The sequence below is a fragment of the Choloepus didactylus genome, chromosome 10, assembly GCF_015220235.1.
Source record: "Choloepus didactylus isolate mChoDid1 chromosome 10, mChoDid1.pri, whole genome shotgun sequence".
Classification (NCBI taxonomy): domain Eukaryota; kingdom Metazoa; phylum Chordata; class Mammalia; order Pilosa; family Megalonychidae; genus Choloepus; species Choloepus didactylus.
Window position 1 is genome coordinate 13210328 of NC_051316.1, and position 144179 is coordinate 13354506.

The 144179-nt window shown below is 39.2% G+C and overlaps 1 protein-coding gene across 8 annotated transcripts; it reads right to left on the reverse strand.

The window, feature by feature from the left end:
• Positions 1–21079: 21079 nt before the first annotated feature.
• LOC119505186 (zinc finger protein 596-like) lies at positions 21080–102940 on the reverse strand. 8 transcript variants are annotated; one of them, XR_005210694.1, is made up of 7 exons: positions 102817–102940; positions 37614–37694; positions 35850–35976; positions 34989–35072; positions 34473–34555; positions 32280–34080; positions 21080–28668 (listed from the first exon to the last, which is right to left on the reverse strand). XR_005210694.1 is itself a non-coding variant. In XM_037797837.1 (6 exons), exons 2-6 carry the CDS (start codon positions 37623–37625, stop codon positions 32878–32880), a joined length of 1506 nt encoding a protein of 501 aa, XP_037653765.1. In that variant the 5' UTR covers positions 37626–37694; positions 102817–102940; the 3' UTR covers positions 21080–32877. The 8 variants fall into 8 exon arrangements, 4 of the variants coding, with proteins under 4 accessions (XP_037653765.1, XP_037653763.1, XP_037653766.1 ...); XR_005210693.1 differs by having other exon boundaries at positions 21080–30040; XR_005210692.1 differs by having other exon boundaries at positions 21080–23263; positions 28576–34080.
• Positions 102941–144179: the final 41239 nt, after the last annotated feature.

Here is a 144179-nt window from a genome sequence, read left to right on the forward strand (position 1 = left end):
GACTGGCACAACTGTATTTGTATAGCATCCAATTTTCAACACCTTGCAATGTTGACATTCATTTGTTCTCCCTCATTTAAAAACCTTCTTATATTTGTTCATTTGTTCCCCATAATTGACCACTCTTGGTTTCACTAAGTTATACAATCCCAGGGTTTATCTCCTATCTTTCTTTCCAATGTCATACAGGCCCCTACCCTTCCTCTTTCAACCACACTCACAGTCACCTTTGTTCAGCATACTTACAGTATTGTGCTGCCATGACACACTTTTATGCTATCCATTCCATTTCTGGATCTATATAGTCAATCCTGTTGAACTTTCTGTACTAATTCTGCACCAATGCCTCATCACTAATCTCTTTCTATCTCCTTATAACCTGTGATGTCAACTCTCAAATTTTGCTCATCAATATTAGCTCATATTAGTGAATCCATGCAGTATCTGTCCTTTTTTTCTGGCTAACTTCACACAACATAATGTTAGCTGTCTACCATTTTGTCTTTAGGATTTTATATGTCACATCTTATTTTTATTGTTTCCTATCTCTTTTTGCCTTTACTGATATTCTTCATTTCTACACTCTTCTCCAAACCTCTCTCACATGTCTTTTCCTATCTGTCTGTAGTGCTTCTTTTAGTGTTTCTCATAGAACAGGAATCTTGTTCACAAAGTCTCTCCATGTCTGTTCATCTGAAATATTTTAAATTCCCCCTCATTTTTTATTGAGATTGTTCACATACCATATAATTATCCAAAGATCCAAAGTGTGCAATCAATGTCCCCAGTACCATCAAACAGCTGTGCATCCATCACCACAATTTTTTTTTCAATTTTTAGAATATTTTCATTACTCTAGAAAAGAAATAAAGACAAAAAAGAAAACCCAAATCCTCCTATACCCCTAACCAACCCCCTCCAGTGTTGAATCATAGTATTGGCATAGTACATTTGATACTGTTGATGAAAGAATGTTAAAATACTACCATTTGTAGTATATAGTTTTCAATAGGTAGTTATAGTGTCATACATTTGTTCTGGTTCATGAAAGAGATTTCTAATATTCGTACAGTTAATCATGGACATTGACCACCACATGGTTCACTGTTTTATACATTCTCATCTTTTAACCAACAACTTTGCTTCTGATGACATATGTGACTCTGAGCTATCCCTTTACACCACATTCATGCACCATTCAGCAGTATTAGTTATTCTCACAATTTGCTACCATTATCTCTCTCCATTTCCAAACATTTAACTTCAACCAAGTTTAACATTCTGCTCATAAGCAACTACTCCCCATTCTTTAGCCTTGTCCTATATCCTGATAACTTATAATTTGTGTCTATAGGTTTGCATATTATGATTAGTTCATATCAGTGAGACCCTGAAATATTTACCCTTATGTGTCTGACATATTTCACTCAGTATAGTGCCCTCAAGTTTTCTTCATCAAGCCATTTTTAAAGACAGCTTTGTTCACATTCCATCCTGAGTAAACAATTGATGGTTCCTTCTACAGTCACATATTTATGTATTCACCACCATCATCACTATCTATATAAGGACATCTCTATTTCTTCCACAAAGCAAGACGAAGAGTCAAAGAAGGTAGAGAAACAAAAGAAAAAGAAAAAAGAAAGAGAAGACAACATAAAAAATGACATCTGGGAAGCAAGAAAAGGAAGAATAGCATTAAACTAAAGTAGAATAAAGAGTCAGACAACATCACCAATGCTAAGAGTCCCATACCCCTCCCTTATGTCCCACTCATATGCATTTAGCTTTGGTATATTGCCTTTGTTATATTAAAGGAAGCATAATACAATGTTTCTTTTTAATTATAGTCTCTAGTTTGCATTAATTGTATTTTTCCCCCAATACCATCCAATTTTTAACACCTTGCAAGGTTGACAATCATTTGTTCTCCCTCATCAAAAAACATATTTGTACATTTTATCACAATTATTGAGCACTCTAGGTTTCACTGAGTCATACAGTCCCAGTCTTTATCTTTCCTCTTTCCTTCTGGTGTCCCACATGCTCCTAATCCTCCTCTTTCAACCATACTCACAGTCATCTTTGTTCAGTGTACTCACATTGCTGTGCTACCATCACCCAAAACTGTGCTCCAAACTGCTCACTCCTATCTTTTCCTTTCTGTCTGTAGTGGTTCCTTAGGTGTTTCCTGTAGAGCACGTATTTTGTTCACAAACTCTCTCATTGTTTGTCAGAGAATATTTTAAACTCTTTCTCATATTTGAAGAACAGTTTTGCCAGATATAGGATTCTTGGTTGGTGTTTTTTCTTTCAGTATCTTAAATATATCACACCACTTCCTTCTTGCCTCCATGGTTTCTATTGAGAAATCTGCACATAGTCTTACAAAGCTTCCTTTGTATGTGATGGATCACTTTTCTCTTGCTGCCTTCAGGATTATTTCTTTGTCTTTGACATTTGGAAATCTGACTATTAAGTGTCTTGGCATAGGTTTTTTCAGATCTATTCTGCTTGGGGTATGCTATGCTTCTTGGATCTCTAATTTTATAAGAGATGAGAAATTTTCATTCATTATTTCCTCTATTATTGCTTCTGCCCCTTTTCCCTTCTCTTCTCCCTCTGGGACACCCATGACATGTAGATTCAAGCATTTCATATTGTCATTTAATTCCCAGAGACATTGCTCATATTTTTCCATTCTTTTCCCCATCTATTCTTCTGTGTATAGGATTTCAGGTGTCCCATTCTCCAGTTCCTGAGTATTTTCTTCTGTCTCTTGAGATCTGCTGTTGTATGTCTCCATTGTGTCTTTCATCTCTTGTGTTGTGCCTTTCATTTCCATAGATTCTGACAGTTGTTTCTTTGAACTTTTGATTTCTACCTTATATATGCCCAGTATTTTCAATATATGCTTCATCTCTTTTGCCATATCTTCCCTAAACTTTTTGAACTGATTTAGCATTAGTTGTTTAAATTCCTGTATCTCAGTTGAAGTGTAAGTTTGTTCCTTTGACTGGGCAATACCTTCATTTTGCTTAGTGTAGTTTGTAGTTTTCTGTTGTTTAGGCATCTGGTTTCCTTCGTTACCCCATTCAGGTTTTCCCAGACAAGAACTGGCTCAGGTCCCAGAAGGAGGAAATATTCAGCATGAGGTTTTCCTGTGAGTGTGTCTTAGAAGGCTGACACCCTGTGAGGGCTTAAGATGCTGTGCTTTTCCTAACCTGCAGGTGGCATCTGTCAGCCTGTCACTCCCAATTGGTGTAAGGAGGTGTGGCCCCTTTAATTCTCAGCTTAAGTTGTTTCTCATTTGTTTTCCCCCACATTCTGGGATCTGGTTCTGAATGGAAGGTGGGTTACAGAGCTGGGCACCACCTCTTCCTCTTAGGGAAGATAAACCCCCTAGGAAATTTTCATTTGCATTTAAATAGATTCTTTGTCTCTCTGACTCTAGTATCTCCACCCTTGTCTGGGTCAGAGTGCTGTGAACTGAAAATGGCTGAGGCTTTCTCCACAGATCTGCTCAAGTTGTGAGAGAGAAAAAGGGACAGAAAGTCCCCTTTCAAGTTCAGTCCATGGCCTCCAGTTTCACCTGTTGACCAGAGATAGGACCCGGTCCTCTGGGCTCTCCCTCCTGAGACAGAGAAGTCCCCTGGCTCTTCAAGGTCAGTCATCACTAAAAGCCTCTTGGGGTTTTGCAGCTTGCATTGAGCAGTCCAAGTTGGCCAATTAAAACCCCAATTGGAGCTGTCCTGAGGTATATTCACTTGTTCAGAGTGCTGATCTCTATTTCAGTGAGGCTTTGCAGTTTGTATTGCCAGGGGGAGGGGGCTCCTGGCTCATGTCTGCAGTTTCTACTCACAGATTCCATGCTGCAATCTCAGGCATTTATCCCAATCCATGTTGGTGTATGATATGTGGATAGTCACTGTTGTCCCCCAGAAGTTATTCCAGATCATTTACTAGTTGTTCCTGGTTGTTTATTAGTTGCTCCAGGGGGACAGCTCCACCATCTTCTTCTATTATCCCCTCATTTTTGAAAGACAGTTTTTCTGGATATAGAATTCTTGGTTGGCAGTTTTTCTTTTTCAGTATCTTAAATATATCATACCACTGCCTTCTAGCCTCCATGGTTTCTACTGAGAAATCCACACATAGTCTTATGAAACTTCCTGTGACTGATTACATCAATGAAGGGTATGTCTTCCACAATGACAGAATTCTATCAGCTGGATTTATTCCAATCATTTGAAGCTTTTAAGGAAGAAAGAGAGGACCTTCACTTCTTCTTTGGCTAGCCAGTGAAGCATTTCCTGAGTTCACTGAACACCTTCATTGGAGTTGCCAGTTTGCTGCCTGCCCTAAGGAAGTTGGACTTCTACATCCCCATGGTTGTGTGAGACATTTTATAAAATCTTAGATTTACATATATCTCTTGTTGATTCTTTCCCTAGAGAACCCTAACTAATACAGCTTGGTACTGGGAGTAGTTCTTGAGAAACAGAATCTTAAAGTGGGCTTTTACAGTTGGTTTTCTACTCTGATTGGATTCAAAGGCACTAATGACTCCATTTCCAATAATCAAGATGGCACTGACAGTCCATAGAATGAGTTGGCAATAGAAATACACAAAATATCACCATTTGATTCTCCTAATGATACTCTTGTATGAAGCAAGGCTCTGGATGACAGTGTTTTTGACACTATAACAGAGTTTTGCAGAGTTAAGAGGTATAATGATGCTTGCTAGTTTCTCTTAGATATGATGGATAGTTATAAAAGTAAGGGATGAGCTAAAGGATTCAAATTTGAAACTTCAGTGCCATAGGACAGATGTAAAGGTATCTATGTGTACCCTGAAAGAAAATCTTATTTTCTGTGGATGCAGAATGCAGATTTATGAAAACCATACTGAGAGTCTCATTGTGCAATAGATCTACAACATAAACTAAAATCTCAACTTCACAGGTTAAAGTCAAGGCATTGAATGGAAGAAAATGGGATCCTGAAATTTGAGATGGGGACATATGGATTGACAATAATGGCAGTGAGGACATTAGAACCCTGGATTCTGCTGAGTCTTTGTTAGATAAAACTGTGGTGATCTGCCCTGAGGAAACAGCTCCCCAAGCTCCAGTCTGCCCTGAGATAGCTACCCAACCTCCAACCTTCTTTGAGGAAACAGCTTCCCAAACTCCAGTCTGCCCTGAGGAGCCTGCCATACAACCTCCATCTAAATAGATTAAACCTTCAGTGCCTGCTAAACCTATAATCACCTTCTCTGAAGAAGCAGCCCTCAGTCCTCTGTCTGTAGAGATTAATACTATTTCATGAGATGAAGCTGCAACAGAATGTCCTGAGGTAAATGGCTTGAGGGATACTTCTAATTGTTCTCATGACTCACCACCACCACCATTCTTTGCTTCAAGACCTATAATAACTAAAGTTCCAACAGGCCCTGAAGGGTGTAGGTACAAAGTGTGTCCCATGAGGAAGTACACAATAGCCCAAAAGAATTGTATGAGTTTTCCAATTTATATACAAAATCAGGGGAATATGTGTGGTAATGGGTACTCAGGGTGTGGGATAATGGATCAGGCCAAATTTACTGATATGGACCCACTAAGCAGAGATTCTGCATTCAATGTTGTAGCTCAAGGGGTTAGAAAGGGCATTAACAGTTTGGGTGGTTGGCTGAAACATGGATCAAAAGGTGGCTGCCATTACCTGAGGTTTCAATGCCAGAACTGCCCTGATATAATGTAGAGGAGGGGATTCAAAGGCTTAGAGAGATTGGAATGTTAGAATGGATTTATCTGGAAGACCTACTGACTCACCCCTGGAATGTCCAGAGGACACACTTTTTTTTAATTAAATTTTTTTTTTTTATTTATTGAGATTGTTCACATACCATACAATTATCCAAAGATCCAAAGTGTACAATCAATTGCCCCTGGTACCATCATATAGCTGTGCATCTATCAACACAATTAACTTTTTAAAAATTTTTAGAACATTTTCATTACTCCAGAAAAGAAATACAGACAAAAAAAAGGAAGCTCAAATCCTCCCATACCCCTAACTACCCCCTCCATTGTTGACTCATAGTATTGTTATAGTACATTTGTTACTGTTGATGAAAGAATGTCAAAATACTACTAACTGTAATTAGTTTATAATAGGTATTTTCCCCTATATGCCCCTCTATTATTTTTTTAAAGTTTCAGAATAGTATTTAATTTTCAGATATTCATAGTCATCTTATTTGATATCACAAAATAGTGGCTGTGTTATAAATTTTACAGATGAGGACATTGTTGCACTATTCTCACCATACATAGGCTGCAGAATAAATTTGAATACAAATCAATACTTCCCCTTCTTCTTCCTTTGTGTATGTACAAACATGCCTACACATAACCCTTGCTATTCAAATTATTTTTATCTGAATCAAGGAACTAAATGCATTGAGATAATTTTGAATTCTCACTGTAAACTATACAAGCTTAAGGATCAGAGAGTAGACTTTTTTTTGGCCAAACCCTCTATCTGTACTCAGAAGCTAAACTGGTTCAGTATTTTCCACTAACTATGCAATAAACAGCAAATCTTGGGTCCATATTTAGTGTTCTTTTGTTTCAGTAGAAGTTAATAATTGCCACTTTAGTGGTTCAATCACTACAATAACAGATGTCTCTCCATATATAAATAGACATTTTCACCAACACTCCACCCTCTATGCCTTTGCTCTATATATCCCATGCCTATCTCCAGACAATGACATCTAATCTACACCAACCAATAAAACATAATTGAGAATATACATTTTTCAATACTCTCAAAAAATATAAGAGTATTCCTTTGGATTATCAAAAGAAGTCTATATTTTCAGACTTAAATTTAACAGTTTTTAATTATCTTTAGTCTAATTCCTGTTTTATCTATTAGGAAACTAAGAGTCATCTTAAAAGTTAAGTGAGATGACCACATTTATAATCAGCAAGTCAGAAAAGTGAGGCAAGTATCTTCATCTTCTGACTTCTAATGTTTCAGAAAGAATGCCATACCATAAACCTGAGTTATCCATTTGAAATAGAGTGAAAGAAATGGTAGCTTGGAATAGAATGTGATAACAAGTATGTTTTCTCCGTCATAATGTCACCATTCTGCAATGTCTATTTATTCCTCTCTGAAATACAGAATTAAAAATAATTTAATATAGGGTTGTGTCTTATGATGACTATGATAATAAACCCAAACTTATATTCAATGGTCACTATATGGCTTAAAAAGTGCATCTTCCTCTAATATTATGGAACATTTCTCCATATCTCTCTCTTCTTTCTTTGTTTCTCTGTCAGTAGGGCTCCCTTTAGTATCTCAAGTAGGGCAGGTCTTTTATTAGCAAAATATCTCAGCATTTGTTTCTCAGTGAAAAATTTAAGCTCTCCTTCAAGTGCATGCCAATCCTCAAGTGAAGTTCCGGGCTGCTGGGCCATGTAGAGGTGTTCCCAGCCTGCTGAAAGGGTGGCTGAATGGGGCATGTTAATTTCTCCCTTTTCGCACTGCTCTGCCTTCCTAGCTCCAGGACAATTAGCTGTGGGTGTGCAAAAGGCTATTGTACATGCCAGATATTGTGGCATGTGTGCACATTGATGGAAACACTTTCCATCACACTGGGTTTTTTTGGCACAGCTCTGGGCTGTGGCACCGGCACTGGGCCAGAGTGTTCCCAGCCAGATGGGAAGATGGCTCTAAGGGGTGTGTTTTTTTCCCCTTTTGGCTAACCTCTGCCTTCCTAGCTCCAAGACAATTAGCAGCAGGTATGTGAAAGGCTATCGTCCATGCCGGATATTGAGGCATACTTACAGGTTGTGGAGATGCCGTTCCTGCCATGCTTCCCTGTGTTGTTCTTGATGCTGTATCCACAGCAACTTTTGGGTTTTAAAAAAGAACTAGTCCATCTCCAAATGCCAATCTATGGTTTCCCCACACTGCAGTGTGGCTGCTGGATATTCAGCAGGCTTACTCATTTCAGAATGCAGACTCCTGGTTTCACCAAGTGCACGGCCTTTGTGGATTTAGCAGACCTTGTCCAACTTGTGCATCACTGGAACTGGTGCTCTGGGTGAATTTCTGGCTTTTATCTAGTATTTTTCATGGAGGTTTTTTTTTTTTTTTTTTTTGCCCTGTCTCTCCAAACTGCCATCTTCTAGAAGTCTGGATCCGTAGTCTTTACTTACAGATTTTATGCTGTGATCTTGGGCATTCCTCCCAATTCAGGTTGGTGTATGATGAGTGGATGGTCATGTTTGTCCCCCTACAGTTATCCCAGATTATTTATTAGTTGTTTCTGTTTTTTTAAGTTGTTCCAGGAGGATTACTTGGCTTCCACTCCGCTCTATGCCACCATCTTAGATCCTCCCTCCAGGACATGCTTTTAAAAGAACTGTGAGGGATAAATTTGTGAGATTAGGTCCCTGAACCCTGAGCTTTGTAGTCACCCTTCTCTATAGGTGAGGTATTACTGTTGGAACAACTGTCACTGAGCTGGAATCCTTAAACACAATGGGGATAATTGGATCCTGAGATGGCAGAAGACACATGGCAGCATTAATCACCAAAGATACTGTGGGTGGGTCTACCATAAGGAAAACAGGCTCAGAGCAGCAGTCAAAATAATCTGACTCACAGAGACTTACAGCATTGGCTAGTAGACAATGGGATACCTAGCAGTAAAATAGATGAGCAGCCTACTAAATTCTTGTTTGATCTCTATAAACAGAATCCTAGGCCAAGTGAACAAAAGTCTACTTTGAATTACAAAAACAGAGAGTCATGGCCCCATAATCATTTCCCAGACATGAGACAGTTTACAGATCCAGATCCTGTTGAATGAGGGTAAGGCCAGGGACCCTTGGGGAAGGACTCTGTTACACTGCCAAAAATTTATACTGTTAATATTCCTCCCAGCCTTCCCCAGGGGGACCTATAGCCTTTTACCAGGGTAACAGTGCATTGAGGAAAAGGAAGTGATCAGATATTTCATGGATTATTAGACACTGCTTCAGAAATGACATCACTTCCAGGAGACTCCAAAAGTCACTCTGGTCCACCAGTCAGAGTTGGGGCTATGGAGGTCAGGAGATCAATGGAGTTTTAGCTCAGGCATATCTCACAGTGGGTCCAGTGGGTCTTGGGATGAATTCTGTGGTTATTTCCCCAGTTCCAGAATGCATAATTGGAATAGTGATACTCAGCAACTGGCAGAATCCTCACATTGGTTCCCTGCCTCATGGAGTGGGGGTTATTTTCGTAGGAAAAGCCAAGTGGAAGCTGCTAGAACTGTCCCTGCCTAACAAAATAGTATACCAGAAACAATACCAATTCCTGGAAGGAATGTAGGAATTAATACCACTCTTAAAGTCTTGAAGGATGGAGGGGTGGTGATTCCCAACACATCCGAATTCAACTCTCTTATTTGGCCTGTGCAGAAAACAGATGGGTCTTGGAGGATGACAGTGCATTTTTGTAACCTTAATCTGGTGGTGACTCCAATTGCAGTTGTTGTTCCAGATGTGGTATCATTGCTTGAGAAAATAAACTCATCCCCTGGTACCTGGTTTGCAGCTATTGATCTGACAAATGCTTTTTTCTGAATAGCTGTTACTAAGGGCCACAAGAAACAGTTTGCATTCAGCTTGCAAGGCCAGTAGTATATATTCACTGTACTATCTCAGGGGTACATCAACTCTCCAGCCCTATGTCATGATATTGTCTGCAGGGAGCTTGATCATTTATCCCTTCCTCAAGACATCAAACTGGTCCATTACATTGATGATATGTTGATTGGACCTAGTGAGCAAGAAGTAGCAACTTCTCTAGATTTGTTGGTAAGGTATTTGCATGTCAGAGGATGGGAGATTAGTCCAATAAAAATACAGGGTCCCTCCACTTCAGTAAAATTTCCAGGTGTACAGTGTTGTGGGGCATGTCAAGATATCCCTTCTAAGGAGGATAAGCTGTTGGATCTGGCCACTTCTATGACAGAAAATGAGGCAGAATGCCTATTTTGGTCTCTTTGGATTTTGGAGACAACATATTCCTCATTTGGTGTGCTACTTGGGCCCATTTACTGAGTGACCAGAAAAACTTCTAGTTTTGAGTGGGGACCAGAAGATGAGGCTCTGTGACAAGTCCAGGATGCTGTGCAAGGTGCTCTGCCACTTGGACCATACATTCCCACTGATCCAATGGTGCTGGGGGTGTCAGTGGCAAATAGAGATGCTGTTTGGAGATATTGGCAGGCTCCTATAGGAGAATCACAATGCATGCCCTGAAGATTTTGGAGTAAAGCCTTACCCTACTCCACAGAAAAGTGCTCTCCATTTGAGAAACAGCTTTTGGTCTGCTATTGTGCCCTAGTAGACAGAAGGCTTAACAATGGGCCAAGTTAACATGAGACCTGAGTTACCTATCGTGAACTGGGTGTTGCTGACCCACTAAGCCATAAAGTTGGGCATGCACAGAAGCATGCTATAATAAAATGGAAATGGTATATATGAGACAGGGCTTGAGCGGGTCCTGAATATACAAGTAAGTTACATGAGGAAGTAGCCCAAATGCCTATGGCTCCCACTCCTTCCACGTTACCTTCTCTTTACAAGTACATAGCCATGGAATCTTGGGGAGTTCCTTACAATCAATTGACTGGGGAAAAGAAAACTCAGGCATGTTTACAGATGGTTCTGCACGATATGCAGGCACCACCTGAAAATGTTGCAGCCCCTTTGTGGGATGTCCCTGAAGGACATTGGCGAGGGGAAATCACCCCAGTGGGTGGAACTTTGAGTAGTGCACCTGGTTATTCATTTTGCTTGGAAGGAGAACTGATCAGAGGTGCATTTATACACTGATTCATGAGTTGTTGCTAATGGTTTAGCTGGATGGTCAGGGACTTGGAAGGATCATGACTGGAAAATTGGTGACAAAAAAGTCTGGGGAAGAGTTTTGTGGATAGATCTTTCTGAGTGGGCAAAGAACATGAAGATATTTGTGTCCCATGTGAGTGCTTACTAGAGGGTGACTTCAGCAGAGTAAGATTTCAATAATCAAGTGGATAAGATGATCCATTTGGTGGATACCAGTCAACCTCTTTCCCCAGCCACTCGTCATTACCCAATGGGATCCTGAACAAACTGGTCATGGTGATAGGGATGGATGCTATGCATGGACTCAGCAACATGGACTTCCACTCACTAAGGCCAACCTGGCCACAGCCACTGCTAAATCCCCAATCTGCCAGCAGCAGAGACCCAAACTCTGTCTCTGATATGGCACCATTCCCTGATGTGATAAGCCTGGTACCTGGTGGCAGGTTGATTACATTGGACCACTTCTATCATGGAAGGGGCAGCAATTTGTTCTCACTGGAATAGACAAATACTCTGGATATGGGTTTGCCTCCCTTTCACACAATAATCTGCCAAAACTGCCATCTGTCGACTTACACAATGCCTTATTCACCACCATGGAATTTCACAAACCAATGCATCTGACCAGGGACCCACTCCATAGCAAATGAACTGAGGGAATGGGCACATGCTCATGGAATTCTCTGGTCTTACCATGTTCCCCATCATCCAGAGGCAGCTGGGTTGATAGCACAGTGGAATGACATTTTGAAGACTGTATGGTGCCAACTAGGTGGCAATACCTTACAGGGCTGGGGCAGTGTTCTCCAGGAGGCTGTGTATGCTCTGAATCAGTGTCCACTCTATGGTGCTGTTTCTCCCATAGCCAGGTTTCATGGGTCCAGGAATCATTGGGTATAATCAGGAGTGACACCATTCAGTATCACTCCTAGTGATCCACTAGGAAAATTTTTTCCTTTCTGTCCCTGCAACCTTAAGCTCTGTTGGTCTACAAGTCTTAGTTCCAAAAAGAGGAGTGCTTCCAACAGGAGACACAACAGTAATTACATTGAACTGGAAGTTGAGACTGTCACCTGGCCACTTTGGGCTTCTCATGTCTCTGAATCAACAGGCAAGGAAGGGGATTCCTGTACTGGCTGGGGTGATTAAGCCTATCAAGAGGAAATAGCACTGCAACTACACAATGGGTGTAAAGAAGAGTTTTCCTGGAATATAGCAGATCCCCTAGGGCATCTTAGTACTACCATGCTCTGTGTTTAAAGTCAATGGAAAACTGCAACAACCCAATCCAGGCAGGACTACCATCGGCCCAGAAACATCAGGAATGATGGTTTGGTTCACCCCACTAGGCAAAGAATAATGGCCAGCTGAAGTGCTTGCTGAGTTTAAAGGGAACATGGAATGGTTAGTGGAAGAAGGTAGTGATAAATATGGACTGTGACCATGTGACCAGTTACAGAAATGGACTATGATGACATGAATATTTCCTCCTTGTTTTGTTATGAGTATGTTTATATTTGTTTGTAAAACAAATATCTTTACTTTCTTCCCTCTTATCCCCTTATCACATGAAATGAACTGTATTGTTCATTTTGTAGTACTTAAGTTAAAAGAAATCAAGTTTAAAAGTCAATGTTACCCAACGACTCGCACCTTATTCAGGAGACATTTAGTGCATTTCTTGTATACATGAGAGCTGAGTATTGTTAGATGAAATATATTTCTGTTATTGTGCTCTACTTATGGATAAAATATAGTTTAAAGTGATATGTATAACTGCCAAGTTGACAAGGGGTGGACTGTGATGGTTATGCTTATGTGTCAACTTGGCCAGGTGATGGTGTCCATGTGTCTGGTCAAGCAAGCACTGGCCTATTTCTGCAAGGGTATTTCTGGATGGTTAATAATCCACAGGGCTGGTTTATTAAATCTTCAGTAAATTGACTGCACCTGTGACTGATTACATCAATGAAGGGCATGTCTTCCACAATGAGAGTATTCAGTCAGCTGGATTTAATGCAATCAGTTGAAGACATTTTAGGAAGAGATTGGACCTTCTCTTCTTCAGCTATCCAGTGAAACATTTCCTGAGGAGTTCATTGAACACCTTCATCAGAGTTGCCAGTTTGCTGCCTGCCTTATGGAATCTGGACTCATACATGCCCACAGTTGCATGAGACAATTGTATAAAATATTATATTTACAGATAACTCTTGTTGATTCTGCTTCCCTAGAGAACCCTAACTAATACACCTGGTAATTTGGGATGTAGTTCTCTATATATTTCTATTAAGTCTAATTCATTTATCACATGTTTAGGTTCTCAGTTTCCTTATTGGTCCTTTGGTTTTTCTATGTATAGAAGAGAGTGGTGTATTAAAATCTCACACTATTATTGTAGAAATGTCTACTGCTTCGTTCAGTTTTGTGCATGTTTTTCTTATGTACTTCAGAGAATCTGGGTTGGATGCCTAAAGATTAATGATTCCTATTTCTTGGTGAGTTGTCCCATAATATAAATCATCCTATTTTGTCTCTTGTGGCATCTTTGCATTTAAATTCTGTTTTGCCTGATATTAGTATTGCTATCCCTGCTTTATTTTGGCTGTAGCTTGTGTAGAATATTTTTTCCATCCTTGCACTTTCAATCTCGTTGTGTTGCTGGGTCTAAGATGCATCTATTGTAAACAGCATATTGATGGTTCATACTTTTTCATCAATTCTGCCAATCTACATGTTTTAATTGTGGAGTTTAATCCATTCACATTCAATATTATTTCTGTGAAGGAAGTTCTTGAATCAGCTATCTTATCCTTCAGTTTTTATTTTTCAGTTCTGTCTCCCCCCTCTTTTTTTCACTTTAAGTTTCCCTTGATAATACTCTTCATTTCTGTTACCTTCTTCAGATGTCTCTCATTTCTTTATTTCTCAGCCAGTAGAATATATCTTGCATGGAAAGTATCTTGTTAACAATTTCTCTCAGCATTTGTTTGTGAAAATTTTAAACTCTTCCTTGATTTTGAAGGAGAGCTTTGCTGGATAAACAATTTTTGGCTGGCAATTTTTCTCATTCAGAAATCCTAAAAATGTCATACCATTGCCATCTCACTTCCACAGTGGCCACTGAGTAGTATTTAGTCTTCTGTGGTTTCCCTTGTATGTGGTGACTCACTTCTCTGTTACCGTCTTCAGGAATTTCTCCTCCTTTTCAGCATTTGCCAATCTGATTATTATATGTCTTAGAGTGGGTTAATTTGGATTTATTCTATTTGGAGTTCATTGGGCATCTTTAATTTGTGTATTTATTTCATTTAGAAGGGGAGAGAAATTTTCCCCAACTATGTCTTCAAGTACCCTTCCTGGCCCTTCACTCTTCTCTTCAGCTTCTGGGACACCAATTATTATCCTTATATTTGTGTGCTTCATGTTGCCCATGATTTCCCTGAGATATGTTTCAAATTTTTCAATTTTTTCACCATTTGTTTTCCTGTGCATTCACTTTCAATTTCTCTGTCCTTTAGTTCACTTGTTCTTTCTTCAGCATCTTCAAAACTGATGTTTTTGTCTCTAATATATTTTTATTTTGAACAACAGTATCTTTTATATCCATAAGATCTGCTATTTATAATTTTACCCTTTTAAAATTTTTATGCTCTTCTAGAATCTTCATGATGTCCTTTATGTCTTTAGCCAACTCATTGTTTTGTTTTGGAGATTTGTGTACTTCTTTGATTAATTGCTCCAAGTTTATTGTCTTCTCTGGCTTTTTAATTTGGTTGTTTGGGTTGTCCATATCTTCTAATTTCTTCGTGTTCTTTATGATTTTCTGTAGTTGTCCTCAGGGCATTTGCTTAACTTGATAAGTTTATTTTTGGATATACAGGATTACTTTAACATTTATCTATATTTTGGCAGAGCTACAGCTTGGTGGTGTGCACTTTCCCTGTTCTACAAAGCAGATGGCACTCTTGAGCCACTTCTTTCTCTCAGGTCATCTCTCTGTTAACCTTGCCTCTCCACTAGGCAGGGTCCAACTCTGTAGGAAATCCAATCAGTGCACCAGTTCTCTCTGTGCACTTGGGACTGCCAAGCTCGGTCTGGGCTCTGTGCAGTTCCACAGGGGGTCTGCTCCAGGTCACAGTGGTCCCAGAAGCTCTGCTTCTCACCCTCCAGATCAAATGCATCACAGTCCCTGTCTGCCACATGCCCATGTGTCCCTGGGATTGGGGAGGGCTCCTGGTGCTTTCATGCAGTGCCCCAGCCTCTCAGATGTGCCCACCATAGGCTTTTGTGGAGGAAGAGTGAATGCAGTCACAAGTCCACCCAATCCTAAGTTCATCGCAAAAGCTCTCTGCCATGGGGCTGTGAAGTGTTATCTTTCCAGCCAACTGCTGAGATGGGTGCACAGGGAATGGAAAGCTGCTCCCTCATGTACATGGCAGGTAACTCCTACTTCCAGTTCCCAGCACAAGGGCTCTTGGCTGTGGGTCTGTGAAGTGTTATCTCCCCAGACAATTGCTGAGTTGGGTGAATGGAGCCTGGAAAGTTGCTCCCTCCTGCACTTGTCAGCTGGCTCCAGCTGCCAGCCCCTAGCAAGGGAGCCATCAGTCACAGGCCTATGGAGGCTTATCTCCTCAGCCAATTGCTTGAAAGTGTGAATGGAGCATGGAAATATCCTCCATCCCACACTAATCAGCCAGCATCAGCAACTCACCTCATCCTTTCAAATGCAGTCTCCCTGCCTCTCCAGCTTAGTCCCCACTATGTAGTGTAGAAGTCCCTTCTTGGCCAGTGGTTCCCTGGAACTGCTGTTCTGGAACACTTTCTGCCCTTTAGTCTTTTTCATGGAGGAGAATTTTGCTCTTCTCTCTCATTTTTGGAGGAAAGACTTGCTGGACAGTGAATTCTTGGCAGGCATATTTTTTCCATTTCAGTATATTAAATATATCATATTTAGGCCTTCTTGCTTCCATAGTGTCTGATGAGAAATCAGTAGTTGGAATTATTTGGCTTCCTTTGCATGTGATGAATCACTTTTCTCTGGCTGCTTTCAGAATTTTCTCCTCTTTGGTATTTGAGCGTCTTAATAGTATGTGTCTTGAAATGGGTCTATTCAGATTTTTTGTTTGGAGTACATTGGGATTCTTGGATTTGCATATTTATGTCTTTTATAATGGTTGGGAAATTTTTGGCCATTATTTCTTCAAATATTTTTCCTTACCCTTTTCCTTTCTCTTCTCTTTCTGGGACTCCCATGATGCATATGTTTGTGTGCTTTGTATTGTCAATCATTTCCCTGAGACCCTGCTCAAATTTTTTTCATTTTTTTTCCATCTTTTTTGGTCTGTTCCAATTTGGTTGTTCTGTCTTCTAGCTCATGGACTCTTCTGCCACTTTGAATCTTCTGTTGTGTGTCTCCAGTATATTTTTAATTAATCCAAAGTATCTTTTATTTCTATATCTGTTATTTTTCTATGTATTCCTTCAAAATCTTCTTTACGCTCCTTTAGTGTCTTCTTAACATCCTTTACATCTTTGTGCACATTTTCCTTCATTTCTTTGAATTGATTCAGGAGACTTATTTGAACATCTTTGATTAGTTTTTTCATATTCTGTGCCTCTTCAGACTTTTGGATTTTTTCCTTTAGGCCATTTCTTCTTGAGTTTTATTGTACCTTGTTATTTTTTGCTGATAGCTGGTCATCTGATTATCTTGGGTCTATGCTGAAGGTATGTTTATCTCTCTTTTCTAGGACATAGTGGCTGCCTGGGTTTGTACTAGGGCACTACTTTGTTCTTAGTATTTCTCAGCCAGAACAGGGCCATGCATTGATAGACCACATGGATGTGCCTGGGATAGAGTATGGAAAGGCTCTGAAAAGCCCTGCCCTTCCCCTGCACTTTCTGGCCTGCTAAGCAGATGGTACTCTTTGATTACCTAATAATTCTCAGAAGGGTTTACCTCCTGGAGCCCTTCAGAGTCTGACTGGGTAGTGCTGAAATTGTGGGATTCCTTTGCCCTCACTTTGCCAGCCCAAATCTAGCTCAGTGTGGAGCTGTACCCCCTCTGTACTTGTGGCAGAGGACTCCCACAGCCACCCCAATCTTCAGGCATCCTACAGGCAAGGATTGAACTGCCCACAGCTTTTTCCCTCAACGGTGGGGGATGGGTGCTAGGATCCATAGCTGGAATTACAGTCTCTGTCCATGTTTTCTTTGCAGCTCACTGACCTGGGTTTTGAAATATCCTCCCCAATCCCTGGAGACCCAGTTTATTTGGGCATTTTCTCCAGGGACAGCTCTTTTGGGAAAGATTCTGCCACTTCCTCCCTAATCCTCCATTTGGAAACTCTTCCTTGCTGCCCTTTTAAATTCTGCCCTCCCCAGTGGCTCAAGTCCTGCCATTGGTCCCTGTGGGCTTGGGTCTCTGTGTCTGGAGATGGGTGGGAACTGTCTCACTGCTGTGAGAAATTTTATAGTCTATGTCACCAGTGGGAGTTGGGAGGGATACCAGCTTCTGGCTCTGGGCACTTCCTGAGCTTCATGGGACGAAATGATGGGGAAGGGAGGGGACCAGCCCGTTCAGGATAGAAATTTCCTACTGGGTATTTTTTATTTCTGCAATCCAGACCTTGTGGGACCCTTCCCCAGTGTTCAACTTCCTCCAGAGTTCTAACAAGTGAGAATTTTCCTGTTTTTCACTGAATCTCTGGGGAGAGATTTTCAGTAGCTGTCTTAGATCACCATGTTTATGAAATCACATCCTTATTTTTATCTAATGGTCAGGTTACCTATGTCTTCATTTATTCTCTTTCAAACTATGGTTCATACTAAAAGTTCTGGTCCTCCCAGGACTTTTGTTTTTATTCTAAGAGAGAAGCGCAAATCAAGGACTTTCAAGACCATGGTCTCCACTGAGTTTTTTTAAATTTCTTAAAGAACTTGAAAGTTGAGCCTCCCTTCTTTATCGTTTTGTGTTTTCCCATTAATTAATGTTCTCCCTACCCAAAGTAGAGAATGCCACAGGGTCAATGGATTGGAAGTTTACAAGGAAATATGGAGTGCAATGCTGATGAGAAATCTCTTCTGTTATTCAGAATTTTGTCTTGCTCCAATTGTAACTAAAGGAGACAAAACTACTATAGACATAAGGATGATTTCAGGAAAAATATGGCATTGACTTAAGGTAGTAAGAAAGGCAATGACACTGACCGCAGAAGTCCAGGATGTGTGGAAAGTGATTAATCAGTTATTAACTATGGTGTCCTGTAACCATGTGAATGAGCCATGGGGGTGAACTTCTGGGGAAGAGAGTAGCAGCAGTCAGAGAGAAGAGGAAGAACATGGGGATAGTAATGTAGTGTGTTTGTCCATGACATTACAGGTAATGAAAAATTGGAAATTCATAGTTTCTGCCATAGAAATGAAAAAGGAAGCACTGGATCATTATATTGGCTCTGCTGATTAAAAGTGTTATTTATTATATTTCTTCTGAATCCATTAAAAACAAAATTAAGTTATTGATCCAGTGAGCTGCTGAGATACAATGCCTGTAGAACTCAACCTATTCATGTTCTTATGCGAAAGGATTGGAATTCTAGTGATTGTCATGGGTGTATATGAAAGGAGATGAAATCAAGAATGCTCTGGACATGAAAGCTCTTTGAATTGCTTTCCCATGCACTTCCCTTGGAAGAGGAAATTAACAAACTTCCTTGCTATGTCTCATCCTTAAATACAACATTGACTAGAGGGTGACATGTGGAACCAGGGTCAGAAAGAAAAGATTGACACCAAGAATACTTGCAAGAGTTTACAAAGAAATATACGCTTAATTAATGAAAATGTAGACTTAAGTAAAATAAAAAGCAATTGTGATTGGAATGTTCATCAAAGATAGTGCTTTCAGTGGGTTCACTGGGGATACTGGTCACAATTTCAAGTTTGTTGGTTTAGCTGAAGCAAACCTGGACCTAGAACTAACTTACTCTAGAAAATTTTGAAGGATTCAGGTCCTCATCACAACATAGAAAAAAGACTTGTTTTAACTCTATAATGTGCATCTTACCCACATATCCCAGTGTTCCTGAACTCCTTGTGACTCATCAAATCTTTGTCATAAGAAATAATTCAGTAATGAAATGCCAGAATGTTTAAAAGTGTCTTTGTTTCCAATCCAGATATGTTGCTGAGGGAAATGGAAATGAAACAGTTTCATTGGCCTGAGTGGGTATTCCACAAACAAGTCAACGTGTCCACCTTGACCAGTAGCAGAGTGGGTGCATCAGCAGGGTTCAGCCTGGTATCACCAGAAATGAAACTGAATAGTAGCCCATTAATTCATTTTGCCAAACCAAAAAGCCTCTAAGTTTGGTAAATACAGGTTTAACTGTAACCTGTTAAGCAACATTTCAGCTAACTTCCAGACCTCAGTAAGGTTACAGAACCAGAGGCATTTTGCATGAGGTGAGGCCAGGTAACTTTCAGGATGAATAACAGGTGTATCAGTCTAGCAGTCCAGGTCTTCATAAGAAACAGACTGCACTCAAAACTGGATAATTTGAGAAAGGTTTAATAAAGCACTATTTTCAAAGGTGTGGCTAGTAGATAGGAAAACCAACTAGGGACAGTGCATTACCTCAGGGCTAGCCAACAGAACTACTACCACTTCTAGGCCTGAGGGGTAAAGGGAAGACATGGACCTCAAACCCAAATAGCAAATGTGTAGAGGGGCATAAAAAGAAGGATGCATCCAATCTGTACCTGCTCCTCAAAGAGGTAATGGGAGGAAATAAATACCTTAATCTCATTCTTCTCAATCCTCCAGTCTCCTGCTGATACTGCCCATGAGCTGATTCCCACCAGAAGTCAGATAGATACCCAGGGAACCCATTGAAATAGTATGCACATGCCAACCTCTGGGGCAAAGTACCAATGGATAATAGTGGAGAATATTTCTGGAGCATCACAAAGGATTTATGAAGGACTGTGGGGTTTCCAGAAACCTTTCCCCTAGCTTCCTTAGAGAAGCCTGTGGCCATTTGTCCAGGTTCATGGAGGAATGCAACCACATGTTCAGAGACCTTTTTTTCCAAATTCATTTTATTGAGATATATTCACATACCATGCACTCATACAAAACAAAACAAAGCATACATTCAATTATTCACAGTACCATTACATAGTTGTACATTCATTACCAAAATCAATCCCTGACACCTTCACTACCACACACAAAAATAACAATTAAAGTGAAAAAGAGCAATTAAAGTAAAAAAGAATACTGAGTTCTTTTGTTTTCCTTCCTCCATGTTTCTACTCATCCAACCAAAAACTAGACAAAGGGGAGTGTGGTCCATATGGCTTTCCCAATCACATTGTCACCCCTCATAAGGTACATTTTTATACACTTGTCTTCAAGATTCAGGGGTTCTGGGTTGTAGTCTGGTAGCTTCAGGTATTTACTGCTAGCTACTCCAATTCACTAGAACCTAAAAAGGGTTGTCTATGTTGTGTGCAAGAGTGCCCACCAGAGTGACCTGTCAGCTCCTTTTGGAATCTCTCTGCCACTGAAGGTTATTTCATTTCCTTTCCCATACCCCTTTTGGTAAAAAGATGTTCTCCATCCCATGATGCTGGGTCTACATTCCTCCCCAGGAGTCATATTCCACATTGCCAGGGAGATTCGCTCCCCTGGGTGTCTGATCCCACATAGGGGGGAGAGCAGGATTTCACCTGCCAAGTTGGCTTAGCTAGAGAGGGCCACATCTGAGCAACAAATAGGCATTAGGGAGGAGGCTCTTAGGCATAATTATAGGGAGACCTAGCCTCTCCTTTGCAGCAAGTCTTCCCAAGGGAAAGTCCTGTGGTAGAGGGCTCAACCCATCAAACCACCAGTCCCCTATTTCTGTGAGCACATCGGCAACCTTCTAGGTGGGGAAACCCAATACTCCTGCATTCTCTACCAGCTTCTCAAGGAGGCTCTGCATATTTTTTTCATTGTTTTTTTCTATTTTTAATTAACTTTTTTTAAAATCAACTATATCCAAAAAATTTTAAAAAATACAAAAAATAGTTTCAAACAAACCCTAACAAGGGAGTAAGAAAAAGACAACTAGCCTAAGATAACTACTTTACTTCCAACATGTTCCTACTCTACCCCAAGAAAATAACCTAATATAGCAACATTTCTGTGAACTTGTTCCTATCATACCCATCAGAAATTAACAGACCATAGCCATTCTTGGGCATTCCCAGAACATTAAATTTACATGTTCAGAGACTTTTGGATAGTGCTTCTGACCCAACATGAATTCCTTGGGACACTAAATATTTCAGCAGGAAGATAAAACAGATTCTGATCAGTGTGTTCCACATTCAATTGTGTTTTGTTTTCCATTTCCTTTCCTTAATTTGCATAACTAAATTGCATTTTCCTCAAGAAATGGCTAAACTTCTCTGGATACCTAGCCTATGGGATAAGAGATTTTATAGCAAACTAGAATAGGTGGATGCTTTTGAACCTCCCCTTTCTTATGAAAACTGTAAATCAAAAGCAAAACTGCCACCCTGATAGTGATAGTCTTCAAGAATGATAAATATGGGCTGACTCTCTCCTTGGGGTGCTTGGAGAGAAAACACATCCACTAGCACTTAGTGGCTGGCTGTCACATTCCTTGCCATTTTTGCTCTGAGCATTATGTAAAACTTCATGGAGACTGCTTAGCCAAGTATGTGTATTTTATGGCACTTGGCCAAGATTTGCTGGTATGTTTCCAGTGGTGGGGTGGGGAGCAGGGCCTCTAACCTACACATGAGTGGTGCATGAAGACTATCTACCTGAATCAGCTGCAGAGCAAGACCCACTGGCCATGGGGAAATGACGTGAACTGGTGAAATTGACCTTCCTTTGTCTCTTCTCTATGACAGTGAATATTGTTCCATTCAATGTCTGTTGTGACTTGTATTTTACTGGAGACCCCAAGACCTGCATGGAATGGGTGGACATATTTTTTACATTCTCCATGCTTTGAGACTCCCTCCTTCACTCAGAAGTGTGGCACAGCTAGAAGAGTCACTAAGAAAGCAACCCAAATCATGGTGGATGCATGAGACCATCAGTTCAGTCATTCCATTATGGTCCCAGCTTGGAAGATGATTGGCTGACTGTGTGCTAACCTCCCCCTGGACACATGGGAACAAGTGGGATGTAAGCAATCTCCCTGTTAATAGGTATGAATTGGTATGTTCAATGAGGGCAGAGATGTGGGAGGTGACCCCTCAAAATGTAGGGAAATACACCCTGGCTGCTGGGTGTGCTCATACATCATCCAACATTAATGGTGTCTCAAGGGTTGTGAATGAAACCCACAGGTCTGAGGACCCCACATAGGGAAGTCAACCTAGTCCAGGCTATTGTGGGCCCCAAATTATACCCATTTTCACTCAGGGCCAATAACCCCATGACATTGCTTAAAATGAAATTGATAAATGAGGTCATTTTCAAGAGTGAAATACAGAAGTTAGAAGAGACCCCTGTTCCTTTTGTTATCCCTGAAGATAGGGGGATTGGTAGAAAAGCTCCACTGCAACACCCTATTTTGGGGTGGAGATGGCAGCATGGCTTAAACCATTTACACTAAGTCTTCCCACGATGGACAGAAGCCTGGAAGCAGGAAACCATTCCAAAAGGTTGACACAGAGACTGACCAGGGGAAAACAAAAGAGGAGCCAAGGTCCACAGCACCCACCTACATGTCCAAATGGATTCACTTACTAAAACAGGAAATAGACAAAGAAGAAATTGATGGGACCCCTGCAGAACAACTCTGCCAGTGCTATCAGGCAGAAGGGGTCCTCTCAGAGGTTAAGGCCCTGGTATGAGCCATAAAGGAGGAGGAAGAGAGCTCACAGGATTGGAAAGCTTTATAAATCTAAGATTCCAATTCTAAGATTTAGAATCTTTACAGGGAGGAAGGATACATGGGCTACTGTGTTGGTTTGCAACAGTATGTACCCCAGAAAACCATGTTCTTAAAGCTAATTCATTTCTGTAGGCATAAATCTATTGTAAGTAGAAATTTTTATGAGGTTAGTTCCATAGGATGTGGCCCAGGGTGGGTATTCATCCTTTTACTGCAGTCCATTATAAGAGTCAGAAAGCCATGGAAGCAATGAAACCCAGAAGAGAAGAGAGACTAGCAGATACCACAATGCAGCCTTACCATGTGGTACAGGAGTCAAGGATCACTGGTAGCCAGTCTTTGGAAGAAAGTATCACCTTCATGATGCCTTGATTTGGACGTTTTTCTCAGCATCAAAACTGTAAGCTAAAAATTGCCATTGTTAAAAGCCACCCCATTTCAGGTGTCTGCTTTGAGTAGCCTAGCAAACTAAAACAGTTACTAAGGCTTCTCTGTGCTCTGACCAGGAAAATGAACAAGACAATTCTGACTTATGATGACTAGGTTAGGGAGCTTGATTTCTCCCATACCTGTACCCTGATCTTACTCCCTTTAAAAAGAATGACTAGGTGTGTGGCCAAGTCCCTGGGTTGCAACTAGGGTTTTGTGGCTCTGTGTCCAGTTGGTTAGAAGGGGAAAAGGGAGGAAACAAATGTTCTTGGGAATTTTAGATATATTAACAGTGATCCTGGGTCCCACAGCAGCAAGGGCAAGCTGGTGACATTAGGAGATTTTGGAACAGATATGGTGACCACTGGTAGGCCAGTGCATGTGTGCTTGTGGGTGGGGTCCTATGGGCCATTTCTGGCATTAATAATCAGTTCCCTCTAAGTGTATTATAGATATTGACATTTTTGTTGCTTATGGCAAGGAATACTACTGCCACTTGAGGGGCACAACCCCTCACAACAAAGAATTTAAGACATAACTATGGGGCATGTCTAGTACCCTTTGCCACCGAAGTTACCCAAGCACCACTGGGTTATTCCACTAAACAGTACAGCCTCCCAGGTGGGGCAAAGGATATTATCCTGTTGTTTCAGAACATGCTGCCAGGAGTGTTCAATATCAATTTGATAGCCTATTCTGACACATAAAAAAGGCCTTGAGACTGAAGGCTTACAATAGATTATGACAGATTAAATGTTGAGATGACACCTTGGCTGATATCATTGCTATCACTGACAAGGTTGAAACCCATACATGGGTTATTGACCTGGCTAATGCCTTTTTTTCAATTCCTTTGTAGGATTAAGATCAGGACCAATTAGCATTCATGGAGAAAGGCCGTATTAATTATACTTCCTCAGAGATGTATCAGTTCCCCTGCAGTACATCACAAGTGCTTAGGGCTAGACTTGCCAATTACCCCCAGAAGCCCTTGTCATGCACTATATTGATGACATCCCCATTGCATGCCCCACTAAGGAATGGTCCTGCCACTTTCTTGGCTAAATGGGCCCACAGTTCAAAGATGTTCCTACTGATAGTACGGCTTGATTCACAGTGGAAAATGCAAAACTCAAAAGGTGATCGAGTTCATTGGGCTATGGCTGCCATCTGTCCCAGTGATGGCCACCTTTTGACTGAGACTGGGAAAGGATGTTCTCCCCAGTTGGCTGAAATCTATGTGGTGGTGATGGCTATGCAGGTCACTCCAACAACTTTCTGCTACATGTTTACAGACACATGGGCTGTTAAAATTGGGTTAGCTGTATTGTCTGGTGACCATCAAATCAATGGTTGGACTACAAGAAACTCTCCCATGTGGGACAAATGCTATGAAAGCAGCTTTGAGCATGAAGGAGATCTATTTGTCATCCATGTTGATGCCCATGGTAAAGGGTCATTTGAAGCAGAACATGAATGGAATTCCCATGCCAAGGAAGCATGCACACAACATAATTGCTGGATCCACCACAGAACAGGACATGGTATGCCACCTCAGTTACACTAATGGACCAAATTCTGGGGACTCTTTCTAGATGAAGCAGAGGCCAAAGACAACAGCACACTCTTATGACTCCTAACAATGATCCCAGGACATGCAGCCTGGTGAATACAGTGCCATATCAGCTGATGCTTAAGCCCAACACAAGTGTGGCAACTTGACCACATTGGACTGCCTATATGAAATCATGCATTCTGATGGTGTCTCACTGCTGTAGACATATAGTCCAGATATGGGGGTGCAATTCTTGAGCACCATTTGGAATCCCAGGAATACCACTGCAGCCTAGGAGAATCACCTCTGCCATGTTTCTGGATATCCAATTGGCCTCTAATCAGATCAAAATACCTCATTCACACCACAAGCAACCCAGCAATTGGCATGCTCCTATTGCACAGTATGGACCTTTCATGTTCCCTCTGACCTCCAAGCAGAGAGAAAGTACATTGGAATGGTCAACTTAAAAACAAATTCACAAAGGCCATCAGGAATAACAACATACCAGGTGGTACTCCCATGTAACTAAAGCTATTTGGTTATTGAACACTTGCACTCCACTGGAATGGAAATTTGGCACCACAACTTATGTTGGAAAATATGGAGCTTGGAGGGGTGGATGGGCAGGCAGTCACCTAATTATGCTATGCCTGCAGAATCCCAATCTCAGTACAATTTTTTTTTCTGCTGGAACACACTCCTTGGGGGTGGTTTGTAGAGTGGGCTGCAGTGGTATACTGCAAGGGACCGAGATTCCAACTTGGACTCCATGGGCATGGTGGATGAAGCAACAGAACACAAGACAATAAGGTTCCACTGGTTGTATCTGGGAACCTTGAAATTTTGGTACAGGAATGTGACATCATAGGCTGTGCCAAACTTGTTCAGGATGTGACTTCACTCCCAGAATTTCATGACCAAGGCTGGAATGTCTGGGGCAATGAGTCCCCACAGAAGTTGTGGCTTTTGGGCTTGGACAGCCTGGGTGGCCACATGTGAGCAGCCTCATCTCATGTAATTTGGCAAAAGCACATTTGCCTTTACTTCTGGGATGGTATATGTCTATCTTCCCAGGTTATCTCACAATGATGGACAATCCCATCATCCATTGGTGCTGATGATACAGGCTTTTGCTAGAGCTACCAATCAAATTCTGGCTCTGTCAGAACTTCACCACTTGAATTGCAATGACAGACCATCTCTCATCATTCCAGCCAAACTTTTAATTTAGTGGACCACACAGGATGTACAACATAATGTCTTGAGGAAACCACTTTCTAGATGAGTATGGTACACTCCACTGGACATGGAAGATGCCTTTCCAAACCCAAGAACTTCCCATATGGAATCCCCTAACTTTGGAGAACTTCTCCCTCTGTACCAAAAATACAAATGGCAGCAGACCATACCTAACAGAAGTTCCTAATGACTATTGTGTGGTATAATTCTGAGGATAGTACTTCTGAGCCCAAATTTAATGTTATTATTGGCAAAATACTGCAGTGCATGAAAAAATATGCCAATATACTGTACCTGAAGCTACAGCTGGAGTATATGCAGCACATCAACCTGGAAATCTATGAGTGTCACCCTAAGAGAAAAGCCCCACATAGTTGTTTGGGTAGACCTTAAGTCTGGCAATGGCAGCATCCCATTTAGCTGCATTGCCAGGAAGGAGGGCCTTCTATATCAACATCAGTATGTGTACTGTTCATATAAAGTGGCCAGATGGACTTTTACTGAATGTTATAGAGATAGACAATGTGCAGACCACCAGCTAACAAAAAGAGATAACTTACCATATGTCACATAACTACTGGGTCAAGGGAACTACACTAACATTAGCATTAAGAAAAGCTGGATATTTTATTATATGGGGGTGTTCATTTGTATAAAACTTTTCCCCCTACTGGGGACGGGGGGTGAGTGTGGGCAATGCAGTTTAGTATATGTAGTTCCCAACATCAGTTGGGAAAGAAACATATCCTCTAAAATCAGCAATCTGGGCTGTTTTGCATATTGTTGCCATTGCACAAGAGATAAATCTGCAATACAACAGTACCCTCAATCAGGTAGTGTGTATCATCATTCCTGGAAACAGGGTACAACAAAAGGCTATGAATAACCTACCAAATATTATTGTAAGAGAATTTAATTCTATACTTGATTCATTGGAGCTACTAGAACAATAGAGTGCAGCATCCCTTGACCTCCAAAACTGTAGTGTGGACACTATGATGGTGCAAATGGAGGGTGCTTGCATTATGCTAGGAGAGAAATGTTTTCACATTTCACAAATCAGGTCATACTGTGAGAAACAGAGGACATCAAAAATTTTTAGTTCAAATCCTACACAAGATTGGGGAAATTCATCCCTTTGACCTACTTAGCTGGTTTGGACTATGTAGTGGGTATGGTATCTGGTTGTAATCCCTTTACCAAGCAGGCCTGATCAAGGTGCTGAAGGCCCTGATGAGCAGAGGCACCCTTAAAAATCAGTTCCAAAGGATGCAACATTTAGAAAGTTTAAGAAGTAATAATCCAATTATGCTTTAGAAATGAACCTTAATGGTCATTAGGATTAAAGACATTTAACTGTAACTACTGTTAAGGCCCCATAATGCAGCACTTTCTGTGGAGTATTTTTAAAAGGTATTTACTTCTTTATCCAAAATAAAAACTTTCATATCACATCACATAATTTTTTAACTTACATAAGGGACAATTATTTCATACAAGTGTGGAGTTTTTAATCTTACGTTGAAAAAATAAAATTTCCACCAGCTTTTGTGTATCACCTGAAATTGATGCTGAAATGTTACTGTTAATCTGGGTGTCAAAGAATACTTTCCATCATGTAGGCGCCAAGAATTTCAGTATCCATAGTTACAGAAAGTACATGACTGTGTCAGTAGGATAACACCTACTCCAGTTTTCATAAAAAAGATGTAAATTAGAATTGCACTGAATCTACAGATTGTCTCTGAGAGATCTGATGCCTTAACGGCACTGTTTTGAGTCCATCTTTATAGTATATTGCCCATATATTTAGATTTTCTCTAAATTCTGTATTTTAATTTTCAGTATAGAGCTTTATGCATCTTCCATTAAAATCATTCCATATTAGTGCTGTTGTAAATGCTTTACATTTCATTTTACATTTTTAAATTGTACTACTATATAGAAATCCAATTTCATTTTATTTGTACTTTGTAAACTGTGACTTCCCTAAATTTACTAAATAGTGGTTTCCACATACCCAACCATGTCCTGTGCAAATACTGTTTTCTTTCACTTTACCAAGCTTTGTTTTTTTCCCCTACTCTTTGGCTTATTACTTACAGATTTCAACCATAAATGAACAGAAATGATGAGAGAAGACAGACTTTCCTTGGTCTCTAGGGTAAAGCATTGTCTTTCAATGTTACATAAGATGCAAGTTGTGGTAAGAACAGATGTAATTGTTGTGGTCCCAATTTTAGTAAGAAAGCAGAGTATTTTAAATGTATGTATAATGTGAACTGAAAAGTATACATAAATTCATGCTCTGAAGAACAATTCTTCCAAAGCTATGTCTTCATGGATTGGTTCTCCACAACTGATCCCTCAGAATGAAAGTGCCCATGGGTCTTATAGATTTATGGATGTTACATCTTTGTTCAACAAGACTTCAGTGAGTTCTTACCGACACTCTCCAATGGGGCCTTTGGTAAAAGGCAAGAGGAATCACCTGGGTTTCTGCTTTTTTTGCACTGAACTGCTAAGTACAGGATACTCTAACCGCCTGAAGAAGATTCTGGTCTTCAACATGAAGTACTGTTTCCTGTAAGACCAGAAAGAAAGTGATGATATCTGCTTACCCTTCAGATGCTCGACTGACTGACTTAAAAGACAGTCATGAGTTCTTAGAGACACCAAAAGTGCTGCCCCACTCAATGGCATTTATTTACCCTAGAAGGCCCTCAAATCACATTCTCCTTTCTCCAATCCAAAACCCAGAGCATTTTCACCAGTCTCCATAACTCAGTCATCAGACACCCAATCTTTTGCCCAAACCCCTCAAACACTACCTCACAGGGCTACAACCACTGATGTCAACAAGCTCACCAGTTTCTCATCTCTTTGTCCCTGAACTCCAGTCCCCAGTGGTCAAGACCCTGTCCCCTACCACCTCAACACTGTGCTTTTCAGGTTACAGCTACTTTTTCATTGTTCCCTGGCCCCTTGAAATCCCTCTTTCTGTATGTGTTAGAATCACTGGAGCTCCAGGGGTAGCTGAATGTTTAAATGAAGCCAGGAAGTCCATGCTTCTATCCCCATATGCTGAAATTCTACACACACATGACCACAGAGTCCACACAGTTGCACAGTTGAAAATGCAAACAGAAACATACACACAGGCAGGCACAGAACTTCCAAATGATTGCACCAATACCTGACAACATACACATATACACTTATCACACAGCCATACAGACTCCTCACATAACCACACTCTCTCAAAGTATCTACAGTGACTACAACTGAGTAGTATTTATTAGACAGGGACCCATAAGCAATGATAAACCTGGAAAAAATGTCAAAACAGCTATTAGAAGGAGCTGGAAAGCAATGATTACAGACAGGACTTGTGGGTTTATAACCTCTGAGAAAAATGGAACCAGAATGGTGCATGCAAAGTCTACACTAGATTTTCTGCTGAGGCGTCTGACAATTTTCAGGGTGAGATTATAAAGTCCCAGAAGGAAGAGGCAGCCTTTCTGGGTTGAGGACAGGTTGACATTTTCCAAAAGCAAAATATGGGTACTTCTGATTCCAGGTAGAATGTGGTGACTAAAGGCAAACAACTAAATAAATGACCCATTAATACATACATGCTTTTAAGGATCAAGGAATTGTGCACAGAGAGGACTACATGAACTTAGCTTCAGAAAGGGAAGTACTCTTGTGAGGAGAGCGGAAATCCTGAGACGTTTCCCCACATGGAGGAATTTACTTAGTGTAACTCTGAAAACCGTAAGCAGAAAGCTACCAAGGTATTAAAAAATCATGTGGGCTGTGAGTGGCTGGAGGGTGGGATAAAATCAAGAGCACCCTAAAAGTCAGGGATGATTTCTCCCACAGTCTATTAGTTGGGGCTGGAAAAGAAAGGCTGCGTAATACCTCCTGCAGTTCCATGTTTCTTCTGAAGATGCCTGCAATAAATACAGAAACAGGCTGACCTTAAAGGCGTGAGGATTGGACTGTGCGCAATCTGCAGAGTGCAATTCAATTCCTGAGAAGAAAATGTTGAGCCTTCCTTTGCTTAAGAGAGGCAACAGCCAACTTCTATAGGGAAAGCATCATCCTCAATCTCTGCCTGTTTGATATAACATTAAAAAATATGATCCGTGAAAAGCATAAAAGAATGTGATCAATAGAAAAAGACAGAAGACAGATACATACACATAGATTATAGATCCCATGATTAGAGTAAAAGGAATATAGGATAGTTATAAGAATGTGCAGATTGAATTATGTACTCCAGAAAAACGTGTAAATTTTAAACCATTACTGTGGGTGTGAAACCATGTAAATAAAATCTTGTGAAGATGTAATTTTTAGTGAAGGTGAGAACAAACTGAATGAAGTTGGAAATTAGTTCTACTACTGGACGCTTTGTGAAGAGAAAGCCACATGTAGAAGCAGATGCTGGATATTAACAGAACTCAGAAGAGAAAGGAGAGGACGTGAGAGAGGGATCCAAACTACTGGATTGCCAGTAAGGCAACATCAAAATGCCAGTCTTTGGGGAGAAACAAAGCCTTCTAGTCTCAAACTGTAAGCTAATAAATTTATGTTAAGCCAACTAAGTGTGTGGTATTTGTCTTAAAAATTATGACCATATGCTCCATGAAACTGATGAAATGATTAAAACACATGAAAAAATGGAGACATGCACCAGCACAGGGTTTAGCAAACTATGGTCTATGGGTAAACTTAATGGATGAGGGTCACAGATACTACACATAGAAGCCAACATTAGTGACCTTGAATATCCATCAAAATCAAGTATTCAAACAAAATCAGAGAAATAGTGGAAGGGTAGAATGAGGGGTATTACATAATCCCTCATAAAACATGGGCTGATTAATTACAATCATCTCATTTTCACACTAAAAAAACAGGGATAATTATAAACTACAGATAAGTACAAGAAACATGCCTTCTCTTGTCATCCCAGTAGAGGAAAGAGCACCACCATTCTCTTTCCTATCCCTTTGCACACGTGTATAGTAGGGGCTGGGAGTCACTCCCAGTGATTTGAGGATTCCTGAGTATTGTCTTGGAAATATGAACAAATCAGATTCTCATGGATTCTTTCTGTCTTCATTTTGTCAGTGTTCTGCCTGGTCTAAGAAAGGCAGCTCTTTGTGGTTACATAACTAATGTTTAAGCATATAAGGCATTCTGAATCTTGGACACTTCTCACATCTCCAGTGTATTTCCATATACTTGTGTGTTGTGATCTCTGTTCTTGACAACAGTCCTTTGCAACAAAATTTGAAAGTCTGTCATGACACAGTGCCAGATTCTAGAGTCTGGGAATTTTCTGGTCAACGTACCCAGAATACTCCAGGGCTGACACATTTTTTCTTTTATTTAAATACTTTCATTCTTAATATCTTTCTAAATTTTGATGGCAATACTAAATGGCATATTAAAAAAGAATTTATGAACCACCAGAACATACTTCTAAAGTGTACTTATTTATACATGTTTGCCTTCATCCTTAACATGAACATACACATTACAACACTAAGGTAATAATTAAGACACAATTTTCTGTTTAAAATGTTTCCAGTTAATGGTCATAGTTATCTTTTGACTGATCCAAATATTTATTTACAGCTACACAAAAAAACAGAAAACAAAAAACAACTAGTATGTGGCCAAAATATTGTTTTTTTTCAGCAATAATTTTGTTGCTTTTATATGCACAACTATGAATCTGAGTTTAATCCCATTTCATATTATTTCCTGCAAAATTCTTAATACACTATTCCCAGGCCACTTCACAATCATACACTGTAATCTTATGGGTTTCTGATAGTTATGTCTTGTTCAAAATTCTGGATTCTTTGCTAAATTGTGTACTGAAGGAACTTATAAAGTCTTTTATGTTCCAATCTGAGATTTCCAATGTGAAATCCAGCTGAAAGTTTTCCCATTTGATTAGAGGATTGTCTCCTCAGTGGCAGAACATTAATGCTGAGAAAGGAATAAGTGATCTCTGATTACTAATGCCTTCTTTTCATTCATGACCCTGAGAATGTTTTACACAATGTGTTAGTTTTCTGGCATGTTAGAAGTTAATTCTATGGCTAAAATCTCTTCTATGTTAAAAGCATTTAGAGTGTGAGTGCTCTCATATTGTCTAAGGGCAGATCATACCTGAAGGCTTTCCCACACATATGGAATTCATAGAGTTTCCTTCCAGTTTGAGTTCTCTCATGTTGTCTAGGGTTAAATAATAAATTAAAGTTTTCCCACAATAAATTAGTTTTCCCACATGGATGATATTGTAATGATTTTTCTCTAAACTGAGATATTCATGTCCTCTAAAGCTGGAACTAGTGAAAGTTTTCCCACATACATGACTTTCATGAGGCTCCACTCCGATGAGTCCTCATGTATCATCAAAGGTCAGATCAGTGAGTGAAGTCTTTCTCATATACAAGTCATTCATGGGGTTTCTTAACAGTGGGAGTTCCATGTTCCGTAAGGCCAAAACAGTGAGAAATGTCTTTCATAAATAGAAGAAATTCATAGGGTTTCTCTCCTGGTAGGTTCTCTCATGTTGCCTAAATATTATTTTTACAGAAAGATGACACTCTTTTGGTTTCCCTTCATTGTGAATTCCCTCATGCTGCCTAAGGGAATAACAATGAGTTAAGGCTTTCCCACACTGATGACATTCTTCCAAAGGAAGTTCTTTTGCTTTGTCTAAGATGAGAACATTGAGTGAAGGCTTTCCCACATCAATGGGCCTTCAAAGTTTCTCTCCAGTATGAGTCCTCTTATGTCGTGTAAGGGCAGAACCACGAGTGAATGCTTTACCACATAGATGACATTCATACGGTTTCTCTCCAGTGTGAGTTCTCTCATGTTGTACTAGGGTAGAACAATGAGTGAAGGCTTTCCCACATTGATTACATTCATATGGTTTCTCTCCAGTATGAATCTTTTCATGTCGTCTAAGGCCAGAACAATGAGTGTAGGCTTTCCCACATAGATGACATTTATATGGTTTCTCTTCATTGTGAATTCTCTCATGTCGCCTAAGAGAAGAACAATGAGTAAAGGCTTTCCCACATAGACGACATTCATATGGTTTCTCTCCAGTGTGAGTTCTCTCATGTTCTCTCAGATGAGAACATGAACTGAAGGCTTTTTCACATAGATGACATTCATATGGTTTCTCTCCAGTATGAGTCCTCTCATGCTGTCTAAGGGCAGAACAGTGAGTGAAGGCTTTTTCACATAGATGACACTGATGTGGTTTCTCCCCAGTGTGAATTCTCTCATGTCGCCTAAGAGCAGAACAATGAGTGAAGGCTTTCCCACATTGATAACATTCATACGGTTTCTCTCCAGTGTGAACTCGCTCATGTTTTTTAAGATGACAACATGCACTAAAGGCTTTCCCACATAGATGACATTCATATGGCTTCTCTCCATTGTGAGTTCTCTCATGTTGTCTAAGGGCAGAACAATGAGTGTAGGATTTCCCACATAGTAGACATTCGTAAGGTTTCTCTCCAGTGTGAATTCTGTCATGTTGTTTAAGGAGAAAAGATCTACGGAACGCTTTCCCACAAAGATCACATTCATATGGTTTCTCTCCATTGTGACTTTTTTCATGTCGTTTAAGGGCAGCACAATGAGTGAAGGCTTTTCCACATAGATGACAATCATAGCTTTTCTCTCCAATATCACCATTGTACTCTCTAAGACCAGAATTTTGAATAAAGGCTGTGCCACTTAGATGACATTCATATGATGTACCTCTAGTAGGAACTTCCTTATTTTGAGTAAAAGATGACTGGTCATTGAGGGCTTTTCCAAATACTTTGCTGAAATAGGTTCTCTTTCCCATGTGAGTTAAAACACGTTGAGTCACTTTGGATCTGTGAGTGAAATCTTCTTGCAAATCACTACACTTTAAGGATTTCTTTGGAATGATGCAAGATCTCTGCATTTGGGAAGTAGAAGAGCGACTTAGAAGGTTTGTCCATATACATTCATTTATCATTTTCTCTACAAATGAATTCTAGACATTCAGTGATAGTCTTCATTTAAAATCTTCTCTATGTTAATTACATTCACATTATTCTCCTGCATGCATGGTGAATTTCTCTTTTGTAGTATCCCAACTGCAATTATCTGATCAATTTTTAAGACTCCATAATGTTTCAAAGATAAGGTTAATTTTTCCCTAAGTTCAAAATATTAAAGACTTTTTGCTCGATTAATTAGCCTTTAAGTCCAATTTTATTTACATTTAGGTGATTATACTGAATTCCTCATTTATTTCATTCCTAGTTATTTATTCAGAAGAAAAGGATTCACAACCATTAAACTTACCAATGATGTAATGGCAGATGTGTCTCTCCTGCATATAAATTGCATGGGTATCATTTCTTGATTTTTAGAGCCACTTTCCTTGCCTGAATAAACAGAAAACACCAAAACATTTTCTGGGTAGATTTAAAAGAAAAAAATGTTGATAAGATTCAAATGCCACAAAAACGTTTCAAATTTTGACAATTTAGCTGAAAGAATATCAAACTAAGGAATACTTTAGGAGTAAAACACATTATAGGACATTGACAATTGAAACAGATTTTTGGGATTGCAATAAGAGAAAAAAGAAAACAGAATTTGGGAAGGTAAAAACATGGAAAACCTTCAAAGAGGAGGACCAGGACAAGGACCATTATGTGAAAGTTTAACTCCAATAGTACATGAACACCCATTTTGATAAAGTCAAAGACTTGAATAGAGATCTCTCACAAGGAAATCTGCAGCTCTTATTTCTAAAAACCTACCATTCAGTGACGAGTTTCCTCCTTGTATAGGATATTGGTTACTAGAGCTCACCTGAACTCAGGTTTCCTTCTCTCCACAGCTCCTCTCCTTGCTCCAAATGAGAAAGCATATCTGATTTGAAGATCTGATATCCTGCTTGTGGGAAAAAGATAAATTGATTTTTGAATTCTGTGCAGATAACAGTGCATTATCATTAAGTCTAGGGCAGGCTGCCAAAGAAATATGAGGTAAGCATTGAAGATCAGCCAAGCTTTGGAAAAGTACCTGGAACATAGACCATTTACAGTCATTCACCATTAAACGGGTAACTCTTGAGCCTGTATGCAAATACAGTGAGGACCTGTGGTTGTTCAACTCAGAGACTATAGCCTAGTTCAAAGAGATTGTAGATGCCTCTGTATTTTCAAATAGGTTGAAAATCTTATGTTTCCACAGTGGATTATTTTCAAAACAAATGTAATATATATATAAGCTCCATCAGAACAATCTAGGTTCTATGGGGGAAAGGATATGCCTGTTGTTTTTACTATTAAGTCCGAAGCCTCAGCACAGCCATTAGAGCAGAATAATTATTAAGAAAATATGTAATCCAAGCATTTACTCCTTCAAAAAATATTCACTGAGTTTCCAGCATGTTCTGGGTGTTGGAGGTTGAGTGGTAACAAAAATACAAAATTGTGGGTCAACAAGATCACATTCTAATGGGTGAAAAACTAGAAGTATGTAATAAGTAAAGAAACAAATTTCTTTTTAAGGTAGATTTTTTTGTTATAAAATAATACAAAATCCATTTTAAATATAAAGGATAAAAATAAGGGGAATATAACACAATGTGGAGAAGCTGTTCTAGATATTTGCTGAATAAACATGATAAGATTAGCTAGATAGATGATGAAATTTGGACAGACTCACCCACTGAGACTAGATGATTGATAATCTCCAGCATCACATCTCTGAACAGCTTTCTCTGGGATGTGTCCAGGAGAGCCCATTCTTCCTGAGGGAAGTCTATAGCTACATCTATGAAGGACACTGACTCCTAAAACATCATAGACATTTGGATTCAGACAGGACCATCACTATCAATGCCAGAATAGGTGTTCAAAATAATAGCCCTAAGGAAGGAGGAACTGTGTATAGAAAGCTCAAACTATTTTGGGTGGAACAGTCATTCTCAGTGGTGAAGTGCCATCTACCTTTCATATACACATATAAACATATACAAAGGCTGAATATGTAAAGCTCCATTATAAAGAAATATCATGACATGTGATGTGAGGAAAGCTAAAAATTTCCCAATAAACTGGTAAGTATGACTTAGAGATGGTGATTATAAAATTTGAACTTAAGTACTCATAACTAAAACACTCTTTTCTGCCAATTTCATGTAAATCTATAGCAAGGGTAATCAACATCCATGTTATGCCACTTTTAAACCATGACTTTGGATAGATTATTCCTCTAGATGACCTGTTTCCTCTCATCTATGAAATCCCTTAACAACCTCTTAGGCATTCTGAAAGATCCAATCAGCTAATGCGTAAGTGCTTCCTCTGTATACAAAACTCATCGGTCTATTATTCATTAAAATGACAAACAAACCTTGCAGCAAAGACCAAAGTTCCGCAGAACTAAACAGGTTTGATACAGAACTTGGTTTTGCGAAGTGCTCCCTCATGCAACTCTATATATCTCAGGTGTTCATCATAACATGGAATTACACATGGCACCCAGCACATGCCATGAATCCTGTGATTGCTATACTGAAGGATGGTCCTAGCCTGACCATTCCAATGGTATGAGATCTCCCATTCTCAACTTTCCACAGGACTTCCAAACATCAGTTTTGTCTCTTTTCTGTTTTCATCTTGCCTGAATCTTCATCTCACCTGTGTCTTCAAGAATAAGATTCTTGATTTGCCGTGGTCTCTCCCATTCTTCAAAAAATTTTCCGAAGGCCATAAATTTTACATTACCTACTATTTTTCTCCTGAGTAAACAACCAAAATTAAAGACATAATACTTCCTATCGATTGCTTCTACTTATAAAATTTGAATAAAGGTTATTGAAAAAATGGAAATTGGGCATTTGGGGACAAATGCTTTCAATGTGCAAATTCATTCTATCAAAACATGAAGAAAGTTAAGACTGGGGAAAATAAATGATTCCTCATTTACTTCTATTACCTAACACTCACTTGTGCTCCTCTAGAGAACACAGAGTCCTCCACCCTAGCGTCTGTAACACTGGGTGAATGAACTTACCTGAAACATCACACTCCCAATTGGACTGTACCTTCTGCTCTTCATCAACTCTATCATCTTTGTTTACCATGTGCCTAAGCCAACTGGAGGCACTTAATAATACTAATGAGTGCATAATTTCTCCAATGTGGCCATGGGCTGAATGAGAAAAAGAAAACCTCACTCATCTCTCCAGTGTATTCACAGCCTTAACAGAGGTTGGAACAAAGCAGTGTAATGTTGGAAAGGAGATTACTTATTGATGAACCCCTAATGTACTATAACCATCCCAGAGACCTGGATAAACGTAAATTGCAGTGCAGATCTTTGAATAGTTCCTGATTATGCTTAGAACATCCAAGACAATAGGAAGAATCTGCCTATCTGCTGTCAATGTAAGTATAATTTCAGTTGAAAGAATTCCCTACTCACCAGCAGTTGCATTGTCAGTAACTCAGCTGAAAATTGTCTCCTCTGGGTTTTGACTCACCAACAGATAGCAGGAGAGCAAACCTAAGAAAGGAGAAAGAAGACATGAGATTCCAGTCCTTCTTCACAATTTCCAGACCCATCTCTCATGAATACTTCCTTTCAAATAAATAGGAACATAAAGTGTACTCCAAGTGAAATATGAGGAGGACCCTACTTTTCCAAGGCCCAAAGTAAGGTCTTGGGTACTCTGGCTAATAAAGAAGATAAGGATACCTTCATTGTACAGGTGAGAACATGAAGATTATTGAGTTTATACATATATGAGAAGTTGTCTGTTTATAGAAAAATCATGCAGTAAAGTTAAAATACATCCCTGCTCATTGTTTTTCCCTATTATTGATACTAGGCATTAGTGTGGAAATTTTCTTACAATTAATGAAACAATATTGTTACAATTATACTAACAACTAGCTCATAGTTTACATTAGTGTCACAGTTTCTGTTGTACAGTTCTATGATTTACAAAAATTTTTACCCTGGTAAAATATATACACCCAGATACTTTCCATTTTAATCGCACTCAAAAATAGAATTAAGTACTGTTAATTACATTCACAATGTGTTACCATCACCACCATCCAACACTGCAACTTTTCCATCACTTCAAACAGAAACTCTGTACCAATTATTAACTCCCAATTCCCTACTCCCACTGAGGCCCCTGGTAACCTGTGCTCTAGTTTACTTTACAAATTCACATATTCTAATATTTCATATAAAGTAAGATCATACAGTATTTATCCTTTAATGGCTGGCTTATTTCACTCAATATTTGATGGCTTCAAGGTCTGTCCATATTCTCACATGTACCAGAACTTCATCACCTTTTATGGCTGAATAATATTCCATTGTGTATATACATATATATATACATACATATATATACTACATTTTGTTCATCCATTCATTTGTTGATGGAGACTTGGGTTGCTTCAATCTTTTGGCACTTGTGAATAATGCCAGCACAGATACTGGTGTTCAAATATCTATTTGAATCCCAGCTTTCAATTCTTTTGATTATATACCTAGAAACTGGATTGCTGGATCATAAGTTAATTCTATATTTAACTTTCTGAGGAGCCACCAAACTGTTTTCCACAGTAGCTGCACCATTTCAGATTTCTACCAGTGATGGGAATGTTCCAATTTCTCCACATCCTCTCTAACCCTTGCTATTTTCCATTTTTTAAATAGTAGAATTTGGGGATTGAACAATGCCCCCCCCACCACCACAAGACATGTTCAGGTCTCAACCCCTGGTCCTGTGGTTGGGAACTCATTTGTAAATAGGACCTATGAAGATATTATAAGTTCAAGTGTACCCAAACTGAATCTGGGTGGGCCTTAATTCATTACAGCAAAAGAACTTATATAAGCAAAGAAAACTGGACATGGAAGAAGTCAGAAGCTGAAAGTTAACAGAACCAAGAAAAGAAAGAAGATGACTCTGTCATCAAATCAGGCAAAAGCCAAGGAATCCCACGACTGCTGATCAAGAAGATATCAACCTCAGGAGGAAACAATTGTTCCGGCCTCTGAAACCATGAGACAATAAATTCCTGTTGGTAAATCAGCTCATGGCATGTTCTTCGTTTTAGCACTAGGAAATAAGTTTTATGCACTGGAAAGCAGGGTGCTATTTAAAAAACCTAAAATGTGGAAATGGCTTTGTAATTTGGTAATGGGTAGAGGCTGTAAGAATTATGGGGTCTCAAAAAATGAGCTGAAGAGAAAGCTTGTATGTCTTAGAGAATACATAATTTGTCACCAACAGAATGCTGGTAGAAATACGGATATTAAAGGTACTTCCAGGGATGCCTTAGAAGAAAATAATGAGTGGGTTACTGGAAACTGGAGGAAAGGTGATCTTCATGATATAGTGACAGAGAACTTGGCAAAATTGCACTCTGACAAAGGATGGAAGGCAGAACATGCAAGTGACCAACTTGGGATACTTAGCTGGGGTGACTCCCAAATTAAATGAGGAAGATGCAGCCTGGATTCTCCTTGTAAGTTTTAACAAAATGTGAGAGGAAAAGGATTAGCCAAGAATTAAACTCTTAAGCACAAAAGAACCAGAAATTGATGACTTTGAAAATTCTGAGACTATTCATATAATGTGCTCTGAGACTAGAGAGGCATCTCTATCAGGGCCCTCCTGGAGCTTTCAGTGATCGAGTTCCAGAGGATGGGGTCCATGTGAGATTTAACCACCCTGGCTAAAACAGGTGCGGCTGAACATGGGTTCAATCATTTCAGTGGACGTCAAGATTGGAAATGCAGCATACAAGAAGGATTTGTGGAAAGTTCTATGTTTTGGTCCCTTTGAATTATGCACAGAACTGGCAAGGTTTTTGCAAAACTTGTATGAACAGAAGAAGTGCCTGAAAGGAACAGAAAAAAGATGAATTTAAGGAAAAATGAATTCATGGGCAGAACCACAGAAGCAAAGATCCAGGAATAAAGAACTCCTCGTTCAGGAGAGCAGGGCTACCCACATGTATGGAAAAGTCAGGTCTGCGACCGTGCATGGAGGGGGCAGTCACAATACCTCATTGTTCATGGAGAGTCCAACAACCCCAATGCTTAGAGATGATGGGGTATCTTCCTAAGCATTTGCAGAGAGCCTGACTGTAATCCCAATCCTCAAAGAGGGTAAGGCCTATAATGTAGTGTTTTGGGAGAGCATGACCTCAATGCAAGCACTTGGATAGAGTGGAACCATTCCAGCACACATAGAGGACAAAATATCAATCCACAGATAACATGCAGACTTTCAGACATGGAAATATTGGAGTTTTCATGGCTGTGTTTCAGACTTCTTTGGGACCATGACTCTTGTTTTCCTTCCAATTTCTCCATTCTTGAATGGGAATGTTTATCCTATGCCTGCCCCATCATTGTATACTGGAAGCACATAAACTGTCTTCTAGGTTTCACAGATCCACCAGAGAGGAATTTATTAATTCAATTTTACTGAATTATACAGTAGTGTATTCATTACATTTTTTTTATTAAATGCTATTTTATTGATAGATTCACAACCATCCAAAATGTTCAATCAGTTGTTCACAGTATCATCATATAGTCGTGCATTCATCACCACAATTTTTTGAACATTTTCATTACTCCAAGAAATAAAAATGAAAATAATAAAACTAAAAAGTACAAAAGAACACCCAAAACATCTCATATTCCTTTTCCCCAACTGTTATTCATTTACTTTTTGTCCCCCTTTTGTCTACTCATCTGTCCATACACTGGATAAAGCGAGTGCGAGCCACAATGTTTTCACAACCCACAGTCACACCGTATACGTTATATAGCTACATAATCATTTTCAAAAATCAAGAATACTGGATTGCAGTTCAACAGCTTCAGGTATTTCCTTCTAGCTATTCTAATACACTAATAACTAAAAAGGGATATCTATAAAATGCATAGGAATAACCTCCAGAATGACCTCGACTGCATTTTAAACCTCTCAGCCATTGAAACTTTAGTTTCATTTCTCTTCCCCCTTTTGGTAAAGAAGGTTTTTCAATCCCATGATGCTGGGTCCAGGCTTATCCCTGGGAGTCATGGCCCATGCTGCTAGGGAGATTTACACCCTTGGGAGTCATCTTTGACATGGGGGGAGGGCAGTGTGTTTACCTGCAGTGTTGGCTTAGAAGGAAAGGCCAAATCTGAGCAATGAGAGAGGTTCTCTGGGGATGACTCTTAGGCACAATTACAAGTAGGCTTAGCCTCTTCCTTTGCAGTAACAAGCTTCATAAGGGCAAGCCCCAAGATTGAGGGCTTGGCCTACTAAAACAGAAGTTCCCAATACTTGCAAGAATATCAGGAATTCCCCAGCTGGGGAAGTTTAATGTTTCTATTTTTTTCCCCAAGTTGGTCAAGGGGGCTTTGCAAATACATTTATGTTTTCTGCCCAAATTACTCCGGGATATATTAAGGCTTCATGTTAACCTGTACAAACCAACCAGATCTCACCCCCTATTCAAGGTTCCATGTAATTATGGTGTTTGAATAAACTGACCACACAAATTATATAGCATGCTACAGAAAACAGATTTTCCACCAAATGAACATCAATTTCTTTGATCTCACATAGAAGCTGAAGTTTAAAAACACCATCCTTTTCCTCAAGTCTGGTTTACCTTAGTCCTAACCAAGTCCATTTTGTCTGATCTCTTTCTCAGCTTCTTTAACATTTGCTGTATGGAGTAATCCTGACATTCATAGCTGCCAAACTCTGGCTCTGTCAGATGTTACACATATACCCGAAGTTCCAGGGACTGACCAGGTTATACACAAACAGCTCATCATTTCAGAATTTAGAAATAACCATTACAACTCATGAGTAGATGTGACTGCTGAAAGAGATTACAATCTAACAACCTTTACCATAAGCCTTCCACTAATAACCTATGGTCTCAGATTCAATTCTGAGCACATTATAGTTAGTCCATATTCATGAGGTGTTCTAATGTTTATCTTTTTGATTCCAGCTTATTTCACTCAACATACGGTCTTCAAGGTCCATTCACCTAGTTGTATACCTTATGACTTCATTTCCTCTTGCCGCTGCTCAATATTCCATTGAATGTATCCACCACAGTTCACCATTCTATTTACTGGCTGATGTACCCTTAGGTTACCTCCATCCGTTGTGAATTGTGAATACTGCTGCCATAAACACTTGTGTGCCATCTCCATTCATGTCCTGCTCTCAGTTCTCCCAAGTATACACCAAATAACAGGGTGGCAGGACCATATGGCAACCCCTTAGCTTCCTGTGGAACCACCATATGGCCCTCCAGATAGGTTGCACCATACTACTTCCCTACCAACAGCAAATAGGTACACGTCTCTCTCTGCATTTTCTTCAGCAGTTGTATCTTTCTGTTGAATTTTTAAATGGTTTTAGTTACACACCATACAATCCATTCTAATTAAACAATCAATGATTCCTGGTATAGTTTCATAGTTACGCATTCACCGTCATAACCTATATGAGGACATTTCCATTTCTTCTGCAAAGAAAAATGAAAAGGAGGGAAAAATGAATAAAAAGAAAGAAGAAAAATAAAGTAAAATACAATGAAAAGGTCAGACACTACCACCATGAAGAAACTTGTATGACTCCCTTATAAACCCCTCTTATACACATTTAGTTTTGTATATTGTCTTTGTTACAATTAATGAAAGCATCTTACAATGTTACCATTAACTATAGACTCTAGTTTGCATTATTTATTTTTCCCTTGTACCATCCAATTTTCAACATCTTGCAATGTTGACATTCACTTATTCTCCCTCTTTTAAAAACATTCTTATATTTGTGCATTTAATCACCATCATTGACCACTGTAGGTTTCCCTAAGTTATACAATCCCAGCCTCTATTTTCTGTCTTTCATTCTGGTGTCATACATGCCCATCAGCCTTCCTTTCTCAACTGTACTCACATTCATCTTTGTTCACAGTACTTAAAATATTGTGCTACCATTACACAGTATTATGCTATCCATTTCTCGATCTATACAATCAATATCATTTACCCTGTGTACTCCTTCAGCATCAAATGCCCAATTTCTAACCTCTATCTCCTGATAACCTGTGTTCTCAACTTTTACTCTCAAATTTCACTCATCAAAGTTAGTTCATATTAGTGAGTCCACAGAGTACCTGTCCTTTTGTTTCTGGCTAACTTCACTCAACATAATGTATACTGTGTACCATTTTGACTTTTGGAATTTAAATGTCATATTTTATTTTGCCACTCTTTCTCTTTTTACTCTCACTGATAGTCTTCATTTCTACTCTCTTCTCCAAACCTCTCTCCTGTCTTTTCCTATTTTTCGCTAGTGCTCCCTTTACTATTTCTTATAGAGCAGGTCTCTTGTTCACAAACTTCCTGTGTGTTTCTTCAAAAAAATTTAAAACTCTCCCTCATGTTTAAATGACAGCTTTCCTGGATATATGATTCCTGCTTGGCAGTTTTTCTCTTTCAGTATCTTAAATATGTCATTCCACTGCCTTCTTGCTCCATGGTTTCTACTGAGAAATCCACACAGTCTTATTGAGCTTCCTTTGTATGTGATGGATCACTTTTCCCTTGCTGCTTAGAGAATTCTCTTTGTCTTTGACATTTGATAATCTGATTAAGTGCCTTAGAGTAGGTCTATTTGGGTCTATTCTGTTTGCGGTACACTGTGCTTCTTGGATCTGCAATTATATGTCTTTCTTAAGAGATGGAAATTTTTCAGTGATTATTTCCTCCATGATTGTTTCTGCCCCTTTTCCCTTCTCTTCTCCTACTGGCACACCCATGACACATATATTCATGCATTTCATATTGTCATTTAATACCCTAAGACACTGCTCATATTTTTCCTTTCTTTTCTCTATCTGTACTTTTTAATGTATGATTTCAGATGTCCTGTCCTTTAGTTCCTGAACCTTCCTTCTGCCTCTTCAAATCTGCTGTCATATATATCCATTGTGTTTTCCATGTCTTCTATTTTGCCTTTCATTCCATTGGGTTCATTCTATTGTGCCAACAGTTATTTTCAAATTTACAATTTCTTCTTTATGTTCATCCAATGTCTTATGTCCTTCATCTTTTTAGCCATATCTTCCCTCAACTTGTTAATGTGATTTTTGAATTGATTTGGCATATTTGCTTGAAGATCTTTAATTAGTTGTTTCAACTCCTGTATCTCATTTGAAGTGTAAGTTTGTTCCTTTGACTGGCCATATCTTTGTTTTTTTAAGTGTGATTCATAATTTTTTTTGTCTATGCATCTGGTTTCGATTACTCCAATCAGATTTTCCCAGACCAAATGCACCCACATCTCAGGAAGAGGGTGCACAATTAAGTTGTGAACATTTTCATCACCAAAAAACATATATACATATATATATATAAGAATAAAAATTAGAGTAAAGAATACACAAAACATCCCATCCCCCCATCCTTTCCATAATGCATTTATTTTTGTCCCCATTTTTCTACTCATCTGACCGTACACTGGCTAAAGGGAGTGTGAGCCACCATCACACATTCACACAGTGTAAGCTATACAGTTATACAATCATCTTCAAGAATCAAGGCTACTGGGTTGCAGTCCAACATTTCAGGTATATCCTTCTAGGTATTCCAACATACTAAAACCTAAAATGGGATATCAATATAATATGTAAGAATATCCTCCAGAATGTCCTCTTGACTTCATTTGAAGTGTCTCAGCCAAGGAAACTTAATTTTGTTTCATTTCTCTTCCCCTTTTGGTCAGGAAGGCTTTCTCAATTACACACTGCTGGGTCCAGATTCATCCCCAGGAGTCATGTCACACATTGCCAGGGAGACTTGCACTCCTGGGAGTCATGTCCCATGTCGGGTGGAGGGCAGTGAATATACCTGCAGAGTTCACTTAGAGAGAGAGGCAACATCTGAGCAACAAGAGGTGCTCTGGGGCTGTGAGGCAAAATTATAAGTAGACTTAGCTTCTCCTTTGCAGTAACAAGCTCATAAGGGCAAGCTCCATGATCAAGTGCTCGGATCTTTTAAATTGGTAGTCCCCAGGGCTTGTGAAAATATCAAGTCCCCAGCTGGGGAAGTTTAATATTTCCACATTTCCCCCCAGTCCCCCAAAGGGATTTTGCCAATATATTTTTATTCTCTGCCCAAATTACCTTTGGATATATCGTGGTTTCACACCAATCTGTACAAAGCAACCAGATCCCACTTCCTATTCAAGTTCCATGTAATTATGGTGTTTAAATAAACAAATCATACAAGTTAAATTATATAGTGTGCTACACAAAATATAGGTTTTGCACCAAATAAGCATCTCTTCCTTTGGTCTCACACAGAAGTTGAAGTTTTAAAACATTGTCAATATTTCCCTTTACCATTCTAATTTACCTTAGTCCTCATGAAGTACATTTCATTCAACTTTAACATTTGCTGAACACTGACATTCATAGCTGCTGAACTCTGGCTCTAAGTTTCAGTTGTCACCTCACACAGATATCAGAAGTTCCAGAGACCAACCAGGTCATAAAGAAGAGCTCAGCATCTCTGAATTTAGAAATAGCCCTTAGGACTCATGAATAGGTTTAACTGCTGTAAGAGCTTACAATCTAGGAACCTCTACCATAAGCCTTCTGATAAGCTATGTTCTCATTCAATTCTCATATAGTTAGTCCATATTAGTGAGGCATTATATTATCTTTTCATTTGTTTTATTTCACTCAATATACTGTCCCCAGCATCCATTCACCTAGTTGCCCACCTCACAACTTCATTCCTTCTCACAGTCACTCAATATTCCATTGTATGTACACCACAGTTCGTCATACCTTTCATCAGTCAATGTACCCTTAGGCCACCTCAATCCATTGCAAATCGTGAATACTGCCACCATAAACCTCGCTGTGCAAATACCCATTCATGTCCCTGTTCTCAGTTCTTCAAGTATACATTGAATAGAATAACAGGTTGCAGGACCATATGGCAACCCCACACTTAGCATCCTGTGGAACCACAACACTACCCTTCAGATGGGCTGAAATATTCTACTTCCTCAACAACAGTGATTAGGTACACCCTCTCAACATTTTCTCCAGCACTTCTATCATCCCTTTGTTTATTTTTTAAACAATTTTATCTCCCCACCATACACTCCCTCCTAAGTAAAGAATCAATAGTTCCTAGTATAATCAGTTTTGCATTCACCACCACAATCAACATGAGGACATTTCCATTTCTTCTGCAAAGAAAGAGGAACAGGAGAAAAAAATTAAAAAAAAAAGACAAAAAAAGGAAAAACAAAGTAAAAATAAAATCAAATACAATAAAAAGGTCAGACAACTCCACCAATGCCAAGTATCCCATACACTTCCCATACATCCCCCTTAAAGCATTTAGCTTTGGTATATTGCCTTTGTTACAATTAATGAAAGCATATTAAAATGTTGCTTTTAACTATAGACTCAAGTTTGCATTGTTTCTATTTTTCCCCCAAATACCATCCCATTTTCAACACCTTGCAAAGTTGACATTCCTTCTTCCTCATATAAAGACATTCAGATATTTGTACATTTAATCACAATCACTGACCACTCTAGGTTTCACTAAGTTATACAGTCTCAGTCTTTTATCTTCTGCCTTTCCTTTTAGTGTGATACATATGCTTAACCTTCCTCTTTCAATCATATTTACAGTCATCTTTGTTCAGTGTACTTACAATACTGTGCTATTTCTGGATCTATACAATCAATCCTCTTGAGCATTCTAAACTTTCAGCAGCAAATGCTTGCTCTCTACCCTCTTTCTATCTCCTGATACCTTCATTTCTACACTCTTCTCTAAACCTCTCTGTCTCCTGTTGTATTAGTTAGGGTTCTCCTTGGAAACAGAATCAACGAGACATGTCTCTTATTATCAAATTGTAAAAGTGACTCACGCAACTGCGGGAGCGCACGAGTCCAAATTCTGCAAAGCCGTCAAGCAGCTGTCAACTCCAAGGAAGACGTTCGATGAACTCCTCAGGAAACGAACCGACAACTTTGACGAACTCCTCAGGAAACTAACCGGCAACTTTGACGAACTCCTCAGGAAACGAACCGACAAGTTTGACGAACTCCTCAGGAAACGAACCGGCAACTTTGACGAACTCCTCAGGAAACGAACTGGCAACTTCGACGAGCTCCCCAGGAAAAGCTTCACTGAGCAGCTGAAGAAGAAGTGAAGGTTCTCCAACTGTCCGGCTTATAAGCCTCCAACTGATCACCCGGACCAAATCCAGCCAATTGCGTTCTCTCACTGTGGAAGCACGCCCCTTGATGAGTCATCAGTCAGCTGCAGTCAATTGACTGATGATCCGACAAACCAGCCCGTTGGTTTACTAACCAGCCTCAAATAGCCTCACAGCAATCGTCAGGCCAGTGACCGCTTGACCAGACAGCTAGGCCACCTAGCCAAGTTGGCACATGAACCCAACCATCACACCTGTCTTTCCCTGTCTGTAGTGCTTCTCTAAGAGGTCTTCTGTTCACACTCTCTCAGTGTTTATCGGAAAATATTTAAACTCTCCCTCATTTTTGAAGGACAGTTTTGCCAGATAAAGGATTCTTCATTGGCATTTTTTCTCTTTCAGTATCTTTAATGTATCATTCCACTGCTTTCTTGCCTCCATGGTTTCTGCTGAGAGATCTGCACTTAGTCTTATCGAGCGTCTCTTGTATGTGATGGATTACTTTTCTCTTGCTGCTTTCATAAATCTTTTTCTTTGACATTTGATAATCTGAATAGTAAATGTCTTGTAGTAGTTCTGTTTGGATCAGTTCTTTTGGGGGCATGCTGTGCTACTTGGACCTGTAATTTTATGCCTTTCATAATAGTTGGGAAATTTTCATTGATCATTTCCACTATTATTTCTGCCCCTTTTCCCTTCTCTTCTTCTTTAACATGTATATTCATGCACTTCATGCTGTCATTCAGTTCCCTGTTCTTTTGTTTGAAGGATTTCAGATGTCCTGTTTTCTAATTCACTAATTGTTTCTTCTGCCTCTCCAAGTCTGCTGCCTTATGTCTCCATTGTGTTTTTCATCTTTTGTATTGTGCCCTTCATTCCCATAAGTTCTGCCATTTGCTTTTTCAAGCTTACAAATTCTGCCTTATGGTCACCCAGCATATTCTTTATATCCTTCACCTCTTTTGTCATGTTTTTCAATTCATTAATTTGATTTAGAAGATTTCTTTGAACATCTTTAATTAGTTGATTCAACTCCTGAATCTCAGTTGAGGTGTTGGTTTTTCCTTTGACTGGGCCATACCTTAGTGTTTCCTGGTGTACCTCATGATTTTTGGTTGTCTAGGCATCTGATTTTCTTGGTTCGTTTATTGTGGAGGCTATTTTCTTTTTCCTAGGATTTTCTTGTTGGTTGTCTTTGATCTCTATCTTTTTTTTGCTTCTCTTGCTGTCCAGTTGTCAGACTGGATCTGCCACTCAGTGCTCCCCCAAAAACCAGGTGACCATAATGACCTGCCATAGGGATGGAAGGTAGGCACTGGGCACCCAGTAAGTTAACTCTGTGAGGTAATACAAATCTGCTGGCTTCCATGGGTGCTGTTTTCTGCTGGCCAGCAAAATCTGGGTTTATTTTAGAGCTGTGCTTTAACAGTTGCATCTTCCCTATTTCTCAGTCAAAACAGGCCCAGGGTTCCATACAGGGTGTGTAAACCAGCTCCTATAGTCAAAATAGAGCCTGGAGCATCTTTCTGAAAGTGTTTCAATTCTATTGCACCTTCCAGACTGTCCAGCAGATGGCACTGCTAAGTAACTTAATCATCCTCATAGGCTGCTTTGCCTCCAAGCATAGGCTGCGTCTATACAGGTGAGCTGAAACTGCAGGATTCCTATGCCCTCACTTTGCTGGACAAAATCTGGTTCATTGTGGGGCTCCACCTGTTGCAAAGTACTCTCTCACCTGAGTACTCCAGCCATCCCCAAGACAAGGAAACAGATGCCAGCTGCTTCTTCCCTCAAGGGTGGAGGAAGGGCTTTCAGACCCAGGGCTGGAAACTGTCTCTGTTCACATCTTCTCAGTCTCTTTGTCCCTTACTGATCTGGGCCTTGACATGTCCTCCTCTATCCCCAGAGTATGTCTCACTGCTGTGAGAGATTTTATAGCCTGTGTCCCTGGTGGGAGGGGTACTGTCTGCTGATTCTGTGCCTTTCCCACACTGAGACAGAGTGAGGAGGAGGGGAAAGAAGAGTACTACCTGATATTTCTTCTTTTTTCTTCAGTTTGGCATTTGCAGGGTCCCTCTCCAGAGTTGCAAACCATTCAGAATTGTCTTTTGTTGTTGAAACTCTGGAAAGAAGTTTTCAGTAGCTGTTTACATCACCATGTTGATGATCTCACTCAACCAGAGAGAGGAATTTTGACACAGGATGGACCACACCCATAAATAATTTCAATGAGACTTTGTACTTACAAGCATTGTTACTAAAATGACTTAAGACTTATGGAATGTTGCGATGGTATGAAAGTATTTTGCATATGGGATGTACATCTTTTTCGGGTTCAGAAGGCATACTGTTGGGGACTGAATCATGTCTCTGACAAAAGGCATGTCCAGACACCAAACCCTGGCCTTGTGGGTATTAGTTAAGGTGTGCTGAAACTGAATGAAGGTGGGCCTTAATCCAATATAGCTAAAGCAAAGGAAATTGGACACAGAGAAAGCCATGAGGAAGAGCCAGATGCTGGAATTCAACAGAATCCAAAAGAAAAACTGCCAAGAGCATTGTCATATGACAGAAAAACCAAGGAAACCCAAGGTTACCAGCCAGCCAGAAGATACTGACCTCAGGAGGAAATAAGTCTTCTAGCCTCTGAAACTGTGAGGCAATATAAATCCCTATTAGCAAGCCAGCCCATTGTATGGTATTTGTTATAGCAGCTATGAAATGAAGATAGGAGTCATTCTAGTAGGTGTGAAATGGTATCTCATAGCTTTAATTTGTATTTCCCTAATAGTTAATGATGCTGTGCATTCTTAATGTGCTTTTTTGTCATATATATGAAATGTCTATTCAAGACTTTTGCCAATTTTTAAATTGGGTTGTTTGCATTTTTGTTGTTGAGTTGTAGGATATCTTTATACATTCTGGATACTGAACCCTTATCAGATATGTGGTTTTCAAAAATTTTCTGCCATTCTGTTGGATGCCTTTTTAACTTCATGATCAAGTACTTTGATGGAGAAAAGTTTTCAGTTTTGATTAAGTTCAATTTATCTTTTACTTTTTTGCTCATGCTTTTGGTGCCAAGAGTAAGAACCCATTGCCTAATACAAGCCCCAAAGACTTCTCTATGTTACAGTTTATAATTCTGTAACAACTACAACAAAAAGGTAGGGGACAGACATGTATGGGAACGTTTGTGAGTGCAACTGAAGTTAAGGTGGTATCAAATTATACATGACTGTTATAGATTTAGAATGTTAAATTTAAGCCCTGGCAACCACTAAGAAAATATCTGAAAAATACATACAGAAAGAAAGGAGGGCCTCAAAAAGGTAAGACTACAATCAAGTATATAAGAAATATGCATTGATGTAAGATTTGAGGGACAAAAACAGTATAATACTAAGACAAAATTATCAAAATGGCAGGAGAAAATGCTGCATTATCAGTAGGTACTTTAAATGTAAATGAATTAAACTCTCCAGTCAAAAAAGAGAATAGCAGAATGGATAGAAAAGCATGACCCAACTATATGCTGGTCGCAAGAGACTCACCTTAAATTCAAAGACACACGCAGGTTGAAAGTGAAAGGATGGGCAAAAATATTCTATGCTAATAGTAACCAAAAGATAGGTGGAATAGCTGTAGTAACATTGGATAAGGTAGACATTAAATAAGAAAACAGTTACAAGAGGCAAAGAAGGACGGTGCATACTGATAAAGTGGTCAACTCAATAAGAAGTAAAAAGAATTAAAATACATACACAGTTAACAGCAGGGCCTCAAATACATGAAGCAAATATTAACAGATTTGAAGGGAGAGACAGTTCTGCATTAACAGTAAGAGGCTTCAGTACACCACTTAAAATAATGACTTTAACTTCTAGACAGAAAAACAATAAGGAAATAGAAGATGTGAACAATACCATAAATGTCCTAGACCTAACAGACATATAAAGGACACTTTACCCAACAGCAGCAGAACACATATTTTTCTCTAGTGTACATGGTCACTCTCCAGGATAGACAATATGTTAGGTGACAAAACAAGTCTCAAAAAATTAAAAATATTGAAAACATACAACGTACCTTCTCTAATTACAATGGCTTGAACAAGGAATAAAAAACAGAAGAACTGAAAAATTCAAAAATATAGGGGCATTAAAGAACATACTCTTAATCAATGGGTCAAAGAAGAAATCACAAGGGAAATTAAGATGTATCCTGAGATGAATGACAATGAAAACACAACATTCAAAAACTTATGGGATGTATTAAAAGGGGGATGCAAAATGAAACAAAATAAAGCTTCAGGGGCTGAGAGATGTCAAATGGAGTTGAGAGGTCACTCTGCAGACATTCTTACGCACTATATAGATAGCACTTTTTAGGTTTTAATATATTGGAATAGCTAGAAGTAAATACCTGAAACTACCAAACTCCAAGCTGGTAGCCTTGACTCATGAGGATGATTGTATAACAATGTAGCTTACAAGGGGTGACAGTGTGATTGTGAAAACCCTGTGGACTGCACTCCCTTTATCCAGTGTATGGACGGATGAGTAGAAAAATGGGGACAAAACCTAAATGAAAAATAGGGTGGGATGGGGGTGTGTGATATGGGTGTTCTTTTTTTATTTTTATTTTTATTCTGATTTTTTCTGGTGTAAGGAAAATGTTCAAACATAGATTGGGGTGATGAATGCACAACTATAGTATGGTACTGTGAACAATGATTGTACACCATGGATGACTGTATGGTATGTGAATATATCTCAATAAAATTGAATAAAAAAAAAACTTATGGGATGCAGCAAAATCAGTTGAGAGGGAAACTTATAGCTCCTAATGTTTACATTGAAAAAGAAGATCTCAAGTCAGAGACTTATCCTCACAACTGGAAAAGAAAAAGAAGAGTAAACTAAACCCTAAATGAGTAGAAGGAAGGAAATTACAAAGATTAGAGCAGAGACAGAATTAAAAAAACAGAGAATCAACCAAATCAAAAGTTGGGTTTTTGAAAAGAGCAATAAAATTGACAAACATTTAGAAAGACTGAGAGAAGTGAGGACGCAAATAATTAAAATCAGAAATGAAAGGGGGGGGACATTACTACTGACCTAACAGAAATAAAAAACATTGTAAAAGGATATTATGAGCAATTGGTATACAGTTGCAACTGTATATGAGCAAATGTATACCAACCTATTAGCTTAGATAAAATGGACACACACAAACTACGTACCCTGACAAATAAATAAATGATCTCAACAGACCAATAAGAAGCAAAGAGATTTAATCAGTAATTAAAACCTCCTAACAAAGAAAAGATCAGTAATAGATGCTCCACATGTAACTTTAACCAAATATTCCAAGAAAATTTAACACCAATCCTGCTCAGGCTCTTCCAAAAATTGAAAGGAACATTTCCCAACTCATCCTATGAGGCAAGCATCATCCTAACACCAAAGCCAGAAAAACATACCATAAGAAAATTACAGACCAATATTCCTTTTGAATACAGTTGGAAAAATCCTCAACTAAATAGTAGCAACCTGAATCCAACAGCACATTAAAAGAATTATACACTAAGACCTACTGGGATTTATCCCAGGTATGCAAGGGTGGTTCAACATAAGAAAATTAATTAATGTAATACAATACATTAATAGGGCAAAGACAAAAACATACATGATCATCTCTATTGATGCAGAGAGAACATCTGACAAACTCTAGCAACCCGTCTTGATAAAAACACTCAGTAAGCTAGGAACGGAAAGAAACTTCTTCAACACAATAAAGGTTATACTGAATGGTGAAAGGCTGAAAGCTTTCTCTCAAAGACCAGGAACAACACAAGGATGCCCACAGTCATAACTCTTATTCAATATAGTACTGGAAGTTCTAGCCAGAGTAATTAGGCAAGAAAATGCACACAAACTGGATAAAAAAATTTTCCCTATTTGCAGAAAACATGATCCAATATATACAAAATCAATGAGTTTTATTTATTAATGACACATGCTGTTCAGAGATTTTCAATACCCTCCCTGATCCCCAAACACAGGAATCCCTGACCTATGTCATCTGGAATGGGTCTCCACCTCTAGAGAAATCACTTGAATTTATCAGATATAATTATTCTTGGTTTATACACTAGCACTGGTTTTCCAAAATCCATCCTAGTGCTCTGGACTCTCACTCTCCTCATAGACTACCCTGTGCCTGCCCTTCTGTGTAAACTTGTCTTAAATCACCTTGGTGTTTCCACTTAGGATGCCTGGGAATATCACTCCCTCAATACTGAGTTCCACACATTCCCCCAATAGACTTGGATATCAACAGACCAACTTAAGAATGTATTTTATTACAGGGTTGATCAATTCAAGGACTTGCTTCATTTGGAGGGATCACCGTCTCTCCCTCCCCTCCTGCAAATCTAGCACTGAAATTCCCTGTATAAGACATTAGCAGAAGTATATGCATTATATAATATTACTGTCTTGTCCCAAAGTCCCCATAGGATTAAGTGGCTAAGGCAGTATAGAATGAAGAATAGGAAATCTATTTGGGCTTAATCTCTCATTTCAGGAAAGTACTACAAGAAATCTTGTCCTATATTAATCATCAGCCTTGACATCCTTGAGTTTCATAATTTATATATGTGAAAGGGTCTCTATACTGTAAATTATTCCCTAAAACATTTCTAAATAATTTGTCCATGTCATGGACAAATGATAATGTCTCAACAAACAAAATTAACTTACCCATTTGCACCTGAAGTCTAGAAAAAAAATGGTTGCAGCAAATGCGTTAGAAGATTTACATACTGAGTTAATGCTCACAATAACTCTGCTGATTAATTCATCCATTTCACGAATGACATGAACAGAGGTTCAGAAAGCTTTGAGTAACGAGACAATTACATTGCTAGAAAACCAGCTGGTTTTAATCTTTTAGCCTGTCTCCCAAGCTCAAATTCCTTAAGGGTTACACCTAGGTTTTACTTAAGAGTGTCACCTCTCAATTCAATACTCAGAGTCCCAACCCTGTCGTCAAAACCCCCTCTTCATGTAGTCTGTTCTACAATTACTCCCATGCTTAGGTTCTCCTACCACAAGGGAATCTCCATTGTATTGAATACATTTCCCAAACATCAGCTTCCACCTCACCTATTTTTACTGCCAGTGTAATCCAAACTTACTCATTTCAACATATACTTACTGAGAACATTGAGTATTTACTACATCTGTTAATAAGAATATCAGTATTTACCATGTCTCACCATTAGGAGAGGACTCCAATTACCTGCCTTGCCCAGGACTGCATTTGACACAGCACATGCCTACGATATTGCTCTAGGTCTAAACACAGCATCACTTCTCCTACTGCTTTCAAATATATATGGTATTACTACTATGCCCAGCAAACTTCCAATCATTCTTCCATATTCCATAAATACTTCAAATCTCATAATTTCTCACACATTCTCACCTTTCACCTTACTTTCATCAGATAGGATTAGCTCCTATTAATCAGATGAAATGACATAATTTGACAAATCTGTTCAGCACTGTACTAACAACAAATATTCCTGCATTCATACCCATAGGTTATTCATTCTCTCTCACTGAAGAGTCATGTTACCACTGATTAAGTTGACTGTCTCCACCTGAATTCCTTTCTTTCTTGTTTCTTCAGAAACTGTTATGGATTAAAATTGAAATCTCCTTTATTAGCAATCTCTTCCTCTTATCACAGTCAATCCCCTAATTTAAACTCATTTTATTGCTTCTATTTTGAAATAAGAACATCCTGTGTACCTATTTCCTCACCAGGGTGTCATCTCCTGTTCCTCCCTTTACCATCAAAGTGCAAGAGCATGTACGCTTCCCTCACACTGCTTCAGCTAATGACTTACTAAGACCACCACTGACTTCCTCTTCAATAAATCATGCTAGCATGTCCAATGAGTTCCCCATAAATAAATCTGATCTGCAGTGTCTCAGTCTTTTACTTGAAATTGCTAAATGAAACTGATTCACCAATAATAGTCAATAATCAACACAGTGAGATAACTGAAAGAGAAACTGCTGGTACAGGGAGATCTCACACTGAAATGAGTCTCTCAAATGCTCAGCAATTTACACTGATTTACAAAAGCAATCAGAGGATTTCCAAAGGGGAAGTCACACTAATTGGTTGACAATTAGGGACCTTATTACAAAGGAGGATCTTATAAAGAGGGGAATGCTCACAGATTAGTTATTATAGCATATTTGTCTATTTCTGATAGGTTATCTCTATTGGAATGAAACAGCTTATTCCCGTATTATTGGAAAGCCCCTGCTTTTATTTCTAACTTTTGGAAACTCTAATGCAGGCAGCCATTTCATTTTATTTAACTGAACCAAAGAAGGATTGGGCCATGACCTCCTTTGAAAACTTTCTTTCCTAGGCTTCTGTGACATCTCAGTACTCTAACATTATTCAAACTGCTCTAGTTACTCCTTGTTCTCTGCATGGTACTCCTCAAACAATATTATTAGAATGCCTCAAGACTCAATCTTAGCCCTTTTTCTCTTCCATTTCAATACACTGTCCTGGCAAATCCCATGCATTTATTCAATTGCATCAATTTATTTCAATGTTATCTTAAAAATGACAGTGACAAATTTTTTTGTGAGCTATACCTCTACTCACACAGATACAGTTACATAAAATGAATCATATCTTAAGACATTGCCTCCAATCAGAAAGCTAAAAATTTCTCCTAGTCTAGAACATCCTCCTTGATTAATCTGGATGGTGACAGCTGGAAAATATGCTTACCCTAGTTGAGCTTAGCAATCTGCTCTTTGTATTTAGTTCCCAGAAGGACATTAACCAGACCTTCTCAGTTCTGCTTCCTGGAGTAAGATAACAGAATAGCATCAAGAACACCCTGTGGCCCAGTGAATCAATGACTTTCTCCTCAAAAGACAAAAGTTCAGCTTTCCTGAGAAGTCAGCTAAGAAAACAGTCATGAAAACCCTGTATGTAGGAGCTTGCACATCAATATCTAAATCTAACCACTGAAACTGGAACAAAATGTGCTTGAGACAACACAGGATTGAGAACTTGTTCATGCCCTCCAACAAAGATCCAACATCATCACTGACCTGACAAGAATGAATCATGTGGACATTACATTGTTACTGACCCTCCCACCTTTCCTTTACCTATAACAACCCTAACTCACATCCTCACTTTGAAATGATTTGGGGAAGATTCCTCTACTTCCTTGCCAGTGCACTTTGAATAACTCACCTTAAAACTGGGTCAGGGGGCACTTCTGTTGGAAAGAGCCATACCTAAGGTATCAATTACAATCAAGATAAATCTTATCAAGGTATGCCTCTTTAGCAATATATTTTCCCTCAAACTTGGTAAATATTAATGACACCAGAAGCATTCAAGGATTGAACTTGAACCCATGATTCAGAACTACACAAACATTTAAGCCTTGCTATTATTTGAGCACTGGTGACTATTATCATCCTTCATTTCCAACACAATCCCCTCACTTTCCCACACCATTCTTATGTTTCTTCTGTCACTGTTTAAAAGTTATTTCCTCAGATATCCCTTCCTCTCCCCAGAGCCTTTATTACAACTCTACTTTTCCTTCAGACCACTCATAATTTATCATTATATATTTACTTGTCTCTCTTTCCCGCTGGTCTAATTGCATAAACCTATTTCCTGAATAATTAGAGACATTTCCCATTGAAAACTACCAATGAATTATAAATCCAGAGAGATTGTATGGACACAATAATCTAACCTGACCTCAGACAGCCTGGGCCCAAATGTCTAGAGTCAAACTCAACAAGTACCTTTTGATTACAAATAAATTATTTACAAAATGAATCCCCTACTGGTTAAAATTTTCTCCCTTATTTACCAGAACATAAACCAAAAAGACAAGGAAGGGAAGTCTTATTGAAGATGCTTTCACCACACACTGGAGAGCACCATTTGGATGATGGACGCTCTTTTTATGCGGTCCATTACCTTATCAATGCTATAATCCAAAGACACACCCTGATTAACTTAGATGACAGTCAAGAAAAATCTAATGAGGCATGCTTTCTTTAACACAATCTTTCCCCTCAAAATGTGTAAATCATGTAGATGCAATTAAGGAAAACAGATTGAGCCCTTTAATTGCAGAGTTTTCTGTTTTGTGGATTTTGTTTGTGCCGGGCAGTATTTCAGAGATTCTACAAGCAAGAAGATCCCTACCACTCTTTATTCTTAAAAGGACTTGATATATACCAACATTCCTCTCAGGCTTTGGGCATAATTGTATTCTATGTAAGTAGAAGTATTTATTCTGAAAGCATATATTCAAGGAATATTTTCATCGTTCTGAAGCAATCATATTTTATTATTGAACAAGGGAAAAACCATCCAGTGTACATCTATTCATGTTAGATTTAGCTGATGAACTAAGGACTTTGTAAAACCCTATAGGCTTCAAAATATTAGGGGCTTGCAGAGTAAATGATCTACTTTCATTATTAATTTTCCTATTAAATAGGATGTGTGCTCGTTTTTATTAGATCCAGTTTAGCATCACTTATTGCATGTAATTGTCATTGACTCTTTAGTTGCTTTTTGTTGCTTATTTTTGTTATATAAAACAAATTTTCTGATTTCAATCACTCCCATTCAGGAGGACAATCAGATTCATAATATTTTGCTACCCTCACCAACTTCTATTATCAGAACTTTCCCATCATCTCAAGCCAAGTAATACTTTTGCTTTTTAAATACAATCTTCTGAAATTAAAAGTTACAAGAATTATTTTATTAGCATGCATTTTAGGTAATCAGTTATTCCATTTTCATAGTTTATTTTAAAATATATTCATTCCTATATGTTTTCAGCCTAGGTGTAATACAAGATTCTTCAGGTAAGTGATGATCCCTTTTTGTCTGAAATGAGTATTTGCGTTATCAATTCTGAGGTAGGCCTGTCCAAGGTGTGAAAATATACCAGCTAATAAAACAGTCTGGCCCTGTGGGGTTAGAGCTACTTTGGAAGAGATAATTTAAAGAAAAACAATGCAAGGATACTTTGCATACATAATCCAGAAATATTTCATATTTGGAGATGGAAAACTCTTGGAAATGCAGATATTTTGTAACAATAATTGCTCTGAAGTTTCTTTACTCATTCACTGCCTGACAGGTTAATTCACTCATTAAGGTTTGAATTATTAAAGAAAAGCAGGTTTTCAAAATGTGATGAGCCCATCTAAGTTATGGATGAAGAAACTAAAATATTCTAGTGGAGAATTTTATTTTGAGGTCTAGGGTGCAAATGTGAGAATTGGCCTGGAAAGTGTAAGTATTATAAACATGAAGATGACAAATTAGGTAGAAGAAAATGAAGGGCTGGGACTGACTTCTGAGGAATTCCAACATTTAGTATTTTAGAAAGAGCTTGGAAATACCTATAAAGTGGGGTCAGAGAAATCCAGAACATTGTTGTGACCCAGTATGCCAGGACTAGAAGGAAAGAAATGGTGAATGGGTTGAGGAATCTTATAGGATATAGAGGTATTCAGTGGATTCACTGATGCGAGCTAACTAGCCTCTCAAGGGTAGCAGATTTAAGTGGAGACGGCTTAAATCATATCAGACTGCACTGAGGAAAAAATGGGAAAAATAAAAACTTAAGTATCTACAACATTGTATTATATAACTTTATTGCCTTCTCACTAAGAATGGAGATTTATATTTGAGTGGAATTCAAGGGTTTCACTTTTACTAGTTCCCTATTTTTGCACATTTTTTGGTAAGTATGTTTATAAACATCCCTAGAAAAACAGTGAGAAGTACATCTATGTTAACACACAAGAAAAGACTTAATTAAAAATACATGCAATTTTTGTGCATATGAACTATTTTAATGGAGTTTTCCATATTATAAACCAAAATCACCTGGGAGCTTTAAAAAATTCTAATATCTGGGCCCCATCATCAGAAATTCAGATTTAACTGTTCCTGGGTATGGCCTGGATATTGAGTTTGAAAAGTCCTCAGGTGATTTCAATAGGCAGCAAAGTTTGAGAACCACTTCCCTAAAGGAGCTTATACCCCAAACAGGGCTTTGGTCCTCACAGTGTGTGGTAAGTGGATCTGCAGCATAAGCATATCTGAGAGCTTGGCAGAAAAGCAGAATCAAAGACCCCACCGCAGACCTACTAAATCAGCATCTGAATTTTAAGATCCAAGGGGAGTCATATGTGCATTGAAGAATAAAAAGCACTGGTTCACAATTCACTTCCACATTTCAACTCACCATGTCTAAAAGCTGTGAGGTACAATGAAGACACTGTCAATGCCTCATTCAGTTCACATCCAAATGAATCTCTCAGGAAAAGAGAAAACACAAATGTTGCCAAGAAAGGCTATCCTGGGGAGTTTGCCTAACTGTAATAATTCAAGTACACTGAGCTTGGTATTAAGCCCCCAATTTCCCAAAGTTTTATCCCTGCATTGTGTGTAGGATCAAAATAAAGTATTCTTGGTTTAAAATAATAAATAATAAAGCTGAGCTTAGGATGACAAACAGGAAAGTGTACTGCTTCCCCACATTTTCAGCCACACTTCTCAAACATAACAGTTTCTAAATAGTTTAACTCTTCTTGTATATATCTCCATGTTTATATATGAACTCATTTTTATTTGTCTTTGGCATTCCCACAGAGTATCTGCCAACATCAATACTTCCAACACAATTATATCATAATTGTAGTTAAATTAATTCATTGCTTGCATCATTATGCACATATTATCTATGGCTAAGTTTGGCTGCAAATTTCTTGATTATATAACATTTTTTGCATTATTTTGATATTTGTTTCATTTTATTTGAATCTAAAAGTTATGATCGAAAAACTTCCAAACTAATCTTAAAGCAACTCCCTTGACTCTATTTCACTTACTCAAACTTATTCTCAATGTACTTTGCCCAAATATTTCCCCTTATGGTATCTGCTGTGAAACGAGGTACACTCAAATCTTGTCCTCCAGATGCCCTTTATCAGTGATATACAGAAGTTTAATTGCATCTACATTTTACCGTTTACTTTCCCAGTTTTCACTACCCTACAGAATGTGGTAAGAGAGGTATCATTTACTGTTTCTCTCAAATCTCAAACATGAGCAATAAATTTAGAAATTCACATAATTCTACAAACATCAATATGACCCAATATATTGTTAACATGCCAATTATCAAATTATAAAATGAAATTCTAAACTCACACAGAATTTCCTGACAAAGCTGAGAAACTGATTCTAAAATTTATTTAAAAGAATAGAGCCATTGAACTATTTGCTCTAGTTGCCACCTGGCTCTTTTGAATTTGTGTTCAGGGCCTGTCAGGCAAGAAAAGGGTGCCCCGTCTTGGCAGGAGTAATTGGTCTTGCCCATGAGGATGAAGTAGCAGTGCTGTTATATATCAGAAGCAGAGAAGAATATGTTTGGTACCCACATGTTTTAGTTGGGTACCTCTTGATAGTCCCCTACCTGATTGTGTTAATAAAAGGACAAGAGCAACAATCTCTGCCTGAGAAGGGTATTGTGACAAGGAACTGGCACCTGTTAAGCCCCTGAGGCTAGTAGAGGAGTTAGATGGAGTTGAGAGAAATCCAGAATGGACAAGGGAGATATAAGTGTCAATCATGGCCCCATTACCACCTGTGGTAGCAGTGGTTAAATGGTACCACTAAGCTTCCTGTTGCAAGATTCCTACAGGAAGGGAGGCTAACTGGAATCTCAGGGGAGCTGCTCCCTGAATGTATAGAGATGTAAGTGGGACATGGAATGGACAGATGGACATGGACATGTTTCACCTAGATCTCCCCCAAGAGAACTTCTTGTCCAGATTCTCAGAGTGCTATCAACACTCTGACAATGTCCTTTAGCTATGGGGACACTTGAGGATTGCCTCACCAGCAGATATCCACCTGCCACAAGGACATCCTCCCCAGGATAGTCAACATCCAATTATTAATGGCCATTCTGGTTCAGTGTAAGACAGATATAACGGGCCATGCTAGTTCTACAGCCCCTCATGTGACTGGCTGAAGCTATAAGGCTGCAATGCAGCAGCTCAACTTCTCTCTCTGCCTAGTATTGCTTTCTCTTCTCTCCTTTCCACAATGACAATCTCAAGAGGACTTCCAGATAAAACCCTGCACAATAAACTTCAACTCAGAATCTGATTTCTGGGAATGTAACCTGTGACATAAGTCAAAAATGGGAAAAAAGAGGGCTTCATAAGGAGGGAATAATCACATTCTGCTGAGGTTAAAATTAGATGAAGACTGATAAAATCTCATGCAATTTTGATATGCATGAGAATATTAGTATTGTCATTAAGAATGATGCCCATGAATTAATGGGAATAAAAACACAGATGGGACAAGGTGAGAATGGAGTGGGAAAAGGAGAAATGATGATGAATGGACTCTGCTCTCAACTTATACTGAAAAGGAGATGAGACAACATGGCAGCACCTGGAAATACAGGCTCAAAAGTTTTTCTTCATTTTTTTCTCCGAATATTCAGCACAGCAGATACTAGAACATGTTCAAGTTCTAAGAGGATGGGCCAGAAGGGGAGGTAGTAGTTTCAGAAACAGTGTATAATACACAAATAACGATAAATAATTCTTGATGATACCACAGGAAGGAATGAGATTCAAACACAAAGTTAGAGAAAAAGAACAAGCTGGAATTGAAGATAATGTCTCACCTGATAGGGTCAGATGATATAACAATGGATGTAAATGCAAGAATACTTCCAAATTTAATGGTGAAAAATAGCTACCTCCAAAAGTATCTATTTCATTTGTGAAACAGGTTTCAAATAGATTTACTGAATGTGAAGGGAAAGACAAGACCATGGAGATTTAAAAGGTAACAGCAAAGCTTTAAAATAGTATTTATTGACCATGAGAGACAGAATTTACCTGGAAGACTTTATATAGGAATTGCCTGGAAATTTTTAGAGATGCCTCAAATGGCCTAGTGTCAAGTTTCAGATCCAGTGAAAAACTTACTATGTACCCTGATAAAATAATTCCTCCTGGAAACCAGGAATTTCAACCTGGAAGGTTCTTTTTCTGTCCATCTAACCTTAACATGGACAGCTCCAGCTTGGAAATCTTCAATATGGGAAACCTCAAATTCAGTAGCTGTTGCAGAGAGGTGGCAGATACCTAATTCTTAGAAGTACCAGTAAGTTCCATGTCTCCAGAGACCAGGGGGATTTTAAGACTGAAGGTGGTCTGCACTGTGCAACACTGTAAGCACTAGACACATGCAGCTATTAAATTTACATTTAAATTAAGTAAAATGAAATAAAATAAAAATTCAGTTCCTCAGTAGCACCATCCAAATTCCAAGGGCTCAATATGCACCTGTGGCTAGTGGCTTCTTTAATGGACTAGGCAGATACATAGAACATTATTATCATTGCAGATTGTACTTGTTCTAGTTTGCTAATGCTGCTAGAGTGCAAAACACCAGAAATGGACTGGCTTTTAAAAAGGGGGTTTAGTTACAAAGTTATGGTCTTAAGGCCATAAAGTGTCCATCAACAAAGGGTACCTTCACTGGAGGATGGCCAATGGCACCTGGAAAAACTGTTAGCTGGGAAGGGACATGGCTGGCGTCTGCTCCAAGTTCTGCTTTCAAAATGGCTTTTTCCCAGGACGTTCCTCTCTAGGCCACAGCTCCTCTTCAAAATGTCACTCTCAGTTGTCCTTGGGGCATTTGTCCTCTCTCAGCTTCCCTGGAGCAAGAGTCTGCTTTCAACAGCCACCATCAAACTCTCTTTCATCTGCAGCTCCTTTCTCAGCTCCTGGGCGTTCTTCAGAGTGTCCCTCTTGGCTGTGGCAAGCTTGCTACTTCTGTCTGAACTTTTATAGTGCTCTAGTAAACTAATTCAAGGCCCATGCTGAATGGGGGGCCACACCTCCATGGAAATTATCCTATCAGGGTTATCACCCACAGTTGGGTGGGGCGCATGTCCATGGAAACAACCTAATCCAAATGTTCCAACTTAATCCCCACTAACACGTCTGCATACAAGACTGCATCAAAGAACATGGCTTTTTCTGGGAGACATAATATATACAAACTGGTATAGTACTACTTTCTACCAGGCATGTAGATCTGATCTTAGGTATTCCTCCAAATTTTCTGCAACATAAGCCAAAGAATTTCCCTATACATACTCGTTTAGCTTTGTGCTATTGGCAGTTTTATATATTAAAGTAAGAATAAACAATGAATTATTATGTTTTGTAATGTACATTTCTTCTATTTCTGCCTAGAATATTGAAAAGATGTTTTCCCCACTTAAATGTTTGCCATTATTTTCTGGTTTCATTTCCTTCTGAATAGGGAATGTTGATCATATCTTTCCAGTTTTTGAGGTTTTCCTCCACCCTATCACATGAATCATTTGATGCAGGGTCCACGAGCTTTTTAAAGATGGATTTTCTTTTTTAGGATGACAAATTTTCTCTTTCAGTATCTGGTGCTTTCCTATACAAAATTCAATCAACCTTAAACATTACTGAATTTCTTAGGCTATATTGGATACTGAACATCAAGAAAGGCTGGGGGTTTTGCTATATCATCCCATCTGAGGTAGCAGGCTTACCAATGTTAGTATTATTAGAAGACATTTAATACTTGTTTCATATAAGTCATTTTATTTTACTCCATAGTTGGTCACTGCTTTTTCTGTGTAATGCTAGAATGTAAGAGGAAAGAGTTTAACTGTACTTTTATGTCTGTAGTACCTGAACTAGTGCCTAGCATGTTACTGGTCCAGGGATTTAATAGCAGCCACTTAAAAATATCTCTTTTCCCAAAGAGATTACTGCACTAAAGGGCAGGAAAGTCACAGGTGAATGGATATCAGACAGTCCATTTTGTACTGAAAGAGATGTTGGAGGACATGGTTTTGGTGTGCAGAAATAAAGAAGTCCCTAACATAGGGCCACAGCACTAAGCAGATCTTTCCAACAGACCAGGAAAGGCTGGGCAACCACAAACCTGCCTATGCATGACATAGAATGCTTTTAAATGGTAAAGCAATATTGAGGAAGCAGAATACCTACTTCCTGGTCACTCTTAGAGAAACCTGGAGGGAGGGTCTAAGCAGAGCACTGATGCATCATAAAGGCACCAAAGACTTAAGTCACTACTCCTGCTTTGGTGAAAATTTATACAATATTTTTTGTACCACATATTTTTAAATGAATGAGTGAATCATTTGGGGGCCTTAAAAACATTGTTACTGACACTCTTAGGTGACAACATCAACATGGTGACAAAAAGCCCCTGAAAACAACCTCCCCAGATATTCAGTGAATAAAAGGACAAATCTCACATGTTGGAACTCGAGGATGGAAGAAATGAGAGGATTCCAGAAATGCTGAATTGAATAAACAGAAAAATATCAGGGAAGAAACATCCATTCCAAGCCCCACTGACTCCTCTTCCCTCCCCCTCACTTGGTCCTGCACAGCTTGGGAGTTGCTCAGAGGCAGCAACCAGGATCCTTCCGACCTCCCAATGAGGATGCAGACTATAAAGCCATTCATAGCAGTGAGTTAGATCCCCATGTATATCCAGGTGTAGGGACCCCAGTCCAAAGAGACTCAGGGTGGAACACAAGCTGCTGTGAGAAGTGCAGTAGAAAGGTGGCTGCAAATGGTATGCTCACTCAGTACAGTTACTGTCAGCTGGACTACCTAAACACAAAATGAATTTTTCTGTAGCGATTCACCATTCTTCATCATCCTCACCTGGCCCTGGGATGAGATAACCCTAACAGGGAAGAAACTGGAGGTGGAAATGCCTCACAAAGGGAAAAAAAAGGGGGGGAGGGAACAGAGGAAAGGATGCTTTCTCCTGGAGGTGAAACAATTACACAAAAAGTGCAATCTTAAAAGCTGTACTACAAGAATCAGATGAAGAAGAGCGGAGAAAATCTGATCAGTTAAACTCAGGCTATTCTAAAGGTCTAGAATAAGTTGGATCAAGCATCAAAGAAGCCTTAACACAAAGCCAATCAACAATAAAGCCCTAGACAAGAGAGAATAACAGGCCTTCAGAAGTCACTCATCAAGATAATCAGATGACTAGACATCAGCAAAAAATTACAAGCTATACTGTACTAAGAAACACATAGATATGGCTCTGTCAAGGGAACAAATTAAAACTTCAGAGGAGACAGAATTTCGAACAATTAATTAAGGAAGCAGAAACAAATCTGCTAAATCAATTCAAGGAGATGAAGGAAAATATACATAAAGAGATAAAGGATGTTAAGAAGACAATGTTGAGCATAAAAAGAATCTGTAAATATGAAAGGAAACATTACAGAAATTATGGGGATGAAAGGCACAATAGTAGAGATTAGAGATTAAAAATACACTAGAATAGATTTGAACAGGCAAAAGAAAGAATCAGTGAACTAAAAGGATGATTGAAATCACAGAATAGAAAAAATGATCATGTCTCAGGGATTTGGTGACAGCATGAAGTGCACAAATATATGTGTCATGGGTGTTCTAGAAGGAAAGAGAAGGGAAAAGGGGCAGAAAGAATATCTGTGGAAATATTGGCCGAAAATTTCCCAACTCTTAGGAAAGACACAATGCCCACAAAGTATAACATACTCCAAACAGAATAAATCTTAAAAGATCTATTCCAAGACACATACTAATGAGAATGTCTAATGCCAAAGATAAAGAGAAAATTCTGAGAGCAGCAAGAGAAAAGGGATTCCTAACATACAAGGGATCCTCAATAAGACTAAGTGCTGATTTCTCATCAGAAACTGTGGAGGTGAGAAGGCAATGGTATGATATACTTAAGGTACTGAGAGAGAAAACTGCCAGCCAGGAATTCTTTTTTCAGCAAAACAGTCCTTCAAAAATGAGGCAGTGTTTAAAATGTTCACAGATAAACAGAAATTGAGAGGTTTGTCAACAAAAGACCTGTCCTACAAGAATTACGAAAGAGAGTTGTGCAGGTTGAAAGGAAAAGACAGGAAAGTTGCTTGGAGTAGTGTGAAGAAATGAAGATTATCAGTAAGCACAACTAAAAGGGCAAATGCAAAACCCAATACTGGGAAAACCTAAGATGGCGGCTAGATGAGACAGGGCAAAAAAACACCTCAGTGAAAAATACTAGATAAAAACCAGAAAGTGACCCAGAACACCAGTTTCAGTGATGCACCAGCTGGACAACGTCTACTAGAACCACAGGGGCCGTGCACTTGGTGAAACCAGAGTCTGCATTCTGAAATGAGTGAGTCAGCCAGCTGAAAGTCCCATGGCCACGTTGTGGTGTGGGGAAACCAGGGGTTGGCATTTGGAGACAAACTAGTTCTTTTAAAAAAAAAAAAAAAACCCAGGAGTGGCTGCAGTTATGACGGTGAGAACCGTGCAGTGAAGCATGGCAGGAGTGGACTGTGACAACCTCTTGGTGTCTGGCATGAAGGATAGATAGCTGCCGATTCCCTCAGGGCTGGGGGGCCAAGGGGAGAGCCAAAAGGAGAAAGAAACCACGCTGCTTGCAGCTGGCTCCCCAGCGGGCTGGAGACACTCCTGCCCGGGTCCATACCCACAGCCCAGAGCCGTGCCAGGAAACCCAGTGTGATGGGAAGTGTATCCTATGGCACTGTGCATATGCCACAATATCAGCCATGGACAGTGGACTTGGGTGCATACACACTAGTTGTCCCGGAGATGGAAGGCGGAGCTGTGCGAAAAGTGGGGGGGTGAGATGCCCCATTCAGCCATCTCTGCATCAGGCTGGGAGCATCCCTGCATGGCCCGGCATCCCGGGGCTTCCCTTGAGGGATGGTGCGCACTTGTGACGTAGCACAGCCTTCCCTCAGCAGAGGTCCTGGAAGATCACAGATGAGAAGGGGAGCCTGCTTGGAAAACCCAGGGACGCTACGTCAATGCCGGGGACCTGTGGGTCAGCAGCAGAGAAAATCTGGGGCAAAACTGAAATGAAGGCTTAGACTCTTGAAACAGCCTTGAATCTCTGGGAACACCTGGGAGGTTTGATTATTAAAGCTGCCCTGCCTCCCTAACCATCCAGACACACGCCCCACTAGTTGTAATTTTTACAACTTGAAAGAACACTATCAAGCAAAGCAAATGCCAAGAGGCCAAAAACAAAATCTTAAAGCATATGATAAAACCAGACGATATGGAGAACCCAATCCCAAACACCCAAATCAAAATATCAGAAAAGACACAGTACTTGGCGTAATTAATCAAAGGACTACAAAGAACGACAGCATGGCACAGGATATAAAGGACATGAAGAAGAACATGGCACAGGATATAGAAGACCATAAAGAAGAAATTACAAGAGTAAATTAAAAAAATGGAAGATCTCATGGAAATAAAAGAAACTGTTGGCCAAATTAAAAAGACTGTGGATACTCATAATACAAGATTACAGGAAGCTGAACTACGACTCAGTGTCCTAGAGGACCACAGAACAGAAAATGAAAGAACAAAAGAATGGAGAAAAAAATAAAAAAAATCGAAATGGATCTCAGGGATACAATAGATAAAATAAAACGTCCAAATTTAAGACTCATTGGTGTCACAGAAGGGGAAGAGAAAGGTAAAGGTCTAGAAAGAGTATTCAAAGAAATTGTTGGGGAAAACTTTCCAAACCTTCTACACAGTATAAATACACAAAACATAAATACCCAGCGAACTCCAAATAGAATAAATCCAAATAAACTCACTCCAAGACATATTCTCAACAGACTATCAAATACTGAAGAGAAGGCGCAAGTTCTGAAAGCAGCAAGAGAAAAGCAATTCACCACATACAAAGGAAACAACATAAGACTAAGTAGTGACTACTCAGTGGCCACCATGGAGGTGAGAAGGCAGTGGCATGACACATTTAAAATTCTGAGAGAGAAAAATTTCCAACCAAGAATACTTTATCCAGCAAAACTCTCCTTCAAATTTGAGGGAGAGCTTAAACTTTTCACAGACAAACAAATGCTGAGAGATTTTGCCAATAAAAGACCTGCCCTACTTCAGATACTAAAGGGGAGCCCTACTGACAGAGAAACAAAGAAAGGAGAGAGAGATATAGAGAATTTTAACAGACATATATAGAACCTTACATCCCAAATCACCAGGACACACATTTTTCTCTAGTGATCATGGATCCTTCTCCAGAAGAGACCATATGCTGGGACATAAAACAAGCCTCAATAAATTAAAAAAAAAAAATTGAATATATTCAAAGCACATTCTCTGACCACAATGGAATACAAATAGAAGTCAATAATTTTTTATTTGTAACTCCACTATTAACTGCCTACATGATATAAAAGACACAAACTCTAATGACAAATCAGCGGTTTTGGAATCAATGTAAAATATGTAATTTTTGACAAGAACTATATAAAGGTGGGGGAATGGAGGAGTATAGGAACATAGTTTACATGTTCTATTGAAGTTAAGTCGGTATCAAAGAAAAACAAGATTGTTATGGATTTAAGAGGTCAAATTTAAGCCTCACAGTAAACACAAAGAAATTATCAGAGAATATGACCATAGAGATGAAAAGTAGAGCATGGGTTATGAGAAGTGGGGGAAGGGGCAATGAGGAGTTAAGAAATGAGTGTAGGGTTGCTGTTTGAGGTGGAGGGAAATTTCTAGTAATGGATAGTGGGAAGGTGATAGCATTACAACATTCTAAAAGTGATTAATCCCACTAATGGAATGCTAGGGAGGGAGTGGAATAGGAAGACTTAGGCTGTATATATGTTTCCACAACTGAAAAAAAAAAAAAGTCTAAATAGATGACAATTGAATGCCAAGGATGATCCTGGATGGGATCTGAGGATGGAGGACAGGAGGCTCAAAGGGACACAGTTGAGACATAAGAAAAAAAAAAAAAAAGGAAATATAGAATGTATGCTTTGTATCAATGTTGAATTTCTTGAACTTCTTAGCTGCACTTAATGGGATTGCATAAAAGAATGTTCTTGTTCATGGGAATCATATATGTGAATTATATTTGTTCAAGGGTATGTGCAGCTTGCTCTCATATGTTCAGAAGACAGAGCAAAGATGATGGATGACAGGGAGGGAGGAAGGGAAAGAAAGAATTGGTGGTGTGACAGGATGTTAAAGTTGGTGGATTGGGGTATTGGGGGAGTGGGGTCAGGGTATGCTGGAGTTCTGTGTATGGGGTTTGTATTGCTTTTGCAACTGTTCCTATAACTTTGAATTTATTTCAAAATAAAATTTAAAAAAACCCAATAGTACTGTATCCTTAATATACCACACTATATTTTAATTCCTGTAACAGAGTCAGAATACAGTTGACCAAGAAAAAGGCATACTCCCTGATAATGGACATGTAAAATATAAAGTGGTAAGGTGGAAAAAACAACGAAAAGAGGGGAAAAGAGGGGAAACAGAGGGCACAGAATGAGTATGCTATTGCAGCTAGGTTGGTGTCTTTTCAGTTTAGGTTATAGATGTAGGCTGTGTAATGTAAACCCCAGGGTAACCACTAAAAAGTATTTTAAAAATATACAGAAATGAGAAAAGGATCAGTCAAGATACATCACAAAAGACAGACTACACAGAAAAGAAGGCTGGAGTAGAGGAGAAGAGAGGAAAACAAAGATATGACATAAAAACCAAAGAACAAAAGGGCTGAAATAAGTACTGCCTTTTCAGTAATAACACTGAATGTTAATGGATTAAACTCCCCAGTCAAAAGACACAGATTGGCAGAACAGAAAAAAATATGATCCAACTGTATACTGCTTACAAGAGACTCACCTTAGACTCAAATACACAAATAGGCTGAGAAAGAAAGGTTGGAAAAAGATATTCCATGCAAACAGTAACCAAAAAAGAGCTGGGGTAGCTACATTAATATTGAATAAAATAGACTTTAAGTCCAAAGCTGTTATAAGAGCAAAAGGAGGACCCTCTATATTAATAAATGGGGCAATTCACCAAAAACAAATAACAATCATAAATATTTATTCACCTAGCCATAGTGTTCAAAATACATTAGGCAATTACTGGCATAACTTAAGGGAGAAACAGATACTTCTAAAGTAACAGTTGAAGACTTCAATACACCACTTTCATCAACAGAGAAAATCCAGACAGAGATCAGTAAGGAAACAGAGAAATTAAATAATGTGGTAAATGAACTAGACCTAACATATTCAGAGCATTGCAACCCCAAAGGATATACATTCTTCTCAAATGCACATAGATCATTCTCCAGGATAAATCACATGTTGGGTCGTAAAACAAGCCTCAATAAATATTTTTTTTTCTTCTTAATTTTTATTGGGATTGTTCAGATACCATACAATTATCCAAAGATCCAAAGTGTACAGTTGCCCGTTACCCTCATACAGCTGTGCATCCACCACCGCACTTAATTTTTGTTCAATTTTTAGAAACTTTTCACTAATCCAAACAAGAAATAAAGTGAGAGATGAAAAGAGGAAAAGAAAAAAAAAAAAAAAGAAAAGAAAAGGAAACTCGAATCCTCCCATATCCCTAACCACCCCCCCTCAGTTGTTGACTCGTAGTGTTGGTATAGTACATTTGCTACTGTTTATGAAAGAATGTTGAAATACTACTAACCGTAGTATATAGTTTGCAATAGGTATATATTTCTTCCCTATATGCCCCTCTGTTATTAACTTCTAGTTGTATTGTCATACATTTGTTCTGGTTCATGGAAGAGTTTTCTAGTATTTGTACAGTTAATCATGGACATTGCCCACTATAGGATTCAGTTTTATACATTCCCATCTTTTGACCTCCAACCTTCCTTCTGGTGACATATATGACTCTGAGCTTCCCCTTTCCACCTCATTCACGCACCATTCGGCACTGTTAGTTATTCTCACATCTTGCTACCGACACCTCTGTTCATTTCCAAACATTTAAGTTCAACCTAGTTGAACATTCTGCTCATACTAAGCAACCACTCCCCATTCTTAAGCCTCGTCCTATATCTTGGTACCTTATATTTCATGTATATGAGTTTACATATTATAATTAGTTCTTATCAGTGAGACCCTGCAATATTTGTCCTTATGTGTCAGGCTTATTTCACTCAGTATACTGTCCTTGAGGTTTTGTCATCAACCCATTTTTTTTTTAGATGGTTTTGTTCACACACCATACATTCCATCCTAAGTAAGCAATTGATGGTTCTCTGTATGTTCACATATTTATGTATTCACCACCTTCACCACTGTCTATATAAGGGCATCTACATTTCTTCCACAAGGCAGGAGGGAGAGTCAAAGAAGGTAGAGAGGCAAAAGAAAAAGGAAAAAAAAATGACAGCTAGGAAGTAGCAAAAGGAAAAGTAACTTTAAATCAAAGTAAAGAGTCAGACAACACCACCAATGTCAAGTGTCTAACATGCCTCCCCTGACCCCCCTCTTATCTGCATTTACCTTGGTATATCACCTTTGTTACATTAAAGGAAGCATAATACAATGATTCTATTAGTTACAGTCTCTAGTTTATGCTGATTGCATCCCTCCCCCAATGCCTCCCCATTTTTAACACCTTGTAAGGTTGACATTTGCTCACTCTCCCTCGTAAAAGAACATATTTGTACATTTTGTCACAATTGTTGAACACTCTAGATTTCACCAAGTTACACAGTCCCTTTCTTTATCTTTCCTCCTTTCTTCTGGTGTCTCACATGCTCCCAACCTTCCTCTCTCAACTGTATTCATAGTTATCTTTGTTCAGTGTACTTACATTGCTGTGCTACCATCTCCCAGTATTGTGTTCCAAACCATGCATTCCTGTTTTCTCCTATCACCCTGTACTGCTCCCTTTAGTATTTCCTGTAGGGCGGGTGTCTTGTTCACAATTCTCTCATTGTCTGTAGGAAAATATTTTAAGCTCTCTCTCATATTTGAAGGACAGCTTTGCTGGATATAGGATTCTTGGTTGGCAGTTTTTCTCTTTCAGTATCTTAAATATATCACATCACTTCCTTCTTGCCTCCATGGTTTCTGCTGAGAGATCCACAGTCTTATTAAGCTTCCTTTGTATGTGATGGATTGCTTTTCTCTTGCTGCTTTCAGGATTCTCTCTTTGTCTTTGATATTTGATAATCTGATTATTAAGTGTCTTGGCATAGGCCTATTCAGATCTATTCTGTTTGGAGTATGCTGTGCTTCTTGGATCTGTAATTTTATGTCTTTCATAAGAGATGGGAAATTTTCATTATTTCCTCTATGATTGTCTCTGCCCCTTTTCCCTTCTTTTCTCCTTCTGGCAATGATACGTACATTCTTGTACTTTGTTTCATCCTTAAGTTCCCGGAGACATTCCTCATATTTTTTCATTCTTTTCTCCATCTGCTCCTTTGCATGTAGGCTTCCAGGTGTTTTGTTCTCCAGTTCTTGAGTGTTTTCTTGTGCCTCTTGAGATCCACTGTTGTATGTTTCCATTGTGTCTTCCGTCTCGTGTTGTGCCTTTCATTTCCATAGATTCTACTAGTTGTTTTTTTGAACTTTCAATTTCTGCCTTATGTATGCCCAGTGTTTTCTTTACAGCCTCTATCTCTTTTGCGAAATCTTCTCTAAACTTTTTGAATTGATTTAGCATTAGTTGTTTAAATTCCTGTATCTCAGTTGAAGTGTACATTTGTTCCTTTGACTGGGCCATAGGTTCGTTTTTCTTAGTGTAGGTTGTAGTTTTTGTTGCCTAGGCATCTGACCTCCTAGGCCACCCTAATCAGGTTTTCCCAGGCGAGAACAGGCTCAGGTCACAGAAGGAGGAAATATTCATTATCTGGTTTCCCTAATGGTTTTCCTTAGAGGATTGATATAACTGTGCTTTTCTGCCCGGCAGGTGCACCTGTCAGCCAGTCACCGGCTGGTCTAAGAAGGTGTGGCCTGTGGCTCTCCTCCCCCAGGATTTAGGGTCTGGTTCCAGAAAGGCAGGCAGTAGAGCTGGGCCCCTCCCTTTCCTCTTGGGAAGCTATGCCCCCTCCAGAGAGGTCATCTTCATATCAATATGTTATTTGTCTCTCTGACTGCTAATCAAAGTGTTTTGATTTTAAAATGGCTGAGGCTGTCTTTACTGCAAAGCACTGCGGGCTGAAAACGGCTGAGGTTTTCTCCAGCGAGAGAGAAAGGTACAGAAAAGCTCCCAGGTTCACCTGTCAGCCAGAGATAGCACCCGATCCTCTGGGCTCTCTGTCCTGAGACAGATATGTCCCCTGACTCTCCCAAGGTCAGTTGTCACCAAAAGCCTCTGTGTGCTTGTTGGGGATTCACTGTCTGTATTGAGCAGTTAATATTAAAACCCCAGTTGTAGCTGGGTTGAGAGAGTGCTGTTTCTCTAGCACCATGAGGCATCCATGAGGGAGGGGCTCTTGGCTCTCGGCTCTCAGCACAGGTCTGCAGTTTTACTTACAGATTTTATGCTGCGATCTCAGGCATTCCTCCCAATTCAGGTTGGTGGATGATGAGTGGACAGTCATGTTTGTCTCCTTGCAGTTATTCCAGGTCATTTATGAGTTTTTTGGTAATTTATGAATTGTTCCGGGGGGAACTAAGAGTCTTCCACTGCTCTCTATGCCACCATCTTAGCTCCTCCGCCTCAACAAATTTTAAAAGACTGAAGTTATATAAAGTATCTTCTCTGACCATAATGGAAAGAAGCTGGAAATCAGTAACAGGCAGAGAACTGGAAAATACACAAATACATGGAAGCTAAATACACTCTTAAACAATCATTGGATCAAAGAAGAAATCGCAAGAGAAATCAGTAAATATCTTGAGACAAAAGAAAATGAGAATACAACACATCAAAACTTATGGGATGCAGCAAAGGCATTTGCTTAGAGGGAAATTTATAGTCTTAAATGCTTACATTAAAAAAAAAGAAGAGCTAGGAGAGTGCAGCTGGGAGTGATGTTTTGAAGCGGAGCAAGCTTGCTAGAGAGGAACGTCCCGGGAGAAAGCTGTTTTGAGGCCGGAGCTTTGGAGCAGATGCCAGCTGCCTTCCTAGCTAACAGAGGTTTTCCGGAGGCCATTGGCCATCCTCTGGTGAGGGTACCCGATTGCTGATGTGTTCCCTTGGACGCTTTGTGGCCTTAAGACTGTAACTGGGAGGCGGGGCAAGATGGCAGACTGGTGAGCTGTATGTTTTAGTTACTCCTCCAGGAAAGTAGGTAGAAAGCCAGGAACTGCGTGGACTGGACACCACAGAGCAATCTGACTTTGGGCATAATTCATACAACACTCATGAAAACGTGGAACTGCTGAGATCAGCGAAATCTGTAAGTTTTTGCGGCCAGGGGACCCGCGCCCCTCCCTGCCAGGCTCAGTCCCGTGGGAGGAGGGGCTGTCAGCTCTGGGAAGGAGAAGGGAGAACTGCAGTGGCAGCCCTTATCGGAAACTCATTCTGCTGATCCAAACTCCAACCATAGATAGACGGAGACCAGATACCAGAGAATCTGAGAGCAGCCAGCCCAGCAGAGAGGAGACAGACATAGAGAAAAAACAACACGAAAAACTCCAAAATAAAAGCGGAGGATTTTTGGAGTTCTGGTGAACCTAGAAGGGGGAAGGGCAGAGCTCAGGCCTGAGCTCAGGCCCTGAGGCGCATATGCAAATCCTGAAGAAAAGCTGATCTCTCTGCCCTGTGGACCTTTCCTTAATGGCCCTGGTTGCTTTGTCTCTTAGCATTTCAATAACCCATTAGATCTCTGAGGAGGGCCCTTTTTTTTTTTTTTTTTTTAATCCTTTTTTCTTTTTCTAAAACAATTACTCTAAGAAGCCCAATACAGAAAGCTTCAAAGACCTGCAATTTGGGCAGGTCAAGTCAAGAGCAGAACTAGGAGAGCTCTGAAACAAAACACAATAATCCAGTGGCTGAGAAAATTCACTAAACACCACAACTTCCCAAGAAAAGGGGGGTGTCCGCTCACAACCATCATCCTGGTGGACAGGAAACACTCCTGCCCATCGCCAGCCCCATAGCCCAGAACTGCCCCAGACAACCCAGTGTGACGGAAGTGCTTCAAATAACAGGCATACACCACAAAACTGGGCGTGGACATTAGCCTTCCCTGCAACCTCAGCTGATTGACCCAGAGTTGGGAAGGTAGAGCAGTGTGAATTAACAAAGCCCCATTCAGCCATCATTTCAGCAGACTGGGAGCCTCCCTACACAGCCCAGCAGCCCAGAACTGCCCTGGGGGGACGGCACTCACCTGTGACATAGCACAGTCATCCCTCAACAGAGGACCAGGGGGTGCACGGCCTGGAAGAGGGGCCCACTTGCAAGTCTCAGGAGCCATACGCCAATACCAAGGACTTGTGGGTCAGTGGCAGAGACAAACTGTGGCAGGACCGAACTGAAGGATTAGACTATTGCAGCAGCCTTAAAACTCTAGGATCACCAGGGAGATTTGATTGTTAGAGCCACCCCCCCCTCCCTGACTGCCCAGAAACACGCCCCATATACAGGGCAGGCAACACCAACTACACACGCAAGCTTGGTACACCAATTGGACCCCACAAGACTCACTCCCCCACTCACCAAAAAGGCTAAGCAGGGGAGAACTGGCTTGTGGAGAACAGGTGGCTCGTGGACGCCACTTGCTGGTTAGTTAGAGAAAGTGTACTCCACGAAGCTGTAGATCTGATAAATTAGAGATAAGGACTTCAATTGGTCTACAAATCCTAAAAGAACCCTATCAAGTTCAGCAAATGCCACGAGGCCAAAAACAACAGAAAATTATAAAGCATATGAAAAAACCAGACGATATAGATAACCCAAGCCCAAGCACCCAAATCAAAAGGTCAGAAGAGACACAGCACCTAGAGCAGCTACTCAAAGAACTAAAGATGAACAATGAGACCACAGTACAGGAGACAAAGGAAATCAAGAAGACCCTAGAAGAGCATAAAGAAGACATGGCAAGACTAAATAAAAAATGGATGATCTTATGGAAATTAAAGAAACTGTTGACCAAATTAAAAAGATTCTGAACACTCATAGTACAAGACTAGAGGAAATTGAACAACGAATCAGTGACCTCGAAGATGACAGAATGGAAAATGAAAGCATAAAAGACAGAATGGGGAAAAAAATTGAAAAAATCGAAATGGACCTCAGGGATATGATAGATAATATGAAACGTCCAGATATAAGACTCACTGGTGTCCCAGAAGGGGAAGAAAAGGGTAAAGGTCTAGGAAGAGTATTCAAAGAAATTGTTGGGGAAAACTTCCCAAATCTTCTAAACAACATAAATACACAAATCATAAATGCTCAGCGAACCCCAAATAGAATAAATCCAAATAAACCCACTCCGAGACATATACTGATCACACTGTCAAACACAGAAGAGAAGGAGCAAGTTCTGAAAGCAGCAAGAGAAAAGCAATTCACCACATACAAAGGAAACAGCATAAGACTAAGTAGTGACTACTCAGCAGCCACCATGGAGGCAGGAAGGCAGTGGCACGATATATTGAAAATTCTGAGTGAGAAAAATTTCCAGCCAAGAATACTTTATCCAGCAAAGCTCTCCTTCAAATTTGAGGGAGAGCTTAAATTTTTCACAGACAAACAAATGCTGAGAGAATTTGCTAACAAGAGACCTGCCCTACTGGAGATACTAAAGGGAGCCCTACAGACAGAGAAACAAAGAAAGGACAGAGAGACTTGGAGAAAGGTTCAGTACTAAAGAGATTCGGTATGGGTACAATAAAGGACATTAATAGACAGAGGGGAAAAATATGACAAACATAAACCAAAGGATAAGATGGCTGATTCAAGAAATGCCTTCACGGTTTTAACGTTGAATGTAAATGGATTAAACTCCCCAATTAAAAGATATAGATTCGCAGAATGGATCAAAAAAAATGAACCATCAATATGTTGCATACAAGAGACTCATCTTAGACACAGGGACACAAAGAAACTGAAAGTGAAAGGATGGAAAAAAATATTTCATGCAAGCTACAGCCAAAAGAAAGCAGGTGTAGCAATATTAATCTCAGATAAAATAGACTTCAAATGCAGGGATGTTTTGAGAGACAAAGAAGGCCACTACATACTAATAAAAGGGGCAATTCAGCAAGAAGAAATAACAATCGTAAATGTCTATGCACCCAATCAAGGTGCCACAAAATACATGAGAGAAACACTGGCAAAACTAAAGGAAGCAATTGATGTTTCCACAATAATTGTGGGAGACTTCAACACATCACTCTCTCCTATAGATAGATCAACCAGACAGAGGACCAATAAGGAAATTGAAAACCTAAACAATCTGATAAATGAATTAGATTTAACAGACATATACAGGACATTACATCCCAAATCACCAGGATACACATACTTTTCTAGTGCTCATGGAACTTTCTCCAGAATAGATCATATGCTGGGACATAAAACAAGCCTCAATAAATTTAAAAAGATTGAAATTATTCAAAGCACATTCTCTGACCACAGTGGAATACAATTAGAAGTCAATAACCATCAGAGACTTAGAAAATTCACAAATACCTGGAGGTTAAACAACACACTCCTAAACAATCAGTGGGTTAAAGAAGAAATAGCAAGAGAAATTGCTAAATATATAGAGACGAATGAAAATGAGAACACAACATACCAAAACCTATGGGATGCAGCAAAAGCAGTGCTAAGGGGGAAATTTATAGCACTAAACGCATATATTAAAAAGGAAGAAAGAGCCAAAATCAAAGAACTAATGGATCAACTGAAGAAGCTAGAAAATGAACAGCAAACCAATCCTAAACCAAGTACAAGAAAAGAAATAACAAGGATTAAAGCAGAAATAAATGACATAGAGAACAAAAAAACAATAGAGAGGATAAATATCACCAAAAGTTGGTTCTTTGAGAAGATCAACAAGATTGACAAGCCCCTAGCTAGACTGACAAAACCAAAAAGAGAGAAGACCCATATCAACAAAATAATGAATGAAAAAGGTGACATAACTGCAGATCCTGAAGAAATTAAAAAAATTATAAGAGGATACTATGAACAACTGTATGGCAACAAACTGGATAATGTAGAGGAAATGGACAATTTCCTGGAAACATATGAACAACCTAGACTGACCAGAGAAGAAATAGAAGCCCTCAACCAACCCATCACAAGCAAAGAGATCCAATCAGTCATCAAAAATCTTCCCACAAATAAATGCCCAGGGCCAGATGGCTTCACAGGGGAATTCTACCAAACTTTCCAGAAAGAACTGACACCAATCTTACTCAAACTCTTTCAAAACATTGAAGAAAATGGAACAATACCTAACTCATTCTATGAAGCTAACATCAATCTAATACCAAAACCAGGCAAAGATGCTACAAAAAAGGAAAACTACCGGCCAATCTCCCTAATGAATATAGATGCAAAAATCCTCAACAAAATACTTGCAAATCGAATCCAAAGACACATTAAAAAAATCATACACCATGACCAAGTGGGGTTCATTCCAGGCATGCAAGGATGGTTCAACATAAGAAAATCAATCAATGTATTACAACACATTAACAATTCAAAAGGGAAAAATCAATTGATCATCTCAATAGATGCTGAAAAAGCATTTGACAAAATCCAACATCCGTTTTTGATAAAAACACTTCAAAAGGTAGGAATTGAAGGAAACTTCCTCAACATGATAAAGAGCATATATGAAAAACCCACAGCCAGCATAGTACTCAATGGTGAGAGCCTGAAAGCCTTCCCTCTAAGATCAGGAACAAGACAAGGATGCCCGCTATCACCACTGTTATTCAACATTGTGCTGGAAGTGCTAGCCAGGGCAATCCAGCAAGACAAAGAAATAAAAGGCATCCAAATTGGAAAAGAAGAAGTAAAACTGTCATTGTTTGCAGATGATATGATCTTATATCTAGAAAACCCTGAAAAATCGACAATACAGCTACTAGAGCTAATAAACAAATTTAGCAAAGTAGCGGGATACAAGGTTAATGCACATAAGTCAGTAATGTTTCTATATGCTAGAAATGAACAAACTGAAGAGACACTCAAGAAAAAGATACCATTTTCAATAGCAACTGAAAAAATCAAGTACCTAGGAATAAACTTAACCAAAGATGTAAAAGACCTATACAAAGAAAACTACATAACTCTACTAAAAGAAATAGAAGGGGACCTTAAAAGATGGAAAAATATTCCATGTTCATGGATAGGAAGACTAAATGTCATTAAGATGTCAATTCTACCCAAACTCATCTACAGATTCAATGCAATCCCAATCAAAATTCCAACAACCTACTTTGCAGACCTGGAAAAGCTAGTTATCAAATTTATTTGGAAAGGGAAGATGCCTCGAATTGCTAAAGACACTCTAAAAAAGAAAAACGAAGTGGGAGGACTTACACTCCCTGACTTTGAAGCTTATTATAAAGCCACAGTTGCCAAAACAGCATGGTACTGGAACAAAGATAGACATATAGATCAATGGAATCGAATTGAGAATTCAGAGATAGACCCTCAGATCTATGGCCGACTGATCTTTGATAAGGCCCCCAACGTCACTGAACTGAGTCATAATGGTCTTTTCAACAAATGGGGCTGGGAGAGTTGGATATCCACATCCAAAAGAATGAAAGAGGACCCCTACCTCACCCCCTACACAAAAATTAACTCAAAATGGACCAAAGATCTCAATATAAAAGAAAGTACCATAAAACTCCTAGAAGATAATGTAGGAAAACATCTTCAAGACCTTGTATTAGGCGGCCACTTCCTAGACTTTACACCCAAAGCACAAGCAACAAAAGAGAAAACAGATAAATGGGAACTCCTCAAGCTTAGAAGTTTCTGCACCTCAAAGGAATTTCTCAAAAAGGTAAAGAGGCAGCCAACTCAATGGGAAAAAATTTTTGGAAACCATGTATCTGACAAAAGACTGATATCTTGCATATATAAAGAAATCCTACAACTCAATGACAATAGTACAGACAGCCCAATTATAAAATGGGCAAAAGATATGAAAAGACAGTTCTCTGAAGAGGAAATACAAATGGCCAAGAAACACATGAAAAAATGTTCAGCTTCACTAGCTATTAGAGAGATGCAAATTAAGACCACAATGAGATACCATCTAACACTGGTTAGAATGGCTGCCATTAAACAAACAGGAAACTACAAATGCTGGAGGGGATGTGGAGAAATTGGAACTCTTATTCATTGTTGGTGGGACTGTATAATGGTTCAGCCACTCTGGAAGTCAGTCTGGCAGTTCCTCAGAAAACTAGATATAGAGTTACCATTCGATCCAGCGATTGCACTTCTCGGTATATACCCGGAAGATCGGAAAGCAGTGACACGAACAGATATCTGCATGCCAATGTTCATAGCAGCATTATTTACAATTGCCAAGAGATGGAAACAACCCAAATGTCCTTCAACAGATGAGTGAATAAATAAAATGTGGTATATACACACGATGGAATACTACGCGGCAGTAAGAAGGAACGATCTCGTGAAACATATGACAACCTGGATGAACCTTGAAGACATAATGCTGAGCGAAATAAGCCAGGCACAAAAAGAGAAATATTATATGCTACCACTAATGTGAAAAAAAAAAAAAAAAAAAAAAGAAGAGCTAAAATCAAAGGCCTAACTTTACAGTTGGAGGAACTGGAAAAAAATCAGCAGAGTAATCCCAAAGCAAGCAGAAGGAAAGAAATTACAAAGATTAGAGCAGAAATAAATGAAATTGAGAACAAAAAAGCAATAGAATCAGTAAAACCAAACAGTAGTTCTTTGAGAAAACTGACGAAATTGGCAAACCCTTAGCTAGAAAGATTAAGAAAAAATGAGAGAAGATGCAAACAAAATCAGAGAAATAAAAAAGATCATAAGAGGATACTATGAACAACTATATGCCAACAAATCAGACAACCTAGATGAAATGGACAACTTCCTAGAAACATGAACAACTTACACTGACTCTAAAAAAAACAGAAGACCTCAACAGACCAATTACAAGTAAAGAGATTGAAGCAGTCATCAAAAACTTCCCAACAAAGAAAAGCCCAGGACTGCGTGGCTTTATAGGTGAATTCTTTCAATCTCTCCAAGAAGAATTAATAACAAACCTGCTCAAACTCTTCTAAAAAAATTTAAGAGAGAACACGGGCTCACTCATTCGGAGTTGAAAATCACCTTAATATGCAAGCAAAAGATACAAGAAAAAAAAATTAGATCAATTTCTCATGAATATAGATGCAAAGATCCTCAACAAAATACTTGCCAATCAAATTCAATAGCAATCAAATCTAATTCTTTTAATAAAGAATTATACCCCATGATCAAGTGAGTTTTATGCCAGGTATGCAAGGGTGAGTCAACATAAGAAAATCAACTAATGTAATACACCACATTAACAAATCAAAGGGGAAAAAACACAGGATCATCTCGACTGATGCAGAAAAGCATCCAACAAAATCCAGAGCCCTTTCTGGATAAAAACACTTAGAAATACAGACATAGAAGGAAACTTTCTCAACATGATAAAGGGCATATATGACATTCTATGGTGAAATACTGAAAGCTTACCCTCTAAGATCTGGAACAAGACAAGGATGTCCAGGGTCACTACTGTTTTTCAACATTGTGCTAGAAAATCTAACCAGAGCAGTTAGGCAAGAAGAAGTAAAAGGCATCCAAACTGGAAATGAGGAAATAAAACTTTCACTGTTTGTAGATGACATGATCCTATACTTGGAAAGTCCTGAAAAATTGACAACAAAGCTACAAGAGCTAATAACAAATTCAGTTAAGTGGCGGGGTACAAGATCAACATGCAAAACTTGGTAGTGTTTTCTAAAAACTAGTAATAAGCAGTCTAGGGGAGAAATCAAGAAAAAAATTCCATTTACAGTAGCAACGAAAATAATCAGATATCCAGAAATGAATTTAACCAAGGATGTAAAGGATTTTTACACAGAAAACCACAAAACATTGCTAACGGAAATCAAAGAAGACCTAAATAAATGGAAGGGTATTCTGTTTTCACAGACTGGAAGACTAAATATCATTAAGACGTCAGTTCTACCCAAAATAATTTACAGATTCAATGCAATCCCAATCTAAATTCCAACATTCTACTTTGCTGAAAGAGAAAAGCTGGTTTTCAAATTTATTTGGAAGAGTAAGGGGCCTTGAATAGCTAAAAACACCTTGAGAAAGAACAACAAATTTAGAGGACTCAGACTTCCTGACTTCAAAGCATAATACAAGCTATGGTGGTCAAAACAGCATGGTATTGGCACAAGGAAAGATATATTAACCTTTGGAATCAAACTGAGTTCAGAAATGGACTCTCACATCTATAGCCAATTGATACTTGGCATGGCTGTTAAGTCCACTCAGTTGGGAAAGTACAGTCTCTTCAACAAATGGTGTTGGCACAACTGGATATCCATATACATAATGAAAGTAGAACCCTATCTCACCCATACACAAAAAGTAACTCAAAATGGATCAAAGACTTAAAGAACCTGTACTATAAAACTCTTAGAAGAAAATGCAGGGAAGCATTTTTGGGATCCTGGGTTACACAATAGTTTCTTAGACTTTACACCCAAGCAAAAGCAACAACAAAAATAGATAAATGGAACCTCCTCAAAATTAAAATCTTTTGCACATTGAAGCACTTGGTCATGTAAGTGAAAAGACAACCTACTCAATGGGAGAAAATACTTAGAAATCACACATCCAATAAGGGTTTAATAACCAGAATATATAAAGAACTCCTACAATTCAACAATAACAACATAATTTAAAAATGGGCAGATGACACAGACATTTCTCCAAAGAGGATAAAATGTGGTTAAAGAGCACATGAAAAGATGGTCAACATCACTAGCTATTAGGGAAATGTAAATCAAAATAAAAAAATGTAAACAACTCAAGTATCCATCAACCAAAGAATGGATAAACAAAATGTGATAAATACTTACTATGGAATAATATTCAGCCATAAAAAGGAATGAAGTCCTGATGCATGCAACATGGATGAACATTAACGACATCATGCTGAGTGAAATAAGCCAAAAGAACAAATATTGTATGATCTCACTCATATGAACTAATTATAATAAGCAAACTCAGAGTAAGAATCTAGAATATAGGTTACCAGGGCATAGACTGGGGTTAGAGAATGGTGAGTGGATGCTTAGTTTGTATAGAATTTCTACATACGTTGATTCTAAAGGTTTTGACATGGATGGTGCAGATGGTAGCACATTATTTTGAGTGTAATTAACAGCACTGAATTTTATAAGTGAGTGTGATTAAAAGAGGATACAGGTCATTATGTTACTAGTATAAAAATTAAAAGATTTTTTTAAAAACCCACAAAATTTTGTTACTTCTGAAGATCTACTGTGTAGGTATGTTGTTGGTACATTTAGTCTCTGGCTCCCGGTATAGTTTCTAATGACTCCATACTGGAGTCCATTGTGAAATGAGTTTGCTTTGACTCCTTCCCCATAATTTATGTTCCCTTAACGGTCTACATTTGACCATATAAATTATTTTTAGTTCCTCTATGGGTTAGCACCTACATCCAAGAATTCTCCAAGTTTATCTCTTGCTGTGATAGCCAAGAATTTCCTTGTTTATAATATTATAAGAGTCACAACTGATTTCCACGAAGGCTTTATGGGCAATCTCCAGTATCTCACCCTACTAAGTGAATTTTTCCAGATATTTGGCTTGAGGTTTTTATTGGTCCTGATGCTCAAGTAATACCTGTGAATTAAGATATTGTTAGGGGGAATTTGTTCATTTTTATTGTTCTGTATTGGTTTATCCACACACAGAGTACACTTCCTTAAACTCTAAAATTATAGTGTTTTCAATAGTTTTTATTGACTAAAATTATAAAATCATTTTATTGTACTATTTACTTTACTCTCTTTACTAGTAACATCAATTTATTGGTTATGGGTCTGTCTGACATAGCTCTCAGTTTCTCTCTACTCATTTTAAAAGGGTTTATTTATTTTTCCATTTGCTCATTTTCAAGTGTGTCTTCCATATATATGCATGACTTTTTAGCAGTCTTTTCTCTTTTTAATAGCCCAATGGGTATCCTCTCTGGAAAGGCTTTATTTTTGCCTTTTCATGAAGTTTTAGAACTCTGTCCAATTTTCCCTTCTTTTCTTGTATTAAGGTCTCTTACTTTGATTCTTGTAACTATGTCAATACCCTAATTAATAATGTATTTGTGATGTTTTCATCATTCACTCATATGAATGCATGAATTGGTGTCATCTCTTGATAACACTAACAGATGGTAAGAAATCACATTTTGTGGTCTTGGAGAGGGGATCGTGGAAGTCAAGGGCCTATGGCACTGGTGGGTAGTAACAGGGCTCTCTGAACAATAACAGCAACAAAACCCTGGATCCCTGGATTTAAAGCATTTGCTGATTTCCATAGTGCATATGCCTACACCATGGCAATTTCAAGTGACAAAAGGTTTAACTGTCTCACACATCTACTGAATAGTTAGTAATCAGCTTTTACCAGCCAATGATACATGCCAGATCAGGCACAACTCTAGGCGAGTAGTGGAAGAACTTTTTTGAAGGAAATCAGTAAGTCTCCTATGCTGCCACAGGGCAGGAAAATGTGATGACAGGTATGAGACCAATCTTACTAGGGTCACCAGGCTCCCTTTTAAGGAAGCCAATGTGGGTAGCTCCTCCCACCTCCGATTCAGTGACTACTAGAGTGAACCTAAGGAATAATGGCCAGGAGGGACAGAGAAAACTATATGATATTCCTCTCTCTTGTTTCCCCCTTCCTTATCCACAATATTTTCCTCTACTTGAGGAGGGAGGGATCACAGGGTCTTCACGGCTGCCTTAGGTGGATCTGAGAGATGTTGAACAAAGCTTAGTAACTGTGAACAATCAAGATCTAGGAGAAACCCCTGATCGTGAAGGAGCTTCTTCATGCAGTTTTTAGCACCACCCCTTTTTAGTGTTAAGTGGGATGCAGAACTGACCTAGGGATTCAAATGTGTTCTGTGAACCTGTCAAAGATCAAATCATCAGGGTAGCTATTCAGGGAACATGTGGTACAGGCTCATCAGCCTCCATCAGTTCCTGAAAAGTTATGAATAAGACAGTGCATCTCCTATAATTTTGAAGACAAATCAAAACAGAGCTCTCAGTAAGGAGGCCTAGAGGGTCTAGACTTCATTCACATATCTTAGGTCACATATCTAGGTCATGAGCTTGAAGACCAGGAATTGTCCTGATCGACATATTAAAATGCTGAGGATGGGATTGATGGTAGAGTAAATCAGATTCTCATTTTAAAAACAAGTGAGATCTAGGTCCATATATATTAGAAAAGGTTACCAGAGGACCAGTATCAGGAAAAATGATCTAGATATATCTATACTTAATTGCAGATTTTTGTCAGAAACTGGGAGGAAAATTTCCTGAGCTCGGAAGTCAGTACTTGATCTCAAAGAAACGATAAGGTCCATCTCACTGCAGGTTCAAGAAATCAGGATCTTTCAAAATGGGAACTGGCAGATGTAAATGCCATGCAAGTTTCAAATGTTAAGAGAGCTGAATGTCTGGGCACTAACCCTCAAGGCCACGTTACTCCAAACTTGTAAGCAGTGCAGACTGCAAGGAAGCTGAGGGCTGAAAGGACAGGTTTGTGTAAACTGGCCTCTCTATGCTCTCAATTACTGCTCTGTGAAATGGGAATCATTAAGATCTATGTAATATTTCATCCTAAAGCTGCTGATTCTCTGAGACTCGGTGAGGTTTACTATGAGCACCAACTTTTATTAACAGTCAGAACTTGGTCATGTTATTTCTCCTCTCTGTGCTAAACGTTCACATCTATCATGTGAATAACAATACTGATGGTCTCTTGTGAAAAATGAGTTTGTACAAAGTACAGAGAATTTTGCCTCAATAAGGCTCCATGTAAAATTTATTATGACTTGGTTAAGCTTTGCATGCTTTCAAATATAAAGGTTAACCTCTTCAGAAAATTTTATCAAATTAGGAAAATACATGTAAATTGATAAGAATCATAATGAAGAACTGATCCAGGAATTCAATAGCCCAATATGAGTGAATTGATAAAGAATGATAATAGGTTTTGTTTGGGTTATTGCAAATGTTTTAATGCTCTATTTTCTTGATACATGGAATGCCTTACTCTTTCCCCTTAAGCTAGCTATAATTGATGAAACATTTATCTTTTCCTCCCTGCCTTATCCAACAGAATTCAGAAGCTCTTACTGAATATTATTTTTTACGGCAATATAGTTATTTGCATAGGTTCAATCAGAAATCACTGTCCTTGTTAACAGGACATAATTGGACTGGTTATACAAAAAAGGTTTTGACTTGAATGTCATGGCTGAGAATGATGCTCATTTAATCAGACAGGATGAGAGACATTTAACAAACTAAGGTTGACTTTATGCAGCCAATGCTTACAAAACCCTCTTAAAATGACTGAACTAGCTCCAGGGTTCCCAGGAAGACCAATTTCTGGCAGGCACATGAACAATATGATACTTTGAGAACACTGAGAAAAAGAATTTCACCCAATCTATAGGTATTGCAGATGAAATCTGGTATCAAGTTCTTGGCTTGGCTTCTTACCCTAGAGACATTTTTAAAAATCCAACCTGGGGTTCCTTATGAGAACTTCCAGAAAAACAAACCTTAAAAGACTTACTTGGTTAATCATCATTCTTGCTGCACCTATATAAAAAATCAGGCCAATCTAACAAAATCAGCCTTATTTTCTGATGAAGAATAATCTTTCTTGGGTTATCTTTGATCAAAAGGAAGGTGACTGAAGAAAAATTTTTTCTTTCAATAGAAAACACTCCTTTGGGCTATTGGATTCTGCTCTTGTTCCCTGTCTGAACTATTTTTCATCCCTTTTGTGTACTGCTTACTTACCTGACCTGGATCCTGTGATCTTGATTATACTGTCTACATTAAAAGCTAGTCTTACAGTTAACTTAGGATGGTTTGTACATTGGAACTCAAATTGAAAAAAGATGGACAGTACCCCCAATTCTCTTAATATACCATACTGCAGGGTTCCACTGTTTAATGTGAACCATCATACCTTCCTAGGAACATATAATCTGGAGTGAGCAGTTATGAATATATCTAAGGTAACAGAACATGGCCCTAACACCAACCTCAATGTTCTTCAGGCCCTGCAGCCTTAATTAAATGAACAGTGTAACCTCAGTGGTCTTGCAAAACAGTAGGGCTCTAGGTATCGACTGCCCATGAACAATGTTACTTTTATGCTAATAAGTCTGGCACAGAGGTAAATAACCTAAATCTTTTAAAGGACCACATTTATGTGTTTCATGGTATCAGACTAATAGATTTCTATGGACAGACCTATTTCCTGACCTAGGTTCATGGTTTAGTGGAATACAGTAACAACTAGAAAACTTGAGACTTATGCTTTTAATTGTAGTTATTAGTCTATATGTTTTTATTTCTTGTTATACAAACCATGTTCCAAGAGTCTCCTAAAACTCCGTGTCACTCTAAAGACAGATGGTTGCTCTTAAGATAGCTAATCAGAAGGAAAATGAGAGACAAAATAATGAAAATATGGAAGGGAGATTAAAAATGGTAGAGGTCACAGTGAGAAGTTATATATTTACTTGGAAGTGTTAGAGGGAAACTAGAGGTAGAATAGGACAGAAGCAAATATTTGAAGAGATAATGTCTAATAATTGTAAACACTGATGAATCACTGAGTCATAGGATCAAGAAGCTTTTAAAAAATCCAGAAAGAAAAAAGCTAAAGAAATCTACATCTAGACATATAATTGTACAACTTCAAAAAAATTTAAAAGAGGCTAGAAAATAAAGGCATAACCAGTAGAAGAGTAATAAATGTAAAGCTAACTTCAACACCAGCAATGGAAGGCAGAATGCAACAGCAGGTGACTGTCACATTGCCATTAGAAAGGAACTGCCAAAGAAGAATTCCCAACTGAATTCTTAAGATGAAATGAAATAAACACTTTTTCAGACAAATAAAAACTGAGAAAGTTTGCTAGCAGTAACCAACTCTAAAGAAATGCAAAAGAATGTTCCCGAGGCAAAAGAAAAAATGATCAAAGAAATTTCAAGATTTGGGAAGAAAAGAGGAGAAGTTAAAGTTGTTAATTAAATGTATAAATTGCAATGGCAATGAATGTATAAAATAATAACATCAGCTACAACATCAGGAAAGTATTATAACACACCACAAATCGAGATATATCATAAAAGTGATAAGTGGAGTAAAAATGTTTAAAAATCCATGCGAATACATGAGGAAGGGGTAAAAGATTTAGTTAACTTTAGAATTGAAATGGCAAGCAGAAATACTTTCATTTCTCAGGTAACTCATAAAAGAATAGTAAAATAATGCATGTCTTCCAAAAAATAAAATAGAAAATTTGAACAAAAATTCTCAATGCAAAAGAAAGCATTCAGGAGAAACAAAACAGAAGGTACAAAAATCCCATGAAAAAGGAAGGAAGACTGAAATGCAAATTTAACAGTAATTAAATATAAATGGTCCACTTAATCAACATTGTTGAGTGGATTTAAAAAGAAAACGTGGTTTATAAGAAATTCATTTAAGACATATCTCCGGGCTGTGAATAAAATTCTAAAAATATTAGATCTTGTGTCACCATGTTAATCTCAAGTAAAACAGACAAGGAAAAATATTCTAGAAATGTAGGGTCCTTTGCTAATGACAAAAAAAGTTTTAAAAATTCCCAGCAAAATACAGCAATTTACAGCTTGTATGCACCTAATAGCATGACATTTTGAAAAGTGTCAGCAATATGATTTGTAATAGAAAAATCTAAATCAGAATCGGAGGTTTTGTCCAACTCTCTGAGCAAGTGATATAACAGAGAAAATATCAGAAAAGATATAGATTATTTGATCGTGAGTATGACCAGGGAAGAAAGGTGGAGGCAAAGAAAAGTGGCCAGGTGTGGATGTGTTCTGAAGATGAGATATGGTTTGCTGACTAGGTGCATGTGACATGGAGAAAAACAGAGAAGTCAAGAGACACTGCAAAGCAACAGCCTAAACACCTGTCAGGACAGAGCTACTGTAAGTGGAAAGGTAGAAACCAAGGAGGAGCAGGTTCAAGAAGAATTCTGGAGTTTGGTTTTGGCATATTAGACATCTACATAGAAATGTTCTGAAAGCAGCTGTGTGTGAATTGGACTGCATGGATTGATGTAGAAGTCATGCCAGTACAGATGGAGTTTAAAGCCAAGCATTCAGATATGATCTGCAAGAGAACTAGTTGCTAAAGAAAGTGGTCAAGGACAGAACGCCATGGTAACACCAACGCTTAGAGGTTTAGGAGAAAAAGCTGAGGAGACAGAGAAGGAAAGATTAGTGAGGTCAGATTAAAAAAAAAAAAGAAGTATGTGGTGAACTACAAGCTAAGTGATGGCAGCATTTCAAGAAGTAATAAGCGAGCAAATGTGTCAAATGAAGCTGATGGAGTAAATCAGACAGGGATGGGATCTTTTGGGGGTGGTGAAAATGATTTAAAATTAGATCGGGTGATGGTTTCTTAACTATGTACACTTAATTTAAAAAATCAATGAGTTGCATATTTTAAATAGGTGAAATTTAGGTCATGCAAATTATACTGCAACCGTATTTTTTTTAAGATGAGAATTTCACATACACCTGCCATGTGATTAAGCTTTCTTACTTCCAGGTATTCCCCCTGCCCGCAGAAATGAAAACATGTTTATAGTAAGGACTTGTACATGAATACTCGTACCTTTATTCACAGTACCTCAAATTTTTAATGCCCACCAAGAGGAAAATGGATAACCACTTTGTGTCCCAACCATTTAATAATGCCAAGGTCACTGATAAAAATGGTGGGAACTAGCCAACTGACAAAGGTAGCGGGATACGACACCCCACGGTTCTTTTATCCCAGAATCTTTGAACTACAAACAACTGGTTAAGCCATCTTCCTCAGAGCTCTGGGACAGAGTTAAAGGGCCCTAGTAACTGGGCAAACACTGAATCAAGAAAACACAATTTAAAAATGGTAGGTAAAGGAGGATCTAAGATGGCGGCATAGAGAGGAGTGGAAGCTAAGTTGTCCCCCTGGAACAACTAAAAAAAACCAGAAACAACAGGTAAATAATCCAGAATAACTGCAAGGGGACAAACATGACCATCCACTCATCATACACCAACCTGAAATGAGGGGAATGCCCAGGATCATAGCATAAAATCTGTAAAAACTGCAGATCCAAATCGGGAGACCTCCCCCCCCCCCCACAGCCCGAGCTACAAAGCCTGGTGGTGCCAGAGAGAAGCTCTCTCCCAGCAAGCAAATACAGCTCAGCTGAGCTCCAACTGGGGTTTTAATTAGCGAGTGTGAACTGATCACTATGAGGTACGAATCCCCAACAAGCAGAGGCTTTGGGTGATGACTGACCTTGGAGAGCCAGAGGGTAGCCTCGGACTAGCTCTGAAGGGGACTCTCCTTTTACGGCTCAGTGGAGAAAGCCTCAGCCATTTTCGGTTCCCAGTTCTGCGACCCAGACAAGGGCGTAGCACAGGCAGAGAGAAACCATTGAAATGCTAACGACTTCCGCATAGGGGGTCTACCTTCTCTAAGAGGAAAGGGGTGTGGCCCAGCTCCACTACCTGACTTTCATTCAGAACTTGGGGAAAAAGAGCCACACCTCCTTACACCAGTCAAGAATTATAGGCTAACAGGTGCCACCTGCTGGACAGAAAAGCACAGTGACCTGAGGCATCACAGGGTGTACCAATTTTCTAAGATACACCCTCAGGGAAACCAGATACTGAATATTTCTTCTTTCTGGGACCTGAGCCCATTCTGGTCTGGGGAGGCCTGACTGGGGTAACCAAGGAAAGCATGCCTAGACAACAGAAAACTACTACCTACACCAAGAAAAATGAGGTTATGGCCCGGTCAGGGGAACAAAATTGCACTTCAACTGTGATGCAGGAATTGAAACAACTAATAATAAGTCAATTCAAAAAGTTTAGGGAAGATATGGCAAAAGAGCTGAACCATATAATGAAAACACAGGACATAGAAATTGAAAGTTCAAAAAACCAACTGGCAGAATCTATGGAAATGAAAGGCACACCACAAGAGTTTAAAGACACAATGGAAACATACAACAGCAGATCTCAAGAGGCAGAAGAAAACACTCAGGAACCGGAGAACAAGGCACCTGAAAGCCTACACACAAAAGAACAGATAGACAAAAGAATGGAAAAATACAAGCAACATCTCCGGGAACTTAAAGACAAAATGAAAAGCAAGAATTTATGTGTCACTGGTGTCTCAGAAGGAGAAGAGAAGGGAAAAGGGACAGAAGCAATAATAGAGGAAATAATCAATGACAATTTCCCATCTCTTATGAAAGACATAAAATTACGGATCCAAAAAGCACAGTGTACCCCAAACAGAATAGATCTGAATAGGCCTATGCCAAGACACTTAATAATCAGATTATCAAACATCAAAGATTAAGAGAGAATCCTGAAAGCAACAAGAGAGAAGCAATCTATCACATACAAAGGAAGCTTGATAAGACTATGTGCGGATTTCTCAATAGAAACCATGGAGGCAAGGAGGAAGTGGGGTGATATATTTAAGATACTGAAAGAGAAAAACCACCAACCAAGAATCCTATATCCGGCAAAACTATCCTTCAGATACAAGGGAAAGCTTAAAATATTCTCTGACAAACAATGACAGAGTTTGTGAACAAGATACCTGCTCTACAGGAAACACTAAAAGAGGCACTGCAAACAGAAAGGAAAAGACAGGAGTGAGAGGTTTGGAAAACAATTTTGGGAGATAGTAGCACAGCAATATAAGTACACTGAACAAAGATGACTGAATATGGTTGAAAGAGGAAGGCTGGGATCATGCGGGACATCAGAACAAAAGATGAACAATAAAGACTGGGACTGTGTAACTCGGGGAAACCTAGGGTGCTCAACGATTGTAATAAAATGTACAAATATGTTTTTACATGAGGTAGAACAAAGGAATGTCAACATTGCAAGGTGTTAAAAATAGGGTGGGATTAGGGGCGAAATACAATCAATGCAAACTAGAGGCTAGAATTAACAGAAACATTGTATTAAGCTTCCTTTAATGTAACAAAAGCAATATACCAAAGCTGAATGGATTTGGGGGTGGGGTGGGGAAGAGAGGAAGGGTATGGAACTCCTGGCATTGGTGATGTTGTCTGACTCTTTATTCTACTTTAGGTTAATGCTATCTTTCCTTTTGTCACCTTCTAGCTATCAAGTTTTTTTGTTTGTTTGTTTTTCTCTCTCTTGCCTTTTTCTTTTGCCTCTCTGCCTTCTTTGACTCTTCTTCCGTCTTTGTGGAAGAAATGTCCTTATACAGAGAGTGGCAATGGTGCTCAATACATAAATACGTGACTATATAGGGAACCAAGGCTGCTTACTTAGGACAGAATGTATAGTGTTTGAACAAAACCATGTTAAAAGAAATGGGTTGATGAAGAAACCTTGAGGGCACTATATTGAGTGAAATAAGACAGACACATAAAGGCAAATATTGCAGGGTCTCACTGATATGAACTAATTATAACATGTAAACTCATAGACATGAAATATAAGTTACCAGGATATAGAATGAGGCTAAAGAATGGGGAGCGGTTGGTTATTATGAGCAGAATGTTCAACTAGGGTGAATTTAATTATTTGGAAATGGACAGAGGTGATGGTAGCATGTAATGAGAATAACTAATGGTGCTAAAAGATGTGTGAAGGTGGTGGAAAGGGTAAGCTCAGAGTCACGTATGTCACCAGAAGGAAAGTTGGAGGTTAAAAGATGGGAGTGTATAAAACAGTAAATCTTGTGGTGCACAATATCTGTGATTAACTATACAAATATTAGAGATCTCTCTCACAAACTAGAACAAATGTATGACACTATAACTAGAAGTTAATAACAGAGAGACATATAGGGAAAAAATATACATCTATTGCAAACTATATAATACAGTTAGTAGTATTTTAACATTCTTTCATCAACAGTAACAAATGTACTATACCAAAACTATGAATCAATAATGGAGGAGGGGGGTGTGGTTAGGGGTATGGGAGGACCTGAGTTTCCTTTTTTTGTCTTTATTTCTTTTCTGGAGTAGTGAAAATGTTCTAAAAATTGAAAGAAGAAATTATTGTGTTGATGGATGCACAGTTGTATGGTGGTGCCATGGGCAACTGATTGCACACTTTGGATCTTTGGATAGTTGTATGGTGTGTGAACAATCTCAATAAAAAAATATGTATATACATAAAAAATGGTAGGTAAAGCTTGTAGTGCCCTTGCTGGCCCCTGCCCAAACTCCTTCCCGGCTTGGTGTGGAGCCAGCCTGCGCTCTCAGCCTGGTTCCCTGGCATGTTTGAGAGGAAGCAGAGTAAACCCTAAGTACAGCCTGGGATGTATATGTGAAATTCTATCAGGTGGCAGCTGGAAAGACAGAACAGGACAATCGCCTCTCATACTAAGAACATGCAATTTGTGTCTGAAGCTATCACAGATCCTAAAAACAACCTGAAGGACTGCAGCCTCTTCTGAGGGGCAGCAGGGCCTGGCAAGATGGGCCATCGCCAACTCTGGTCCTCCCAACCCTGAGAGAAAGATGGGGGCAAGAGGATCATGCTCCCTGCCTGTCCCCCCGGGCGCTTCTCTCTTCTTTCCTTGCTCTGTTATTGGCTACCCTTCCCCTCCCTCAGTTCCAGAGACTTGGAGGAGGGGTTCCCATGTTAAGGTGCTGGGAAAGGCCATGGTACCCCCTTCCTGGGCATCTGTCTTGATTTTCAACCATTGTTCTGTTCTGTTCTGTTTAGAGGTGGCATGGCATATTCTGAGTCTCCCAAGGGCTGTGGCTGGAAAGATTCCCATGTTTCTGCCTGGGAAATGCCAGCCCCTAACAACCCAAGACCAAATGTTCACATATGGAGCCTCCTGCCCACCCTGTTCCGACAGCCACTCAAGAGATCTAAAGGAAAAAGCGTAAGAAGCGTAACAGACTTCCATTCCCGGAGACCACAGTCCACTTGGTCATTCTCAAAGCTTTTTAAAATAAATAAAAGTAAAGGAGAAAAACAAAAACAACAACAAAAACCCAACAAAGAAAACTGTAAACCTAGAAAATATTTTAGAGAAAAATCTATTTAAAACTGCTAGGTACATACCAGTGCTCACCCACCTCTCCCAATTTCCAGTGAATCTAGGCATTGAGCGTCTACTTTTTACACCCATCCCTCTGCTGACTGTTCCATGTGAACAGCACTCACACTCTGTCCTCCACAGAACTGGGATCTGAGGGATGTGGAGACAACTGCCAAAGTCACTGAGAGCCTCCCTCCAGTGGCTCTGGGCCCTGGCTCCATTAACCTAAATGTAGCTCCACAGTGCTAACCTAGGAACCTCCATTGTGCTAACCTAGGAACCTTCCATAGTGCTAACCTAGGAAGTGCTGCTCCCTGCTGAGGGGCCATGCCCCTCATGCCCTAGCTTCAGGACTGTGTCCTTCAGCATCAGACATTTCCTTGCTATTTTCACGTTGTTTTATGGAATTGTTCTCTTGGTTTGAAATAATAAAATGTACAAACAACAACAACAAAGAAATCTCCCTACAAAACTAATGTCAAGACCATATGACTTTACTGGAAAGTTAAATAGACATTTCACCAAAAAAGATACATGAATAGCTAACAGACACTCAAAAAGATACTCATCATTGCTTATCAGAGAAATGCAAATGAAAACCACATTGAGATACCACTTATACCCATTGCAACAGCTATTACTTTTTAAAAACAGAAAATAACAAATGTGGGTGAGGATACAGAGAAATAGAACCCATTGTACATTGCTGGTAGCATTGAAAAACGGTGTAACCACTGTGGAAATCAGCTTGGCAGTTCCACAGAAAGTTGAAAATAGCATTACCACATGACCTGGCAATCCCACTTCTTGGTATATACCCAAATAACTGAAAAGCAGGGACTCAAACTGATCACTGTACACCGATGTTTAGAGTAGCTGTAAAAAAGAATCTTCTGATACACACTACAACAGGGATGAACTTGAAGATGTCACACTGAGTGAAAGACTCATGGGGACAGATACTATATGATTTCACTTATATAGAATAATGAGAATATGCAAATTCAGAGGCAAAAAGTAGAGCACAGCTTACCTGGTCTAAGGGCAATGGGGAGTTAATACATAATGGGTAGTGTTTCTATTTGGAGTATGGGAAAGTTCTGGTAATGGATGGCGGTGATTGCAGCACATTGTGATTGTGATAGACATAGTGAATGGTATGCTTGGTAGTGGCTGAGATGGGAAAATTTATGTATGTTTCCACAATTTAAAGAAAGCAACTAAAGAGTCAATGTCAATTAAATGCAATACATGATCCTAGATGGAACTAGAAACAGAGCAGAAAAGAGTCAAAAGGATCTTAGTGAACATATAAAAAATTGGAAAACAGACTAAACTTTTTAACTATTACATTTCCTAAGCATAAGAACTGTACTTAAGGTGGGTACATCAGTGAATATCCTTCTTTGGAAAGACAGAACTGCATTGAAGGAGCAGAATATATCCAATCTACTCTCAAATTTTTGGGAAATAGTTAGATAGATAGTTAGATAGATAGACTGATAGATAAGTAGACAGTTATCATGATAGATAGCAAGCCCTTATATAGTGGAGAGCCAAATAAAAAATATAACAGCAGTGATGGAAAAAAAATCACCACTTGGCAACCATTACAGTGGTGGCTGAGTCAGGTGAGAATCATCAATGCATCAAGGCTTATAGGTGAAAGCTGGATGGGGACCAAGGTATTAACACAATCTCAGAATATGCCCTCATAAAATGTCATTCATTACAGAGTCAAACATGCTTTTGTGTGTAGAGGAACCTGGCAGAAATTCCACCTGGTTATCAAGTTCACATCACCAGTGGGTGGGGTGGGTGATCTCATGTCCTTCCTCATGGGCTGCACTGAGGAGGGCAGTTTCAACTTGCAGTGTTCCTGAGGAAACATCTGGCAGACTCAGGTTGGGATCATCTGTGCTCCTTAATTCTGTCAAAGATGTGAAAGTGAGGGAACATCTCAGGAACAGTTCCAGATTAAACTAGACTGGATAACAATGGAAAAACAAATACTGCCGAATCAGTCTGAGATGGCTGGGCAGTGGGTCACAGTTGAAGAGGTCTGTGGCTAAGATTACAGTGTTAAAGAAAAGTTGATTTACTGATTTAGGGTTTTCTAGGAGAATGTCCTTAGTTTTGGAGATAAATATTACGGAGTAATTTTTGTGAAATGTTTAATAGGCAAATGTGGTAAAACAATAACTGGGGAATATGAGTGAAGGGATCAGTTCTTTGTACCACTCTTGGAATTTTTTACACATTGAACTTATTTCAAAATAAATTACTTTTAAAAACACTTATGTTGCTTCCATACCATTAAAGCATTTAGAAGGCAAATCTAACCAAAGGGCAGTTCAACAAAGTTGCGAAACTAATCACACTTGTAAGACTCTGGATGTTATTAAGGAGGAAATGTATGAATATTATGTTAATAGCACTATATATGCCTTTGGTTTCCTGAATGATTTGGATGTTTGTGGAAACAGTGGGACATTTGTATTCCAGTTTTTCACAGGAACCCCCTTCTCTGCTGCATGTTCTGAGGACTGACTGCCCTTTGCCCCATGAAAGTCATGAAGTAGGAAATTTTCTTATATAACTCCCTCGTCCAAGCCAGGGGTATGCTACCCCAGCATTTCTGCTTAGGCTTACTTCTATAGCCTCAGCTCTCACTTCAGATTTTCTGTACTTGGCTGTCTTTTGTCAGTCTGTACAAGTGTTTTTCAGGGATCCTGTGAGGAGCTTGGTCAGCGGATGGGGAGCTTCTCTCTGTCTCTCTCCCCTCCAGGAGTCTACTGGTAGATCTTGGTGTCTATGGGGGCACCAGATAACGACTTGATCATGGCAGTGATTTGCAAGGTGGAGAAGTATGTGGGGGTCATAAGATGCTAGAATTTACCTTTATGTGCCAAGCTGGAAGGAAAGCAAAAGTATTCAGGATACTCTGTGCACAAATGAACCTTTATCCAATGTATATATGATATCAGACAAATATACTATGCTGAAATCAAAAGCTTCTTAGTGCAAACAGATTACAAATATTTATGCTCACTTAGTATAGGATGATACATTGAACCAAGAGAAAATAGTTAATGGAGCTCAAGGGAAAATCCTGACAATACATAAAAGTGGGTGGTTATTAGAACATCTATCCCCTTGCTTACCACAAATGAAACTTTGAAAGTATATTTGATTAATGTAAAATTTAACAAGACACATAAATATATTTTCAAATTTGAAAGCAGAGAAAGAGAAAAGTAAAGAATTTGAAAAGGGTTCATCACCAGACAAAAATATTGATTAGTACAGGAAAAAGGCATATACAAAGTAATGAATTAGAGACACCCTAATTTCACCTTTCCAGTGGAAATAAACAAAATAAAACTAAATGCTTTCAGATTTTGAATTTTTAACAAAAGAAATTTACTTCCCAATGAATACACCTGATTTACAAAATCAGCCTCTGAGGGGGCTCTTAAATACAACAGTAATTTAAGTCCTGGAGAAATCTCATCTTAAATAGTTTTAAGAATGCAATATTAGGAATTAAAAATCACCATCATGTTTCAATACTCAAAATCTGATTTGTTTTAATGCATGAATTTTTCTTAGTGTGATTTTACCCTAATGTGGAAGTGGCATATAAATATCCTGTTGAGGTAAAATACATGTAACATAAAATTAACCATTTAAAAGTGTACAATTCAGAGGCATTTAGTACATTCTCATACCGTGCAAATATCACCTCTATCAATCAGTATGTGTTGTAAACAACTCAGTCACGGTGAAATGAAAGACATTTCAGTAATCTGAGCTTCATTAAAATTAATTTAAGACAGCCACAAGGGCATGAAAAATTGTCCAAAAGAACAATTTTCTCCACTGAAAACAAGACAAATTAAGAAGCATATTTCAAAAATTTTATTGGGTTTACTTTCATTATAGGCAGGAAAATAAAATTATTACAAATATTGTTTTTTGGGGTAAAGAATATATTAAAATTAGGGAGAACCTAAGACGGCGGCTAGGTGAGACAGGGCAAAAAAAACACCTCTCTGAAAAATACTAGATAAAAGCCAGAAAGTGACCCAGAACACCAGTTCCAGTGATGCACCAGCCAGACAAGGTCTGCTAAATCCACAGAGACCGTGCATTTGGTGAAACCCGGAGTCTGCATTCTGAAACGAGTAAGCTGGCTGAAAGTCTGGCGACCACGCTGCAGTGTGGGGAAACTGCAGGTTGGCATTTGGAGACAGACTAGTTCTTTAAAAAAAAAAAAAAACAAAAAAAAACCCAGGAGCAGCTGCAGATACGACAGGGAGAACCATGCAGCGAAGCACTGCAGGAGAGGGCTACAGCCAACGCGTCGGTGTCTGGCGTGGAGGATAGCCCCCCCCCCACACCTGCTGCTGATTGTCTTGGGGCCAGGGGGACAGATGGGAGCCAAAAGGAGAAAGAAACTGCGCCCCTTGCAGCCATCTCCCCGGCGGTCTGGAGATACTCCTGCCCGGGGATGGAGCCATAGCACAGAGCCGTGCCAAGAGTGTTTCCCACAGCATTGTGCACATGCCACAATATTGGCCATGGACAGTGGCCTTTAGTGTACCCACAGCTAACTGTCCCAGAACTGGGAAGGCGGAGCTGCGAAAATGGGGAAATTAACACGCTCCATTCAACCATCTTTATAGCAGGCTGGGAATGCCCCTGGAGGGCCCAGCGGCCCAGGGCTTCCCTGGAGGCCAGTGTGCACCTGTGATGTGGCACAGCCTTCCCTCAGCAGAGGTCCTGGAAGAGCACAGCTGGGAAGGGGGACCTGCTTGGAAATCCCAGGGACCCTAAGCCAATACCAAGGACTTGTGGATCAGAGGCAGAGACAATCTGTGGCAAGACTGAAATGAAGGCTTAGACTCTTGTAACAGCCTTAAATCTCTGAGAACACCTGGGAGGTTTGATTATTAAAGCTGCCCTGCCTCCCTAACCACCCAGACACATGCCCCACATTCAGGGCAGACAGCACCAAAAACACACCCAAACTTAGTGCACCAATTGAACCCCACAAGAATCAGATTACCAAACACCACAAAGACAAAGTCGGGGAGAACTGACTTGAGGGGAATAGGTGACTCACGGACACCATCTGCTGGCTAGTTAGAGAAAGTATACGCCACCAAGCTGTAGATCTGACAAATTAGAGGTCAGTATTTTTAATATCCAGAAAGAACCTTATCAAGTAAAGCAAATGCCAAGAGGCCAAAAACAACAGAAAATCTTAAAGCATATGATAAAACCAGATGATATGAAGAACCCAAACCCAAAAACCCAAATCAAAAAATCAGAAGAGACACAGTACTTGGCGCAATTAATCAAAGTCCTAAAATCAAACGAGAGCATGGCACAGGACATAAAGGACATGAAGAAGAGCATGGCACAGGATATAAAGGACATAAAGAAGATCCTAGAAGAGCATAAAGAAGAAACTGCAAGAGTAAATAAAAAAATAGAAGATTTTATAGAAATAAAAGAAATTGTTGGCCAAATTAAAAGACTCTGTATACTCATAATACAAGATTAGAGGAAGCTGAACAATGACTCAGTGTCCTCAATGACCACAGAATGGAAAGTGAAAGAACAAAAGAAAGAATGGGGAAAAAAATCGAAAAAATTGAAACAGATCTCAGGGATACGATAGATAAAATAAAACGTCCAAATTTAAGACTCATTGGTGTCCCAGAAGGGGAAGACAAGGGTAAAGGACTTGAAAGAGTATTCAAAGAAATTGTTGGGGAAAACTTCCCAAATCTTCGACACAATATAAACACACAAAGCATAAATGCCCTGCAAATTCCAAACAGAATAAATCCAAATAAACCCACTCTAAGACATATTCTGATCAGACTGTCAAATACTGAAGAGAAGGAGCAAGTTCTGAAAGCAGCAAGAGAAAAGGAATTCACCACATACAAAGGAAACAACATAAGACTAAGTAGTGTCTACTCAGTGGCCACCATGGAGGTGAGAAGGCAGTGGTATGACATACTTAAAATTCTGAGAGAGAAAAATTTCCAACCAAGAATACTTTATCCAGCAAAACTCTCCTTCAAATTTGAGGGAGAGCTTAATTTTTTCAGAGACAAAAAAATGCTGAGAGATTTTGCTAAAAAAGGCCTGCCCTATTTCAGATACTAAAGGGAACCCTACTGACAGAGAAACAAAGAAAGGAGAGAGAGAGATAAAAACATTTAACAGACATATATAGAACATTACATCCCAAATCACCAGGACACACATTCTTCTCTAGTGATCATGGATCTTTCTCCAGAATAGACCATAGGCTAGAATAGAAAACAAGCCTCAATAAATTAAAAAAAAAAACAAAACAAAAAAACAAAAAAAAACTGAATACATTCAAAGCACAATCTCTGACCACAATGGAATACAAATAGAAGTCAATAATTTTTTATTTGTAACTCCACTATTTACTTCCCACAGGATAAAAAATACATAAACTTTAATGACAAATCAGTGGTTTTGGACTCAATGTAAAATATGTAATTTTTGACAAGAACTACATTAAGGTGGGGGAATGGAGGAGTATAGGAACATAGTTTACATGTCCTATTGAAGTTAAGTTGGTATCAAAGAAAAACAAGATTGTTATAGATTTAAGAGGTTAAATTTAAGCCCCACAGTAAACACAAAGAAAGTATAAGAGAATATGACCATAGAGATGAAATGTAGAGCATGGGTTACAAGAAGTGGGGGAAGGGGCAATGGGGAGTTAAGAAATGAGTGTAGGGTTGCTGTTTGCGGTGAAGGGAAATTTCTAGTAATGGATAGTGGGAAGGTGATAGCATTACAACATTCCAAATGTGATTAATCCCACTAATGGAATGCTAGGGAGGGGTTGGAATGGGAAGATTTAGGCTGTATATATGTTTCCACAATTGAAAAAAAAAAGAAAAAGGCAGTCTAAATAGGCAATGACAATTAAATGCTAACATGATACTGGATGGGATCTGAGGATGGAGGACAAGAGGCTCAAAGGGACACAGCTGGGACATAAGGAAAAAAAAAGGAAATATAGAATGTAAGGTTTGTATCAATGTTGAATTTCTTGAACTTCTTAACTGCGCTTAATGGGATTGCATAAAAGAATGTTCTTGTTCATGGGAATCCTATATGTGAATTATATTTGTTCAAGGATATGTGCAGCTTACTCTCATATGTTCAGAAGACAGAGCAATAGATGATGGATGATAGGGAGGGAGGGAAAGAAAGAAATGGTGTGACGGGATGTTAAAGTTGGAGGATGGGGTATCGAAGGGGGTCAGAATACGCTGGAATTCTGTGTATGGGTTTTGTATTGGTTTTGCAACTGTTCCTGTAAGTTTGAATTTATTTCAAAATAAAAAAAAGAATATATTAAAATAAGATGTTGCCAAAGGTATTACCCATACATGTAAACTTTTGAACATTTTTTTCAACCAAGTTAGCGTTGCAGGAAAAAGCAAACATTAAAAATTAATAGGGGCACGATTTTCCCTTCTCCCTTGGGCTCCGATATGTCTCATCAGCCTGTCTCCAACTTATCCGACTGAAAGGTTGCACGAGTTGGCATATTCCTTTCGCTATTGTATACGCGTTTCCCGATTCTCATTCTGTATTATGACTGTCTCCAGGAACAATCTTGAATCTAGATTGTGCCAGATTTCGAGGCGGCAAACCTTTCAATGGGTCGATAACCTGGTGCAGTAAGTCTTGCTAAAAGATTGCCTGAGAAAGTAAAGCATAAACCACCCACCAGGACGGTGCCGAAAATCAAGGTTCTGTGCTGCTACTGAGAAAAAGACCTCGCAGAAGCCGCGACTAAGCTCCTCCTCCAATACCAGGCGCGAACAGGAAGTTTTGTACTCACCGTGGACACCACACAAGCTGGCCCAGAACCAGTGGTGCCACCTCCGTGGGCCCTGCGGGGACGAGGATTTTATCGTCACTGTGAGGACAGAACTCGCCCGCGGGTCCAGCGAGCACCGCGTCCCCGCCCTCATTGTGGGGGCAGCGCCACGGTCCCCGGGCTGAACGAGGAGGCGTTTCCGGGCGGTTTGGTCAAAACAGGAGGTTGCGCGCGCCCCCTCCCGGCCGGCGGTGCGCAGCGCAGGAACCGGGGAGCTCGGGTGGTGACAGCACAGCCCCTCCGCGCGCTCTGGCTCAATCACTGGGATCGTGTTCAGATGTTTCACGGACAGTACCCGAACCGGGTGAAGTGGACCCTTAGCAGAGTCAACACTGAAGTTCTCAGGGAGGAAAGACCCACGGAAGGAGCAGAAGCGGGGGAACCTCCTCTCGGCCCCCAGACTCCTCTGTCCACGTCAGGCCTGGGACCACGGCCCCTGGGTACCACACCTGGCACATCACAGTGAGTGTCCATGACGTCCCATGTGACTCCCCGCGAGACCTTGCAGGCCCAGAGTGACCCCTCCTCCATCCCACCCACGCCTCTGCAGGGTTCCTTCAGGAGCTGTCCGCAGTTTGTTGGTGAATATACCGCGGCTCAAGGAGAGTGAGGATCACCAATTGGAACCGCTGCAGGCTCAACCCGGTGTTCCCAGCCAGGGGCGCAGAGAGCTGCAGAGGTGGCACGAGTCCAGCAGGGGCTGCTTAAGCAGAGGTGGTGGTGAGTCCCCCCACCCACCCCCCCGCAAGACTGCTCCTTGGGACCTGCCCCCGGAATCCCTGCCAGATGCTCACTGTGGGGGTTTCCAATGTGTAGGTAAAGAAATATCTTTGTTTTTCATTCTTGTGAATTTCTCATGTTAGCTCCGACTATGACAAGTGAACATTATCCTCAGGGAGGGAAAAATTAAATTAATTAGAATTTCAAAGCTTCTTTTACACTGAAAAACTAAACTGTGTTCCTGCAAGGCTTCCCATTATGCGATCTGATCCATCCCCCAGCTCCTTTGAAGTACACAATGCCCACACCCTATAAGGTATACTCAGGTGTCTTAAGAGCTGGACTGCCCAGCATTAGTTTCCACCTGTCACTGTGTCTGGAGTGTGTCTTAAGATCTGTGTGCCTCTCAGTCACCATCTATATATAAAGAGGAGGAAAACCAATCCTGACTTAGAGGGCTACTGTGGGGCTCATGTGGGAACTAAGCAAAGAGCACAGAATAATACCTGTGCTCCCTGTTGGCTCTTTTAAGGTGTGTTCTCATTTTTTAAAAAAACATGTCAGTTATAATTTGCCATATGAGAGTCCCCACTCCATTCATTTTGCCACAATTCTCACATCAGAGATACCATTGGTGAGGTTCATTCTTTTTCCGTCTTCTTTGTAGTAATGACAAGGAAAATAAAATCACTTGACCAAGTTATTGCTATGCATGTGTGAAATTAGACAGAAGTTCCACTGGGAGACCACTGGGAAAGTGAGAATGAATCAGTTAACTTGATGATTAATTATAAAATCTTGCACATCTAGGACAGTGTTGTGGTACGGGTTTGCTGGGCTGATAACTCAGGGCTGAAATGTCAAAAAATTACTCTGCTAGGATTTGTTTCTCATCTCTCCACTCCTAGATTTCAAGATGATCTGGCTTTAACTTGGCCACTCCCAACGAAAACTTAAAGAAAATGTCTCCCCACATGACAAAGATTCTCAAATGGTTTGGCAGTGCTTTCTGGGTTAGCAAAAATGAGGGACTGGATTTCCCTGATTTCTGAATGTTCTCAGATACCCTGCAGTTGTTATCCTGCAGCCTAGATCTGTAGTCAATGAAAACCTTTTAATGGAGAAGAGCATGAGGCTATATCACCAGCTCCAACTGCAAGAGGGCTTCTGCATTTCAATAAAGGGAAATTAAAATAACATATTGGATTTGTGAACAAAGGCAAAGCATTTCATCTTAAGGGAAGTCATCCACTGGAGAATACCAGCACAGGGATACAAGCTGTTCTGGAACCCACACTAAGCTGCCTTGAAAACCTTCTATCTCAGTTCAAAAACTTCCTGGGCAAAATCAAATAAAATATACTCTGGTCTCTGTAGATAAATAATCCATAAATTGAATGACCACAGGAAAGGAAAGCCTGATGCATCTACTTCCATAGCTGGGTTCCTTTCATCAGGGAACATGGATACCTACCTCTACCAGAAATTTCACAAGTTAGGAGGAGGGAGGTTCTCATTCTTCCCTGCAAAGTGGGAACACAAAAGGCTCCACTCAGAATGTGATTATAGAGACTGATAAAAGGCTGTACATTTTGGGACTGAAATTCATTTGGTGCTTAAGGCAAAATGATCATGGTGGGCAGATATTTGGGAGTGAGACTTACTCTGGGAAAACCTTACCATACTCTTCTACTTATGGAAATTTCCACTCTAACTTTGAGAAAAGTGTAGGGGAGGTTGAGGAGGGAGGTGGGGAAGGATGTGGACAAACAACCTGTTCTGGTTTGCTAATTCTGCCATTATGGAAAAATACCAAAAATGGATTGGCTTTTATAAAGGGGGGTTATTTAGTTACAAAGTTACAGTCTTAAGGCCATAAAGTGTCCAAGGTAAGACATCAACAGGGTACCTTCACTGAAGGATGGCCATTGGTGTCCAGAAAATCTCTGTTAGCTCAGAAGGCATATGGCTGCATCCGCTTTCTCCCAGGTTGCATTTCAAAATGGCATTCTCCAAAATGTTGCTTTTAGGGCATTTTGTCCTCTTTTAGCTGCAGCTGCTCTCCAAAATGTCACTCTCACTTGCTCTATGTACCTTCTGTTTGTCAGCTCCTTTATATGGCTCCAATGATTTAATTCAGACCCAACCTGAATGGGTGGGGTAACACCTCCATGGAAATTATCCAATCAAAGGTCCTGCCCACAGTTGATTGAGTCACATCTCCATGGAAACACTCAATCAATAGGTTCCAACCTAATCAACACTAATAGTTTGCCACCCACAAGATTGCATCAAAGATAATGGCATTTTAGGGAACATAATACATCCAAACCAGCACACAACCCATTTAAAAATGGACGGAAGTCTTAACGTCTAATCTCTCCAAAAAAAGATACACAAATGGCCTGAAAGCACATAAGATGATCAAAATCCTTAGCCATCATGGAAATGCAAATCAAAACCCTGATGACATATTTCACACCCATTAAGGTTCCTATTTAACAAAATATTCAAACCTGAAAAAAATTTTTATTTTGTTTTCTCAAAATCAAACCCTAGTGTGAAGTCATCAACATGGTAATATAAGACACCTCCTGAAAAAAACTCCTCAGATATTTTGTGAATAAAAGGACAATTGAGGAGGTATATGGGGAAAATGCACCAATTGCAAACTATGGATAATAGGGGAGGATAAGGGGTATGGGATATTTTGGGTTTTCTTTTTTCTTTTCATTTCCTTTCTAGGAGTAATGAAAATGTTCTAAAATTGATCATGGGGATGAAAGCACAGCTGTGTGATGATACTGTGAGTCATTGATTGTATACCTTGGATGGCTTGTAATCTGTATGAATATATCTTCATAAAATTGTATTTAGAAAAAGGAATGAAGTCCTGATGCATGCGACAATGTGGATTGAACTTTGAGGATATTATGCTGAGTGAAAGCAGCCAGACACAAAAGGAAAAATATTGTATAATCTCACCAATATGAACTAATTATAATAAGCAAACTTACAGAGTTAGAATCTAGAATACAGGTTACCAGGGGATAGACTGGTAGATAGAGAATGGGGAGATGCTTCCTAATTTGTGCAGAATTTCTATTTAGGTTGATTGTGAAGGTTTGTAAATGGATGGTGGTGATGGTAGCAGCAATTCAAACTTCACCTTTAGAGGTCAGAATAGGGTCTTGAACTCAAAAAGCAACAAAGAAAGGAAACCCAGAGGCTAGAGCTCTAAGACAGGCATGACATGTGGTTGAATGGGTATGATTTCTTTCAAATCATATGAAGATTATTTACTTGTATCCATTTTATAGTTCTAAGGAATTAGATGGTCACTTTTCCACAAACAACTCGCCTGTGAAATGGCCAGCTGAAGGGCATGTTGTGACTGCCCCATAGATGGCAGAAAGTCGCATTTAAGTTACTAATGTTTAAAATGGTACTATGTGTACATTTTTTCCCAAATCTCCAAACATCATTGTAGCATAGACCTTCCAATCTGGTGTTGTGACCCACCTCTGACTGACAACAAAAAAGAAAATGCCAATGGAAGTGGTCCAGGAGCTCTCCTCCTATTTCACTCATTCTTCTAATTTCCCAGGAGCAGCCCCCAAAAGCCTGGAGGAAAGTCAGAAGAAACAGATTCTAGATCAAGAGAATGAAGATTACAGGGAACTACATGGACACACTCCTAAAATTAGGAGAGGTATAATCTGGTTTCAGAGGAGTCCAACATGGTTGACTGAAATTTGTGGACCCTACATCCATGCAGAACTTCAGGATTCCACTGATTTTGTGCTGGTAATGGGACTTTATGGGTCCTGTCGGATTCTCCAGTCTCCGACTGAATTCTCTCTCAATAAATGAATATGTGTCCATCTAAAGACTTCTGACTCTTCAGTTGGTGTCATAATTTTTAAAAATTTCAGTTGATATACAATTTAATTTCACCCTTTAAAGTTAACAGTTCAGTGGTTATTAATATATTTGGTAGATTGTTCAGCCATTGCTATTTAATTCCATAATGTTTTCATAGTCTGCAAAGGAATCCCTGTCCCCATTCCCAATCATTCCCCATTCCACTCTCCTTCCAGACAATGGCAACCACTAATTTGTTTTCTCTCTCTTAGGATTTGTCTATTCTGAATATTTCCTATAGATGGAATAATACACTATGTGGCTTTGATGACTGGCTTTCTTTATTTAGCATGTTTTCAAGGTTCCTCCATATTGGAGAAACTATCAGCACTTCATTCATTTTTATGGCAGACATGCCACATTTTTTCATTTATCAGTTTATGGACATTTAGATTTCTTCCACTTTTTGGCTATTATGAAAACTCCTGATATAAACATTGATGTACAAGTTTTTGCATGAGCATATACTTTCAATTATCATGGGTATATAAGTAGAACTGGAATTTCTGGGTCATATGGTAATTCTATGTTTAACTTTATTTTTTATGAATCTAGGAAATTACTTAATAACTTTTGCCCATTTATTAGGGAAGTTGTGGGTTTACAGGACAGTCATGCATAAAATATAGGATTCCCCTATACCACCCCACCACCAACACCTTGCATTGATGTGGAACGTTTGTTACAATTGATGCTAGCAATTTTTTGCATATTTGTTTAAGCAGTATCTTATTTTTTGATTGTGAAATATAACATGTTTACATAGAAATGATAACTTTCCAAGTGCAACTTAACAAGTAGTTATATAGGAAATTTCCAAGAATATTATAGGTTACAGTACCATAGTTTCAGTTATTTCCTTATTGTAAAATATAACATATATACAAAAAGGTGATGACTTTCAAATTATAATTTAGCAAGTGGCTATATGGAAAATTTCAAAGAATGTTATGGGTTAGAGATTCACCATTTCAGTTCTTTCCTTCTAGCTTTTCTAATACCCTAGCAACTAAGAAAAAGAAAATTATATAGAAATTCAGCATTCATAATCCTTTATTAAATTCTGTTTTGTCTGTTACTACACCTTCCTCTAGTTTAATCACTTTCCCGAGCATCAGGGATGTTTAGTCAGTGACCACCCTAACTTGTTCATGTTGAAAAGACATGTCAACATTATGGGAAAGGGTGACACAACTGGTTGATGTTCTTGAAGAGGCTGTTGCCTCTGGGTTTGGGATTTAGCTGGCATAGGAGCTCTCTGGAAGATTTATGTTTCTGAAGAATAAACTTAGTGAGTGAAACTATAGAGTCTCAGATATGGACCTGGATATTCTTTAGGTTAATTCAGGACTACTGTTGACTTTGGCTTATAATGCTGTGGCCTTTTGGGATATCTAGCTGAAGCTTGCATAGGAGTGACCTCCAGGACATCCTCTCTACTCTATTTGAAATATCTTAGCCACTAAAACCTTATTTTGTTGCCTTTCTTTTCCCCCTTGTGGTGAACAAGGCATTCTCAACTCCATGGTCAGGTTAATTTCTGGAATCCGTGTCCCATGTCACCAGAGAGACCCTCTTACCTAGGGTGTCCTGTCCCATGTTGGGGGAAAGGGTGATGAATTTATTTTCAGAGTTGGGCTTAGAGAGAGAAAGTCCACATTTGAGCAACAAAAGAGTTTCTCTGGAGGTGACTCCTAGGCATAATTACAGGTGGGCTTAGCCTCCCCTTTATAGTCATAAGTTTCATAAGAGCAAGCCTCATGATTGAGGACTTGACTTATAAATTAGGGGGGTTCCTAAGTTCACATAGCATATGTTATGTCCATGATAATCAATCAACATCTCATATTATCATCACTTAGTTGTACAGTCCTCATCACTCTCCATTTTAAACAATTCTTATGACCAAAACATCCCATAACTCTTTTCAGCCCTTAATTATTCGTCCCTAGTATTTGTGTTGTACTAGTAAGGTTTTCCTATTAATTATAGACCCTAGAATGCAATAGATAGATTTTTCCATATACCACTTTGTTGTCAACTCTCTGTACCAGTGTCATGCCTTAGAAGTATATCATGCAAGCACCTATCTATATCTGTAGTGCTGATCTGTGGGATACATGCCTTTAAGCAATCTCTTTCAATCCTGTTCATCTTAAATTCAGATGCTAGCATATTTTTATAATTGTACTATTAATTATAGTCCAAGGTTTAACTTAGGGTTCACTGTTTCTTTTGTGTAATTCATGGGTTTTAAATTTTTTTATTCTGTTATCATGTATACATTCTAACTTTTCCCTTTTAAATGCATTCAGTTGTATATCTCAGTGCTGTTAATTGCATTCACAGTATTTTGCTACCATCACCACCATTCATTGCCAAAATGTTTTTATCATTCCAAGTAGGAAACCTGTACATTTTAAGCCTTAACTTCCCATTCCCTATGCCCAACCTGTACCCTGGTAACCTATATTCTAAATTCCAACACTAGGAGTTTGATTATCCTAACTGTTTGAAATCAGTGAGATCATACAATATCTGTCCTTTTACATCTGGCTTATTTCACTCAACATGACCTTAAGGTTCACCCATGTTGTCGCATGTATCGGGACTTCATTGCTTTTTATGGCTGAATAATACTCCATTATATGTATAAACAACATTTTTATTTATCCATTCATTGGTTGATGGACACAGGTTGCTTCCAACTTTTGGCATTCATGAATAATGATGCTATGAATAATACAGTGAAAGTACCTGTTCAAGCCCCTGCTTTCAATTCTTTTTGGCATATTCCTAGTAGTAGGATTACTGGTTCATATGGTAGTTTTACACTTAGCTTTCTGAGGAACCACCAAGCTATCTTCCACAGAAGCCACTATGAATGAGTGTTCCTGTTTCTCTGCATCCTCTCCAACACTTGCTTTTTTCAGTTTTTTTAATAGCAGCCATTCTAATAGGTGTGAAATGGTATCTCACTGTGGTTGTGATTTGTATTTCCATGATGGCTAATGATGTTGAGCATCTTTTCATGTGCTTTCTGGCTATTTGTATTTCTTCTTTGGATAGATGTCTATTCAAGTATTTTGCTCCATTTTTAAATTGGGTTGTTTGTCTTTTTGTTGCTAAGTTGAAGGATTTCTTTTTATATACTGGATGTTAATCCTTTATCAGATATGTGGTTTTCAAATATTTTCTCCCATTGTGTAGGTTGTGTTTTTACTTTCATGATAAAGTCTTATGAGGAACAAAGTTCTTTATTTTGATGAGGTACCATTTATATATTTTTTCTTTTGTTACTCGTGCTTTTGGTGTGAAGTCTAAGAAACAATTGTCTAACACAAGTTTCTGAAGATTCTTCCCTACATTTTCATCTAGGAGTTTGGTATTTCCAGGCTTTATATTTAGGTCTTTGGTCCATTTTGAGTTTATTTTTGTATATGGTGTGGGGTAGCGGTCCTGCTTCTAGTTTTTGTAAATGGAGGTCCAGTTTTCCCTGCACCATTTGTTGAAGATGTGATTCTTTCCCAACTGAGTAGCCTTTTTGTCACCTTGTCAAAAGTCACTTGGCCATATGTGTGAGGGTTGATTTCTGAGCTCTCAATTGAATTCTGTTCATCTATATGTCTGCCCTTGTGCCACAAGCTGTTGTGATTACTGTGGCTTTATAATAACCTTTTATAAGATTGGGAAACATGAGTTCTCCACCTTCATTCTTCATTTTCAAGATGGCTTTAGCTATCTGGGGCTCCTCACTTTTCCATACAAATTTGATGATTAGCTTTTTCATTTCTGCAAAAAAGGTTGCTGGAATTCTGATTGGGATTGCATTGACTCTATAAATTGCTTTGGGTAGTGTGGTAATTTGGAGGTTGTATGTACTCCAGAAAGGATCATGTTTTTTTTTTTTAATCCATTCCTGTGGGTGCAGACCTATTATAGTGGGACATTTTGATTAGGTTGTTTCAATTGAGATGTGAACCACCTCATTCAAGGTAGGTCTTAATCCTCTGACTGAAGTCCTTTTGAAGAGGATAAAAGAAAAAGCCCAGAGACATTTAGAGAAAAACCCTCTGGAGAAGATGAAAGAAGACACACAGAAAACAGATAGGAAGCCACTGAAGCTAGAAGCTGAAAGCAATGAAACCTGGGGAGATGGACCAGCAGATGTCATCATGTACCTTGCTAACTGACAGAGGAGCCCAAGCTTGCTGACAGCCAGTCTTCAGAGAAGGTATTGTCCCATTGATGCCAGGATATTAGCTTTGGGCTTTTCATATATGCCCTTTATCATGTAGGGGAAATTTTCTGCTGCTTCTAGTGTTCTAAGTGTTTTTATCAAGAAGGGGAGCTGTCATTTTTCAGATGCCTTTTCTGAATCAGTTGAGATGATCATATGTTTTTTCCCTTCATTCAGTTAATGTGGTGTATTACCTTAATTGATTTTCTTTTGTTGAACTAATCTTGCATATCAGGGATAAATCTTACTTGATCATCAGGTATAATTCTTTTAGTATGCCGTTGGATTTGGTTTGCTAGTATTTTGTTGAGGATTTTTGCATCTATATCATAAGAGATATTGGTCTGTAGATTTCTTGTGGTATCCTTGTTATTGGTATAAGTGTGGTGTTGGTTTACAGAATGAGTTAGGAAGTGTTCTCTTTTCTTCAATTTTTTTTTGGAAGAGAGCAGAATTGGAGTTATCTTCTTGGAATGTTTGGTAGAATTCTCCTTTGCAGCCATCTGGTACTGCAATCTCTATTGCTGGAACATTTTTTATTACTGATTTAATTTCTTTACTAGTAATGGGTTTGTTGGTATCTTCTATTTCTTCTCGAGTCAATATAGACAACTTGTGTGTTTCTATTAGTTTGTGAATTTCATCTAGGCTATCTGATTTATTGTTGTTCATAAGTATCCACTTAAAGATTTTTTTATTTTGGTGGGGTCAGTAGTAACGTCCCCCTTTTCTTATTTTTATTTGTATCCTCTTTCAGTCTAGATAAGAGTTTGTCAATTTTATTGATCTTTTCAAAGAACCAACTTTTGGTTTTGTTGATTCTATTTTTGTTGTTGTTTTCTATCTCACTTATATCTGCTCTAATCTTTATCTCCTGCTCTGCCTTTTCTAGTTCTTTCAGCTTTGAAGTTAGGTCTCTAATTTGAAGTCTTTCTCCTTTTTGAATATAAGCATTTGCCTCTCAGCACTGCATTTGCTGCATCATATAAGTTTTGGTAGGTTGTATTTTCATTTTCATTCACCTGAAGATATTTTCTAGCTTTGCTTTTGATTTCCTCTTTAACTCATTAGTTGTTGAAAAATATGTTGCTTAATTTCCACATATATGAGTATTTTCCACTTCTTCCTCTGTTACCAATTTCTAGCTTCATTCCACTGTGGCTGGAGAATATACATTGTATGGACTCAGTATGTTTGAATTTATTGGGACTTGTACTTTGACTTAACCTATGGCCTGTCCTGGAAAATGATCCAAGTACACTTGAGAAGAATATGTATTCTGTTTTCATTGGACACAGTGTTCTATATATGTGGTGTTAATTCTAGTTGGTTTAGTGTATCTTTCAAGTCCTGTACTTCCTTATTGATCTTCTGATTAGATGTTCTATCCATTATTGAGAGTGGTATATTAAAGTCTCCTACCAATAATTTAGAGCCATCAATTTGTCCCTTCAAATCTGTTGGTATTTACATCATATATCTTGGGGCTCTGATGTTAGGTACATATATATTTATAATTGTTACCATTGAATTGTCCCCTTTTCAGTATGTAATGACCAGCTTTGACCCTGGTAGTGGTTTTTAACTTAGTCTATTTTATCCAGTATTCATGTAGCCACCCAGATCTCTTTTTTCTCTTTGTTTTATACATATATATATATATTATTGAGATTGTCCACCTACCATACATGTTCCAAAGATCCAACATGTACAATCAATTGCCTAAGATACCATCATACAGCTGTGCAACCATCACCACAATTAATTTTTTTTCAGTGTTTAGAACAATTTCATTACTCTGGAAAAGAAATAAAGACACAAAAGGGAGACTCAAATCCTCCCATACCCCTAACCACCAACCCCCTCCATTATTGATTCATAGTTTGGTATAGTACGTTTGTTAATGTTGATGAAAGAATGTTAAAGTACTACTAACTGTAGTATATAGTTTGCAATAGGTATATATTTTTTCATATATGCCTCTGTATTATTAACTTCTAGAATGTCATATATTTGTTTTAGTTTGTGAGAGAGGTTTCTAGTATTTTTATAGTTAATCATGGACATTGTACCCCACAATATTCACTATTTTATACATTCCCATCTTTTAACCTCCATCTTTTCTTCTGGTGACATATGTGACTCTGAGCTTACCCTTTCCACCACCTTCACACACCTTTTAACACTGTTAGTTATTCTCACAACATGCTACCATCACCCCTGTCCATTTCGAAATGTTTAAGTTCACCCAGTTGAACATTCTGCTCATAATAAGCAAATGCTTCCCCTTCTTTAGCCTCATTCTATATCCTGGTAACTTACATTTCATGTTTACGAGTTTAAATATTATAATTAGTTCATATCAGTGAGATCCTGCAATATTTGCCTTTATGTGTCTGTCTTATGTCACTCAATATAGTGCCCTCAAGTTTTCATCAACCCCTTTCTTTTAAGATAGTTTTGTTCACACACCATACATTCTGTCCTAAGTAAACAATCATTGCTTCCCTGTATAGGCAGGTATTTATGCATTCAGCACCATCACCACTACCTATATAAGGACATCTCCATTTCTTCCCCAAAGAAGGAGGAAGAGTCAAAGAAGGCAGAAAGACAAAAGAAAAAGAAAAGAGAGAGAGAGAAATAAAACAATAGAAAAAAAACGTTACAGCTAGAAAGCAACAAAAGGAAAGATAGCATTAACCTAAAGCAGAATAAAAAGACAACATCACCAATGCCAGGAGTCCCATATCCTTCCCCTATCCCCCCCCCCCCAGGCATTTAGCTTTGGTATATTGCCTTTGCTGTATTAAAGGAAGCATAATACAATGTTTCTGTTAATTATAGTCTCTAGTTTGCATTGATTGTACTTCCCCCAATCCCATCCTATTTTTAACACCTTGCAATATTGACATTCATTTATTCTACCTCATGTAAAAACAGTTTGTACCTTTTATTACAATCGTTGATCATCCTAGGTTTCCCTGAATTGCACAGTCCCAGTTTTTATCCTTTATCTTTTGTTCTGGTGTCCCACATGGTTCCAACCTTCCTCTTTCAACCATACTCAGTCATCTTTGTTCAGTGTACTTATATTGCTGTGCTACTATCTCCCAAAATTGTGTTCCAAACCTCTCACTCCTGTCTTTTCCTTTCTATCTGCAGTGCTTCCTTTAATGTTTCCTGTAGAGCAGGTATCTTGTTCACAAACTCTGTCATTGTCTGTTTGTCTGAGACTATTTTAAGCTCTCCCTCATATTTAAAGGACAGTTTTGCTGGATATAGGATTCTTGGTTGTTGGTTTTTCTCTTTCAGTATCTTAAATATATCACCCCACTTCTTTCTTGCCTCCATGGTTTCTATTGAGACATCTGCACAGTCTTATTAAGCTTCCTTTGTATTTGATGGATCTCTTTCTCTTGCTGCTTTTAGGATTCTCTCTTTATCTTTGATATTTGATAATCTGACTATTTTCTTGGCATAGGCCTATTCAGATTTATTCTGTTTGGGGTACATTTCTTGGATCCATAATTTTATGTCTTCCATAAGAGATGGGAAATTTTCATTGATTATTTCCTCTATTATTGCTGCTACCCCTTTTCCCTTCTCTTCTCCTTTGGGGACACCAATGTCATGTGCATCCCAGATTTTTGTTTTGTCCTTAAGTTCCCAGAGATATTCCTTATATTTTTCCATTCTTTTCTCTATCTGTTCTTTTGTTTGTGGCTCTTCTCCAGTTCCTGAGTGTTTTCTTCTGTTTCTTGAGATCTGCTGTTGTATGTTTCCATTGTGTCTTTCATCTCTTGTGTTGTCCCTTTCCTTTCCATAGATTCTGCCAGTTGGTTTTTTGAACTTTCAATTTCTACCTTATGTACACCCAGTATTTTCGTTATACAGTCCATTTCTTTGGCCATATCATCCCTAAACTTTTTGAATTGACTTTGTATTAATTGTTTAAGTTCCTGTATCTGAGTTGAAGTGTAATTTGTTCGTTTGACTGGGCCATAACTTAGTTTTTCTTAGTGTAGGCTGTAGTTTTCTGTTGTCTAGTCATGGTTTCCTTGGTTACCCCAATCAGGTTTTCCCAGACCAAAATGGGCTCTGGTCCCAGAAGAAAGAACTATTCAGTATCCAGTTTCCCTGAGGGTGTGTCTGAGAAAATTGGTACACCCTGTGATGTCTCAGGCCACTGTGCTTTTCTGCCTAGCAGGTGGCACCTGTCAGCCTGTAACTCCAGACTGGTGTAAGGAGGTGTGGCACATGGCTGTTTTTTCCCAGACTCTGGGCTCTTGTTCTGAATGGAAGGTGGGTAGCAGAGCTGGGCCCCACCCCTTCCCTCTTAGGGAAGATAGACCCCCAGGAGAGGTCATTAGCATTTCAATGGTGTCTCTCTGCCTGTGCTCTCTCCACCCTTGTCTGGGTCAGAGCACTGGGAACTGAAAATGGCTTAGGCTTTCTCCACTGAGCTGAAATAGGGACAGAAAGCCCCCTTCAGGAACATTCTGTGGCCACCCTCTGGCTCTCCAAGCTCAGTCATCAACCAAAGCCTCTGTCTGTTTGTTGGGGATTTGTATAGAGCAGTCCACACTTGTTAATTAAAACACCAGTTGTAGCTCAGCTGTGCTATATTCACTCACTCAGAGAGAGCTGCTCTCTAGCTCCATGAGGCTTTGCAGCTTGGGCCATGAGGATAGGGGGCTCCTGGCTTGGATCCACAGTTCTTACTTACAGATTTTATGCTGCAATCTCAGGAATTCCTCCCAATTCAGGTTGGTGTATGATGAGTGGATGGTCATGTTTGTCCCCCTGAAGTTATTCTGGATTATTTACTAGCTGTTCCTGGTTGCTTATTAATTGTTCCAGGGGGCCTAACTAGCTTCCACTCCTCTCTATGCCACCATCTTAGGTCTCCCATATCTCTTTTAGTTAACTACTTCTTGGCATATCTTTTACCATCCTTTCACAATCAACCTACTTGTATCTTTGACTTTATGGTGAGTCTCTTGCAGAAAACATATAATTGAGTCATACTTTTTTATCCATTCTGCCAATATCTACCTTTTGACTTGGGAGTTTAATCTATTTACATTGAAAGTCACTATTGACTTTACAGGTCTTTCTTCTGTATTTCTTCTGCCATTTTGCTATGTAGCCTTCACAAATCTTACTTTTTTGTCCCTCACTTCCATTGAAGCCTACTTTTACATTTATTTGCTTTCCTGACTTATACCATATTGAGTGCCTGCTCAATTCTCTCTGTATATATTTGTCATCTATTTTCCTTCTGGTTACCATACAGTTAAAATTTAACACCCTTTGTCTGACCCTACTATTATATCATATTGTATGATATTTTATTTTATTTTTCTTTTTAATATCTTTTTTATTATTTGCTAAAAAAACTTTTTGTACTAATCAATATCTTCAAGGGCTGACTGTGGTGATAAATACACAGACTGTATGATGATTCCATGAAAAACTGATTGTTCATTGTGGATAATTATATGGTATGTGAATATAGCTCTATAAAATTGTATGGAAAAATATAAACAGGGATAAAAGTGTTGGAGAAAACATGGAGAGAGGGATGTATGTATTTACTGTTGGTTAGGAGGCAGAATGCACAGAAGCTGGAGGACAGTGGGGTGGTTCCACATGAAGGTATGTATGTGGGTGCCATAAGGTCCTGAAATCTCATTAGGGGGCATTTACTTGGAGGACCTGAGAGCAGGGATATGAATGGACATTTGCACACTGGTGTTTATGGAGAAAGTATGCATGACTTGCAATGGGTGGAAGTGGCCTAAGGGTACACCAACTGAGGAACAGAATGGTAAACTGTTGGGTGTGCATACAATGGAATATTCAGCAACTGCAAAAGGAGTGAAGCTGTGAGACACTCAATGAGATGAATGGAATCTGTAGACAGCATTTTGAGTGAACTACACCAGAAATAAAGGCAAACACTATAATGCCTCACCAATATGGACTAACTACAATGTGTAAACTCAGAATTGAACCTTAGAGCAGCTTATCAGGGGAACACTTCTTCTAACAGTCCCTGGATTGTAAGCTCTTACAGTAGTCACATCCATTCCTGATGTGCTGAGCCCTCTATCATGGGACTTGTCCTTATGAAGCTGGTTACTGCAAAGGAGAGGCTAAACCTGCTTATAATTGTACCTGAGAGTCTCCCCCTGAGTACCTCTTTGTGGCTCAGATATGGCCCTCTCTCTCTAGTCAAGCCAACTTGGTGGATGAACTCACTGCCCTCCCCACTATGTGGGATCTGACTCGCAGGGATGTAAATCTCCCTGGCAATGTGGAATATGACTCCCGGGGATGAATCTGGACCCAACATCATGGGATTGAGGACATCTTCTTGACCAAAAGGAGGATGTGAAGTGAAACAAAGTTTCAGTGGCTGAGAGATTCCAAATGGAGTCAAGAGGTCACTCGGGTGAGCATTCTTGCACACTATATAGATAACCGTTTTTTAGGTTTTAATGCATTGGAATAGCTAGAAGTGAATACCTGAAACTATCAAACTGCAACCCAGTAGCCTTGACTCTTGAAAATGGCTGTATAACAATGTAGCTTACAAGGGGTGACAGTGTGATTATGAAAGCCTTGTGGATTGCACTCCCTTTTCTCACTGTATGGATGGATGAGTAGAAAACAGGACAAAAAAGCTAAATGAAAAATAGGGTGGGGGGATGATTTGGGTGTTATTTTTTACTTTTTTTAATTCTTATTTTCACTTTTTATGGTACAAGGAAAATGTTCAAAAAATAGATTGGGTGATAAATGCACAACTACATGATGGTACTGTGAACAACTGTGCACTTTGGATGATTGTATGGTATGTGAATATATCTTAAAAATTTAATTACAAAATTTAACTCCCTCAACACAATTATATTTGGTTTGATATCAACTTAACTTCAATTACATGCACATCACTTTTCCTGTATCCCTCTCCTCATCCACCATTTTTTCTACTTGTTACCACTGATATCTTTGTACATTGTACGTCTAAAACCCAGAATGATCATTCTTTTTATGCATTTGTATTTTAGCACCTGTAGGAAGTAAGAGGTGTAATTACATACCAAACAATATAATACAGTAATACCACCATTTATAATTACCCAAATTGTTATCTTATCCACAGGTCTTTATTTCTTTATGCTGCTTTGAGCCTCTTCTAATGTCCTTTCATTTCATTCTGTGGAACTCCATTTAGTATGCTTGTAGGGCAGGTTTAGCAGTGATTTACTCAGTCACCATTTATTTATGAGGATAGCTTAATCTTTCCCTCATTTTTGAAAGACAGTCTCAACAGATATGTAATACTTCACTTGCAGATGTTTTCCTTCAGCACTTTAAGTGTTTTAACCCACTGTCTTCTTGTGGCCATGGTTTCTGAGGAGATATAATCACATAACCTAATAGAGACTCCCCTGTATGTAATGTGTTGCTTTTCTTTTGCAGCTTTCAAAACTCTCTCCTTGTCCTTTGCAATTGATAGTATGATCAAAATATGATGGAGAATGTTTTTTCTTCATTTTTATTCTGTTCAGTTTTCTCTGAGCTTCTTGGGTATGCATATTCATGTATTTTTCTAAATTTGGGAAATTTTCTGTCATTATTTGTTTGAATATTCCTTCTTCCTCTTTCTTTCTTCTCTTGTGGGACTCCTATAACATGTATATTGGTGTGCTTGATCCTGTCCTGTATCTGTCTTAGGCTATTTTTGCTTTTAATATTTTTTTTCTTTCTGCTCCTTAGCCTGACTCATTTCAAGTGTCTTGTTTTCAAGATCACTGATTCTTTCTTCTGCAAGCTCCAATATGCTCTTTTTTTAAATTCAATTTTATTGCAGTTATTCACATACCATACAATCATCCAAAGCGTACAATCTGTTGTTCATGGTACCATTATATAGTTGTGTGTTCATCACCACAATTATTTATTTTCAATTTTAGAACATTTTCATTACTCCAGAAAACATATAAAAATAAAAAAGAAAACTCAAATCCTTCCATACCCCTAACTCCCCTCCATAATTGACTCATAGTATTGGTATAGAACATTTGTTATTATTGATGAAAGAATGTTAAAGTATTACTAAGTGTACTTCATTGTTTGCAATTTTTCCCTATATACCCCTCTTTTATTAACTTCTAGTTATAGTGTCATACATTTGTTCTAGTTCATGAAAGAAATTTCTAATATTTGTACAGTTAATCATGGACATTGTCTACCACAAGATTTGCTGTGTTATACATTCCCATGTTTTAACCTCCAACCTTTCTTCTAGTGACATACATGACTTTAAACTTCCCTGTTCTAGTTTGCTAATGCTGCCAGGATGCCAAACACCAGAAATGGATTGGCCTTTATAAAGGGGGTTTATTTGCTTACACAGTTATAGTCTTAAGGCCATAAAGTGTCCAAGCTAATGCATCAACAATTGGGTACCTTCACTGGAGGATGGCCAATGGCATCCAGAAAACCTGTTAGCTGGGAAGGCATGTGGCTGGCATCTGCTCCAAAGTTCTGGTTTCAAAATGGCTTTCTCCCAGGACATTCCATTCTAGGCTGCAGTTCCTTGAAAAATGTCACTCTTAGTTGCTCTTGGGGTGTTTATCTTCTCTTAGCTTCTCCAGAGTCTGCTTTCAATGGCTGTCTTCAAACTGTCTCTCATCTGCAGCTTCTCTCTCAGCTTCTGTGCATTCTTCAAAGTGTCCCTTTTGGTGGTAGTTCTGCCTGTCATTTATTTCCAACTTCATTCTATTATGATCTGAGATAGTGTTTTTTATAATATCAATATTTTTAAATTTGTTGAGACTTGCTTTGTGATACAGCATGTGGTCTATCCTAGAGAATGTTCCATGAGCACAAGGTCTATCCTGCTGTTGTGGGGTGTAGTGTTCTATAAATATCTGTAAAGTCTAGTTCATTTATCATACAATTCAACATCTCCATTTCCTTATTGATCCTCTGTCTAGGTGTTCTATCCATTGAAGAGAGCGGTGCATTGAAGTCTCCATCTATTATTGTGGAGTTATCTACTTCTCCTTTCAGTGTTCTCAGAGTTTACCTCATGAATTTTGGGGTACTCTGGCTCACTGCATAAGTATTTATGATTGTTATGTTTTCTTGATGAATTGACCCTTTTATTAATACATAGTGTCCCTCTTTGTCTCTTTTAATTGTTTTAGTTTGGGAGTCTAATTTGTCTGATAATAATATAGCTACTCTTGATTTTTTCGGGTTGCTGTTTGCAGGAAATATCTTTTTCCAAACTTTCACTTTCAGCCTATTTTTATCCTTGTGTCTAAAGTGAGTTTCTTGTAGACAGCATATACATGGATCCTGTTTTTTAATCCATTCTGCCACTCTGTGTCTTTTTATTGGGGAGTTTACTCCATTAACATTTAGTGTTATAACTGTAAGGGCAGTACTTTCTTCTATCATTTTGTCTTTTGGATTTTATATGTCATGTCTTTTTTTCCCTCTCTCTCTTTTTACCCTTCCTGATAACCTTCATTTCTACACTCTTCTCTAAACCTCATTCTCCTGTCTTTTCCTATTGGCCTACAGTATTTCTTATAGCACTGGTCTCTTAGTCACAAACTCTCTCAGTGTCTGTTTGTCTCAAAATATTTTAATCTCTCCCTCATTTTTGAAGGACAGATTTGCCAGATATAGAATTCTTGGCAGTTCTTCTCTTTCACTATCTTAAATGTACCATACCACTGTCTTCTCACCTTCATGATTTCTGCAGAGAAATCTGTACATAGTCTTATCGAGCTTCCCTTGATGTGATAGATTGCTTTTCTTTTCCTTCTTTCAGAATTCTCTCTTTGTCTCTGACATTGGAAAATCTGATCAGTAAGTGTCTTGGAATATGTCTGTTGGGGTCTATTCTGTTTTGGGTGTGCTGTACTTCTTGAATCTCTAATTTTCTGTCTTTCATAAAAGTTGGGAAATTTTCAGTGATTATTTCTTCTATTATTCTTTCTGCCCCTTTTCCCCTCTCTTCTCCCTCTGGGACACCCATAACATGTATATTAGTGAATTTCATATTGTCACATCTCCCTAAGACCATACTCATATTTTTCCATTCTTTTCACCTTCTATTCTTTTATGTGTGTTAATTCAGATGTCTGGTCTTCCAATTCACTGATCCTTTCTTCTGCCTGTTCAAATCTACTGTTGTATCCCTCCATTGTCTTTTTCATCTCCTCCATTATGTCATTCATTCCCATAAATTCTGCCATTTGGTTTTGAGAGTTTATGAATTCTTCCTTATGGTCATCCAGCTTCCTCCTTATTTCCTTTATCTCTTTTGCTATGTCTTCCCTCAGTTCATTGACTTGATTTTTGAGTTTATTTAGATTTGTGTGAGCATCTCCAATTACTTCTTCCTTCAGTTCATTGAACTGATTTAGCAATAATTGCTTCAACTCCTGTATCTCAGCTGAACTTTTAGTTTGCTCCTTTGGCTAGTCCATATTTTCATGTTTCCTAATATGGCTCATTATCTTAAGCTGTCTAGGTATCTGACTTTCTTGATTTGTTTATTCTGGAGCTTGTTTTCACTCTTTTATCCTGGGTTTTCTTGTTGGTTGGTTTTGTTCTCTAACCTTTGATGTTCAGTTCAGCCTATTCTAGACCTTTAACTCAGATTTTGTTAATTGATCAGTTTTTCCCCTCTTGTTTTTCTGTTTCTTGCCCTGCCTCTATGTAGCCTTTTTGTGTGATGGTCTCCTCAGATATGGTCAACCCCAGTCAGGTTTTCCCAGTCCCGAGAGGCCCAGATCTCAGGAGAAATGTGTGGAGATTTCCTGGTAATGGACCCTCCTGTGAGGCCTTTAGACTCTGAGCTTCTCCTATGCCTTCCAGCAGGTGGCGCTTGCCAGCCTGCAGTTCTGCCACAATTGTAAGGAGGAATGGAGACTTTAGTTCTCCTGGTGACCCTGACCCTGTTGGGTTCTGAATTCCAGCTGGTTTCTGAATTCCACCTCTGGGGTCTGAGTTCCCAAAAGGACAGCTACCACTGGAGCTGGGCCATGTGCCCTTTTTTTGGAAAATTATTATGTTTAGTGAATTTTCTCCACCACTATACTTATTGCTTTATCTGTCAGAGCTATCTTAACTCTGCTCTTGCCTGGGCCCACATTGCAATTCTTTAAGGCTTTCTGTAATGGGCTTCTTAGAATAATTATATTAAAAAGCAGAAAAAGATTTAAAAAAAGAAAAAAAGTAAGTCCTTGCAGTTCTAATGGGCTACTGAAATGCTAAAAGACAAGGAGTTGAGGGTGACTAAGGAACAATCAAGAAAGCAGAGAAACCAGCTTTTCAGACAAGGGCTCTTGCCCCCTGGATTTGCATATGTGCCTGATTCTGTTTGAGCCCTGCCCTTCTCAGTGTTATATTCACCCAAATGCCAAAAAAATCTCAGTTTTTGTTTTTTTTGTTTTTTGATTTTTGTTTGTTTTGCTGTTTTTGCTAGCCCTATCTCCTCTCTGCCAGGCTGACTGCTCCTAGATCCCCCAGTGTCTGGTCTCAGTCTGTCTATGGTTGGAGTTTTTGTTCAGGAGTCTGAGCTTGTCAATCAGAGCTGCAACGACAGTTCTCCCTCTTGGTTCCCAGCACCAACAGCCCCTCCAACCTCAGGACTGTGCCTGGCAGGGAGGGGAATGGGCCCCCAGGCCATGAGAACCCTCGGATTTCACTGATCTTAGTTGCTCCACACATCTGTGAGTATTGTATGAAGCGTGTCCAAGCTCAAATTCCTCTGAAGTGTCTGGTCCATGCAGTTCCTTGCTTTCTATCAACTGCCCTGGAGGAGTGATTAAAACCCACACCTCACCACTCCATCTTGCTCTGCCTCCCTATCTGTTCTTTTGTTTGTAGGATTTCAGGAGTCATTCTCCATTCCTGAATGTTTTATTTTGTCTCTTGAAACCTGATCTTGTATGTCTCCATTGTGTTTTTCATCTCTTGTGTTATGCCTTTCATTTCCATAGGTTCTGCCAGTTTTTCAAACTTTCAAGTGCTTCCTTATATTTGCCCAGTGTTTTCTTTACATCCTTTGTCTCTTTTGCCCTTTCTTCCCTCAACTCATTGATTTTATTTTTGGAATGTTTTAGGAGATTTGTTTAATATTTAGTTATTTCAATTCCTGTATCTCTGTTGATGTGTAAGTTGGTTCCTTTGACTGGGCCATATCTTTGTTTTTCCTAATGTGATCTGTAGTTTTCTGTTGTCTAGGAATCTGGTTTCCTTGATTACTCGATTCAGATTTTCCTAGGCCAAAATGGGCTCATGTCTAAGAAGGGGAAAATATTCAGTATTCAGGTTTCCCTGAGGTTGTCTTAGAAGATTGAGAGACTTTCCTTTGAGGCCCCTAGCTGCTGTGCTTTTCCTAAACTGCCCAGTGGGTAGCACCTTTCAGCCTGTCACTCCCCACTTGTGTAAAAAAGTTTGGCCCCTTCTGGTTTTGACTGTTTCCCCCCAGGCCCTGCAATCTGAGTTCTGAAGGGAGGGCAGGCACTTAAGCTGTGCTCCTCCTCTTCTCTTAGGGAAGATACACCCCCTGGGGAGTTATCTTTTGCACTTGTATTACTTCTTTGTCTCTCTGACTCTGGTGACTCCACCCTGCCTCAGAGTGCTGAGAGCTGAAAATGTATGAGGCTTTCTCCCCTACACCCCTCAGATTGAGAAAGAAAAAAAGGGGAGAGAGAGCCCCTTTTCAGAGCCTGTCTGCACCACCACCCCAGTTTCACCTGTCAATCAGATATTGCCTGGTCTTCTGTGCTCTGCTTCTTGGAGCACACACTTTTTTAAGTATTCTAAGCACAGTCTCCAAAAGCCTTGGTTTTTTTTTCCCTCTGCCCCACCTCCTCTCCACTGGGAGTGACCTCAGGGTACTTTGCTGCTTGTTAGGGGTTTGTCTGTGTTTGTAGCTTGTATTTAGCAGTCCACATTTGTTAATTAAAACCCCCATTGGAGCTAGGTTGAGCTATATTCACTTGCTCCTGACAGGGACTGCTGCTTTCTCCTACAGTGAGGTTTTGCATCTCAGCCTGCCATGTGGGTAGGAAGCTCCTGGCATGGGTCCACAGATTTTACTTACAGATTTTCTGCTTTGATCTCAGCCATTCCACCCATTCCAGGCTGGTGTATGATGCATGGATAGTCATGGTTTTCTCCAGTAGTTGTTCCAGACTATTTGCTAGTTGTTCCTGACTCTTTATTAGTTACTCTAGGGGATTAACTTAATTACACACCTCTCTGTGCTGCCATCTTTCCCTGCTTCTCCCTCCAATATGCTCTTTAAGCCCTCCTGGGCATTTTTCATTTCAATTATTATAGAATAGATATGTTTTCTGACTTTTAAAAATTTCTCTTTACTCTCATGTTGTTCATTCATTGTTTTTCTAATATCCTGTAGTTCTTTCTCTGTACCTTCATCTCCTTAAGAATTTTAATATCATTTGTTTTTTTAAAAAAGCTTTGTTTTCTATGTCCACATTCTTGTCTTCTTCATTGGTGTTTTTGCATTTTGTCCTCTTCTTTTGGATGGGGCATCATTTCCTGATCTTTTATCTTATACTCTTGTTGCATGCTGTACATATTAATATTTTAAAATAGCAACTCTGAGATTTACTCCATGGGATATGTGTTCCTTGGTTTTGTAACCAGAGGGTGAAAAGATAGTGCTCCTATCAGGAAAGTCTGCCCAAGTTGAATGCCCTGTGCAGGGTTTTCCTGGTCTTACTGGCCTCTGTCTTGTCCTGGGCTTTTGCTTGTCAGTTGTTTTGGAGTTCCCCCTGTTTATAGGAGTTTGGTCATCCCTTCTATTTCTCAGGGGACAAATCTGTCTCCAAGGTATCTGAAGCCAGCATTCCTTTGTCTCAGACTGTCCACCTCTACAGTTTTTTAAACCCCTTTCCTTGTCTCAGGCTGATTTTTCTGTAGGGTGAATTCTGGGAGGAGGGTAACCCCAAGGAGGACTTTATGTGGTCTTTCCCAGCCAAACCAGGGCCAGAGCCCCACAAAGTGGTTGCATACAAGCTCCAAAGTGCCCTTTGTAGAGGGTCATGAAGTGTGCCAGAAATTTCTCTGATGGCTCCCCAAAGCTGAGCTTCCCTGGTCTGCCCAGCAAATGTAACACTTCAGGTAATTTTTCCCCACAATGCCAAGGAAGCCTCATGTCTTTAAATTTCCACAGCCTCTGTTCCTGTTCAGGGAGGGGTGAAACAATGGCTGCTGCCACCTTTGTCTGAGGTGGGGCAGAAACAATAGCTTCCCTCAGAGCCAGGATCCAGTGATCCAAATTTGCTAATCAAAATCCATGATCAAAGATAGGTCATGTCCACACTTGTTAGGGAAGAGGATTTTCATGTCCCTTTCTGTCACCAGAGAGGTAGCCAGGGACTGGACCTCAAGGCAGCCTGCCATGAGAGGTGGGGATAGGCACTGGTAGCCAGTTTGCAGAGAAAGCTATTGACACTTTACCATACTTTATCATCCTCTTCCTCCTTCTCTTCTCTGGGTGCTGTAGAGTGTTCTTCTGGCCTGTGGAGTTACAAAATAGTTGTTTAGAAATAGTTCCTGTGTAACAGTTGCTTTGGTGGAAAGACTGAATCCTGGAGCTCCCTGCTCTGCTGTCTTCCATGGAAGTTCTTGTCCTTTGATCCTATGTTTACATCTTTGATGGCACTACCAAACTATTTTCCCCAGTGGCTGTACCTTTAATATTCCTAGCAAAGGTGTATGAGGGTTCCAATTTCTACACATCTTCACCAACCATTGTTAATATACATCTTTGTACTTATGTGTGAACTGGTGTCTTGTGGCTTTGAATTGCATTTCTCTGATGATAAGTGATCTGGAACTCCTTCTCAAGTGCCTATTGTCCACTTTTTATCTTCTTTGAAGAAATGCCCATTGAAAAACTTTGACCATTGTGGCAGTTTGAAGCTGTATTGGACCCCAGAAGAGCCATGATCTTTTAATCCAATCTTGTTGGGTGGAACACTTTGATTAGGTTGTTTCCATGGAGATGTGACTCACCCAATTGTGGGTGGGAACTCTATTTTTTCCATGGAGGTGTTAACCCACCCATTCAGGGTGGGCCTTGATTAGTTTACTGGAGTCCTTTAAGAGAACTCACAGAGAGAAGAAGCTCAGAGAAGCTGAGAGAGACATTTTGGAGAGAAGCTAAGATATATATTCCAGAATTTGCCCCTGGGAGAAGCTAAGAGTTGACACAGACCCAGAAACTTGGAGACACTGGGAGATGCAGACAGAGGGATGTTTGGAGATGCTAAGCTAAGAGATGAAGCCCAGAATTCACCTCAGAGAAGCTAAGAAAGGACCCCCAGATGCTTAGAGAGAAAATCCTGGGAGAACAAGCAGGGATGCACAGAAGCTTAGAGAGAGAAGCTAAGAGAGACAGAAACCAGAGACATTTTTGAGAAAGCCATTTTGAAACCAGAACCCAGGAACAAAGGACAAGCAGATGCCAGCCATGTGCCTTCTCAGCTGGTAGAAGTGTTCCAGATGCCATTTGTCTTTCTTCAGTTAAGGTATCCTCTTGTTGATTACTTGGTTTGGACATTATTGTGACATTAGAACTATAAACTTGTAACCTAATACGTCCCCTTTATAAAAGCAAATCCACTTCTGACATTTTGCATAATGGCAGCTCTAGCAAACAGGAACATCTATTACATAATTGGGTTGTCTTTTGTGGTTGTAAATGCTCTTTGTATATTCAGAATAATAGATTATTACCAGATAAATGCATTGCAATTACCTTCTCCCATTGTGTGGATTTTCATTTAAATTTCTTTGTAGAGTCTACTGAAACATTTTTCATTTTGATGAAATGCAGTTTATGTTGTTTTTTTATTTTTTTTTTTTGGTTGGATGTGCTTTTGTCATATCTAAGAAGCCATTATCTAATCCAAGGACATGATGATTTACATCTGTTTTTTCCTAAGAGTTTTATAAAGTTAGTTTATATATATATTTCTTATGAATTTGAGATCATTTTTGTATATGATATGAGTCAGGGGTCCAAGTTCGTTCGTTTGCAAGTGGCTATCCAGTTGTCCCAACACCATTTGTTGAAAAACACTATTGTTTCCCCCATTTAATTATCTTGGCACTCTTGTCAAAAATCAAGTGACCATAAATATGAGGAATTATTTCTGAACTTTCAATTCTATTGCATTCATCTGTTATGTCTGTTCTTACAACAGTACTACATAGTCTTTATTACTGTAACTTTGTATTAAGATTTGAAATCTGAAAAAATTCTTCTAACTTATTTTCCTCTCAAGTTTGTTTTGTTTATTCTGGGTCCCTGCATTTCTATGTGGAGTTTTGGTCAACCCCTGAAAAATGCCAGCCAGGATTTTGATAAGAATTTCATTGAAACTGTATATCAATTTGAGAGTATTGCCACTACAATAGTAAGTCTTCCAATGCATTAATGTGAGATGTCTTCTTTCTATTTACTTAGGTATCCTTTAGTCTCTCTTAACCATATATTTTAGTTCTCAGTGTACCAATCTTTACCTCTTTTTAAAAATATAGTCCCAAGTTGTTTATTCTTTTTATGCTATTATCAATACAACTATTTCTTTCCCACTCTCCAGAATACAATCAGGGATTATACATTGCTTTCAGTTGTCATGTCTATGTACTCTGCTATGTTTATAGACTTACTTGGAGCCTGATTTATTCAGCTTGAATGGGATTCCAGTCATCAAATTTGTTACTGTTTAAGCACCAAAATAAATACTGTAAAGAGATAATAATACATTAACTAAAATTTGTTCATGAATCATCCATATCTATATAAGAAACAAGGGAGTAGAACAATTCTTTCCTTATGATAGAAAGTCAAATAATAAATATAGGAGCAATTATGGAAATACAAAATCATCATTTGGCAACCATCATAATGGTGGTTGATTATATGAGAATCAGGAATGGATACCAAGTCCGGTGAGTGAAAGTTGCATGGGTATAATGGTCTGGAGCTGTTATGTACCCCACAAAAGGCCATGTTCTTTTAATACATTAGGTTGTTTCCACAGAGGTGTGACCCACCCAATTCAAAGTGGGTCTTAATCTCTTTATTGGGGTCCTTTTTGAGAATAAGAAAGAGAAATGTCCAGAGACATTTGGAGACAGCCATTGAAACCAAAACCAGGAGAACAGAACCAGGAGACATTGCTGTGTGCCTTTCCATGTGACAGAGGAAACTCAGATGCCAGAAACATTTCCTCAGAGAAAGTATCTTTCTCTTGATACCTTAATTTGCACATTCTTATGGACTTAGAACTGTAAATTTGTAACTTAAATCCCCATTGTGAAAGTCAAACCATTTCTGGTATATTGCATTCTGGCAGCTTTAGCAAACAGTACACAATATTGAAAGAATCAAAGAATATCTCACCCAAAATTCCATTCATTGCAAATGAAAAGTACATTTTTGCATGTGGTAAAACCTGGCAGTAATTTCACCCAGTTATCAAGTTGATGTCTTTGAGGGTGAGTGAATCTTGTGTCCTTCTTAATGGGCTGCACTGAGGAGAGCACAGCATCAGGCTAGGGTGTTCCTTCTGGGAATGTAGGCCTGAGTCTCCTCAGAGGAAACTTTAGCCAGACTAGGTTTGGGGTCATCTGTGCTCTTTAACCTGTCAAGGATGTGAAAGTGAGGGAATGTCTCAGGAACATTTCCAGTTTGAAGGATACTGGACTGAAATGTTGAGAGATTTTTCACACAGTGGGGACATTGGTGAAATGGGTAAGGTCTGTGGATTGGATCATAATATTGAAACTATTTTGATTTCCTGATCTAGGGATGTTCCTATGAGAATATTGCTATTTGCGGGAAACATACTGGAGTATTTTTTGTTAAGGGGCAAGTATGGTAAAACTATAAGCAAAAGTCAGAGGATTCATTGAAATTGAGTAATGGCCACTTGCTCCATTTGTTTGGTCAACATATCCTGTTATCTTTCAGGCCCTTCTCTCTGTTGACTATCCAGGTTTCTGATCTCATCCTTCAAAGAGGGGAAGCTGCTATTAGCTCATGTGGTGTTTTATCCTCGGATGTTATTGTTATCCCTGAAAGCAGAACTGGAAGATTTTATTAATGTAATCAGGAACACAGAGTAAGCACTTGAGATTCATTGCTACAAGTTATGCCAGCAAGGACTTTTAGGCTTTAAATGAATCAAAGATGCTTGAATGAAATGATTATAATAAGCATTTCTAGTTACCAAAGGCTATACTAAGCATTTTCCAGCTAAAGGATAATATAATCCTCAATTTAGAGCATTTTTCCAATTATCCAGCTATCAGTCTCACAGTTTCCATATTTGACCATAGGAACACTGCATTATTCTTTATTATTCCTGCAACTAGACTTCTCAGTTCCTATCCTTGATAAGGGGAACATGGCATTAAATCTTTTTTATTTTTTGTAAAACCTCCTGCAATTAAGTTTCTTAGTTCCCAGCTAGGCTGATAAGACTGAGTTAAATCTTACTCTTTCCCAGCCTTGCCAATCTTTCCAACAAAGGAAGGGTTGATCAATCTGAACAATAAACAGACTTCCAAGCCTTGACCAAATGTTCCCCTGACCAAGTGACCAAATAGTCTCCAGACAAAATGTTTAGATTTTAGTCACATCTAAGCAATGTTATTAACCCAAGTGGAACTAGATTGTACTCTCTAATATTTCTCATTTCCTGAAAAAATTCATCAATATAATCTACCTGTTTTTCTTTTGTTCATCCCTGATCATCTTCATGTTCTTCCTTAATTTTCTTTGGATCTTAAAATGTATATAAACCTAGCCCTCACAACAATTCTGGGAGGCAGATTCACTTGAGACCGTGAAGACCCTGCCTCCACCAGCTTTAAAGCATTGTCCTTCATGGTCAAACCAGTGTGATAAGGACCTGAAAGATAACAGAATGTGCTGACCAAACAAACGAAGCAAGTGACTGTTACTCAATTTTAATGAATCCTCTTACATTTGCTTATGTTTTACCATACTTGCCATATTTGGCAAGGACCCAAGACCCACATGGCTCCCTTCACCTTCACAATAAAATAACACACACAGTCTGTGCCAAGCAGTCCTCTGCATACTGAGGATTTTCCAAAGAGAATAAGAGCCACAGGTCCTGTTTTCAGAGAGTGACATCTGTGCATCCACTGTGGAAAATGCTAAACTCAGCACAAGGAGAAGACTAGAATTGGATGGGCTGGAGTTCTCTTGCAAGCATTCCTCCATGGAGAAGCACCAGGAGTGGAGGAGTTAATATTGGGCCATACATAGATGGGAAGACTATTGCCCTTTACCAAAACAGGCACTCATTAGTCCTCCCCCACCACACTTTGTTTTCACTTTAAAAAATAAAACATGTTCTGTGTAGAAATTTCATGAAATACAGAAAACTGTAAGGAGATTTTAAGTCACTCATAATTAAATATTTCACAAGAGAAATAGGTTGGCAGGTATGCCAGTTTAAAACTGTTACAGACCCCAGAAAAGCCAGGATCTTTTAACCTAATCTTGGATGGAACCTTTTGATTGAATGTTTCCATGGAAATATGACCCACTCAACTGTAGGCAGATCTTTGATTAAATTATTTCCAAGGAGGTATAGACCCCTTCCATTCTGGGTGGGTCTTGATTAGTTCACTGGACTACTTAAGAGAGCTCAAGAGCTGGCACAAAGGCTGACACTTGGAGATGCTTGGCGATGCAGACAGAAGGATGTTTGGAGATGCCAAGCTAAGAGATGAACCCCAGAGTTTGCTGCAGAGAACCTAAGAGAGGACCCCAGATACTTAGAGAGAGACACCCTGAGAGAAAGAAGGAAGGATGCACAGGGGCTGAGAGAGAGGAGCAAAAACACATGCTCAGAGACATTTTGGAGAAAGCCATTTTGAAACATAATGCAGGAGCGAAGGACAAGCAGATGCCAGCCCTGTGCCTTCCCAGCTGACAGAGGTGTTCCGGATGCTATTGGCCCATTCTTCATTGATGGTATCCTCTTGTTGATGCCTTAGTATGGACACTTTTATGGCCTTAGAACTGTAAATTTGTAACCTAATAAATCCCCTTTATAAAAGCCAACCCATTTCTGGTATTTTGCATAACAGCATCTCTGGCAAACTGGAACAGCAGAGTTTGGTGTAAAATTCCTGAAATTTTCCTGTACCCTCATGACTTGATTCATTAATCCTGTTAAAATTATTTTTGTAGATCTGTCTTCATTAAAATGATATTGACATCTCTTACCTACATAGTCAAAGCAGAATTTAGTGGTTACATTGTATTTCATTATGCTGATGTACAAGGATTAAGTTACCAAATCCCTTTAGAATTTAGTTATTTACATGTTAAAGATATAAACACATACTCATAAATACACACAAAGCTTGTCATTATCTGTTAATTTAACAAGGGAAAACATCATTTTTCAGGTAATAAGCAAAATCTTTTAGGAAATGTCCTTATTTTGACTATATTGATTATTTCTGCTTTTTCTTTCTCTAGGTTCTTTTTTCTCAAGTTATTTTCTTTTCAAATTTTTGCATTAAATTTTTTTTCTTCTTTTCTAGCATCTTAGGAAAGTGTTCAGTTCAATTGTTCTAATTTTACCTTAAGTTTTAAAATTTTATTTGTTTCTTTTTCTATTCCTTTTCAGGATTCCTATGACAAACCACTTCTTTCATTATTTTATATTAGGAGATGTACAGCAGTCAGGTAAGAGGAAGAGCACAAAAAATGAAGCCTGGCATCAGTACTTTTTTTTCTGGTGTTCATTATAAATTAAGCTTTCTCTCTCATCAGTCATGACTATATTGTTAAGCTGGATGAGAAATTAACATCAATTTTGTTTAATACTCTGATGTTTTAAGACTCACTATTACTCATAGTAAAACTCACCAAATTCTAATAATTCTAGAAAAAGAGAATAATAAAGGAGATGCTATTATGAAAAATTAATTCAAGAAAAGCTGCCAGATACTGAGTATAGAAGATTCCAGATTTAAAGGGTTGGTGGAGTACTTAACAAAATGAAAGAAATCCTATACTTAACAAAAAATGAAAGGAACCCCATATCAACACAAATAATTGTGGAATTTCATAACTCTAGGAATTAAAAAAGAAAACTAGATGATATCACATAAAAAGATCATGATCAGAATGGTAACAGGCTTCTCACTAACAACACTAAAACCACAGAGTGGTGGAGCAATACCATTAAAATTCTCAGATAAATGAACTTCCAGGAAACAGCAACTCCCAGCTAAAGGGAAAGAAAAAGAGTCCCAGATAACAGCTGGGCAGCAGTACTAGAGAGAATATAGGTTAGAGTAAGAGGCCAGAATCCTCCAGGACAAAGGCCTTCAGTTTAGATACAGCTCTCAATATATGTAAGGCACTGCATATCAGTGTGTCACTTAAACCTTGCAACCATTTTTGAGATATGCATTGTCATTCTACTACCTGTGAGGAAATCATGCTTGAAAACTTTAGTAAATTAACCATGTTCACACAATTGAAACTTTGATGCCAGAAGTTAAATTCGTTAACCTATGGTTCAAAAAGCAATACTGTTTTCAGACAACCATCTATCTTTGGGGAAATATTTGAAAATGATTGAGAAGGGCTGGTGAGGGTAAGGAAGCAAGCAGAACATTTGTGATGGTTAGGTTCATGTGTCAACTTGGCCAGGTGATAGTACCCATCAGGGCTAACCATTGCTGCAAGGACATTTGTGGTTGGTTAATAAACAACAGGCTGGTTTATTAAATCATCAATTGGCTGCAGCTGTGACTGATGACATCAACAAAGGGTGTGTCTTCCATATGAGAGAATGCAGTTGGCTGGATTTAATCCAATCAGTTGAAGGCTTTTAAGCAAGACAGATAGAGGACCTTCACTTCTTCTTTGGCTGACTAGTGAAGCATTTCCTGGGAAGTTCATCAAAGTTGCCAGTTCATTTCCTTAAGAGTTTGTTGAAGTTGCCATTTCATTTCCTGAGGAGTTCATCGAACACCTTCATTGGAGTTGCCTGTTCGCTGCCTCCCCTATGGAATTTGGACTCATGCATACCCACAGTTGCATGAGATACTTTTATAAACCTTATTTTCATAGTTATCTCTCATTGATTCTGTTTCCCTAGAGAACCCTAACTAATACAACATTCTAGGCAGTAGAAGCCATAAGTGTGAGCTTTAAGTTGGCAGTGGCTGTAGATCCCTGGGAAAGAGTATGGAGACTTTCAGGTAGGGGCAGGGGCTACCTGATAAGTGGGTGGGTGAGAAGGTGGTCACAGGAGAATGGTGGCATGAAGGGTTTGTACAAGATCCCATGACACTGGAGTTTCTTCAGAACTACAGAGATTTGAGAAAACCTGGGCTTCCTTGAAATACTTCCAGACTCTACTTACAAAGTAATTAGCTATGAGGGAGGACACATGTGAAAAGACACAGCTTAGTTGGGGAGAGCAAAATTCATTTCCCCTGAGTGGATGAAAAAGAAAGAATATTAGAGAAAGAGGGACTTGCACCTCCAACCTGGATGGTGTTTCTTTCTCTGCTCACCTTCTATTTTTTCTCACCTATCATCACTTCCTGAGAAAAGGGTGTTTTTCAGGTTGAAAGAAGAGTCATACTTCAGCCAGGAGAAGATCTGTGCCCAAGGTGTTTATCAGTGCCAGAGATACAATTCAAGTACAGGAAACCTTCAATGAGGAGGTGGGCCTAAGTTCCTTCTCAGAGCCATTACCTCCTTCATTCATCCTGGCTATGTGCTCAGGACTAGAAACCTTTAGGTCAGGGTCCCAGGCACTCTCACATTTTGTTAGTAGGAGAGCAACCTTGTAAAGACATTTTTTCAGAGTAATCTGATTGCATCATCAGTGCACATTCAATGATTATATACATCAAATATAAAAATTACTTTGCTATTAGGAACAATTTTATTTTGTATTTATGTACCTCACCTGGAGAAAAAATGAAGCATATCTACAAAGAAATATGTCAAATTATTCAATGGCTTGTATTAGCAACAGTAGAAGAAACATTCTGCATTCCCAGCAGGAAGCACTTGAAGAAATTACAGGCATTCATTATACAGAATATGTTATGGTAATTAAAAATAGGGACAAAATATAATAATGAGACATATACATTTGCCTACCTGCACCTATCATTATACTTAAACTAAGTACATATATACTGTAATACATATATATGTACATATACATATATGTGTGTGTTCATGTGTATATGGTATGCATGGGAGGGGACAGTGTGGGAAAGTGGAAAGAGATTAGCAAGGGTGGAAGAACTGAGTCAAACTGGGCACATCAAGGGCTTCATGTGGGCAGAAACTGAGGTGAGAGGATGATGGAAAGGGAAGGTATCATTCCTGTATCGAGCAGAGGATTGGGAGTCCTTGGGAACCAAAAGGGGATGGAGGGAGGAGAAGAGAGAAGAGGCCAACAAGGAAGGGAGAGGGATGAGAGGGCCTTGAGGGGATGTGGTGGATATTGCCATTTTAGTTCCTCCCCAGAGGGATCTTAGACTTCAATCTTTGAATTGAGTCAGCTAAATCTTTACTTTAAGTGACTAAAGACAAGGAAGTTATATCCCTGTACATCCCAGGACTCTGAAGAAAGTTTGTGCCCTCCTGAAGGGGTGCTCCAAATCATGAGACACTTGTGGGCTTTGCTCATGAGAGATTCTCATGATAGGAAGAAGTAGGTACTTAAACTGTTGGGAGAAACAGCACAGAGAAAAGTACCTTGGGCGGGAGGAGTTTGAGACTCCCTAAAGGAGAAGGTAGCATGATACTACTATGACAGTTATGTGGATAGCTTACCCTTTTCCTTGCTGATAACAGTCTGCAAATGAAAAAGACAGAAAAGACAAAGGGAGAAGACCAAGAAGAATGGGACAGCTTTCCTTTAGAAAAGGAGATGTATCTCCCCTCTTGCTCTGAGCCCCAGTCTCTCCTTAAGGACATAGTCCAGGAGCCAAAAGTAAAGAGGATTGCCTCACTATATAAAATTTATCTGGCTGGGTGGAAGCTCAACCTATTAGAGGCTGAAAATAAACAATTGGATGCCATAGTATGGAATGGAAAAATGGTATCCCTACTAATGGATCATGTACAATTATTGCAGAAAATGAAAATGACCCACAGAGGTGGCTTTGAACCCCACCCACATATATCTTGTGTGGATTTTTGTGGCTTGGAGGCTGACCACCCCATGTTAGGCCCCATAACAACTTGGGTTAACTGCCAATTGAAAACATGGGCTGAGGCCAAAGATCTCCTCCACCAGTTGGGGACTTTGAAGTGGGCTAATCAAGCACCACCAGATGGTGTGCTTTTAATGTAGTAGCAAGTTAGAGGAGGCTGAATTGAGTCCTGAGTCCAGTCAGTTGTTTCTCAGGAGGCTCCTGACAAATATTAGTCCTCTTTCTGGCAATTATCACTAATGCTAAAACAATTTAAGAGGCCATAAATGGTCCTGGATTTAATAGAAGCTCATGCAAGCCAAACTCACAATCAAATGTTCCCAGTTAATTCCACAAACACTGTACCTTGTCCATACCAAAATTCCAACAACAGCAAGTTTCCCACATCCTAGGCCAAAAAAACCACCTACAATCAGGCCCACTTATGCATGAACCCCCAAAATGATGGAAAGAAGTTCTATTGGACATGGACAAGGAAGTCCAAAATTGGATGATCTCTGGTAAATCAGTGGAGCAATTGCAATACTAGAGGTAGATTACAGTCTGTGGCAGTATTCCCCTTCAGAGTCAGCCTTAACTTCTGCACCTGCCATTGATCTTTGTCAGAGGCAGGGACACACTCCAACATAGGGATCTGTTGGTTATGGAAGTGGGCTCCTTCTGGCAGACAATTGCCCTTTTACCACATTAACTCTAATTTGGACTCCAAAAATAAACACTTGCTGATGATTGGAAATGCATGCCCAAATCTCCCTAATCCCAGTAAGCACTCATGATTTCAGGGGACCCCACAGGACATAAAGTGTTTGGGGGAAGGGTCAATGAAAGGTATAATTGCATTCTTATCTATTAAAGTTGATACAGCTTTGCTGAAAGATATTTCTGTCCTTGTTGTTCTGCCCCAAACTATCCTTTCCCCATTATTGGAATGGACTTCCCTTTCAGCAGGTTAAATTCATGGAAAAAGACTAAGTCTTTTAGGCAATTGGTGGGCTGAGTCCACAAACAATTCTGTTGACTTGGATGCCAAATTCAAAGCAGGTGACATACAAGCTTCCTTGATTGCAACTTTATACCCTCCCTTGAACATCACCTGGAATTGCACAAAGTCACCCAAACTTAACTTTATAGGCACACAGAATACAGGAAGCAGAGGGAGTCATGTGGGCTTGTAAGGGATTCAAATGGCTTCCCCTATCACAACCTGACCCTGGCCCTACCCTGGACAATATTTCCTAAATTTGTGTTTGATTAAAATTGCAATAAATTTTCTACTCAGATGCAGAATACCCTAAGCACCTTCCTCCACAAACTACACTAGCCACAGATCTCCAATGCCACATAAATGAGCAGTCCTAATAGTCCCCCTGATATTGACCAACCTAGGGTCACTGATTTTGGAAGCAGTAGGAATAATATATGTGAGAAACATCACAAAAAAAATTAAAATAAAAACACATAGACTTTGGGAAGATGGTGGAATAAGGACATGCAGAACTCACTCCTCCACCAAAAAACAACTAGAGGACAGGCATAAACTGTCCAAAGCAGTGGTTCTGGGGCTCATATGACCAGAGTAGGACCACTGCAACATATAAGGAAGAGCTGAATGAAAAAGAGAAACTATGACTGAAAAGTAGGGGTGAGTAACTCAAACATGACCACCCCTGAGGCTGGTGGCCATGCACCAGCCAAACAGGCCCCTGAAAAGCAGCACACCCCTACTTTGGCTGCCATCCAGTGAATTCAGACTTCTCAGTCCCATGGCTTAGAGTCTTTCCATGTGGGAACTTGAAAGACATCAGATCCATTATATCCACCTACAGAGACCCTGCTGTGGTTCCCAGTGCCCAACCTCCACCCCCAGTGCCAGCTGCTTAGGGTGCCCAGGTCTCAGGGAGAATGGGAGACTCTGCTCAGGAGGAGGGGGGATTCAGAGTAGTGCCAAATTGATGGTTGACCATCAGGGGAGGGAGATCCTCTGGGTCATACAGTCTTGATCCTTTCTGCAAAGAGGGACAAGGGCACTCAGGGCTTATCTGCTTTCAAAGGTAGAGAGGTGGGGGTGAGGAAGGGAGCTCCACTGTGATGCCAGTGCCCATCCCCAACCCCTGAGGCCAGTGGCTGTGCACTGGCCTGGGTATTCCTGGCCAGCAAAGTACACTGCACTCCTGGGCCAGCTGCTGGCCAATGGAGTGGATTCTCTCAGTCCCACAGCTGAGAGTCTTTCCAGGCAAGGGTCTGGGAACCACCAGCTCTACTGTACCCACAAGCAGATTCTTTGCTGTGTTACAAAGTACCCATCTCTCACCCTTGGCAACTTCTTGCATGCCTGGACCTGAGAGAGACAGGGAGGCCCTGCCCTTGAGAAAAGAGAGAGAAGCAGAATAGTCCTGAGCTAACAGTTGGCTGGAGAAGGTAACCCTCTGGGACCTGCAGCTTTGAACTAGACCTTCAGCCAGTTTGGGCCCCGCCCAGTGGGCTGCTGTAGTTAGAAAGAGATGAGGTTATGGGGGTTAGGTGGCCCAGGAATGCCACTTTCTGGGAAGACTAGGAAAATTCAGTCTGGAAATCTGTTTTTCTGCCCACCCTCTAGGAGTCTTCTGAAAAGGGTTGCACCCCATGCATGAGATATTGGCCCTGGATTGGCTGGGAATTACTGACAAAGTGCCAAAGGACACCATAAATGTGAACCCAAGCAACAAAAGCTTAGACAAGGGAGGGAAAACAACTTTCAAAATAATCTTATCAAGATAATGAGATACCAAGAAACCAGCAAAAAAATCACAAGGCACAAGAAGAAACAAGAAGATATGGCCAAGCCAAATGATCAGATTAAAAAGTAGGAGACACAGAATTTAGAACAACTAATCAGAGATGTTCAAATAAATCTAAATAACTTCAATGATATTGTTAAAGATAAAGGATATCAAGATGACATTAGAAGAGCAGCAATAAGAATTTGAAAGAATAGATAGAATAGTAGATCTTATGGAAATGAAAGTTAGTGTAGATGGAATTAAAAATATCTGGAGACACATAGCAGCATATTTGAAGATGCAGAAGAATTGGTGAACTAGAGGAATGAACAAAAGAACAAATGGAGAAAAAGGAAAAATTTGAACTGTATCTCAAGGAAAAGATTGACAACATGAGTTTATATTTGTGAAGTGCACAAATATAAAAATAACAAGTGCCCCAGAAGGAGAAGAGTAAAGAGACAGGAAGAATATTTGAGGAGATAATTGCAGAAAATTTCCCAATACTTTTGTATTAGTTTGTGTTCTCAAGGGAAACAGAACCAACAGGAGATATCTATAAATATGAGACTTTTAAAAAGTGTCTATGCAGCTGTGGGGATGCATGAATCCAAATTTCATAGGGCAGGCAGCAAACTGGCAACTTCGATGAAGGTGTTTGATGAACTCCCCAGGAGATGGCTGCCAGAGAAGAAGAAATGAAGGTTCTCGCTCTTCTCCCTTGAAAGTCTTCAATTGATTGGATTAAATCCAGCTGATTGAATACTCTCATTGTGGAAGACACACCCTTCATTGATGTAATCAGTCAGAGATGCAGTCAATTGACTGATGATTTAATAAACCAATCTTCTGGTTTATTAACCAGTCCAAACTGTCCTGGCAGTAATGGTTAGGCCAGTGCTTGCTTGACCAAACACCTGGGCACAATCACCTTGGCAAGTTACACATGAACTGAACCATCAAAGTCCACCTCTTATCAACTTGGCAGCTATAAACATCACCTTAAAGATACTTAACTTATAAATAGAATACAATAACAGACATATGTTTCACCCAACAATACTTATCTCTACTGTGTACAACTGGAAATGCACTAAATCTCTCCAGAATAGGATGAAGTCCTTGGGTAACATTCACTCTTAAACTCGATATCCTAAAACTTAAATACTACAAAATGAACAATACAAATTATTTCATATGATAAGTGGATAAGATAGAGAAAGAAACAAAGATACTTGCTTTCGTTACGGTGCCCGCGAGTTAAAGTACGAGACAGCCAAACAGAATTTAAAGAGCCTGTTATTAGCCAGCTAGCAGGCGGCTGCTGTCTCTCACTCCGCGCAGGGAGTTCAGCAGGCAGCCCCCACCTGTGTGCGCTGGTGCCTTATATAGGCAGAAACTGTATCCTAGAAACGCAAGCAAGCAAGCTATTCTAACAGAAGCAGAGTTGGCAGTTTAGCTCTTGATCACAAAAAACAATTACACAAAGAGTTTCACTTGGAACTGGAGCAGTTATTGATCATAAAAAACAATTTCACAAAAACAATTTCACAAAGAGTTTCACTTGGAGCTGGAGCAGCTATTGATCATAAAAGGGTTACAAAAAGTTTCACTTGAACCTGGAGCAGTTATTGTTAAAAGGGTTACGCTTGGCTGATGCGTGCAACCGCAGCTTTGCCTCCCCTAAACAGTAAAGTTTTGCTTCCTTTAACTGGTACAGGCCCATCCTCACTCCCCCCTCCCCATGGCCTAATGCCGTTTACACAACACTGTTGCTTTTCAGATGTTTTAGGATTAAGGGAAAGGGACCCCACTTCAGCTTTATGAACAAATACAAACATACTCAAAACAAGGAGGAAATATTCATGCCATCATAGTCCTCATTTCTGTAACTGGTCACATGGTCATAGTTCACATTTATCACTGCCTTCTTCCACTACTCATTCCATGTTCCCTTTACCCTCAGCAAGCACTTCAGCTGGCTGTGGCTCTTTGTCTGGTGGGGTGACCCAAACCTTCATTCCCAAATTTTCTTGGCCATTGGTATTCCTGCCTAGATTGGGTTGTTGCAGTTTTCCATTGACTTTAATCACAGGGTGTGGTAGTACCAAGAAACACCTTAGGGGATCTCCTACATTCCAGGAAGACTCTTCTTTACCTTCATTGTGTAGTGCAGTGCTATTTCCCCTTGATAGGATCAATCACCCCAGGCAGTACAGTAATCCCCTTCATTGCTTGTTGATTCAGAGGCATGAGAAACCAAAAGTAGCCAAGTGGTAGTCTTAACTTCCAGTTCAATAGAATTACTGTTGTGTCTCCTGATGGAAGCACTCCTCCTTTTGGAATGAAGACTTGTAGATAACTCAAAACAGATGAAAGACCTAAACATGAGAGCTAGAACCATAAAATTCATTGATGAAAATGTGAAATATCTTAAAGAGCTTGTGGTAGGAAGTGGTTTCCTAAACCTTACACCCAAAATACAAGCAATGAAAGAAGAAATAGATAAATGGGATCTCCTCATTATTGAAAACTTTTGCACATCAAAGTACTTTGTCAAGAAAATAAAAAGGCAGCTTACTCAATGAAAGAAAATATTCAGAAACCACATATCTGCTAAGGGTTTAATATCCAGAATATATATGGAAATCCTACAACTCAATACAAAAAGAAAAAAAAAAAAACAACAATAAAAAATAGGCAAGGGGAAGATGGTGGATTAGGAGAGGCAGAGTTAACTTCTCCTCCATGCAAAAGACTAGATAAAGGGCAGAAATTGCCCAACAGCAGTCCCAGAGTACGACTGATCAGACAGGGACCTCTACAGCACATAGTGGGGATTTAGATGGAGAGACAGAGAGACAGTGTTTGAAAGGACAGGGTGAGTGTGTTCAGCTGTTACAGTTGTTGGGGACTGGTGGCTGGAGCCAGCCACTGAGCACTGGAGGGAACAGCTTTCCATGCACATGGGATGTGCCCATCTCAACAATTGGCTGGGGAGATAATCCTTCACAGCACCATGGCTGGGAGATCCCATGAGGGAACCTGGGATTTGGCAGACTTTTGGTGATCACATTTACACTTCCTCCATGGAAGCCCACCACATGCAAAGCTGGGAGGTAGGGAGTAACAGGAGAGCTGCAGAGAAGTGCCAGGAGCCCCTCCCCAACCCCAGAGGCTCACAGGTGCATGGTGGACTGGGTCCAGGGTGCCTTTGAGCTAGGGGGTGAGACATGTGGCCTGCAGCACAAGAGTGTTCCACTTGGAGACCCAGGAACTGCAAACCCACTGTGCCATGGAGCAGACTCCCTGCTGAACTGCAAAGTACCTGCCCTCCACCCACAGGAATGATAACCCCAAGTGCAGATGGAGAACTGGTGCACTGTTTGGATTTCCACCAGGTTTGGACCCACCCAGTACACAGACAAAGTTGGGGAACAGCTAGCTGTCTTGAGAGTAAGAGGTGGCTCAAGAACACCTTCTTCTGGGAGTACAAGGAAAGTGCATTCCAGTAAGCTTTAGCTCTGCCAAATTATAGAAAATGTTCAAATAATCCCGGATATCCCAACATAACTTCATCAAGATAAGCAAATGCCCCAAAGCCCACAACAGAAAATCATGAAGCACATAAAGAAATGATGACATGGACAAGCCAAATGACCGAATTTAAAAGCCAGAAGAAACACAGAACTTGGAGCAATGAATCGAAGAAGTACACACAGATTTCCAAAACAACTTCAATGAATTGGCTAAGGACATAAAGGACATCAAGAAGACTCCAGAAGATCATGAAGAAGAATTTGAAAGAGTAAATAAAATATAGCAGAACTTATGGAAATAAAAGATACTGTTGATCAAATTAAAAATATACTAAAGACACATAACAGCAGATTTGAAGAGGCAGAAGAAAGAATAGTGAACTAGAGTACAAAGCAATTGAATTAGAATGCACAAAAGAACAAATGATGAAAAAATGAAAAATTTGAAATGGATCTCAGGGAAATGCTGGAAAACATGAAGTGCACAAATATAAGAATCTCTGGTGTCCCAGAAGTAGAAGAGAAGGGTAAAGGGCTAGGAAGAGTAGTTGAAGACATAGATGGGGAAAACTTCCCTACCCTTCCAAATGACATAAATATGCAAATCAAAGATGACCAAGGAGCTCCAAGTAGAGTAAATCCAAATAAACCCACTCTGAGACATATAGTAATCAGATTGTCAAATGTTGAAGAGAAAAAGAAAGCAGCAAGAGAGAAGAAATTCACCACATACAAGAGAATCCATGTAAGACCAAGTACTGTCTACTCAGTGGGCACCATGGGGGTGAGAAGGCAGTGGTATGACATATTTAAGATTCTGAAAGAGAAAAATTGCCAGCCAAGAATTCTTTATCCAGCAGAGCTCTCCTTCAAAACTTGAGGACAGTTTAAAATTTTCACAAACAAATGCTGAGAATTTGTTTTCAAGAGACCTGCCCTTCAAGAAATATTAAAGGGAGTTCTACCAGCTAAGTAAAAAGGAAAGGAGAGAAAGGTATGGAGAATGACACAGAACTGAAGAGTATTAGCAAGGGAAACTTCAAGGAAAAAAGGGAGGGAGAGAAAGGGGGTGGAAAACAGACCTGACAAATAAAAACCAAAGGATAAGATGGTTGATTTAAGAACTGCCTTCATGGTAAGAACACTGAATGTGAATGGATTAAACTCCACATATAAAAGATGTAGAATGGGTTTAAAAGTATCATCCATTGATATGCTGTTTATAAGAGACTCATCTTAGACCCAGCAATAGAAAGAGATTGAAAGTGAAAGGACAGAAAAAATATTCCATGCAAACTGCAGCCAAAGGAAAGCAGGGGAGCAATACTAATATCTGAGACTATATAAAAGTTTCTCTCCTTAAGTTTACTTTTCAGAAACTTAAGTAGCCCACTGTTTTCCCATGCCAGATAAGTACCAAAACCCAGAGGCAACAGCCTCTCTAAGAACATCAATGATATTCATTCCCATTCCCCATAATGTCAACACTCCTTTTCCATATAAACAATCCCTAGATATCACTAAAAATCTTTGACGATCAAGAAAGTGATTAAATGAGGGGAAGGGGTAGCAACAGACAAGATAGGATTTAACAAATTACAAACACTGAATATTTATATAAATATATATAAATATATAAATATATTCTTAGATGCTAGGGTATTAGAATAGCTAGAAGGAAATAACTGAAATGGTGGAACTGTAACCCATAGCATTCTTTGAAATTTGCTCTATAGCTCCTTGTTAAATTGCACTTTGGAAGTTATCAACTTTCTATATTTATATTATATTTCACAATAAGGAAAT

What these genes read in the sequence shown, in the direction of transcription:
- LOC119505186 (XM_037797835.1), bottom strand. An exon ending in CAATCATCTAGTCTCAGTGG is followed by an intron (nt 35,073 to 35,849) that starts GTGAGTCTGTCC and finishes TTTTCCCACAAG; the next exon opens with CAGGATATCAGATCTTCAAA. An exon ending in CATCTGCCATTACATCATTG is followed by an intron (nt 34,081 to 34,472) that starts GTAAGTTTAATG and finishes TCCCAAATGCAG; the next exon opens with AGATCTTGCATCATTCCAAA.